We start from the raw sequence: 144,179 nt of genomic DNA, 5'->3' as shown, positions 1-144,179 counted from the left end.
CTGGTTAAGCCCCATAATTGGTGTAACTGGCTGACCGCACTGTAGTCATAGCGAGTATTATATTGCCAGAAACTTGATGATTGTACACATGAATAAGTTGTCCTTGCACCGAAAAGCAGCCTGTGTTTAACGTGTTGTGCTTTTTCACCACAAAAACATGTTTTAATTTATTTTTTTTAAGTAAAATATTATATTAACAGTATATATTTATAAATATTTTTTATTATTCTTTATTTAATAGAGGCAATCAGATAGAAAGACAGTGTACAAGTTTAACAGAATAAGCATTAGTCTAACACAGGGATAGGCAACCTTCGGCTCTCCAGATGTTGTGGACTACATCCCCCATACTGCTCTTACACACATAATGCTGGCAAAGCATCATGGGAGGTGTAGTCCAAAACATCTGCAGAGCCGAAGGTTGCCTATCCCTGGTCTAACATAAGACACATACTATGCTAAACGAATTATATATCATAAATATAAGAACCATTAAATATAGTGTTAATAATAAGACATATGTCATATATTCTGCAGTTGAATTTAGAATATCTTAAATATTAAACAAGTTATTTCTTTTTAATGTGCCTGTTATTGAGACAGTGTTTCAGTTGTATCAAGATCTGTATTGTGTTCTCATAATTTTAATAAACAAAAAATCAGAAAGTTAGGAGAGGAGAGGAGGGGAGCGCTGCACACATCTTACTAAGAGTGTCAGTTACAATTAGTTTAAGAAAACTCGTTAGAGATACATTCTGTGCATCTTTTCATTAGGCCATTTAATCGAACCACCATTTTTTTTAATGAGGTTATTGTTTCATGCAAGGTTTACTCAATGCTTTGTTTTGTAATGTCATATATAACTGCTGTTTTATTTGTGTCACTCTTTACCTCAGATTGACAAAAAGAAAGACATTAAAATGTGTCTTTAAGCTGTAATGATTATCAACGGTTGGTATTAACAATACGTAACGCTTGGTTTTTACCAAAAACTATGAAAACAAACCCTTTGTTTTTTCAAATAAATACAGATACCCTTCTAAGTCTACATAAGTTGTATTTTTTTTATTGTACTATATGTACATTGCATTGGTATTTAAATTGACTTTACCATGTATTTTTATTCTGAGGTTATATGATGCAGTTTGAAAATGGTAAACATTAGACTAGTATATTTTCTATGTTCCTTTCAAACAAGATATCCAGCTATAAAATATAAGGACAAAGTTGGAGAACTGGAGCCAACACGTCATAAATAAAACTTAGTCAACAAGTGCCAAACAAAGACGATACAAAACAGAAAATCTATCAAACAATGTAACATTCGTTATTATCCAGAGGTCAGAGAAAACGAACACAAAGAAAGAAAAAAATAAAAGGTGACCGTGTTACCTGATCGCTAGAATAATTCATCGGTTGCTTAAATATTTAATGGAGCTGAGATCTATTCAGTTGATATGAATGTACCATACGTTAAATTACACAAAGTATGAACCACTTTACAGGTAAATTACAATAGAAAATGTAATAAATACAGAGTGAAAGGTTAGTAGGAACATGTACATAATGTACAAATAAACAGATTTCCTTGTACCACATATGCGGAGAATTGTGAGTACAACACATAGTGTGTCTGATTAAATAAGACTGGCAACAAAAGACATAAAAAATCAAATTACTGTCTGTTCATTAAAAGGTAAGATAAAAGTAACACAAAGAAAACATAAAATGAAAGGTGACTGTGTTACCTTACTGTTAGAAAAATTCAATGTTTGCTTAAATATTTAATCGACCTGGGATTTATACTTGTACAATGAATGGACATGACATTATACACACTGAAATGCAAGATTTTATAAATACACAGTACAAGTTTTTTAGGAATGTGTACATAATGTTCAAACAATAATATCCTTGTTTTGCTTTTGCTGAGAGTCATGTCTACAACAAACACGCCATTAGTCACATTAATTCAAAGTGAATTTCAGATTTAACCCCTTAAGGACCAAACTTCTGGAATAAAAGGGAATCATGACGTGTCACACATGTCATGTGTCCTTAAGGGGTTAAGATCCAAACAGAGCCAAACTGAAAAATTATTGAAGCCATCTATGCTACCAGTTCAACTACTTTGAGCTAAAAAAAAAAAAACCTGATGTGTTTTATTTAATAATACCAACTACAAAAAATAATTAAAAAACAACAACTCTATTTTCTGTTTAAAACCTTCAAAGAGGGGGGCGGAGCCTGACCGCATGGCTGACTAGACGTGGGGGACGAGAGTTCCTGCTAAGCGAGCAGAATAACGGGCATAATCGACGGCTATCTAGCCCCAAGACTCACCGGAGTGCACTACCCACGTCGGGGGTGCGCTCCTGAACCGAGAGGTACTTCTCTGGAGCCCGTCGGGGCAGAGGGAGCGAGACGCCAGGTGCGGCCTACTGGAGCTGGGGAGAGGCGGCCGCTCTCTCCGGCACCGGGTCCCCCCCCACCGAACTTGCTGATCTACCATTCCCCCCCCCCGACCGATGGGGGTTATCTCGGTCCCCCATTAATCAGGCGGAACGAGCTCGCAGACGGGCTGCGGAGCCTGCAAAGGTGCTGAAAGGCTAAGGCTCATTCAAGATGGCCACTCCACAGCGACCGAAGGGACAGAGCAAAGGCACCCAAGCAACCACTCACCCCCTGGAAGCCCTTGACAGACTCTGTCTGGGCCTCTGCTCGGCGCTGTGTGAGCGAGGATTTCCCTACAGTCGAGCAGCGCGAGTGGTGGCCTCGTGGGTCCGCCCTGCAACCCGCCTACGCCATTATAGGCTTTCCCTTCAGGCCTTTAAAGCGACCATCCGACCACGCAGACACCAAAACCCGCTATGGCGGGAAACCAAACCAGGCTACCTGGGCGCACACACCCGCTCCCACCAACATAGGAGCCGGGTCACCAAGCAACCCCTAAACTACAGTGACTTACCTCAGCAAAGATCCTGGGACCAGCGTGACACAGCTCTTCTCTCCAAGGCAGTGGCTGAGCACCGTGCCGTTGCACTGCGGCATGCCCAGGGGGACACCAGTCAAGCAACGTGGCACCTGCTCGGATCAGGCCCGAATGGGGACCGACACCCGTCAAGGAGGGCCGCGCAGGGGCATGGACTGGACTGCCCTCCGAAGCACACCAGTGGTGTCGGGTGAAGTACAGCAGCTGTCTGCGTTCCGGCTGCCGGCCTGGACACAAAGCAGGGTTCCTGGCGTTCTCACGGTGCCGCAGCCAGCTGGGCGCCCAGAGACACAAACGTTGACTGTATTCCATGCTTTAAACTAAACGTGTATATCCCTACCTTAACTGTGTTGCCTTTAGACGTTCCCATATGCTATAGCTACAGCGCCAGAGGTTTTCCTATGCTTTGTTACTACACCACAGTTCTATGATGTAGACCTACCATTCACCTTATGTCACATTAACATAGCCCTGTGTTTATACTGCTTTAAAATTACAAGCCTTCAGCCTTTATGTTGTTCACCCAGCGACACTATGTTCTTAAACGTGACCAGCCTACGTTATGCAGTCATATGACTTGTACTAGTTTGTATTTTTAGGTTTTTATTAAGTGCGCATACCATGCCAATATCGATCTCTAACTAGCTTGTTAGTACTTCTTGTTACCCACAAATGCTTCATGTGAACAATAGCTTCTGCCTAAAGCATTTATGACTAGTAAGCAACTTACATGTCTACATATGCCTACCGGCCTATAACACTCTTGCTTCATGTGCATAATATGCGAAGCCCACAGATCAGTTTAAACAATGTTAAATTAATCAACATATGACACAACTCTTGCAAACTGAATGTTTAAACTGCTAATATTTGCCTTGTAAAGTCGCAGATTGTTCTACCTAGCCTGATCCCTCTTGTCTTAAAAAAAAAAAAATGTGCTGATTCTGACTGCCATGATTATTGATATTCTTGTTTACTCCTTCTGCATGTACTTGCTATTGTGGCAATACAAGCGTGTTATGTTATTCTAAGCACAATAAAAATAAAGAATAAAAAAAAAACCTTCAAAGAGGCACTAACATGAAAAAAACTGCATACTTTGTAACTTTCAAAATTTTAAAGGAATGCTCAGACCCTGCCTTCAGGGATTAAACCACTTTTTAACTGTTTAGCCCCAAATTTAGTCCTCTAGAATCCAACACCTCTGCCAAATTTTTTCAACTTTTGTGCCATTGTAGTGATCAGGAAGATTAGATAAATGGCCAGTAGAAGACTTAGAGCATTAGCTGACCTCCGTCTATCACTGGCCGACAATTGAGAGTAATATTACGAGAGCACATCACAGACTTAATGGTCATAACTTTTTGCTCTTTAAAAAAACAAACAAAAACAAAAAAAACTTTATTCTGTTATAAGTGTAACCTCAATCCTCTTATGAGCAAAATACAGAGCTGCTAATGTATGGGTCACCAGAGATATGTCTGTGTTGACTGATCATTTTTATGAAAAAGCCTTGTTTTATCTACAGCACATAGAAGGTAAAGCATATGAACATGTAACGGTGAATGCTAGAATTTTACGCATCCGGTTTCTCTAATTTGATGGGGGAAAAAAATGAAATTAAGTATAATTTACAAATCCTGACAGTTTTTAAAATCCGAGGCAGCATGTTGATAAAAGAGAGAGAAATCTCAACTTGTCTTTTCTGTTTTATTCATGCTCATAAGTATTGTAATTTGTTCTTCTCGCAGTCTCTGGGCTTCGGGCTGTAAGTCAGTTCATGTAATAAGCATTGATTTATTTTTTAGCTGTAACAAAAAAAATAATTCTTCTAGGTTTGTCTCTGCAGGTGGCTAAACTGACAATTGTGGGAAATAACGCCAAAGGCTCATCATAATTACACGTGAAGCACTGTATATGACACTGTTTTTAGATACCGCTGAGTCCCTTTCAAGACCTTGGGCTCCAGTCAAATATGATTTGGTGATGCGAGTATCTCCTGCAGGCCTACTTGTTCCCAGAGGCATGGACTCTGCATCACGTAAGCTGGCTGCAGCAGACAGGTGCCCTTAAAGGGAGACTATAGTCACCAGAACAACTACAGCTTATTGTATTTGTTCTTGTGAGTATAATCAGTCCCTGCAGGCTTTTTGCAGCAAACACTGTCTTTTCAGAGAAAATGCAATGTTTACATTACAGCCTAGGGATACCTACACTTACAACTCCTCAGATGGCTGCTAGAGGTGCTTCCTGGGGCAGTTCTGCACAGTGTGACTAACATTCAGTGTCTCCACCCTGTGCATGGAGGCACGGAACTTTCCTCAGAGAGATGCATTGATTTAATGCATTACTATGTGGTTTCCCTAAATTCAACTCAAAATGCAAATTATAATGACTTCTCCAGTCTCAAAATTATTCAACCCCTTCATGGCAAGCATCTTCAGTACTTAGTAGGGCACCCTTTTGCTGTTATGACCTGCTGCAAATGACATGCGTAGCAGGACACCAGCTTCTCGCAGCGTTCGTGCAGAATCTTAGCTCATTGCTCATGAGCAATAGCCTCCATTGGGCCAAAATGTTCCAGTTCTGTTTCATCGCTCCACAGAACAGAATCCCAAGACTTCTGTGGCTTATTTATATGATTTTATGCATATTGGAGCCGACTTTTCTTGTGTTTTGGGTCAGTAGTGGTGAACGTCTTGGAGTTCTGGCAAAGGGAATCCTTCTGTGTTTAGTACTGCCTTACTGTGCTCACTGAAATATCAGTGCCTTTGCCACCAAGTCTTGCTGCAGGTCTTTTGCAATCACTGGAGGGTTTTTCACAGCCTACCTTCTCTGAAATCGGATTGCAGCCATTGCTAGCTTTCATTATGCTGCCACCACAGGTGGTGTAAAATTACTGTTCCTTCAAATTTGAACTTGCGAGCTATGCTTTTAACTGTATCTTTAGGAACATTCAGTGCCTTTGCTATCTTTTTGTATCCTGTTCCTTGTTTGTGAAGGGTGATAATCTATTCTCTTAACTTCGTGGACCATTCTTTTGCCATATTTCTAACATGCAGTCAATCATGACTCTTAAACCTCTAGCCAGTTCAGGTATTTCAAGTGTTCTAGCTCAAGCACACCTGGTGCAACTAATGAAGCATCAGGTATACTTGAGACAACACCTGGTTTGCATATTTGTGCTGTTGTGAAGGCTTCTATTCAGGGGGTGAATAATTTTGAAACCGGAGAAGTCATTATAAGCTGCAATTTCAGTTGAATTTAGAGTAACAACTTGATGCATTTGTTGTGTTGCGTTATTTAAATTGCTTTTGTTTGATTTGTTCATTGCAAATAGCTAAAAATCTGTATTGGTTGACAATAAACCTGATTTTCGATCAGGGTTGAATAATTTTGATTACAATTTTATGTCAAGGCGTGTGTATGTCAGTCTGTATGTGTATGTGCATCTGTGTGTCAAGCTGTGTATATGTCAGTGTGTATATTTGTATATGTCAGTGTGTGTATCTGTTTATGTGTATCGGTGTGTCAAGGTGTGTGTATGTGTCAGTGTGTGTATCTGAGTGTGTATATGTGCAAATGTGTGTATCTGTGTGTCAGGATAATTTTGGACCCAACACGCTGAATTATATAAAATAAAGTAAAAAAAAGAAACGTATTACCGGGCCTTAGAATGGCCGGATTTAAGTTAAAAGAGAATGGTCAAAAACAAGCCGAGGTCAGGGACAGAAACAAGAGCTAGAATACAAGCCAGAAGGTCAAGGATATCAGAATACAGGATAGTCAAGAACAAGCCAATCTCAAAATACCAGTAGGAAAAAAAAGATGAACCACAAGTGGAAACCACGACAGGAAACTGAATAACTGGGGAAAGAAGTTTAAATACCTTCAAGATGGCTGTGATAGGTAGATTCAGGTCACATGACGTTTCAATGTGCATGATATAAACGTGATGATGCATACACGTCCAAGTTATAATCCAGGGCAGCACCCGCTATCCCTTTAAATACCTCATGCACGCAGCAGCCAGCGTCATACATCGTGCCAGCCAAGAGCACAACCGGAGGAGGCTGAGAAGCTGCCGGAGTCCCTAAAATATTTAAACAGATAAACATACACATTAACACACAGATGCACACATATAAACACACATTCATATACATAGTGTTACGCTACTAGGGGTGATTTGGATTGGAACTCAACTGCAGCTTGTAATCTCCCTAATTACAATAGTGAAGAAATGGAGAATCCTTAAGTATCAATACTGTAGCTTTAAGAAAAGAGAGAATCACTGGTAACTTGATTCAACCGAAGTTTTAATAAGTGTTAAACTTAAATGAATTGCATCTAGGCAATAATCCAATAAGAAGAAGTGCAAGTAATCAACAACACAAAGTTCATTATTAGGATTTCTTCAGAGATGCATTAAGTAATATTCGTTCATGAGAATAATCTTCAATAGGAACAATAATCAAGTAGCTAAGAAGATTAGTAACTTGAAGCGCTGAATGTAATTGCAAAGCAAGAAACAGTTCATAGTGAATAAGCATGATGGGAGTTGTCCTTCATGAGATTAGTAACTTGTAGCAATGAAGATTTGAGTAAACAAGCATTAGTTCATTAATAAATGATATTGCAGACAATTAGCTGAAAGATATACTTAAGGTTAATATGGGTAGTCCTCCAATACTCCAGAGATATGGTCCACTTGTAAAGTAGCAAAGTATCCGTTCTCCTGTAATCCTTTATGGCATGCAGCAATCCTTGCATTTGCTCAAAGGCTGGAACGGCTTGTCTCAGCTTGTAGAAAGGTAAGTCTGGTGGAAGTAGTTCCCAGTAGCTGAGCCTGTGGAGCCCGCGGTCTCGCGGAGGCAGCTCACACGTTAGCTCACACAATCAATCACCAAGCACCCTCTCTCTGGCCCAGTCTCCCTAAATACCACCAGAGCTGTGTCAGAGGGGGGCGGGCTCCGGCTCCTCACCGCTGAGTGCCGAACCCGGAAGTGTTACTCCATGACACATAGTGACACCATATTCCGGTGTGTGTTTCTGTGTGTCAATGTGTATGTGTCAGTGTTTATATGTGTCACTGTGTATATGAATGTGTGTATGTGTCAGTGTGTTTATATGTGTGTATCTGTGTGTTAATGTCTATGTTTATCTGTGCAAATATGTATGTGGCAGTGTATGTGCATACATCCCAGCAATCAAACACCTATGCAACATGCAAGCACACCTCTGCAATCAAAAACACAAACATTACATACAAACACACCCCCTGCATTCAAACTCCAAAATGTATACAAACATCACGCAAACACCAATACTACACACACTGCATCTAAAAGCCAACACGACATCCAAAAACACCCCTGCATTCAAATGCAAATTATACACAAGTACATCACTGCATTCCAATGGCAACAGTACATACAAATACACTCCTACAAGCACACACATACGCTATACAAAAACATGATTACATTCAAACGCACAAACACTGTTCACTTTTTGAACGGTTAAACCACTATGTTGCCTCCAGCATTTTCACATTCAGGAGGCACGGGTGGTGCCGGGCAGGAGCGCCACTGATTGGCTGAGAGCGGTCCCTAAACTAGCTTGCAAAAGGTACATTTGTTTGTAAATAACAAACAACACGGTCACCCGTGGAAAAGTGATAAAACACAAAAACTTTAACTTAACTGATAGGTACACGGCCTCCCAGGGTTATCTCCCAGCTGATAACCGAATTGCAGGAATATATAGTTGATGGGATATTTTGGGATATTGCTAGTGTACCTATAATAGAGGACAAAACATAGTGCAAATATTGCTAATAAAATATAGTGAAAGTTGCCAGTGATCAGAATGCACTCACATATTCCAAGATAATAAAGCGTATTATAGGTGCCTCCCCTGATGGAAATGGGGGGTTCTTTTTAAAAATTCCCTCCTCAAGTGATAGCCGATAGGGTATCCAGGTCAGTACGAAGTCTCACAGACAGCAGCCAAAGGAATACTTTAAAGGCAATTTATTCACTTGAAAAAGGTTAAATTGAATAAAATATAGTAAAAACAAATAAGAGATGCTGGTCCTACGCGTTTCGTCCTTATACAGCAAGGACTTCCTCAGGGACCTCTTTCAGCAAAACAAATTTAACAGGTACATAAAACAGCATCCTAAAAACGCTAACAATAAAAAGCTATTATGTAGGGCTAAGCCCTCCAAGTCATTGGTGGAATAGTGGGTGTCTTTCAGATGCCTGGTTCCAATTCGTCAGAATCTTCCTCTCAGGTGTTGCTGTTTAGCCGCAATGAAAAAGCCGGGTCCGTTCGAAGCTCCAGCCACTTCCGCATTCGTCATGCGCCACGTCATACGTCATGCGTCACGGGTATAATTGCCGATCACGTGATCTTTGTGCGTTCCAAGCTCGGGAAGCAAAATGGCTGTGCGTTCCACAGCGTTTATAACAGCTTAAAGAAGCATCTAATGTGTAACTCAGGCACTAGGAATAAAAAACTATTAGAATATATTCTTTGATCACATTAGAAAAATATCTCAAACTAAATAATACGTCCTCTACATGTAATAATAACATTGACCAAGTTAAAATGAATGAAAAACTTCCCATCCAAGTCAATCATTCATTACATCCATTGTAACTTTACTTAATCGCTAGTAATACTGATAGTGAATTCATACAATAACAATAATGCTAATTTTAATTTTAATTATAATTTTACTTGATTACTAAACATACTGATGGTGAATTCAAACAATATTTTAGTGAATTCGTATATTAGTGACAATATTGTTATCGTTATCCATTAAAGTGACATTATAAAATGAATTCACATTCTCAATCGTGAATTCATTTTGAAAAAAAATAACATACAATGTCCATTTTCCTATATTCAATTGCACGTCCATATTGTATAGGATGATTAAACAAATAATTAAACACTCAAAATTTACTCAAGACTGAAAAGGCCATATCACCATTAATGTGAAGTGACATGAATATTTATTCATATATTCAGTTACATATCCATATTGTGTAGAATAGCATAAATGGTTGAACACTCAATGTTCATTCCAAAAAAGGTGACATAGAAAATATACATTTACTCCTAAAATAGTGTTATATTTTACTGGGTATTTGAATTATATTATATTATATTTTACTGTGCATTTGATTTAAAGATATATACATTCAATTAATTAAAAAAACAAACGATATCCATGTCCACATTCAAACCCCTAGAGGTGAGAGTGCGTAACCTGTGAATCCAAAAAGATTCTCTTTGTGCCAATCTTTTCTCTTTATTACTGTATATATCTTTAAATCAAATGCACAGTAAAATATAATATAATATAATTCAAATACCCAGTAAAATATAACACTATTTTAGGAGTAAATGTATATTTTTTATGTCACCTTTTTTGGAATGAACATTGAGTGTTCAACCATTTATGCTATTCTACACAATATGGATATGTAACTGAATATATGAATAAATATTCATGTCACTTCACATTAATGGTGATATGGCCTTTTCAGTCTTGAGTAAATTTTGAGTGTTTAATTATTTGTTTAATCATCCTATACAATATGGACGTGCAATTGAATATAGGAAAATGGACATTGTATGTCACTTTTTTCAAAATGAATTCACGATTGAGAATGTGAATTCATTTTATAATGTCACTTTAATGGATAACGATAACAATATTGTCACTAATATACGAATTCACTAAAATATTGTTTGAATTCACCATCAGTATGTTTAGTAATCAAGTAAAATTATAATTAAAATTAAAATTTGCATTATTGTTATTGTATGAATTCACTATCAGTATTACTAGCGATTAAGTAAAGTTACAATGGATGTAATGAATGATTGACTTGGATGGGAAGTTTTTCATTCATTTTAACTTGGTCAATGTTATTATTACATTTAGAGGACGTATTATTTAGTTTGAGATATTTTTCTAATGTGATCAAAGAATATATTCTAATAGTTTTTTATTCCTAGTGCCTGAGTTACACATTAGATGCTTCTTTAAGCTGTTATAAACGCTGTGGAACGCACAGCCATTTTGCTTCCCGAGCTTGGAACGCACAAAGATCACGTGATCGGCAATTATACACGTGACGCATGACGTATGACGTGGCGCATGACGAAAGCGGAAGTGGCTGGAGCTTCGAACGGACCCGGCTTTTTCATTGCGGCTAAACAGCAACACCTGAGAGGAAGATTCTGACGAATTGGAACCAGGCATCTGAAAGACACCCACTATTCCACCAATGACTTGGAGGGCTTAGCCCTACATAATAGCTTTTTATTGTTAGCGTTTTTAGGATGCTGTTTTATGTACCTGTTAAATTTGTTTTGCTGAAAGAGGTCCCTGAGGAAGTCCTTGCTGTATAAGGACGAAACGCGTAGGACCAGCATCTCTTATTTGTTTTTACTATATTTTATTCAATTTAACCTTTTTCAAGTGAATAAATTGCCTTTAAAGTATTCCTTTGGCTGCTGTCTGTGAGACTTCGTACTGACCTGGATACCCTATCGGCTATCACTTGAGGAGGGAATTTTTAAAAGGAACATACCCCCCATTTCCATCAGGGGAGGCACCTATAATACGCTTTATTATCTTGGAATATGTGAGTGCATTCTGATCACTGGCAACTTTCACTATATTTTATTAGCAATATTTGCACTATGTTTTGTCCTCTATTATAGGTACACTAGCAATATCCCAAAATATCCCATCAACTATACATTTGTTTGTAAGCCAGCTTAGCGGATGGGGAGTCACCCAGCAGCACTCCGCTCTTCCTGAATGTGAACGGATTTGGCAAGAGTAAAGGATTCTTTACTTCGGTGTTGCACCAGAGCTAAGATGCAATAAAGCGTGTTCATGGTAACAAAGGAAGCCAATTCTTGAAGTTGTTACTTTGCGAAGAGTTTATTTTCCTCCATTGTAATAGGTCCACCTAGGATCAAAAGAGTTAATCTCTCTGCAGCCTCTACTGTTGCACCTAAATCTGTTTCTACCTAATCTTTACTGTTGTTTAAACTTCAAAGCATGCCAATGACATTTGCACATTTTTTTTCAGTTTAGAAAATGTCATCACTTCTGAAATTAAAGTTGCAATAATTATTTCCAATATACCAAGATTGTTTTCTGACCTATATTAACAGGCGAACAAGAATTATATGAATTGCAGGAGAAAAAGTACAAATAAAGCATTAAAAAAAAAACATAAAACATTTTCAATAGAAAGATGATTTCCAATACCTTTGCTTGAGTTACTGTTCTTGACATTTATTTTCAAGGGCATTCACAATTCAATTTATCATTAACCCTTTTTTTATGAAAATACAATGCAATTGTAAAGAACATTTTGAAAAGAAAGCTAAATTTGTACAGTATTGATTAACTGACTTTGTCATTAAAATTAAGAAGAATTTAAAGTAAAATGAAAAGAAAGTGTTGACCAGTGTAAGATTTTTTGGTATTTTAGAAGGTAACGGGTTCCAAAAGTTCAAAAATTACCTTACCTTACAACATATCATTCCTCAATATCTTTGAGTCTTATTATAAAATAAAATATATAAAAAAATAGTTTCCACTGCAATCTAGTGCATAAATGTAAATGCTGTACGCAGGTAATCCTGCTAACTTTGACTTTCTAAAAATAATATGGCCTTTGCCTTTTTTAGAAGGCAGGTTTGTAATAGAGTATTTAGTTAAAATATATGTCTGATGATTTATTTGGTGAAGACATTGCTTGCTGCTTTAGACTCCATAACCAAATATAGCTGTAGAATCCAGAAAGGTTTGTATCACAATCCGTAAAAAGCACCGAGACAGTATGCGAACAGTCCTCTTCTTTAAGTGGACTTGACTACAAATACACGGTGCTTTGTTCATTGGTTACATACAAATATTCAGAAAGGTAGTGTCCTCTCACAGCTGACTGAGGAAGCTCACAGACGAGTGAAACGCGTTTTGGCTGATTTGGACTTTTATTTACTATTTTTATACTCAAAATCTGGTTTTATATTTACTTTTTATTTGGAATCAATACGTTTTCTTTATCCATTGAATCCTTGGAGCCTCTAGGAATCTTTACAGGGAAGTGCCATCCCTTCATACTCGCACATAGCTGACCACACTCAGAGCCAGGAATTTAAGGCTCTCAACTAGGTGAACATAACATTTACCACCTATATATTATCTGCCTGTTTGCATATATACCACCCATTGGGTCTCTTTCTCCTTTTGTTTCTTTGTCGTTGTGGAGGTGCATCTCAGAGGAAGGGGTGTGTTGCTGCCCAAAGAGCACATAGGCTTACGTACGGAGCCAATATTATATAGGCTCCATACCATTTTAAGTGGTTTCAGTTTTTTTACTTTCATCACTCATTTTCACCAAAACCATCTACACTATACGTTTTTTTATCTCTTTTTTTTCCTTCATTTATGTTTAAAAGCATATTCCTGACAACACAAAATTGTTGGGGTAAGTGAACCCCTCTATCACTTTTATTTGTATTGGCTCCACTAGGTGGTGTATTTTACACTACATTTCTATATATTGTTAACTTATTGTGGAAATAAGGGTATTCCACTTTATGTGTTTGAGCTGCTCTGTATTTTAGGCACTGAATAGTTTCACCCATCACCTCTGTAAAGGTTTTTTTTTTTTTTGTTTAAGTAAACCTACAAATATTCCTTTACAAAAATGAAAGACTTGTTAGCGTCCAGTTCTTCAATTTTTAGTTTTGCAAAAAAAAAATGTCAGTCTCTCGGATTTTACAAAATAACGATTGCGGAACAATTAGGCATGTTTGAAGAAATTCTATACATGGAATTATTAATAGAAAGACGTGTTTTCTTACAAAAACATCATGACATGCAAATGTCTCAGCATTCTGCCTGTGGATTATAATTTGACGGTAATTGTTTTCTCTACACTAATCCACACGACTATAAACTGGTCTATTTCTATGTGCCCATCAGTAAAGTCTGAATCATTTTCTTTGTAGTCAGTAGTTATTTCATTACATCTCATTTGTATTAGTGACTGTTTGGTGATACCCGTCACTTTGCACGGCATGTTACCAAGCCTATCAATACAAACATAGTCAAGGTTGGGTTGCTAAATTAAGATCTTGTAAATCTTGATTGAAATACCGCTGCAGGTAGCCTAAAGAATTGGAATTGAATTTTCAGATACAGAACTTAACATGCTGACAATTTGAATAATTATGTTTCCATTTGATTTATATTATAAGCATCAGTCATGCAGTTACTTTTACCTTGATGGGAAAACACAATTGACACAAGTAGATTTATGTTCTATCTGTATTTTTTTTAAGTACATACAATAAAAAAGAAAAATATATATGATATGTCAGCAGTCATTTAAAATATAATATTAGTAACCTTTACATAACATAACAAACCATTAAATAAATTAGCTAGGTATGTCAATCTGTACTCTTTTAATTATGTTACATTATTTTCACTGTTAGCCTAACAACAAGCAATAGTTCAATAAGTGTACTTTTTTGTGTCTTAAAGGGACACTCCAGGCACCAATCCAGCTTCATCTACATTAAGTTGTTTTGGTGCCAGGAGGCCTCCATAGGCACTCTTACCCCAAGAGCTTTAATCCCTAAGTTGTCTCCAGCGCTGTTCTCCACTCAACCCCTGGCAGTATCCAGCTTCTGAATTTTGAGATTCAGGAAGTGCGGAGTGCTACCAGGCAGGGGCGCCGCTGATTGAGAGCGGTCAGCTGACGCTCTCAGCCAATCACTGACTCCCTATTTTCAAAACTGTCATGCAAAAGGTATGTTTCTTTGCAAGTCAGTTTTGAAAATTACGTATTAGAGTTGTAATGTGGACTCCTCTCATACCTGGGAAGATATTGCATGTACGATTTTACAATAAGCCTTACAATTTTTGAATAGTGAGACATAATTTTACATTAACGATGCATGCAATGAAAGCACATGTAAACGATAAATATTGGTACTGTAAAGACCACTTGCAACTGTAGAAAAAAGGCTAATAGAAGACAGATTGGTACCTACAGTATTAAAGGTCCCAATTTTTTTAAAATATTTTTTTTAAAACAATGAATAATGACCTATTGGGCATTATTCTGCTTCCCAGTCCGCTCCTGATTTTAAAATAAATTGGACTTACCTTTATCCAACACCATGAGAAGCTCTCTGCACTTCTTTCAAAGCCTCTAGCTGATGTCATCAGAAGCCTCGAGCATTCCAATCAAAGACTTGCCATAGAAAAGCCTTAGACTGGACACTCTAGCCATTCAGAGCACACACGCGCACTGACGACAGACGTGTTTTATGCACAGAACTTACACAAAAGTGCTAATTAGTGATAATGCGATTCATTGATGAAGGAACCAATTTTTTTGCATGTGTCTATGCCATACGAAAAACTACAGGTAAAAATTATTTGGAATCGATTTATTTGACAATTGCCACCTGTTTATAAAATACTAAATTCTCTCATCCTGTAAACAAAGAAAATATATCTAATGGGATGTGTATGAATCTCAGATAACAGGAATGGAGATGGGTTCTAGTGACAATTATTAGAATCCCTAGGTTTCCTAAATAACTGGCCAACACTGTACACAATGTCCAACCCCTAGAATAGATTATGTATCAAATACAAACATTGGCCCTCAGGAATGCTGTTTTTTAGGCGAAAAGAACATTTACCTGTAGCATCAAGAAAAGCATTTACAACAGTTGGTTTTGGTAAGTATCAATGACAATGTTCTACATTTGGCTAACAGGTACAAACAGGTTTCTACCAATTGGCTAACAGGTACAAAAGGGACATACAGGTGTGGACACTGTAAAGCCTGCCGCTACATTCGACCATCTAAACACGTTACATCTACACAAACCCACATCTCCGTTGAAACCAATGCACTGGTGAACTGCAGCACTACAAGAATTATTTACCTGATCACCTGTAGCTGCGGGACGCAGTACATAGGAAAAACGTTCCAACAGTTTAAACGCAGAATTCTTCAACATGTAACGTCAGTTAAGAATACGATCACACCCACCCCGGTAGCACGGCATATCCAGAAATTCCATGGAGGCAATCCTGAGAATCTAACCTTCCAAGCCATCGAGAAACTACTTCCAAATCCGAGAAAGGGTGATTTCAACAAGGTGCTGTAACGCAAAGAGTCCCAATGGATCTTCTCGTTCAAGACCCTATCCCCACTGGGCTTGAACGAGGAATTCAACTATACCCCTTTCATCCATTGAGGTACCATCCGAGCCAGCCATCAGACACCTGACAATCTCCCTTAGAGGACCTTCCTCATTGCCAGGACCCCCACACCTGGAATCCTGTGCATATCACTGGTGCCCATACAGTACTGAACGTCTCCTATCTTCTGAGACTCCTGGTACCACATGCACCAACCTGTACCTTTCCCGTTCATTCTCCCATTAGGGTACCCTGACACGAGTCTCCGTCTAATCAAATGAACTAACCACCCTTGAGTTATAGTTTCACCCCAATTTAATGACTCTCTGTCACTCCAACTCCCCAATGGGTGACATGCTCACAGGTGACTCTCTCATGTTACTATCATTGTTGTCACAAGTAATATTTCTACTAATATTTCCCCTTTATACTGGAATCTGTTCCTTTCCACAACCGGAATAATCTCTATATATTTGGGCAGACACTTGCACCCAATCTCTCTCTTTTCTTTTCCTGATTACACATCAATGTGTTTGAACCTCATTCCGGAATTTCTGAATGAGCACCGGCAATCTACTTTGAGCCTTCCCGGCCACCGTCCCCTAACCCCTCCCCCTTAGGCCTCGCACAACCAATGAGGTCTCGGAGAGGGCTATTTAAGACTCCTCAATCTGGGGAGTCTTTTTTTCCCCTGACGAGCCTGTGACACTCAGGCGAAACGCGCGTCGGGCTAAAGACAACCGGGAGATCATATCCACTCTGTCGACACTCAAACCGACCTAGGTCTTACTTCGGGTGAGACCTTCACCCGCCCCACTGGACCATACAGCTGGGCTTTCCACTACCTAGCATCTACACTGATGCCCCCTCGGTGACTGTTTGTAAGTCATCTATTGAACTCAGTGTATTTACTACCCAGACGGGTTACCTGTGCACTCAGCACTGTACCCTCTCCGAAATCTTCCTTACCTCTCTCTTTCCTATACCCGGTACCCATGAAGGCACCATTCCTTCCTACTCTCTACTTGGCACATCTATACCAGCCGGGACACTTTATCCTCAACATCCTTACAGGCATAGAGTAGGGGTTACAGCAAACTGCACTGTACTCTCCACATATCGCTGTGTTTCTCCCTAGGAGGAGGGAACCCGGCTACTCTTACACCTGTCTCGTCATTTTAGACGTGCACAAAGTATTTGGTCGGCCATTGACGGACCCCGCTACTTTCTGCAGCATTTGGTATTGGCAGGCGAGTTCTGCAACATTCTCTCAACCTAAGGCTCTTACTAAGGGGATATCTCTCTCCACGAGCACCGCTAATTTGTATACTGGGTTCTGGTTGCATATTTTAATAGTGTTCATTACATTGATCCTATCAGCAACTCCCCCGGACACGTACACTTTAGCCCTGAGGTAATTACAGTACTCCCTAACTTGCCATATTGTATCGGGGGTCAGTATTTGCTAATTTGTGTACTGGGATCTGGTTGCATATTTGAATAGTGTTCATTACATTGATCCTATCAGCAACACCCCCGGACACGTACACTTTAGCCCTGAGGTAATTACAGTACTCCCTAACTTGCCATATTATATCGGGGTTCAGCATTTCCCCTACGATTATCGCTCTATCGTGGGGATCTTTTTCTCCAGCAGCACAGCTAAACTCTATACGGGAACCTGTTTGCACCTTGGACAGTGCCTACCACGCATTGATTTCCTAGCAACCCCTTCTCGTTACTGTAGCCATGCACTTTTTATTATCCATTGTTTGGTTGTAAACTGACCCCGCTCTGCTATAATCGATATTGACTCAGTCGTGTGGCACTTTGGCCACGGTGGTGTCAGGACATGAAGGGGTGCTGCCCTGCAACAGCACTGTCCCTTTAAGTGTGGGAACCAACTTAGCAGAGAAATAATTCTAGGACACGATAAATGGAGTAATAAAGAAAATGTATTAAGGCAAACCAAAAGGATATAGATATATATAATATATACAAAACAAAATATGACAATGCCACAAATATATAAATATATACAATAACCCAATATATACAATAGAGCAGGCAGAGTCCACGATAGTCCTAGGCAAAGGTAAAGGCTTAGTCAGGTTAGTGCAGCCACCAAGTACAAAATGAACATCAAGGGGCAAAGTCCTAAGCAGGTCACACAGAAATAATGCAGCAAGGTCAGAATCACTGGAGAAGGAGTCTAGACAGGAACACTGCAGGCGAACACTGGAACAGGAGGCACAGGACACAGGACCATAAGGACATCGGAACACCGGATCAGGAAACACAAGATACTCAGGATACTCAGGAAACAAGACACAGGAGACAGGAGACAGGAGACAGGAGACAGAATCACGGGAGCCAGGAAACAGCAGGTACAGGGTCAAGAATAGAGGATAATGATCTGACCGGGAGTGAGGGGAGAAACCAGAATATATAGGTGCTAAACAAGGGCCAGGTGTAGTGCCTAACGAAAGGAAATGAGAACAGTGCCAAACAGAAAGAGTGGTGAGTGCGAGTACTGCACGAGGGCATGTCGACTAAGGAGTGTCGTGACAGTACCCCCCCCTTAAGGAGCGACTCCCGGCGCTCCAAAACCCCAAGATCCCCCACGGGTGACAGAAGAAAATCAGGGCCACCCAACCAGTAGAGGAAAACAAGGAGGAGGCTTAGGAGGAATGAGAGGTGGACAATCCCATGGGAGAAACCAACGAGGCAGAATAGAAACATACAAAAGCAAGGACTGTAGAGTAACATTTAGTAATAGAAGGGCAGACACAGAAACAGAAGGTAAAGGCACATAAGATAAGAAACACTCCATACCAGTGACCGACAAATGTGTTAACCCACTAGATCTGGGACTATTGCTAGTAACAGGTTCATCACTCAGAAGTCCTGGGTCTGACTTGGTTTCTGGCTTGTGGGATCCTCGGAACAAAGACTGCGATGCAACTTCAGTCGAAGGGAGAACAGTCTCTGCGTAATCTTGGGTAGGTACCACTGGAACCAAACAAGGAGAATCCCCTAAATTAATAGGTACAGGATCAAGAACATTCTGCGAGCCTTCCTCCACAGACCGCAGATATGCATCAAGGAACGGTTCCCCAAATTTCTCCGAGCACGGGGCTAACCGAAGCAGAGACGACTCTCTCTCAAATTGACATTTTTCTGTAGCGGCTAGAGATACCTGGTTAATGAAATCATTCTCTTCTTCCCTTGTGAACTCAGCTCGAGGTAGTTCTTTATTTGTCGTAGATAGACTTTCAACTGAAGGCAAGTCTTCATTTAATACTTGCTGGAGTTTAGGTGGAGTGATAGACATCATGGTAACTGAAATGTCATAGAAGGAGCTTCCTTCATCATGGGAACAGGTACCTCCTTGTTCGGTTACACTCCTTTCCTTTGGCGTTTGATTAAGCAGCTGATTAGAATAATCTTCGGCGCTTGGTTCAGGTACAAGCTTGGTAGTTGGGGTTTCCTCTTGCAGCAGAGAAATTGTTCTACCAGAGCATGTAACTTGAAGAACTGTAGAGTCTTCTTCAGGCTGTGGGTTTAGAACAAGCCTGGTCTCATTTAGATTCTTCTCTTGGGCTTGATCCATCACGGGTTTGTCACGTTGCACCCAGTCTGAGTCTTTGTCTTCTATTTGAAGATAACAGTCTTTTTTACTTGGCGACAACTCATTTTCCACAGTTGCGGTTGTGAGAGGGGTGCCAATCTTCAAACCCCCAGAGGTAGAAGGGTTAAAATTGGAATCATCAGGCCTCCCCACATCAAAGTCATGAGCTGCCTTTGGCACAATAGCCTCTTCTTCCACTGGTTGTTCTGAAGTTTTCACCTTTGGTTCTTCAGCCTTCTCAGCCAGTGTCTTGAAAGAAGTAGGTCGTTTACCACGTCTCCTACGTGGTGACTTTTTGACAGGAGATTCACCTTCAATGAGATTGGTCCCCAATTTCAATGGTCCAACCTTGTCGTCACTTGCATCACCCGGAGCACATTTTATTGGTGACTCTTCTAGTTCAGATGCATTGTCCTTTGTGGGACAGGCCTTCAGATCAGATCCCGTTACCTGGTTAAGGTCACTGGTGGTCTCCTCAATTGGCACGGTGAGGTAGGAATTCGTATCTCTAGTTGCAGACTCAGGAGAGTCTGTTTCTGCTTCGTGGTTGGGCAGAGTTTGCTTGAGACTTTCTCTGACCAGACATGTACCCTCTTGAACGGTGTGGAGATCGTTCATCTTGGTAGCCGGTAGCTTCACCTTGGGAATAGGCGAGTGGATCTTGCAGAAAAGAGACGGTAATATATGGGTACTATGGGTCTCTGGTACTGAGACAACATTAGGAAACTGCGTACTGGTACTACCTTCCCATTCAGACTGCTCGTCCTCTAAAGCTGCTATGCAACGAGCACCCAGTTCATCAAAGACTTGGTCCATGAGGGGATCGCCAGTGCTATATAACCCCTCAACATCTTCGTCTTTTGTTTGGGCAGAAAGGCATTCAGCTTTAATTTCCAGAGGGACTTCGGTTTTGCAGTCGGGAGGACCAACAAGCCATTTTCCCAAGTCAGAGTCAGGAGGATTTGTTATGCTATGTACATCAGAAAAAGGAATACCATCATTATTATCAGGCATAAAGACAGTCATTCTTTCTTGTACAAGATCAATAATAAATTGCACTTCAGGTAACAAGGCAACAAGATTATTGTGCATTACTCTCACTTGTCTCTGCAAATATGATAAAGATTTTTTATGTGATATCTCTTTAAGAGACATACGGATAAGTGTATACACCCTACTTATCACAGGAGGCTCTCTCAACCATATATCGCAATTAGGTAACTGAAAAAGCAATGAATCACATATGTTTTTGTGAAAAGTTTGAAGTTCATAGATAAATCCACGTAATACAGATTTCTGGATTTGACAGGAGACATCTATAATAGATAAGCATAAATTAGAGGCCTTTCCAATCTGCCGCTGAATTTTTCCTAACTGATTACAACAAGTCTCAATGAGAGCACACTCTTGCTGTGAATCAGCGTGAATACCAACAAGGTTCTTCATTGTGATCCTAGACATTATACTCTGCCGGTTCCAAGTGGTCAGATCATTCTGTCAGGACATGAAGGGGTGCTGCCCTGCAACAGCACTGTCCCTTTAAGTGTGGGAACCAACTTAGCAGAGAAATAATTCTAGGACACGATAAATGGAGTAATAAAGAAAATGTATTAAGGCAAACCAAAAGGATATAGATATATATAATATATACAAAACAAAATATGACAATGCCACAAATATATAAATATATACAATAACCCAATATATACAATAGAGCAGGCAGAGTCCACGATAGTCCTAGGCAAAGGTAAAGGCTTAGTCAGGTTAGTGCAGCCACCAAGTACAAAATGAACATCAAGGGGCAAAGTCCTAAGCAGGTCACACAGAAATAATGCAGCAAGGTCAGAATCACTGGAGAAGGAGTCTAGACAGGAACACTGCAGGCGAACACTGGAACAGGAGGCACAGGACACAGGACCATAAGGACATCGGAACACCGGATCAGGAAACACAAGATACTCAGGATACTCAGGAAACAAGACACAGGAGACAGGAGCCAGAATCACGGGAGCCAGGAAACAGCAGGTACAGGGTCAAGAATAGAGGATAATGATCTGACCGGGAGTGAGGGGAGAAACCAGAATATATAGGTGCTAAACAAGGGCCAGATGTAGTGCCTAACGAAAGGAAATGAGAACAGTGCCAAACAGAAAGAGTGGTGAGTGCGAGTACTGCACGAGGGCATGTCGACTAAGGAGTGTCGTGACAGGTGGGCTCTCATTAGGGGCATATATCCCTCGACGAGTATCACCAACCTGTACACAAGAATTTGTTAGCACCCTTTGGACAGTAACTGACACATACACTGATCCTACGAGCAAAACCCTTGATATTTCAGCCCTCAGCTGATTACATGACAGTGGGTTGCACGTTTTTGTTACCAATTGCTAACTTTGACAGGTCAGGTTAACTAAGACCGGGTGTGTTTTCATTTGAATCACGACCATCGATTTATTATTATTATTTTTTGTTCCGACAGGTGACCACGGTTACCATTGTGTACCAGCACTAGCGCTGGGCAGTACTGAGCATCCCACTGTACATAACCTTAGGGTTAGGTAGTGTTACTCTATTGCTACTTAAATTGTTTTACTCAGGTGCCGTGCACCTCATTGTCTCCTATCCCCCCCCCCCCTGTGTACATAAACCAGTTTATGTTACCTAATAAAGATATAACTTTTGAACTGTTTTCTTTTGACATATGGTGTATATCTCCATACAATATAGGACAGACTTCGTTCTCTTCTCGTTTTCCTCCCAATTACGTAGGGTTACCCCCTGTTCTGTCCCTTGGGACCCACTATCCGGCCACCCTTCTCTAAATGTTCTACATTGTACAAAAAAAGGCACAACATCTATACACCAAAACCTCTACATTGAACAGTAGTCTTTTGTTGCTTAGAGTGTCCCTTTAAAACCTTCCCACTCAACATCCTGCTACATGGGTATCCTACAAAGGTGGGTATACACAGAGAGTGTGTGTGGGTATGTCTGGGAGTAAATGTATGAATGTATGTATGAATGAACACCAGTAAGTGTAGGTCTGAGTTTGTATGAGGGTGCTCGCACAATAATTTACTATATGAATTCTAATAATGTAAACAAAAGTAACTAAAAATACAACTTTCCTAATATAAAATTATATTCATATTTATTCTTGTTTTTTTTTAGATTTAAATGTGAATGAATACATAGCCATCCCTTCTTAAAATGAATGAATTTATATTCACAGACATGCACAAACCGTATTCCATTGCACACACATGGTTGAGTCTATGGTAACAAGAATCATAAATACACAGCTGCACCTTCTCTTGTGACACAATTAGCTCGAGTTCTGTGGATATCAGTTATTTCTTGTGGGCTATTCTGTGTCAGTCAAATGCTATCTGCTTTAAGACCAAGACTCAGCCAGTTAGCTTGTATTCGGTTATTTGCAGAATTATCATCGGTGTACTTGCTATTGATACATGTTGCTCTGTGACTTGGTTAACTTACCCTCTGTGACTTGGTTAACTGACCCTATGTGACCTGGTTAATAGACCATCTGTGACTTGGTTAATTGACCCTCTGTGACTTGGTTAACTGACCCTTTGTGACCTGGTTAATAGACCCTCTGTTATATGGTTAACTGACCCTCTGTGACCTGGTTAATAGACCATCTGTGACTTGGTTAATTGACCCTCTGTGACTTGGTTAACTGACCCTTTGTGACCTGGTTAATAGACCCTCTGTGATATGGTTAACTGACCCTCTGTGACCTGGTTAATAGACCATCTGTGACTTGGTTAACTGACCCTCTGTGACTTTTTAACTGACCCTATGTGACCCGGTTAATAGACCATCTGTGACTTGGTTAACTGACCCTCTGTGACTTGGTTAACTGACCCTATGTGACCTGGTTAATAGACCATCTGTGACTTGGTTAACTGACCCTCTGTGACTTGGTTAACTGACCCTCTGTGACTTGGTTAACTGACCCTCTGTGACCTGGATAATAGACCATCTGTGACTTGGTTAACTGACCCTATGTGACCTGGTTAATAGACCATCTGTAACTTGGTTAACTGACCCTCTGTGACCTGGTTAATAGACCCTCTGTGATATGGTTAACTGACCCTCTGTGACCTGGTTAATAGACCATCTGTAACTTGGTTAACGTACCCTCTGTGACTTGGTTAACTGACCCTCTGTGACCTGGTTAATAGACCATATGTGACTTGGTTAACTGACCCTCTGTGACTTGGTTAACTGACCCTATGTGACCTGGTTAATAGACCATCTGTGACTTGGTTAACTGACCCTCTGTGACTTGGTTAACTGACCCTCTGTGACTTGGTTAACTGACCCTCTGTGACCTGGTTAATAGACCATCTGTGACTTGGTTAACTGACCCTATGTGACCTGGTTAATAGACCCTCTGTGACTTGGTTAACTGACCCTCTGTGACCTGGTTAATAGACCCTCTGTGATATGGTTAACTGACCCTCTGTGACCTGGTTAATAGACCATCTGTAACTTGGTTAACGTACCCTCTGTGACTTGGTTAACTGACCCTCTGTGACCTGGTTAATAGACCATATGTGACTTGGTTAACTGACCCTCTGTGACTTGGTTAACTGACCCTCTGTGACCTGGTTAATTGAGCCTCTGTGACCTGGTTAATTGACCCTCTGTGACTTAGTTAATAGATCTTCTGTGACTTGTTTAATAGACCCTCTGTGACATGGATAATAGATCCTCTATGACATGGTTAATAGATCCTCTGTGGCTTGGTTAATTGACCCTCTGTGATTTAGTTAATAGATCCTCTGTGACATGGTTAATAGATCCTCTATGACTTGGTTAATTGACCCTTTGTGACTTGGTGACTTGATTAAGTTTCTTGACAATTATTTTATACCCTGCCTCAATTACACTTCTCATTCCATCCCTTCATATTCCTGGATTTGTACAATCCATTACTGCTAGTCACTGTCTATCGGGACAGTTCCCATCTATGCACTCACACCTTAGAGATTGCATTCATGGCTGATCATTTGTCCTAGCTTTAAAGGGAATCTATAGTGTACAAATCTTTATTCCTTACACTATAGTGCCCTCTGCTCCTCCCCCCCTCCCCCCCCCCCCCCCATCCCCCTACCGGTACATAAAGGGTTAAGAAAAAACCTTTATTTACTCACCAGATTAGAGCACCTATGACCCTCTGACGGGGGACCAAATGCGCATGTGTGGCAACTGCGGCCTATACGAAAGCATATACGAAAGCATTGCAGAAAGCATGCAGAGTGGGAGGACGTCCATCATCATTTAGACGACCTAAAGTCCAGTAAAATCCCAGAAGCGTCTCTAGTAGCTATCTTTTAAACAGACACTAGAGGCTTTCTTAATACTACAATGTGAACAGTGCAGTTTCTCAAAAACGGCAATGTTTAACATTGCAGGGTTAAAGGGGACAGGGGCACTGCACGCAGACCACTTTTCAATGAGATGAAGTTGTCTGGGTGCCTGTAGTATCCCTTTAAGTAACTGGCACACTCTAAGAGTCTCAACTTGTGACAATGCATTAATATTAAGTAAACATGAATTGCTTTATAATACACCCAATGTGTAGGGCTGTGTAAGTGTGAATCATATTTCTTAACATACAGTTTTACCAACACAAAATGGAGGCACGGAAACCTGCATTTTATTCCAAAGTCCTGGTAGCACAGTCTCGAGCATGTTGCCAAGATGGAGTTGACTATTCATTCCTGAGAAGCTGATTAGACTGGGGTTGTCATGTTGCAATAAATTACACAATCTAATTTAACTGATTCTGTCTAAAATTTCTTTATGAGCCCCACCTCTTAAGACCTCACATGGTTAAATGTATTTCCCCCATTTGGGTTTTTTTCAGTAGCTACACAATGTATTTCTCTAATCTTTTAATAATCTACTTATATTTCCAAGAAGCATGTAATCCAAAGTAAATAATAACATTCACTGTAGATATGATCCTAACGATCAGTATACATAATTTACTAGAATTAATTAGTGTGTTTAGGGTTTAATTCATGTCACCTATTAAAATTCTGAAATTAAAAAGAAAAGGCTGGTTGAACTGTGTGGTAATTAACAAAGTGGAAACTATGTTATCACAAAGATAACACGTGTTATTGTAAAAAAAAAAAATAAATATGTTTGTATTACATTATTAATTCAAAACCCAAACAACAAGCGTAAGAAAAGCAGATTTAATTATCTGTAGTACCTAATCCTAGTTAAGACAGGCATAGTCTATATTCCCAGATAAAAACATGAAAAAAAATCTTTGTTATAAAACAAAAAAGCAAGAAAAGAAAATGTGACCTGAAAATAAAAACCATATTTTTTTTAAATATATTTAATTTAGCTAAATTCATTTACTGTTGTCGGAGTTTACTGTACTTGCCATGATTACAAAAGGCTGTAAAGTAAAAACACTTCTATAATTTACTTTTAAAAGTAAGACATTATATTCACATTCCCGTTAATTGGTATAAATAATATCAATAATAAAAATTTATAAAGTAAACATAACACATTAGCTGTGTGATTGTAAAGAACATTATTTAATTATTGTCTCACGGTCTGTCAGGATGAAGATAATTCCAAAGTTCCTTATCTGGAGTACAGCATGCGTGCTCACTGGGAATGGAGCAAGGGACTGGGTTTTTATAAATGGAAAAAAAACTCATGGCTTCCGCTTGTCATACTGATTTAAAATATAACATGAAGGGTCAGGATAATTTAGTTGACTGTGTTGTCCTCCAGGAGCAAATTAAGCAGTAATTTAGCAAACTAAGCTCAGAAGACAACGGAATAATTTAATAGAATGTGCCATGTTTGTAAATACCTAAAATTAAGAGCAATTGAGGAAAATGCTGCACATGTGGAAAACTCATTAGCTTTCAAACTGTTCATTATAGGTGCAATCCAAACACCTTAACCACAACAGCATGCCTGAGAATGGTTTTACTTGTTACCTGGGGTCCTCAGGTGCTGTTACATACTACTGCTCTGTGGCCATTCACAGTCCGATCTGCTGCATCACCCAGGGGTGGAGGGGTGGGGGGGGGTGGAGGGGTGGGGGGGGTGGGGGGAGGTGGCATACCTATGGACCACTGTTTTCCTGTGGGGTTAAGTAAGCCCGCCTCTGGACAGGTCAATGGTCATGCATCGATGTGCACTCATGTTTTGGAATCACTTGACCCATTCTAGCCAATGTAAATATGTTTAGCGCTATTTAAACCCCCTGTTACTGTTTTTCATTGCCCTGTCCTGGTTACCCGAGAGCACGTTCTTTGTACTTGTATTTGTCTTAAGGTTTTTGATCTTGGCTCGTTCCTGACTATCTGTATTTCTGGTATCCTTGACCCTTTGGCTTTGTCTATTCGCTTATGCTTCTATCTGTGTTTCTGACCTCGGATAGTTACTGACTATTCTTATGTGTTAAATCTGGCCATTCTAAGGCCTGGTAATACATTAGTTTATATTTACATTACTTCTGTGTTTTACTTAGTTCTGCATGTTTGGACACAGTAACGTCCTGACAGCAAGAGTCCGTCAGTGAAGGACTTAGCTCATTGGCTGAGAGAGAAAGAATCTGATACTCTCAGCCAATGAGCTCAGGAGAGCTACTGAAGAACCTCACCAGCAGCAACTGGCTCTCACTGCGCTGTAGAGGTAAGCACCATGAAAAGTGCTTAAATTGAAGGGAAATTGCTTGGAGTAGATATGCAGTGATGCAAGTAAGAGAAGCTGTTTGCAGAATATATTTCTCCCAAGTTAAAATGTTCAAATGTAGGTTAGGACACACCGATTGGGGTACTCTGTAAAAAGTGGTGGGGTAAACACAGTATGGCCATATGGTGTGACTAAATCCCCATATTTTGAGATAGGTGTTTTTAAAAGAGCCTTGAATTATTATTTGTGTGTGCAGAGCCATATAGTTGTATGATGTATAAACCATGGTCATTGTAGGCTTTAGCAGCTCTACAACCAAATATTGGACGTTTTGTGCCTCAAATAAAGTTTTTGCATATTGTAGAGATGTTGGGAAATGGGGGGCACCAGTGCACTCCAAGCACTATGACCACTAAAACGCACTAAATGGAGATGAAGAGATGTGAATGAACGGTGGATATCTCTTTCTATTAAGGGATCCAGAAGACTCCTCAGAATAGAGAACTTAGAAGCAGGTCATGTTCTTGGTTTATGTGGTTTAATACTGAATAGAGTATGGGGATAAATATTACTAATGCACCAGGCACCATGTAAACCTCAACTTGATCTTTTAGGTGAAGAAGTGAAAAAAGAAAAGTGGTAATGAATACCTAATTATCAAAATCAACCACTGTCAAAATGAACATATATATACATACATATATAACTAGGTGTCTATTAAGTCAAATGCGTGATATCAAGTAGCACAAAAGATGTGAACAATGTATCATAATGCCGCGCATGGAGGATGTGCAACAAAGTTAGAGGTAATGAAACCCAGTTGCAACAATCAAATACAACCACTACCTATCATGTACAGACCAAAAAGGAGAAAATGGGGAATATTAACCTAAACGGTCACAAAAATTATAGTGCAAATGTCCAAGATTAGGCACTTTAGGAAGCTTCCTTAAGGAACTCCAGGTTCATGCGACCATCTTGGTCGGCTGTCAGGCCCTGTCCCCTGATCCAACTGATTTTTAAAATACATACACCAGAATCTTTCCTGGAGAATGCAAGGACAATTCTTTGACCAATTCAACCTATCCAAATGTAAATAAATTGTGTACAAAAAAAATTGACATTAGTTTAAATATCATCCAAATACAATGTAGTGAATAAGAGATCTAGAAGAAATTGTGCAACTGGTTTTTAGACATAGTTATACGCAGCACATTTCATTGTTCGCACCAGGGAGTCGTTTATTTATTGCTTAGAGTGTAGCTTTAAAAAGCTGTGCATGTGTGTGGGGAGGGGGACAGTGTGTGTTGTGTGTGTGGGGGCTGACTGTGTTGTTTAGGTGTAGGGTGGCTGATTGTGGAATGTGTTTTGCTGTGCAAATAGCTGTGACTGATGCGTGTTGCTGTTTAGGGGTAACTGTGAGCGATGTGCGTGGGTAGCAGAGTGGTATTGGTAGGTGAATCTCTTTACTGCCCTACCCTACGTGTATGTGTCTCTCATATCTCCATATTTCAATGTATCTTTACTTTCCAACCCCCTGACTCTCCCCCACCATGACCACCACCAACTTTTCTTCCACCCCCAGCTCTCTTTCCAGTAGGTAATCTAACAGGTGCCGAATCAAGAACAAAAACATGTCACAGGTCACAAGGAACTTCATTCCTGCACTGCAGAGCAAATTATTACCAGTATCTCCACCAGCCAAAAATGTCATGGCTGCGGAATCTTCCCAAACCTGCTGCGACGCACGAGCTTACTCGCAGGAACCATCTTTTGATCTCCTTGCTGCAGCTGGGGTGCCATCTAAGAGCGGGCGATACAGCTGTACTAACGTGTGCTTGGGCACCATGGCACACCCTGTGCGCACGCCTATGGCTTTAGATCCAGATTTTAGTGAATAAAGCCCCATGAAAAACTATCTTAAAAATCCTGCCAGCCGCTGCCTTCTCAAATATTATGTTTTATGAATCACTTCTGTCTCGGTGACATTAGAAACAAAAGAACCCGCTTTTTTTGTAACAATAAACAGCTTCCTTTTCACTATGAACTATATTAATAACTACGTATCTTTGTCTGCTAAAGTGCTAATTAAAATCCATGAAAGTTCATGCATCTAACAAAGGAATCAGTCATCACATCTACCCAATATTGCCGGCCTAGTACAGGTAATTATAACCATAAAGGATTTTGCAATTCCATTCTTCCTGGTAAAGAAATATCCTTTTAAAGCATAACTGCTGCGGCTTTCAGTCTCAAAGAAAGCAATTATTATCTAGTCTCAGCTAAAAAAAAACAAAAAAAAAAACAGCTGGCACAAGCGTGCAATATGCCACTTACACCTCGTTACAGCCATCATTCTCCACTTATTCTCACAACATTGATTAATTAGTTAGCAATCATTAACTAGTCCTCCTCTAATCATCAGTCTGCCCATTGAAATTGACCCACTTTAGTTGTTCTCACTAAATAGGTTTCACATTGAGGTTCCTTAATGTTCCTATTTAGGTAGGTAGATAATTGCATCTTTTCTGTCCTACTCAGATAACCAGTGCCCCTATATATAGATGTACCTTTAGTACGATTACAAAACAGTATAATCAAGGTTGTTTTTCCTTTTATTTTGACGAATTAAAATAAATGTTCTGCTTTTGAGCTTGCTACCGTTAAAGAAGTAGTGATAGAAATATAGAAACGTAAAATGTGACGACAGAAAAGAGCCATTCTTGTCGCTTTTAACTAGATCACCATGTTACTTAATCTGAACTTTTTTTTTCAGCGAACTCTTGCTCCTGTGATTTAGGGTTTAGAACCTGTTTTACGATAATGTGTTAATCTAATCCACAAAATAATATAAGAAATCCAAACCTCGTAGACTTTAGCGAGCAGGTACAATAACAATAGACAAATGTATGCGCAACTCACTGATTATTGTTGCCCCATTAAATAGACCAGAGAATACTATAAGAGTTTTAATCAAAATCCTGAGTGTGTAAAATGACGGTTTTAAATGCAGGGGCTTTTTATTTATTTTTTTAATATAGCCATTTTGTGTTAAAAATCAGTGCAGAGGAACAAATGAAGTATAACCTAAAAAACTAAACATATTTGTTATTTGAATGCAAAAAATGAGTGTGTCAATAAAATAAATCACAGGTACATATCAGTATCATATAGCCCTGTTGCTACACCTTTTACCTGGCCAGACAATACTTACCCGTGCACATGCTCAGGAGAGCTAACTAAAAAGATGCGAAAATTGACCAATCAGGCTGCTGCAAAATATAAATATAATGTAATATTATGCATACATTTTCCCGCTGTTTGCTTCACAGATGAGCTGGGAAAAAGTAACCAACAGAAAACAACTATATTTATGTATTTCTCACTTGATCTGTGAATAAAAGCAACATTTAGTGACTGTACCTAGTCCATTAAACATCTAGTTTTCCATCAATCATCTTCTTGTTTTGGCTCTACGGGCGGAATTCATAATACTGAACATGTTTGACATTGCGCGGTTCTCCATTGATCCATAATTCAGTTATAGTTCAACTTGGAATTTGAGCACCTGATATGCCCACATTTGGTTAGATTACAGTTCGGCCTGAAACAAATGTCCTAGTCGCCTAGAGATACCAACGTGACACAGTTCACTGTATAAGACATCTCTTATATGTCTTCTGACCATTATACATTTGGGGTGCTGTTGGCAAGGTCCCAATAAAATGAGTGAGGCCAAACGCTTGCAGGAATCTTGGAGCCTTGGAGATGTCCCATAGCCTTTAAGAGAATCCATGTATGGTGACAAGTGTCCACCTAGTATGGCTCCATTTCCCCCTCTCCTTTATGATGAAAGCAAATTTTACTGAATTTCTGTATGGCAAATTACATCCCCCATAATTCTTACGCAATTAATAAGAGATGCAGCCCACTCATATTTAATATTTGACCACAATATATATATATATCTCAGATACTGTTCTTTTAACCAATATTTAGCATTTTATTATTCTCCTATAAAATATAATTTAGATTTTATTTCAGTTTAAAAGATTTATGTTCCCTTGGGTTACATGCATTTTCTATCCTGTTATCTGGTGCAATTTGCATTCTTTTTATATGTTTGCTCCTTATTAAGCTTAAAGTGTTCCTTATTGGCCTAATATTAAAGTATTATTTGTCATAAAAACACAATCATAAAAGCAATATAAAGTGTTTAATGTCATTCAATTAACAGCATTCTTTTTAAAGGGAAAGCTAATGAAGTCATTAATGCTCGCACATCAAAATCTTAATTTTAAATTATTTCGTATAGTTATTTCCCCTGTGATATTTCCCCCTGTGCAGGTGTTAATAAACACATACCAGCAATTATTATTACTTGCCTTAAAACAATAGATAAAATTCAAGATACGTTGAATTGAAAATTTAACGTCAAAATAGGCAAACTAGAAAAGCTAATTCTAGCCTTAATTTTGAAACTCACTTTGAATCCTCACTTTAATAACTAGAGCTGTTAGCTTTTTTTTTTTTGCATCTGATTTGTAGCAACTGGCATCCAATTTGTTGCAGCTAAATACAATATGGTATGCATTACGACATGCACTTGACTTTTTGCAATACAACATATATTTTAGTTTTATTGCAACAGACATGCAATACAGTATTGCCCGCGACTTTCTCCTGTCCGCTGCTCGCACTCGTACGGCCAACTCACACTTGCAGGACTTCACACGGGTGACTCCCTTCCTATGGAATAGCCTGCCTACCGCCACCAGATTCTTCCCTAGTCTTCAATTGTTTAAGAAGTGTCTTAAAACCCATCTCTTAAGGAAACCTTATGGCCTCCCAGAGTAATCTCTACCTTACATACCTGTCTCTTGCTCTCTCCTAAAGGACAGCACTCTACTCTCTCCTCCAGCTCTGCTTCACTCCCACCTTATTTGATTAATATTTCCTGTCCTAATGTGTTTTATACCCCACCTCCTATAGACTGTAAGCTCATTTGAGCAGGGTCCTCTTCAACCCATCGTTCCTGTACGTTTTCTTGTAATTGTCCTATTTATAGTTAAATCCCCCCTCTGATAATATTGTTAAGCGCTACAGAATCTGTTGGCGCTATATGAATGGCAATAATAATAATAATAATTTTTTTTTTTTTTTTAAACGATGCAACCGATTTGTTGCAACTGGAATACAAGATAATTTCCCTTAAGCATTGAGTTGTTAGTGCAATGTACTGGGTTGTGAAAGCATCCGAGACACATGTAACACAATATTGTTTTGAAATATCACACATTAAACATGTTCTCTTTCCCAAGTTTACAATCCTTCTACATGCTGGCATTTAGATATGTAAAAAAATGCACAAAAGCTAATCAAGTCATATTTTCAAAGCCTAAATATAATTAATACATTTTGGTCAGCGTTGAGCTTTTCTCAGAATACTGCAAACAAATTCATTATTGGACAAGATCTAAAAAAGAGAACTGAGTACGTTAACACTGTCTGTAAAATTAAAGTGCCCACAATCTTCTTGTGTGTTTCTTAACCATTTCACTAAGAAGTAGACATGTGCAAATCGTTTTGGTCCGAATATGAATTCGGACGTATTTCGGACAATTCGGACATTCGGGTACTTCCGAATGTCTGAATTGCCGAAGTGCCGAATTGCCGAGGTCCCGAAGTTCCGAAATTACCGAAGTTCCAAAGTGGCGAAGTTCCGAAGTGCCGAAGTTGCCGAAGTTCTGAAGTGTCAAAGTGCCGAAGTTCCGAAGCACAGTATTGCCTAAGTACTAATATACTTACCCAGTGAAAGAAGGAGAATGTTACATTTTAACCCCTTAAGTACCAAATTACTGGAATAAAAGGGAATCATGACATGTCACACATGTCATGTGTCCTTAAGGGGTTAAACAATTATAAAAAAAAAGTATACAAACATAGCCAGGATTCAGCTGTAAGCATTTGCAACACTTACAACAATCAAGTAACATACATTCATATAAAAAGTTACTTGGACAGTCAGTGTAATGACAGGAATGAATAAGTAGATAACTCCCTAATTCCCACGGTATTAGGGAGCAATCTACTAGAAGGCTGAAAGACCTAAATTGGTCTTTCAGACAAATTTACTAATACTAAGTAAAGATTAGTAGATTAGTATTAGCCTGTGGCTGCTCACTGTAAAAAATAAATAAAAAAATAAAAGGTCAAACTAAAGGGGGGACCTATTGCCCCCCCTCCGGCCCCCACCCTTGAGTGGCGGGTGGGGGCCCTAATGTAAAATAATGGAGGGGGGGGAACGACACCTTTTGTCCTCCCCCCGGGCCCCCACCCCTGAGCGGTGGGTGGGGGCCCTAAATCAGAATAAGGGGGGACCTAATGTCCTCCCCCCAGGCCCCCACCCCTGAGCGGTGGGTGGGGGCCCTAAATACTAATAAGGGGGGACCTAAGGTCCTCCCCCTTGGCCCCCACCCCTGAGCGGCGGGTGGGGGCCCTAAAAACAATGCCCCCCCTCAGGTGACTAGGGGTACCCAAACCCCTAGTCACCTCTCCCCCCCAATAAAAATTATCCCCCTACCTGCCCCCCTCACCCTAAAAATAATGAGGGGGGGGACCTTTAACTATGTACCTGTAAAAAAAATAAAACTTACCATTCGATGTTTTCTTTCTTTTAAAATCTTCTTTTTTCAGCCCCCAAAAAAGGCAAAATATCTCTTTATCCTTATCTGTTTTGTTTGCCGGCTTGCTGTTTACTGTGTACCAGACCCCGGCTAGTCCTAGTTTACGCTGTCTCTTTGTGCCCTTGACCTTGGATCGTTCCTGACTCTGTACTTCTCCTATATACGTCGAGTCCGGCCACTCTAAGGTCCGGTAGACGTATCTCCCCTCTGTGTTGTCTTCTGTTTAGTTGAATCCTGCGTGTTGGGGTATATTTTTGTTACATTACGATAGGGCCATGGACCCCGCAGATTTGGCTCAGCAGATGGCGTCCCATGAGGCTAGATTTGTAGAGCAGGATCACCGTATGGATCAGATAGCCCAGGCTCTCCAGACGCTCTTATCTAGAACTATTCCAGCAACCACACCTAACCCTCCTACACCTCTTCTTCCTGAAGTATCTACTTTGCCTAATACTTCAGCCCATTTAACACCTCCTCCTAGGTATGGAGGGAACTCTAAGACATGCAGAGGTTTCATTAATCAAATAGAATTCACCTTTGAGATGTATCCACGTTCCTTTCCCACAGAAAGGTCTAAGGTAGGGTTCCTTATGCACCAGCTTACCGATAAAGCACTTGAGTGGGCAAATCCTATTTGGGAGGATAATGGACCTATGGTGCATGATTTCAATAGTTTTCTTACGGCTTTTCGTAGAACTTTTGACACAACGAAAAGGTCAAAAAATGCCGCAAGAGCATTAATGAGAATTAAACCAGGTTCTAGGTCTGTGGCTGCCTATGCTATTCAGTTTCGTACCCTTGCTTCACAGGTAGATTGGACCAACAATGGGTTAACTACTGCATTCATGGAAGGTTTATCTGACACTATATTGGATGAGGTAGCAGCTAAGGAGCTTCCTATTGCATTAGAGGACCTTATTGACTACCTCATATAGATAATAGGATTCGTGACAGGCTCTATACTAAGAACAGGAATAGACGTTTGGTTACACCTATTAACCCCAGAGTTGATAAACCTGAGAGTGTTAAAGTATCGGAGGAGGAACCCATGCAATTAGGGGTTGCCAAACTCTCTGATACTGAAAAATTACATAGGAGAAGGGACGGACTCGGCCTATACTGTGGTAGGAGAGACCATATGGCAATGGAATGTCCTTTGCTTCCGGAAAACTCTTGCACCTAAGACCTTATAGGGGACTGGCCTTGGGTGTGATATCTTAGTCTCCTAAATTGCCTCCTAACCATTTGCTTCTCCCTGTTTCTTTATATATGGGAGAGAGTTGCATAGCTGAGCACATATATGCTCTGGTTGACTCCGGGGCAGCTGAAAATTTCATAGACATAGTCCAGTTTTTGGGATATTTGATTTCCGCTAAAGGTTTTCGTATGGATCCCCAGAAGCTTTCTGCTGTCATAGAATGGCCTCTACCACAAGGTTTGAAAGCCATTCAGCGTTTTCTTGGTTTCTCTAACTATTATAGACGCTTTATTAGAGTTTTTTTCCTCTATTGTAGCGCCTATCACCCGTATGACAAAAAAGGATGGCAATACTCGTGTCTGGTCTCCCGAGGCACTTCAGGCTTTTGAATTTCTTAAAACTACGTTCGCACCTGCACCTATTTTACAGCATCCTTTCCCTTCACTGCCCTATATTCTTGAAGTTGATGCTTCCGATATCGGGGTAGGTGCTGTCTTATCCCAAAGAGAGTCGCCTGAAAAGCCATTGCATCCTTGTGGTTTCTTTTCCAAACAAATGTACAAAGCAGAAAAGAATTATGATGTGGGTAATCGCGAACTCCTTGCTATTATTTTAGCACTCAAAGAATGGAGACATTTGTTAGAAGGAACTAAGGATCCCATCCTCATATTTACGGATCACAAGAACCTATCCTACCTTAGTGAGGCTAAAAGATTGTCTTCTAGGCAGGTGGTCACTGTTTTTGTCCCATTTCAATTATATTATCACCTATAGGCCAGGTGATCGCAACACTAAAGTACACCGAGGTGCCGCAGTCCCGAAATTCCGAAGTTCCGAAATTCCGAAGTGTCGAAGTGCCGAAGTTGTCGAATTTCCAAAGTGTCGAAGTGCCGAAGTGCTGAAGTGACGAAGGTGCCGAATTTCCAAAGTTCCGAAGTGCTGAAGTGCCTAAGTTCCGAAGTTGCCGAAGTTCCGAAGTCTTGACGTGCCGAATTGCCGAAGTCCCGAATTGCGAAAATCCCGAATTTCGGAATGCCGTACCGAACCGAAAATTTTCAACAAGCACATGCCTACTAACAAGATCTTTGTGTTGAAAAAAATATGAGAAAAGTATTCATTTATAAGCAAGGGATCTATTGCACACAGCCATAGGAAAACAAAACTACAATCTCGTGTATAGTTTGCCATTCAGAAATTCCTAAATTAAATTATGTAAAATTGTACATATTTATATTTTATTTATTTGTGATTCTTTACAAAAAATATGTGAGGGATGAAAAGATCAGACAGGGTTAAAATATTAGTATAACTGGCGAAATACCAATTTTGTCACATAAAGTAGACCTTGTTTATACCCTGATTTGCCAAAATATTAAAAACATCTGCATAATATTGTGTGGGTCCCCCTCATGCTGCCAATACAGCACTGATGCATTGAGGCATGAACTCCATAAGACCTTTGAACGTGTCCTGTGGTGTGTGGCACCAAGACAATTAGCAACAGTCCTGCAAGTTACATGGTGAGGCCTCCATGGGTCGGATTTGTCATTCCAGCATATCCCACAGATGCTTAATCAGATTGCGATCTGGGGGATTTGAATTCCAAGGGAACACTTTGAATCTGTTGTCACGTTCCTCAAGCAATTTTTCCTGAACACTTTTTGCAGTGTGGCAGGGTGCATTAATCTTCCAAAAGAGGCCACGTCCAGCAGGGATAAACACTATTGCCATGAAGGGATGTACGTGGCCTGCAACAATCTCTAGGTGGGTGGTATATGTATATAAGTAACATTCACATGAATGCAAGCACCCAAAAACTGCCTTTGCCCACCTGCCTTCTTCTCATGCAACCTGCTGCCATCTCTTCCTACGTAAACAAAGCACACCCAGCCATCCACCTCATCTAAAAGAAACAGTGATTCATCAGACCACGTAACCTTCCTCTATTGCTCCATGGTCTAGCTCTGATGCCCATGGTAATGGACAGGGGTCATCATGGGTACTCTGATAAGTCTGCGACTATCTGCGACTGACACCTTTCTATCAGGACTTGTATAAAAAAAAATCAGCAATTTGAGCAGTAGATCTTTTGTGTGATTGGAACAGGCATTCTAACCATCACTCCCCACATGCATTAATGAGTCTTGGGCGACCACGACCCTGAATTTGGTTCACTGGTTGTCCTTCCTAGCACCACTTTTGGTAGGTACCAACCACTGCATAGCAGTAACTTAAGGCTTGCGGATTTGCAGATGCTCTAACTTAGCCGTCTAGCCATCACTTTTTATCCCTTGCCAAAGTCGCTCAGATCTTTTACTCGCTCATTTTTCCTGCTTCCAACTCATGAAATACAATAACTGACTGTTCACTTGCTGCTTAATATACCTCACTCCTTGACAATTGTGAGAATGCAGATTCTTCAAAATTTGGGCATAATTCTGTGTCCTTTTGTGATATGTGGAAATATTGAAAATATTGTGTTGCTCTCTCTTCCCAGCTCTTCTCCTGGAATCTGGAGTACGATGAGAGAATTAAGTCTGGCACTTGCCAATTGTATTGAGATTCTTCCCAGTGTCACATAATTCTATGTAGTAAAGGATTTTAAAATATATACAAGGTTTTAGTTATATTCACCTCTGTAGAACAACCATCATCAGTCAATTATAGAAAGGGTTTTTTTTTAATATAAATATATAATGATTTACTATATTTGCATAAACGTTTTAAATAATTTCATATTTAAAAAAATATTTTCATATGGATATTTTTATTTTATTTTTTTGTATTTTCAAAAAAATCATTTAAAAACGTTAGCCAAAAATATTTCATGTTTTGAAAAGCTTATCCAGAAATATTAATTTGAGGCCATAGTCCACAGGATAACATTTGAATCCTGCTGCGTGTTCATGTAACCCTGAGATAATGCCATACAGGGTTAAAATTGTATTGCAAGCAGTTATATGTGCAGGTGTTAAAAATAGCAAACACTGATGCTCTCAGTATAGTTGAAGTGGGTCATATTGATTAAGAAGTAACAAACTTTGTTATTCTATTTATAAATATAAACACGTCTGTCTGATGCTGCATGTCCTTTAGTCTATGAGTAAGTCCCCCTTAAAGGACAAAAACATCAGTCACGAGCCTGCTCATGCAAGATAAACCCTCACCATGTTTGTGCCTTATAGTCTGAGAATTTGTTGTTTTTGCTTGTTAATTAATTGCAAAACAACTTTAACTAATGAGTCATATAAAGTAAAACTGGTTTGAAGTGTTAACAGGGGAGGGCTGGCAGCCTTACGCCTGGGGGGAAAAAACAGTCAAGTGGCCCATTGCACCACCAAATCAGTTCACCATCCATGCCCACCTTTTTCTGGTTTTATAAAGGATATTGATGTTATGCTAATCAGTAGCTCTTTGCCATACCCGCTCCTTCACAGCTCTGACTTTCAATGTTGTCAGAGCACAGGCTGAGAATCTCTGAGCCTGTGCTCTGACTCACTAACTGAGCGCCGGAACCACGAGGGAGAGGATATGATCTGACTGCACCTACTGCTGGTGTGCACCAGTGGACCATCAGCGAATCGTTTAAATTAAATATGCTGGTGTACCCAACTTGTGAGCTGTGTTGGCCGCCGGGTGCCTCTGTTGTCATGGCACCCTGCGTGACCGCACAGCTTGCCCACCCCAACGGCTGGCCCTGCTGACACACACTGACGTTACTACTTAGACATCCCTCAATATTAATACAGACATCAGAGTAAACACCAATAAACTGTGGAAACAGAGCTGATCCCCCAAAATTTATAAAGGTTTGCTTAGAGGATTTATTGTAAGATTAAATCATGCCTCCTCCTCTCTCTCCCCCATGCGCTGCTCTGTAGGCTGGGAGGAAGTGAAGAGTAATCACATTCTCCCAGCACAGCGCCACCTGTGGCTGCATGGGGAACAGCTGGTTAATGTAATGATTGCAGGACGGCCAGCTGCCACAGAACCTCTTTGTTCCCGTCTCTGCAAAGGGCTCCAGGCACTGCTTGTTTTGAGTGTGAGCCACTGTAAATTAGGGGCAGAGGGCAGAGGGCACTTGCACTGTCGTAAAGACGGGTCTGGGCAGGAGGAGAGTGCAGTGCAATTAGTGCACTCCCCTCCTGTGGGTCACCAGTAGACTGGTGCACCTGCCCAGGATCAGAGCCGGTGCAAGGATTTTTGCCGGCCTAGGCAAAATAAAAATTTGCCGCCCCTTGCTTTAGGGGACTGAAATGTTTCTTTAAAAACCTATATCAGGGATAGGCAACCTTCGGCACTCCAGATGTTGTGGACTACATCCCCCATAATGCTCTTACACCCATAATGCTGGCAAAGCATCATGGGAGGTGTAGGCCAAAACATCTAGAGTGCCTAAGGTTGCCTATGCCTGACCTATACAATAGCCAAAGCATAAACTCAAAAATGGTATAGCACAGACACAACAGATTTGTAGCTTCTTGTGTGAAGCTTAAATTACAAACACTTTACAGATTTAAAGGTTCCCCCTTAACCCTTGCAACACTAACTATTATTCTGTAATTGAAAGGGCAGCCTAAGCAGCGTAATCAAAATTACTAATTGCTGTGCATCTTTATTTTAAGCAATGCCATTTTAATCAAACACATTTAATTAAAAAAAAATGTATTCATCATAGTACATATCTCAAAATGTAAACATGAGCACTGCCATTCCTGAACACAGAATCCTGCAGAATCGAATAAACACCACATCAGTCTTCTTGAAGCGATCTACAAACAGATTCAGAGTAAAAAAAATATAGACATCTTAAGGTTGTTGGTATGATCTTCATACTTGTTGACTTTTCATTTATGTTTAGTGTGAGACTTTATAAAATGCCTTTTTAAGTGCAGGATTTAAAGGCTGTGCCAGGACTGAAATGAGTAAAGCAGAAATGCGCTACGTACATTTAATAAAAGCTAGTACTTTGCTGCCACCACGTGGCAAAAGTATATATAGCATCAAACAAACACTTACAGACTACAGCGCATAACACAGATAGATGTCCTAAATATCAGCACTATAGATGTATATTAAACAGTGACTTCATTTCTGTTAAACTATTAATATACGAGCTGCGATTTAAGATTAGGATTGCTCTTTTAAATGCAACCGTACATTGTAAAGCACCACTGTACATCCAGCAAATCTGCCGTAGTACTAATTCGATTGTTTTTTTCTTTCTTTTTCTAACGCAGTGGTGATTTGTCCATATTAGGATTTTAAGTATTGTTGCCGGCTATAAATACTGGATTTCAAGCAGGTGTTACACAGTGTTTTGATATTTTCTCTTTTATATCAAAATTTTCCATCATGCTTGCCCTACAGTTAAGGGCACATGACGGTAAATTTCCGTCATTTACTACAGTTAACCCCAGATCGCTGCGATTGCGGGGTTAACGCTCCTCTGGTCTGCCTCGGTGTGAAGTGCAGGGAGACAGATCTCCCTATGTAAAAAAAAAATAATTAAAGTTAAATCCCACCCCCCCCCCCCCTTTAAAATAAAAATTAACACCTTCCCTGACAATTGATCACTGACTACAGTGGTCAATTGGCAGGAACTACATTTTACTGTGATCTGATTTTTTATTTTTTTTTAACCATGTGGGTTAACTTTTATTCTTTTTAACCCTTAGGGGTTCAATTTATTTTATTAATTAATTTAAATATTTAAAAAAATTATATATTTAGCTATGCTGGGGTGGGTGGAAGTTAGTGGGGAATTTGGTGTTAGGCTAGTTAGGGGTTAACGATAAAAAATATTTTTTTTAAAGTAAAAAAAAAGTGTTTTAATAACATTTTTAAAACGTTTTTAAAAATCCCACCCCCCTTTACCCAGTCTGAAAAAAAAATGAACCCCTTCCCTGCCAGTTGATCACTTCCTACAGTGATCAAATTACAGATTATACTGTGATCTGATTTTTATTTTCGTTTTTTGTTCGGGAGATGTATGAAGTCTCCTGAACGGAAAAAGGATGAATCAAAATCCCCCACACAGCTCCCCCTTAAACGTTAACTTTTTTTTTTTTTTTTTTTTACTTTAGAGGTTCAATTAATTTAATTAATTAATTTAAATATTTTTTTAATTATATATTTTGCTAGCTGAGGGTGGGTGAGAGTTATGGGACATTGGGGAATTTACAGTTAGTGCTGCTTACTGCTAGTTAGGGGTAAAAAAAAAGTTTTAAGAAAGTTTTAAAAAGTAAAATGAGTTTAAAAGAGTAGAAAAATACATTTAAAAATGCTCATTACCGGGGGCGGAGCCAGCTGCCGAGCAGAGAGGACGCACATGTCTCGAGCTGAAACGCTCAAATAACCACAAAAACGGCGAAAAACCTACAAATTCGATACCACTGGTACCGGTCTATCCTCCGGACAACATGGGGCGACGGAGCAAAAAACCGAAGCCGGACAAAACACCCGCAATGGCGGATATCGGAGTCCTCCTGCAGAGGCCCAGAAACTCCCAGAGGCCTGTGATGGCGGCCCAGGTGGAAGACTTTTATCACTCCTCGGGCGAAACCTCTGGATCTGAAGAGGGTGACTACACCACTCAAACTAAACCCGATCCGACCCACACACCCATGAGTCCTCCGATCACGGAGCAGAAGCTGAGGGATATGCTTGGTGAGCTGCGCCGCAATATAGCAGCTGACATCGGCACTTTCAGGGAAGAGATCAGAGGGGTATCGGCCCGCTTGCAAAAAACAGAGCTTACCAATGCAGCACAGGACTGTAGACTTCAGGCGGTTGAGCAACAGCTCTTAGCATTGCAACAAGCCCACCAACAACAACAAGACAACATGGCCGCTTTCGAAGATAAGAGGCGCTGGAAGAACATCAAAATCCGCGGCCTACCGGATGCGGTGGAGACTGCTGAACTGCCGCACCTATTTCGTAGAATGCTGGGAATGCTCTTCCCGGCAAAACAGGCCAAAGGGATGCCACTGGACAGTTGGTACCGGCTCGCCAAAAACAAACCTGGTACTTCGGAGGAAGGGAGAGACGTGATTGTGCGTTTCCAACAAGGCCGAGACCGCACTACCTTCATGGCAGCAGTGCGCAACAAAACTCCCTTACACTTTGAGGGCCACTCCCTGTCCTTTTACCCGGACGTGTCTAAAGCCACCATGGACTGGAGAAGGTCTTTGAAACCTCTAACGTCAATGCTCCTGGCACATGATATTCCCTACCGCTGGGGCTCACCCAGAAGCCTGCTTGTACCCAGGGACAACGGCAACCTCAAGATACGTGAAGCAGCTGAAATCCCAGCCGCACTACAGAAGCTCGCCCTGGAGGAACGCACACCTGAGCAAGCTGCAGCTATACCGCAGAGGCCCTCAACAACATGGGACCCGGCTACAACACGCCCGTTCATACCGGCAGCCCAGAGAGGAGAACCGGCAGCCACTCCGGTGCCCTGAACTGTTCTGTAACTATCTAACAATGCCGTGACTGTTGTCTATTACCCGTGGTTCATAATTGCCACAGATATTGTTTGAGAATTAGAGTTGATAGTTGGTTCTATAATTATAGCGTGATAGCGCCACCTCTCTGTGAAATAACTGCTCATTATTATTTTGGCTTCACTTAACAACCCTCCCTCTCCCCCCCCCCCCCCCCCCTTATGCCCTACTATAGGCACTACAGTAAATGCTACCTTTAAAATACAAGGGGGACACAATCCTCTCTCACCTACCCTCAGCCTACTGGACCTTAACTAATTATGCTCAGAGGGGCATCTAATGCATCCTGCCCCATATTATCCTACTAAACGTCAGAATTGCAATTCTTGGGCGGGGAATGCATTAAAGTTACCAAATTGTTCAGCATTTCTAGCTATATATACCACCACTGTACTACACGATCACTGCTGACATACGTATACCATGTAATTTCTTATTTGTAAAAAATTGTGCATGTATGATCTGAACCCTAATGTTATGGATGTTAATGGCAAACTTGTGGATTACCTTTGGGGTACCGCAGGTATATTGTATTGTATTACTCATAAGTTAACCAACACAAAAATAAAAAATTAGGCATTGTATAGCAGGAAATGTACTTAATGTTGTATTAACCCTTATCTGTATATCACTACTGCATTTCCCCTCTTTTTGTTTTGTACCCCATTGCACATGCCTTAATAAAAGAAAGATTGACAAAAAAAAAAAAAAAATGCTCATTACCACTACACTGGGAACAAACTAGCGAAAAAATTATCCCACGCTAAGGTTCAAAATATGCCTTTTAAAATACCACAGGGTGTATTCTTTAAAAAATGGTATTCGTTTGTGGGGTAGTTTGAATAACAAACCAGCTAAACTACTCCAAAATGGAACATGGACACAGCATAAAACTTCAAAGTTAGAAAAAAACTGAATGGCTGTGTCTCAAATGTGCCCCTTCAAAATCCACATATACCTGGCAAAGGTACATACGGGGGTATTCCTATACTCCGACGGCACAGCTAAGCAACATATGAAGTGTTATACTGCCATAGCACACATAAGGTTTGCAAAATGTACAGTAGTAGCTCACTGTTTGGGTCAAAAATGCTGAAAAATCTTATTACCACTTCACTTTGTACAAAATAGCGAAAAAATGGTCCCACGTTAAGGTTCAAAATATGGACGCATAGTACAAATATTAGTAGTATATAGTATGTGTTTGTGGGGTAGTTTGAATAACCAACCAGCTAAACTACTCCAAAATGGAACATAAACACAATGTAAAACTTCAAAGTTATAAAAAAAACTGAATGGCTGCATCTCAAATGTGCCCCTTCACCAGGGCCGGATTAACATAGGGGCTGATGGAGCTGCAGCTCCAGGCCCAGGCCCATGGAATAGGCCCATTTAAAAAAAAACCTTTTTTTTTTACACACTACTCTTAGGTTTGCCATCTGACTGGTATTTTAAGGCACAGCCGGTATTTGAGGCTGCCTGGCCGTGATAGTATTGCAGTAATACCGGCAATACAAATGCAAATATTTTTTTCAGTATAAACAGAGATTACTCTGCAATACCAGCACCGGCTAGTAGGGGTCACTGTGTGTGGAGAGAGGCAGGGATAGGAAGTTACAGCATATCCCTCCCTGCCTCTCTCTACTCATACACAGGGGAGTAGCTACACAGCACAGAGAGTTCAGACAGCAGCTCCCAGCCTGCAGAGACAGACTACAGCTCAGGGAAGTGAGGGATAAGGGGAAAGGCAGCAGGGAGAAATGGGGACACTGAGACACTAGGGGACACACAGGAACACTGAGACACTGGGAGACGTGGGGACACTGAGACACTTGGGGACACTGGGAAACATGGGGACACTGAGACACTAGGGGACACTGAGACACTAGGGGACACTGTGAGACATGGGGACACTGAGACACATGGGGATACTGTGAGACATAGGTAGACACACTGGGACACGGAAACACTAGGGACACAGTTTCTCCATGTCTCCCACTTTCCCCATGTCTCTAAGCCCGTGTCCCATAGTCTCCCAGTTTCCCCTAGTCTCCCAGTGTCCCCAAATGTCTGTGTCCCCATGTCTCCCAGCCAGTGTCCCTAGTGTCTGTGTCTCCATGTCTCCCAGTGTCTGTGTCCCTAGTGTCCCCATGTCTCCCAGTGTCCCCAAATGTCTCCCAGTGTCCCCATGCCTCCTAGCCAGTGCCCCTAGTGTCTCAGTGTCCCTATGTCTCCCAGTGTCCCCTAGTCTCCTACTGTCCCCTAGTCTCCCAGCGTCTGTGTTCCCATATCTCTCAGTGTCCCTAGTGTCTTAGTTTCCCCACATGTCTGTGTCCCCATGTCTCCCAGTGTCTGTGTCCCTAGTGTATGTGACCCCATGTCTCCCAGTGTTCCCAAATGTCTGTGTCCCCATGTCTGTATCCACAAGTGCCCCCATGTCTCCCAGTGTCCCCAAGTGTCCCCATGTCGCTCAGTGTCCCCTAGTATCCTAGTAACACGGGACACACTGAGACATGGGGACACTGGGAGATATGGGGACACAGACACTGGGAGACTAGGGGATTGGCCTTCCAATTCTTTGGACACACATACCCCCTTTTTGGGCATGTTCGTCCATTTTGGCACTTCTGGTTACCCCGCCCATTGACTTCCTGCTTCACTGGACACTGCTGTTAGGGGGTATGGATTTACTTGAAAGATGAAAGCATAAATTAGATAAATAGATTAGCATAGAGTATGTGTTTTCTTATAGCTGCATCCTTTGAGTTTCCCTCCAACACCAACTCCATCAGATGCATGACGCTTGAGAGGTATGACTGTTTTAGTGTTTTTGGTCGATAAGATTCTGTAATTAGGCCCCATCATAATTGTCAGCACCAGGCCCACTGGGCTCTTAATCTGGCCCTGCCCTTCACCATCCACATATACCTCGCAAAGGTACATACGGGGGTATTGTTGTGCTCAGACAACATAGCTGAGCAACATATGAAATATTATACAGCCGTAGCACACATAAGAATTGCAAAATATACTGTGCAAACTCACTTTATGTGTCAAAAAGGCAGAAAAAAATTGCTTATTACAACTGCACATAGTGCAAGCTAGCTGAAAAATTATCCCATGCCAAAATTTAAATCATGCCTTTTGAAATACCCTAGAAGTCTTCTTTAAGAAATAGTATGCCTTTATGGGGTAGTTGGAATATATAACCTGCTAAAATACTCCAAAATGGGACCTGGACATAGCGTAAAAATTAAAAGTTTGAAAAAAACTGGAATGGCTGTGTCTCAAATGTGCCCCTCCAATGTCCACATATACCTGGCAAAGGTACATACGGGGGTATTGCTGTACTCAGACGACATAGCTAAGCAACATATGAAGTATTATATAGCCGTAGCACACATAAGGTTTGCAAAATATACTGTGCAAATTCACTTTGTGTGTCAAAAAAGCAGGAAAATGCTTATTACCACTACACTTGGTACAAGCTAGTGGAAAAATTATCCCACGCTAAGGTTCAAAATATGCCTTTTGAAATACCCTGGGATGTCTTCTTTAAGAAATGGTATGTCTTTATGGTGTAGTTGGAATGTGTAGCCTGCTAAAGTGCTCCAAAGTGGGACAGCTTGACAAAGACCTCTAGTCAGGTCGAAACGTTATGGTGCATTTTGTTGCAATAAGCCTGCCTGTTGCTTTACACTTGGAGTGCCTGTGAGGTTTTTTCTGTTTGCCAAAGTAGGACAGGGACACATCAAAACCCTCTATGAAAATTCACACTTAAAAACCTGAACTTCTCACGTCTCTTTTATAGCACTGTAACTTTACAAAAATGTCTAGGTCCTACATTGGCCATATTGTTTTACTCAAAAGATGTAACTGAGCATAATATATGGGATTTTATGAAAGTGGTACATATCAAGTGTAAGTAAATGCAACATGTATGTAAAAAATGCCATTTATTTCCCCCACACCACAAACATTGGCATAAATGTTTGATAAAATGGTGACAAGTTAAGGCACAATATACACCATATAAGATACCCTGGGGTATCTGCTTTCTCAAATTGAAGTGGTTTGTGGGGTTATTTGAACAGTCAAACTGCTATAGTACCCCAAAATGAGACATAGGCCCATCAAATCCATCTATGAAAATTCTAAATATAGAATCTGAAATAGCATTGTCTCTTATGTGGCATTGCAGCTTAGCAGAATAGTGCCAAAGGCATACAATGATGGTATTGTTATACTCATGTAGCTGAACACAATATGGGGTTTTGTGCAGGAATAGTACACACCAGCTTTACGAAATACACATTACAAAATCCTTGTTATATCTGTATATGCCAAAATAGAGAAAAAACACAATGGCAATGTAATGGCTATGTAAAAAGTGTCAAAATAACCTTAGGTAAATAGCCTGTGATATCTAATTTATATAAATATACAGGTATACTTTTCTGTGGCAATTTTCTTTTCTGTGATGGCTACTGTAGTGGATCACGGGTAACCCGACTGGTTACCTCTGCTAATACCTTCACTCAGCCACTCTGGAACCATCAACACAAGTAAATCCCCATTCCCCCAGTAACCAGACAAAACATAGTCCTAGGAGTCAACTGACTTTATTTGGCCACACACGGCTTTTATGCCTAGTCCCCTACAAGGGGTTTACAACACAATAAAACAGGGGTTTTAATCCCAGGATCCTCTGTGCCTGAGAGAAAATTTTGTGAGAAAAACCCTCTAATTTAATTATCTCTCTAGTACAGAAAATCCAACAAAAGTGCCCCACCGTACATAGGAACCCCACAAAAATACATTCCCCCGATAGCCCCAATCTGAAAGTATAACAGTGAAACGGGAATGCCATTGAGGTAAAGTTTTGACCGGCCAGGCACGAGGCACTAGCCCAAAACAGTTCCAGGGAAATAGGTGCTCTGGCTGGTCTCTGTTCGTGAGATTCCTGTGCGAACACCATGCAAGGGAATCTCTTCATTTCAGGATACGAATGCTCCCCCTGTTCGGTAGTTGATATCTCTCGAACGTCGTTCATATAGGTGGTCTGGAAATAGAACGGGCAGCGGTCTTAGTTTTACCAGAGTTCGCACGAGTGCCTAGCCGAAAAGAGTTCCATAAACAAGCTTCAAGGCTATACTACGACTCTTTCAGTACATAATATACTGTGGTAACCCTAAATAGATAAAGATTTTCAGACTTTAAGATGTCATCTTGTCCTAAGTCAGGTAATTTTCCATGACGTGTGCACCCCCTTAAGTTTTAGTAATGGCCTTGTATTTTTGCCAAGTTAAGGGAGGTCCTAAAATGAATAAAGTAAGAGAAGTGTTACTTTTTCATATATGAACTACGGTAACCCTAAAGTGAAGACACCTAAGGTACAAATAGGTGTACTTTTAAATGTTAAGGGAGAGAGGAGAGATTTGGAGACAGACGCTCCATTTTATAATGACATAGAGGCTGACATGATGACATGTTCAGGAGGGTATGTTTTTCTATTGATGATATTTGCAAGCAAATAGTTTAATCTTATAAACTCTGCTATAAATTATTGTAATGGATATTATATGTCTATATTTATAATTTTATTTAATAAAATATCTAAAAGACAAAACTTTATTCCAAGACAATCCTTATTTCATATTGTATTCTCAATTATTTATATATGTTAAATAGAGGATTTCTTACTAACTATATAAAATTATGGCTAAGATATCTGTATGGTTCTATGCTTTAATACGTTATAGTGATAAATAAGGGAACCAGCTGCGGTTACACTGCAGCCCACATTCGGGAGAAAAGATGGCCACCGCACTTCGCACTTAAGTGATCAGTGTCAACGTTGCAATGGGGTACAGGGGTGGTCCTTGTTAGGGAGACGAAAGGATTCAGTTTTCCGAACGGAAAAAGGCTGAAACATGTGAAAGAAAAGGGGAAAGTTATTCGACCGCCTCAAGGGAGCTACGGTCTTCACTAAACTTGATCGGAGAGGGGCATATAATAAAAAAAGGACCACGAATATAAAACCCCATTTAACACCAGGAGCAGACATTATGAATACCTAGTAATGCCCTTTGATGTTTGTAATGCTCAGACGATTTTTCAGGAATTTATAAATTATGTCCTGCGAGATATGCTGCAGCAATGTGTGGTGGTTTATCACGATGATATTCTTATCCATTTCACATCTTTCGAGATCCATAATGCAGACGTCTCTCGTTTTCTACAGAGACTACGAGAAAATAATATTGGAGAGGGAGAATGACACACATCGAGGGGCTGGGGAGGAATAAGACACATGGAGGGGCTGAGGGGAGAATGAGACATCGATGAGATGGGGAATAAGACATATGGAGGGGCTGAGGGGAGAATGAGACAGGGATGAGATGGGGGAATGAGACACATGAAGGGACGGGGGAGAATAAGACACATGGAGTGTAAGGATATGAAATAGTTAACTCTTTTTGCATTATATGTTTTAAAATAATGTTTGAAATAATTATGCTGACCTTGGCAGATGTATTCTGTAACATCCTCTGAGAGGCCTCCCTTTTACAGGATGTATGACCTCGCTCGACCTCAGGATGTTCCTGTCCCGTCTTTATTCAAATGCTTATCTTTTTAATGTCAGACAAGTATGTACTATTAACTATAAGGAAGCGATAAATCTCGCTTCTTGTGTGACAAACTGTGTATAAATGCTAGCCCTGAAAATACACTCATTTGAGAACTTGTTAAGCACTCTTTCGTGTCTGTCCTTATTTGCTAAACAAGAACTCCCGTCAATTGATGTGGTGACCGGAGAATCGAGAATCGAGGGGAGTTGAGTCCAGAACAGCATTAACCCTTTCATGGAGGGGCTGGGGAAGAAAGATATACATGGAGGTGTTAAGGGGGATAAGTCAGGGAGGAACTGGAGGAATGAGACACATGGAGGAGGTGGGGGGCAGGGCAATTTTCGTACTGGGGCCCAGTGGTTTCTAGTTACACCTCTGGGCTGTCACGTATCCATCCGCTTATAAAAATGTGGTTAATGGCATTTACTGTCCACGCAGGAAAAGATGTGAAAAGATGTGCCGAGCAGCAACCAAATCCACAGAAGGGTTAATGCTGAGCAGCAATTATGCAAATGGAAATTTGGTAACTGCCTTTGGGGTCAAAGGCCGGTTACAGCCTATCAGATCTAGAGGAGGGGTATTTAGGCCCAGTTCTCATCCTGCTCAGTGCCCTGTTGTGGTTTCCCTTGTGGTTGTCCGAGAGCGCATTAATTTTTCTGGTAATTCTGGTTATTTGACTTTGGCATTGTTTTTGACTTCCCTGTTTTCTGGCATCCCTGACTCCTGTTTTTTCCTTATCGTTGTGTCTCTTTCTGTTTCCCTTGACCTCGGCTATTCCTGACTATTCTTTGGTACGTTAGTCCGGCCATTCTAAGGTCCGGTATACGTTACCTATCAGTCCTCTGTGTTACACAATTCTACGTGCTGGATCATTCTGTAATCTTGACATTACAACATGGCCATAGATCCTGTAGAATTGTGTAAGCACATAGCTGCTTGCGAAAGGAAACTAGAGGAGAATGATCACCACATGGATCAATTTGCCCAGGCCTTCAGTACGCTTCTTACCCGAACAGCGCATCTGCAAGCTGCGGCTTCTCCTACTGTCTCACCTCCGCCTTGTGTACCTCCGCCTATAGTATACAAGGCACCAACTATCTCTCTATCTCCTCCTCTGAATTTTGATGGTAATTTCCTAGAATGCCGGGGATTCCTTAACCAAATAAAGTATCATTTTGAGGCCTCACCGGGATCTTTTACCACAGACAGAGCTAAAATTGGTTACCTGATTAATCAATTAAAAGGTAAAGCTTTAGCTTGGGCCAATCTATTATGGGAGAGTAATAGGAGTGTGGCACACAATTACCAGGAGTTTATTACGGAATTTAAACTTACGTTTGAACCATTAGGTAGGGAGGAAGACGCCTCTACTGCCCTGATGCATATCAGACAAGGGAACCGGTCTATCCCTATCCGACGTAGACTGGACTTATAGTGGGTTAATCTCTGCATTTAAAAAGGGACTATCTGAAACTATGCTAGATGAGATTGCCGCCTAAAGACAAAAAGCTTAATGAATTTATCACTTTTGTCATTCAAATTGATAATAGATTGAGAACCAGAGACGCTACTAGAAACAAGAACAGACTGTCTGAAGCAGAAAGACAATATAGGAGAAAAGAAGGCCTATGTCTATACTGCAGTAGAAAAGGACATATGAGAAACAATTGTCCCATCCGTCCGGAAAACTAACGCACCTAAGCACCTTAAGGGGAGAGGTCTTAGGTGTAATGTAAACGTCCTCTGGAGTGGATAAAAATAGGTTTCTCTTGAAATTTCTATTGCCTTTGAAAAGAAGAACTTTTCATGCAAAGCCCTGATGGATTTAGGTGCCGCCGGAAACTTTATCGACGTTCAATTTGTTATAGAGACTATCACCCCTAGCTGTTGAAGCTATTGATGGGAGACCACTCTCCCAACCATTGATTACACACAAAATCTTACCCATTAATTTGTCCGTTGGTGCCTTACATAAGGAAGAGATTACATTTCAGGTTATTGCATCCCCTTCAGGTTATTGCATCCCCTGTCCGATCATATTAGGCTTTCCATGGCTTAACAAGCATAACCCTCATATTGACTGGGCTAATGGGGAAATATTAGAATGGGGTAAGGATTGTTATGAAAGGTGTATATTGAATGTTGCCAAAAGAGTTGGCACTATTGGATTACCCACTAGTACACCTCAAAACCCGGAAATCCTTATACAGTACCAAGACATTAAAGAAGTATTCAGCAAAACTCAGTTGAATAGTCTACCTCCTCACAAACCTTATGACTGTTTCATTAATTTACTACCCGGTGCTATGCCACCTAAGGGAGCAGTCTATACTCTGTCACCTCAGGAGAGTAGAGTAATGGAGGAATATATTAAGGATTTATTAAATAAAGGCCACATACAAAAATCATCCTCGCCTGCTGGGGCAGGATTCTTTTTTGTATCTAGAAAGGACGGTGAGTTGCGCCCATGTATTGATTACAGGGCAAAATCACCATTAAGAACGCCTACCCCATTCCTCTTATTGCTGAATTATTTGATATACTCCAAGGCGCTAAAGTATTTACTAAGCTTGATCTTAGAAGTGCTTACAATTTAGTGAGAATCAAGGAAAACCACGAGTGGAAGACTGCATTTAATACCAGAAGTGGACACTATGAATATCTAGTGATGCCATTCGGGTGGTGCAATGCTCCAGCGGTTTTTCAAGATTTCATAAATGATGTTCTCAGGGATTACATTTACTCATTTGTCTTGGTCTATCTGGATGATATCCTTACATATTCTCCTGACATTCAGACTCACCACGATCACGTTAGACAAGTTCTGCAGACCTTGTTAAAGAATCAACTTTATTGTAAATTAGAAAAATGCATATTTGACCAATCTGAAATACAGTTTTTGGGATATAATATCTCTTCCTCTGGGTTTCAGATGGATCCTAAAAAGCTGGAATCGGTTCTACAATGGCCTTTACTAACTGGGTTGAAAGCCATTCAAAGGTTCATTGGTTTTGCCAATTATTACAGAAGGTTTATAAAGGGTCACCAAGTCACCAATATGACACGCAAGGGGGTTAGCAGTATAATATGGTCTAAGGAGGCTATAGAAGCCTTTGAAACTCTCAAACAGCAGTTTGCCTCTGCCGACATATTGATACATCCTGACACCAGTAAACCTTTCATACTGGAAGTTGATGTATCAGAGACAGGGGTAGGGGCAGTTCTCTCCCAGAGGGAGAGCCAGGATACTCCATTGCATCCTTGTGGTTACTTCTCTAGAAAGTTGTCTCCTGCCGAGCGCAATTATGATATTGGCAATAGGGAATTGTTGGCCATTATTCTAGCTCTCAAGGAGTAGCAACATCTTTTAGAGGGTTCCAAGGACCCCCTTTTGATCATTACTGATCACGAAAACATGGCTTACATATGAGATGCTAAACGATTGTTTTCTAGACAAGCTAGGTGGTCTATGTTCCTTTCTCGCTTTCTAAAAATGTCAAGACCAACACCTTATCCAGACAGTTTGATACTGAGTCTATACAAGAGCAAGAAAAGTCCCAAATCATTCCCCCGGAATGTATCATTGCTTCCACTATCCTTTCATTGTCCTCTCCGCTGCTTGGCTCCATCATGGAGGCTCAGTCTCAGGCGCCCTGCGGTAAACCTCAGGACAAATTGTTCGTTCCATTGGGGGAAAGGGTTAATATCATGAAGGTGTTTCACAACAATGTGTCTGCTGGTCACCCAGGTTTTAATAAATCCACTTCTGCTATCATGAGGTCATTCTGGTGGGATTCCCTCAGGAAGGATGTTAAGGAGTATGTGCAGGCTTGTTCTGTTTGTGCGGTTTTCAAAGTACCTCATAAACTCCCTTGTGGCTTGTTACAACCTATTCCCGTTCCTGAGGTCCCATGGTCCCACTTGTCTATGGATTTAATTGTAGAACTTCCAAATTATAATGGTTATACCACTATTCTTATGGTTGTTGACCGGTTTTCTAAAATGGCTCACTTCATCCCTCTCAAGAAATTACCGTCATCTCAAGACCTGGTACGGATATTTATATGTGAGATTGTCCGTCTGCATGGCATTCCTCACAGTATTGTATCTGATAGAGGTTCTCATTTTGTATCCCGGTTTTGGAGGGCTTTCAATAAGCAATTGGGGATTGAATTATCGTTTTCATCCTCTTACCACCCCCAGACTAATGGTACAGCTGAGAGGGCTAACCAGTCTTTGGAGTTATACTTGCGTTGTTTCGTTAATGTCATGTCTTAACTACCGGTATTACATTGTCTCTTCCGGGTTGACGGAGCTTAGCCACACCCCCTTCTCTGACGCGGTCTCCCCACGCTACATAATGAGACCGCGCCAGATTCAAGACGCTGGATTATTGAAAAGCGTTACCGCGAAATCAACCCGGCTAGAAAGATTCCTATAACCTTCTTTGTGCACCGAACCCGGACTGGAAAACTATCGACCCTCCTTCTCCTCTCCTCGACCACGGCTAGTAACTGGACCTTCCTCATCCTGCTTGACGTCTTCCCTCCCTGGAGGAGAACTTAGGGAAACCTGATCTTTCTCCATCAAAAGCTAAGTCATATATTTACTCCGTAATAGGAGACTACCTGCTCACAAGCCTGCTACTCGTTCCTGCTGCAGCCTGCTCTCAAGTCTGCTAATCATTCCTGCTACAGCCTACTCTCAAGCCTGATTACCTCGAACTCCAAAACGAATCATTCCTGCTTCAACTTTAATTTCGTATTTTGCTCCGTTTCCATGAACTTGCAAACTCCTATGTTCTATACTGCATGCATACCAGAAGTTGCTTACTCCGTTTAACAAACAGCTAAGTACTTAAAGATACAGTACCTGTGTTATACGTACTTAAAGATACAGTACCTGTGTTATACGTAAATAAAGATACAGTACCTTTATTATCCTCTAGTATCCTGGTCATCAATCTAAAACCTGAGATCTGCAGTTGTTTTCCATTTAACTACATGTAAGCATTACAGTTAATAGCACTCAAGACAATTAGCCCGAATTATTACCATGGGCTGAGTTTGCTAGGAACAATGCTGACCATGACTCCTCTGGGCATAGTCCATTTTTTTGTTAATAATGGCCGGCATCCTACTGTCCTACTGGCAGTTTTTTCTGATACGGCTATTCCTGCTTTGGATGACTGTCTGGCTTCCATCCGTGATACCTGGGTTAAAGTTCAATCTGCTCTGGGTACTGCTGCTGACCGTTTCAAGCATTATGCTGATACACGTCGAGGTGCCAGCCCTGTTTACCAAGTGCGTGAGAGGGTTTGGTTATCTTCTCGTAACATCAGGCTCAAAGTCCCTAGCATGAAAGTTGCTCCTAGGTTCCTTGGACCTTTTCGTGTCCTTCGTAGGATCAATCCTGTTGCGTACTCTCTGGCCCTTCCGGCCTCCTTGAAAATTCCTAATACCTTTCATGTGTCCTTGCTCAAACCTCTTGTTTGCCATAAATATACTGTCTCAAGTGTCCCTCCTCCTCCCTTAATTGTTTCTGGACAGGAAGAGTATGAGGTTTCGTCCATAATTGATTCCAGGTTTTCTCGGGGCACTTTACAGTACTTGGTGGATTGGAAAGGTTATGGACCAGCCGATCGTTTTTGGGTTCCGGCATCTGATATACATGCTGGCCGCAAGATTCGCTATTTTCTCGCCAAATTTCCTCTCAAGTCTGGTCCTGCCCGCCTTGTGGGCGTTCTTCAGGTGGGGGGGGGGAATGTCACGTATTCATCCGCTTATAAAAATGTGGTTAATGGCATTTACTGTCCACACAGGAAAAGTTGTGCCGAGCAGCAACCAAATCCACAGAAGGGTTAATGCTGAGCAGCAATTATGCAAATAGAACCTGGTAATTGCCTTTGGGGTCAAAGGCCGGTTACAGCCTATCAGATCTAGAGGAGGGGTATTTAGGCCAAGTTCTCATCCTGCTCAGTGCCCTGTCGTAGTTTCCCTTGTGGTTGTCCGAGAGTGTGTTATTTATTCTGGTAATTCTGGTTATTTGACTTTAGCATTGTTTTTGACTTCCCTGTTTACTGGCATCCCTGACTCCTGGCTTTTCCTTATCGTTGTGTCTCTTTCGGTTTCCCTTGACCTCGGCTATTCCCGACTATTCTTTGGTACGTTAGTCCGGCCATTCTAATGTCCGGTATAGTTACCTATCAGTCCTCTGTGTTACATAATTCTACGTGCTGGATCATTCTGTAATCCTGAGATGGGCACAGTCATACTGGAACAGGAAAAGGCTGTCCCTAAATTATTGCAACAAAGGTAGAAGCACCCAAGTGTCTAAAATGTATTTGCATTGTATAACAAGATGGCCCTTCACTGTGACAAATGTAGCTAGCCCAAACTCTGCAAAATAACCCCAGACCACCATCTCTTCTCCATCAAACATTACAGGAGGCACTAAGTATTCCGAAAGGTAGCCATCACTGGGCATACCCCACGCCCAGATATTTCCGTCAGACTGCCAGACAATGAAGTGTGATTCATCACTCCAGAAAACACTTTTATGCTGCTCTAGAGTCAAGTGGGGCATGATTTAACCCCTTAAGGACACATGACATGTCTGACATGTCATTTTTCCCTTTTATTCCAGAAGTTTGGTCCTTAAGGGGTTAAACAAGTGAGGTTTGTAAAGCTGTAATGTATGAAAACAGACACTTCCTTATGCACAGTAATTGTACTGATGTTGCTCCCAGAGGCAGTTTGTAATTCTGTAGAGAGTGATGCAACAGATGATTTTTTTTTTTGACTATTTTTGCCCACCACCTCCACTCATTGTTAGGAGTCCATCCACTTTAGAATGGTTTAACACCTTACAGAGGTTTCACACCTTACACCTCTGCGAGCCGCCACTCCACCCCTCCCGTACTTCAGTCAGAGAGCTTCCATTTCTATGTCGGAGCTAAGCCTGTCAGTGCAGGGCTGATCCTCTCAGCCGTTGAAGTAGCCCTGCATTGCAAGGCTTAGCTCGGGAGAGCAGATGGAAGCTCCTGCTTAGGAGCTTTCGATGCTCCATCATCAGTAGTGGAGGCAGGGAGCAGTGCATGATAGACCCCAGGTAAGAATTCAAACTGTTCTAACAGTTTGCTTACAATGGGACCCTGGCACCATAACCACAACATGGGTAGTAGTGGTTATGGTGCTTGGAGTCTACCTTTACGAAATAACCAAAATAACCTGTGTCACTAAGAAAGTTTCACTTAAAGAAAAACAGAACACAAAATAAAACATTAAACAATGTATATAGTTACATCTGGTTTTATTCAGTTACTCCTCTAGAAGCATTTTCTGTGTACTATACATGGGCCAGCTTCCATGTATTCTGACCGTGTGATCCACATTTTCTGAAAGGGAGACAAAGATGACAATATAGATCCTCCCATCCATACTGCCAACATTGATTCAGGTGAGGCAAAAACACTTAGTGGGTATTCTGGTGACATCAGTGTTGTCAGTTCCTTGGTCATACGACCAGCAATTCCAGGAAGCAAGCTGGTCCCTCCAGACATTAACACATTGTTAAAAAGGGTGCTCCTAAGGTCAATGTCACACTTCATGATGCTGTTAAAACACAACCTATCAATTCCCGGTCCTTCTACGCCGATTTTATCTGGGCTAAACAATGTTTCTGGACATTTATACCTCTCTTTTTGGACATGGATGATTTTTCCATCTGGAAGTGTGTATTTTTCTTCCAATGCTAGAGGGTCCTTCGATCTTTCCAATTCTATGTCCAGAGCCACATAGCACGCCGCTTCTTTTATTTCTTTGACAATTTCTCTTTCAGCTGTACTAATAAAGGAAATGCCACTTTCATTTAGTATTCGCATTAGATAATCAGTCAGGTCTCTTCCTGCTAGATCAAGCCTTAGCACAGCATGTTGAAGACAGTACCCTTCAAAGACAGGTGCAGTGTGTGTCACGCCATCACCTATGTCCACCACACAGCCGGTTACTCTTCCTGAGGAGTAGAGAGCTAAAACTGCTTGGACTGCAACATATGTTGCAGGAACTTGAAGACCCTCAAATAAAACAGTCATCATCTTTTCTCTGTTGGAACGTGGATTCAGAGGTGCCTCAGTAACAAGGACTGGTTTCTCACATGGGTCCAGCATTAAGTTTCTTTGATAGCCATACCTCCATATGAGCTCCATGTCATCCCATGAATTCACCACCCCATGCTCAACAGGGTATTTTAATGAGAGGATACCCCTTCTTCCTTGTATTTCCTCTCCAATATAATAATCCTTCTGTCCAGCTCCAATCATGATAGGTTTGTATTTCGGTCTGCCTATGATATTTGAATACATGAATCGTGGTTTAAGTTCTCCTGAAAGTCCAAGTTTAATAACTCCAGAACCGTTGTCTATAACCACTGCTTGTTCAGCCATGTTGATAACAGCAGCTGCTCTGATGAAACTGCATTACACCTACTGGCCTGCTGCGTCGTCATCTGCTTGTATAGTGAGCAAGGTATGATGGAATAATGGCAGGTGACACAAAGCCTTGCTATAACACAGTGATTTGTATCCTACTTTTTATTTTGGAGGGCTTGCCTATCATTATTATGGAAAAATGGGTTGCTGAACATTATTTTATTCACGTTGTCACATATGTTTGAGCTATTTCTGGCAGAATGGGGGCCATGCAACTACTCTTGATTGCTGCATCCATCCTGTGTGCGAGACACAGCATGAGACAAGGTACAGCTAATTAACAAGGTACAGCACATGGAAAAAAACAACAAATTTGATTAACTGTGAAAAAAAACTGCAAAAAAAACCCACTAAAGTTGACAAAATTGTCTGTGAGGTTTAGTAAATTTACCTCCTTATGTAAGGGCGAGACAGGGGTCTTCAAAAGAAAATTATTTATTTATAAAATATTTTACCTGGAAAGATACATTGAGATTTCTCTCGTTTTCAAGTATGTCCTGGTGGAAGAACTACTACTCAGGTAGGTACAATGAGGACAAAGGTGTACGCCTCAAAGTGAGGATGAAGGATAAGTTAAGAAAAGAAAACCAGTCGTGCCTAGCCCCTAAAGGGATTTTCCAGACAGCCCCTAGAGGAGGACTTAACCCTGCAATGTAAATATAGCAGTTTATGAAAACTGCAATAATTACACATGCAGGGTTGAGGGTAGTGGGAGTTGGGCAGAAGTGGTCTGGGTGCCTGGAGTATCCCTTTAAGGACGGAGGAAATTGTACGAGTTCTGATCAAAACAAAATGAAAGCAAAACAAGGAATTTGAGCTATATCTGTTTGACCTTAATGTACCTATTTCATATTAAGTGTACCCACACATATATAATTTTGTTTAGCAGAAAGTCACAATCATCATCTCTTCATAGAAATGCACTGACTCAGTACATCTCTATGGGGAACATTCAGCGTCAGGCAGTGATTACATTAATATGAATGCAGGGACATACTATACACAACAGAACAACTACATTAAGCTCTATTTGTTCTGGTGACTACAGTGTCCCTTTAAGTGTGTGACTTAAAAGATTGCGGTACACTGGTACTTTGCATAATAGCAAAGCGTAGAAGGAAGGGAAAAACGAGAAGGAGAAAGAGAAGGAAAAGAATCCCTACGCCAATAAATGCCCACTGCTTTGAGGCAGTCCCCTATCAAGTTGAGAAGCATCCCACCACCCCTGCTACAACATTTATAACTCTCCAATACTACTTACTACAACATTGTTGAATCAGTGAGTAAAAATGGGTACCTCCATCAATCGCTGCTTCCTAGTGCTTGTGAGCACCATAAGCACTGTACTTGAACACAACAACCACCGTAAACCCCACGAACCACCGCAGCTTGGTTGGGGTCTTGCTGTCCTCTACCCACCCTGGACCCAAGACCAGGATCCAGCTTCCAGTGGATAGACCTCTCCTAGTCCAGTGAGCGCAGCAGGAACAGCTCTTATAAGAGCTAGTGATTATACTAAGAGTATAGTGATTATAGCAATCCCCAGATTGAATGTAGTTCTCCAATCCCCCAAACATGAGCCAAGACTTCATGAAGGGGTAAACAAATCTCTCTTTAATGGGAGCCACACTGGCCTTTTATGCAAGTCCCCAAGCAAGGTGTACGCCCATATGGACCTTGTTGGGGACAGGGACACAAACTTACAAACCAATAATAACACATTTACAATGTAAGGCACTCCCACACATAGCACACAATCCCTCCCCTGTGCTTGGGAGATAATTGGATCAGTAACTGTACTAATTCTAATCCAATTATCTCCAAGCACAGAAAAAAGATGCTTTTAAAAAACACCCCAAAAGTACCCTAAAAATACATAAAACCCCACAAATGTTACATCCTCTGACCGCCCTGATCTAGGTGACCAACATATCCAAAAATAACCCAGATCAGTTCAGGGGTTCGGGAATTTTCTGGAAGTCTTATTTGTGACCGACAGTGCACATGGTCCTATGCCCAAAACAGTTCCAGGGAATCAGGGCTAACGGTTGGTCTCTCTGTCTGTAGTACAAAAGTACATAACTCACATGAACAGAGCATGATTAAAGTATTTTAGCCAGGTCTATTGCAGGGTCATAGTCAAATAGGCTGGCAGATAGGCCGCTCCAAAAACCAGTGGCGAGGTTGCTCTCGCCACAGTTTGTATGTAGTGTTGGCTTTTACATGCAGGTGTGATTTTTTTTTTTTTGTGTAGTGTTGGTGCTTGAATGTAGGGATGTTTGTATATAATTTTAGTGTTTTAATATAGGTGTGTGCTCGTATGTAATGTTTGCATTTAAATAAAAGGTTTTGGCTTTTAAATGCGGGTGTACATTTGTGTGTTATTTGAAGGAATGGGTTACATAGATACATAGGCTGAAAAAAAAGACATGTGTCCGTCAAGTTCAGCCTTCCTCATATTTGTTTTTTGCTGTTGACCCAGAAGAAGGCAAAAAAAAAAACAGTTTGAAGCACTTCCAAACTAGGAAATAATTGCACATCCTTTTTGTTCTTACGGTAAAAAAACCTTTCCTTTGCCTTAGACTAAATCTCCTTTCTTCTAGTCTAAACCAGGGCCGGATTAACATAGGGGCTGATGGAGCTGCAGCTCCAGGCCCAGGCCCATGGAATAGACTAGTATTGTACTGGCACAGCCGGTATTTGAGGCTGCCTGGTCGTGCCTGTATTACAGTAATACCGGCAATACAATTGCAGGTGTTTTTTTTAGTATAAACGGAGTTTACTCTGCAATACCAGCACCGGCCAGTAGGGGTCACTGTGTGTGGAGAGAGGCAGGGATGGGAAGTTACAGCATATCCCTCCCTGCCTCTCTCTACTACTCAATGTTCCGTGGGGGAGCAGCTACACAGCATAGAGAGCAGTTCTACAGCTCAGGTAAGTGAGGGATGGGGGTAGAGGCAGCAGGGAGACATGGAGACACATACACTAGGGGACACTGAGACAGCAGTGGACGCTGAGACACATGGGGATGCTGTGAAGCATAGGGACATTGGGAGACATTGGGACACGGAGACACTAGGGACACAGTGTCCCCATGTCTCCCAGCTAGTGTCCTCTGTGTCCCCATGTCTCTCAGTGTGCCTAGTGTCCCCACATGTCTCAGTGTCTACGTGTCTCCAGGTGTCTGTCTCCCAGTCAGTGTCCCCATGTCTCCCAGTGTCTGTGTTCCGATATCTCTGTGTCCCCAAATGTTTCAGGGTCCCCAAGTCTCCCAGTGTCCCCATGTCTGTATCCACAAGTTCCACCATGTCTCCCAGTGTCTCAGTGACCCCATGTCTCATTGTGTCCTCTAGTATCCTAGTGACATGGGGACACACTGAGACATGGGTACACTGGGAGACTAGCGGACTGGGCGACATGGGGACACTGACACTGTGATACATAGGGTGACTTGCGAGACTGAGACACTGGGAGACAGGGAGATACTAGGAGCAATCCATCTATACAGCAGAATCAAACTGTGAGTAGTTTGTTGGTGATTTTACAGAATTTTCTCTTATGTCACTACTTGTGATTTACATCATGTGATGCCACGCATAACTAATTATACAAATGATTAAGGCTGATATTTTTTTCCAAGAAAGGTGGCAACCCTAACTACTCTTCACATACTCTTGCTTAACCCCTTAAGGACACATGCCATGTGTGACATGTCATGATTCCCTTCTATTCCAGAAGTTTGGTCCTTAAGGGGTTATTAAAGGAACACTATAGGGTCAGGAACACAATCATATATTTCTGACCCTATTATGTTAAAACCACCATCTAGCCCCCTGACCCCATCCTGCCTCCCTAAATATAGTAAAATCCTACTTGTATTCAAGTCTGCAGCTGCTGGCTCTGCCTCTGAACTACCTCTGTCTGCTGGCATCATCAGAAGTGGTGGTCTGAGCCAATCACAATGGCCCTGGCCAATCAGCATCTCCTCATAAAGATACATACTAATCAATATGCGTCTCTGTGAGGAAGTTCAGTGCCTGCATGCAGAGGGCAGAGACACTGAATGGCAGTGCTGCACATTAGGTAGTACTGCCCCAGGAAGCACCTCTAGCAGCCATGTAAGGAGTGGCCAGTGGAGTTATTTTCTCTGAAAAAAACAGTGTTTACTGCAAAAAGCCTTAAGGGAATGATTCTACTTACCAGAACAAATACAATAATCTGTAGTTGTTCTGGGGACTATTGTGTCCCTTTAAGTTTGGAAGCTTAAGAGGGATGTATGGGAACAAAACTTCTGTGGACTGGCTGACAATAAAATGAATTTAGGTAATTCTCTAACACTGTGGCATGTCCCCTTTCTTCTACACTCACTACATACACCTTTTCTCTGCCCCAGACTATATACCAGGAACTTCTGCCTGCTAGTAAGAAGGTAAGGAGACAAGTGGACATGTGAGTGCTAGCGGACAGGCCTTAGAAAGCGTGGAGTAGGCGCATCATTTGATGCATTTATGTCAAGCTCAGGGTGCTGTCTGCCTAGTATGCCCTTAGTTGGACAGCCTACATGATTGGCAGGCAGCCTGACATGCATTCATGCCAGGCTGGCCTTCCAATTCTTCGGACAAACATGCCCCCTTTTTGGGCATGTTCACCCCTTTTGGCAGGTCTGGTCACGTTATTCGCGCCAGTGGCACACCTTTTACCTTGCCCATTGACTTCCTGCTTCACTGGACACTGCTGTTTGGGGGTATGGATTTACTTGAAAGATGAAAGCATAAATTAGAGAGAGATTAGCATAGAGTATGCGTTTTCGTATAGCTGCATCCTTTGAGTTTCCCTCCGACACCATCTCCATTAGATACATGATGCTTGGGAGGTATGATTGTTTTAGTGTTTTTGGCCGAAAAGATTATGTAATTAGGCCCATCAGACAGCACTAGGCCCACTGGGCTTTTAATCTGGCCCTGGTCTAAACAAATGACCTCATGTCCTATGTATAGTCCTGTTTGTGAATAGATTGCCACACAATGGTTTGTATTGGCCCCGGATATATTTGTATAATGTTATCATATGCAGGACTAAGGGGGACAGGAAGATTGCACCCAGACCACTTTAATGAGCTAGATTGGATTGGGTGCCTATAGTGCTCCTTTAACCCCTTAACGCCGTTACGGCGTTCCATGCCGTCCCGCATTAAAAGGGCTTTAAAGCCGTTGCGGCGGCATGGAACGCCGTAACGGCTTTGAGCCCCTGGAGGAGAGGTGTACTCACCTCAGCCGCGATCCTCTTCTGGGGGGCTGCCTGACAGCCCAGGCAGCCCCCCTCTGGCAAATGAGGCCCCCGGGGGCCATGTGATCGCTCTCAAAGAGCGATCACATGGCCCCCTATAGCTGGCTATGGATCTGCCAGCAGGGGGGCTGTCTGAAATGTCAGACAGTCCCCCTGCTGGTGGGAAGTAATAAAAAAATTAAACAAGTGTAAAAATAAATTAAATATATATATATATATATATATATATATAGAATCCACATGAATTAGGCTGCTCTCCGGACTTAAAAGATTCAAATTTTATTTAAAGTTGATTAAAAATTGCGACCAACGTTTCGGTCCCCGCTTTGGATGAGTCGTTACCAAACATTTTCAGAGAAAAACCATTAATATGTTATAGAAGGAATAAAAGCCTTAAAGACATACTGGTACACACTGACCCCGTGGAAAGTTATTCCAAAGTGGACAAACACAATATAAGGGGATGCATACGTTGTTTAGGATGTGTAACGTGCGGACATATGATCGCAGCAAAAAAATTTAACCACCCCCACACGAACAAAGTTTACGATATAAGACATACCATCACTTGCAAAACCCCTTATGTGGTGTATAAACTGGTTTGTCCGTGCGGTTTACACTACGTGGGAAAAACGGAAACACCACTATGCGAGAGGATCAGGGGCCATCGATCCAGTATCAGGTTGGCGTACAGGGATGGACTAACAGACAAGCCTGTGGCACAGCACTTTCTGGAGAAGAAGCACCCGTTGGCAGCCCTTAGGTTCATTGGGATAGATCACATCCCTCCTCCCCGGAGAGGTGGTGATAGAGGCAGATTATTGCTTCAAAGAGAAGCGTTTTGGATCAACCAATTGAACACAGTGTCACCTTTGGGACTGAATGAAAGTATTACCTACCACTCTTTTTTGTAGGAATAGCCAGCAAGCCAATATAAATTTTAACCATTTTTTTTATAAAAAATTAATATAATCATGTAATTTTTTACTTATATGTATTAATGTGTATAATATATACAGCAAGCACTATGGTAGCACTTTAGTTGAATGTTGTTCACTATAGCATTAATTTAATAATTATTTTTGTGCACATGGCACTTTTTATTAATAATAGCTACTTGGGTGGCACTTTAACTATACACAATTAAATAATGGATGGATTTGAGAATATATATACATCTTAAGCACTCTATGATTGTGTTCCCCTCACTGTGATTTCTAAAATGGGAACATATGGTTGAATTCATTCAGTAGTCACTGATGTTTACACATCACTATGGTAACCGGAGACTCCGGTCACTCACGAAGTTACGCACGTATGATTACGTAATGGGAGGCGGGGCACGTTAAGAGGTGCGCGCGCATACCCGGAAGTGCACTCGGTGATGGCGATTTCGGCGGTAAACACTTTGGTGAGTTATTTTCTTAATTAGTAATGGTATATAAGGCCAGTATTTGTGTTGTAATGTATTGTCCTGTTGAAAATTGACCCTGAAGAAGGTCCCGAGCGGGGACCGAAACGTTGGTCGCAATTTTTAATCAACTTTAAATAAAATTTGAATCTTTTAAGTCCGGAGAGCAGCCTAATTCATGTGGATTCTATCTGATTTGGAGCTTTGGTCTGGCGCCCGGCATTGGCTTCAGATAAACGTGAGTGCTGGGGATTTCAAGTATTTTTTGTAAATTTGTGGGAGAGTGGGGCTCTACCTCCCTACCCTATATGCACCCGTCTGCAGTGCTATTTTTTAAAGCACTTTAACTTACAATAGCAAATTGAGCTACTATAATATTGTCAATAATATACCATTGACCTTGTTAAAGTTTCTGTGTATACTAAAACTTTTTACTTGGTAATATGGATGAATTCCTGGTGCAAGCTGGCACCTATACAGATCATGCAGAAACACTACAATTTACTCCAGAAGAGGCGTCCCAAATTCTATGGGAAGAAACTGGTCAAGAATTGCCTAATCACACGACATCCAGAGATGTGTACTTTAAACTGTTACGGTTACATAAGAGGAGTGTAGATCTGGACCTGCATGGTCTGTTTTTATCAGATTATTTCAAGGCTAAAATGATACCGCGTGGATTCAGGTTATTAAATATACCGACAATTGGCAGACTTAAAGCAACGGTATGCAGAGACTGGACCCATGTTCTAAATAAAGCCTCCTTAGACTTGATGCTTATAACAATCAAGGATGTTAAATCCGATCTTGCAGAAGTTAAACAGCAAATTGCAACATTGGAGATAGAACAAGCGGTTCTATTGGCTTCAGCAGATGGGGTAAAGCTACAGCAACAACTTAAAATGGAATTGCTCAAATATAAAAACGAATTGGTCAGGTTTAAGAAGCAGAAGTTCGAGATGGTCCAACAGGATTATAAGGACCATCGAGTGTATAGATGGTTATCGGGTGACCGTCCACCAAGACCTAGGAGGTTCCGTAGAAAGATTGTCCGCCCCAAAGTTCCGACAATAGATGTCACTTCGGGAGAATCTATGTCAGAGACCGACAACCCTAATGATACATCGGCTTTTTTAGGCCAGACCGGGACGGGAACAGTTACCCGCAGCAGGGTCAGAAGCGAAGAGGGTACAGGAACAGGAGAGGGCGCAAGGCCAGACATGGCACGGAGAGGAAAACCCCCCCATCGGAAGTAAGTCCCGTTTTCAATCTTTCGGACAGACAATTGAATGACATAGAGATGAAGATCTTGAGCAAGGGACTATCATATGTCCCAACCAGCACGGCGAATTCCTTTAAATGGAGCACCGAACTATTTCAGTTTGGTAGAAACATGAGGCTCAAGGAATTTTTTCACAATATCCACAAAAATAAGCCAATGCCAAAGCCAGGGGTCGTAGAGAAATTTAAAGCCAAGTCTACGTTCGACCCACAGACCAATAAACCATCCATTAAGACATTTTTAGCCACTACATCTAAGATGACACAGGAAGTAATATCCAAACGACACAATAAAAAACATAATATCAGCAAGAAGGAGCGACAACTGCTCGACAGTCTGGCTAAAGACCGCAATATAGTGATCCGTTCGGCGGACAAAGGCGGTGGGGTGGTCCTAATGAATTATAGGGACTACGCGGAGGACCTCAACCACCAACTCCAAGATTGTAACACGTATCTCCCCTTGATGGGAGACCCTACTGTAGAGATCCAAAGGAAGATTTCTGATGCTATTGACATGGGCCTTAGAGCTGGATATATCAGTCAAGATCTACATAAATTCTTGAATAAACAACACCCACGGACTCCGATTATATACAGTATACCCAAAATCCACAAGAGCATGCACAAACCCCCAGGCCGCCCCATTGTGTCCGCTATAGGGGGCATTTTGGAGCCCATAGCACAGTGGTTAGACCATATGTTCAAGGGACCTGTAGAGGAGTTAGACACCTGCATCAAAGACACGCAGAACCTTTTGGACAAAATGAAATCTTTGGAATTTGGAGATCAACCTCCCATATTCATCACCATGGACGTCACAAGTCTATATACGGTAATCCCTCACACAGATGGCATTGAAGCCATGCGACAAGTATTATGCAACTCTACTGCCTACCAAGGCCCTATGATCGAATTTACATTGGAACTTTTAGCCTTGGTTTTGTACAATAACTATTTTAGATTTGAAGATCGGTGGTATTTGCAGGTGGCGGGGACATCGATGGGGTCAGCCATGGCCCCCATGTACGCTAACGCGTATATGTATATATATGAGCAGACATACATTTTGACCCCCTACAAGGACAACATTATTGGTTACTACCGCTTCATAGATGACCTATTGATAATCTGGAGAGGCAGTCAAAGTGAAGCATATACAATGATAGACGAGCTTAACTTGCTTCAAACCCCCATTAAATTCACAGCCAAGGTCAGTGAAGTCAGTGTACAATACTTGGATTTAGAACTTTCATTTCAATCAAAGGAGATACAATACACTTTATTTTCGAAACCAACGGATCGCAACACTTTGTTACATGCGGATAGCGCACATCCAGTCCCTCTGAAGAAATCAATTCCTAAAGCGCAATTCCAAAGGGTCATTCGCAACAATTCTGATGACAACAAAGCTGAATTACAACTACAAACCATGACTGAAAAGTTCTTGGATAGAGGGTATGACCGTCGGGAGTTGGAACAGGCACTGTTGAAAGCTAAAATGGCTCCGGTGCGAACCACAAAGGATCCCACACAGAGGATGATATTCCCCATGACGTTTCATAATACCTCGAGTGAAGTGACAGCGATAGTCAAGGAGAATTGGAGGATGGTTGCTTTGGATGAGTCGTTACCAAACATTTTCAGAGAAAAACCATTAATATGTTATAGAAGGAATAAAAGCCTTAAAGACATACTGGTACACACTGACCCCGTGGAAAGTTATTCCAAAGTGGACAAACACAATATAAGGGGATGCATACGTTGTTTAGGATGTGTAACGTGCGGACATATGATCGCAGCAAAAAAATTTAACCACCCCCACACGAACAAAGTTTACGATATAAGACATACCATCACTTGCAAAACCCCTTATGTGGTGTATAAACTGGTTTGTCCGTGCGGTTTACACTACGTGGGAAAAACGGAAACACCACTATGCGAGAGGATCAGGGGCCATCGATCCAGTATCAGGTTGGCGTACAGGGATGGACTAACAGACAAGCCTGTGGCACAGCACTTTCTGGAGAAGAAGCACCCGTTGGCAGCCCTTAGGTTCATTGGGATAGACCACATCCCTCCTCCCCGGAGAGGTGGTGATAGAGGCAGATTATTGCTTCAAAGAGAAGCGTTTTGGATCAACCAATTGAACACAGTGTCACCTTTGGGACTGAATGAAAGTATTACCTACCACTCTTTTTTGTAGGAATAGCCAGCAAGCCAATATAAATTTTAACCATTTTTTTTATAAAAAATTAATATAATCATGTAATTTTTTACTTATATGTATTAATGTGTATAATATATACAGCAAGCACTATGGTAGCACTTTAGTTGAATGTTGTTCACTATAGCATTAATTTAATAATTATTTTTGTGCACATGGCACTTTTTATTAATAATAGCTACTTGGGTGGCACTTTAACTATACACAATTAAATAATGGATGGATTTGAGAATATATATACATCTTAAGCACTCTATGATTGTGTTCCCCTCACTGTGATTTCTAAAATGGGAACATATGGTTGAATTCATTCAGTAGTCACTGATGTTTACACATCACTATGGTAACCGGAGACTCCGGTCACTCACGAAGTTACGCACGTATGATTACGTAATGGGAGGCGGGGCACGTTAAGAGGTGCGCGCGCATACCCGGAAGTGCACTCGGTGATGGCGATTTCGGCGGTAAACACTTTGGTGAGTTATTTTCTTAATTAGTAATGGTATATAAGGCCAGTATTTGTGTTGTAATGTATTGTCCTGTTGAAAATTGACCCTGAAGAAGGTCCCGAGCGGGGACCGAAACGTTGGTCGCAATTTTTAATCAACTTTAAATAAAATTTGAATCTTTTAAGTCCGGAGAGCAGCCTAATTCATGTGGATTCTATCTGATTTGGAGCTTTGGTCTGGCGCCCGGCATTGGCTTCAGATAAACGTGAGTGCTGGGGATTTCAAGTATTTTTTATATATATATATATATATAATATGTATATATAATATATATACATATTATATATATGTAACGTCATACAAAGTGTATTTTAATATTAATATAAGTATATATTAATATTAAAATACACTTAGAATGACGTTACATATATATAATATGTATATATATATTATTTATATAATAGATGTACATATATATATTATATATAAATACGTATAATTAAAATAATAAATAAATAAAATAAATAAATAAAATATTGAAACAAAATTTAATATAAATTATATATGCATATGTAATTTCATTCTAACTGTATTTTGTTATTAATATATACATATCGGTAACAAAATACACTCAGAATGACATTCTATATATCTATCTATCTATATATAAAATACAAATAACCGCAAATATATTTATATATATATATAAATACATATAATTACATAAAAGATTACATTAGTATACACGTAGAATTTAAATACATATAAATAATATGTATATATATTATATATATAATATATATACATATTATATATATGTAACGTCATACAAAGTGTATTTTAATATTAATATAAGTATATATTAATATTAAAATACACTTAGAATGACGTTACATATATATAATATGTATATATATATTATTTATATAATAGATGTACATATATATATTATATATAAATACGTATAATTAAAATAATAAATAAATAAAATAAATAAATAAAATATTGAAACAAAATTTAATATAAATTATATATGCATATGTAATTTCATTCTAACTGTATTTTGTTATTAATATATACATATCGGTAACAAAATACACTCAGAATGACATTCTATATATATATCTATCTATATATAAAATACAAATAACCGCAAATATATTTATATATATATATAAATACATATAATTACATAAAAGATTACATTAGTATACACGTAGAATTTAAATACCTATAAATGCATATATAATAAAATTCTATGTGTATATTTAAATAATCTTTTAACATAATTAGGTGATTTGATTAATTAAAATTTGATTGACATGCCTGACAACACAGGGAGAAAGTGCAGAGAATTTAATTCGCAAGCACTATATTTGACCCTGTAACTCTCAAAGACACCATAAAACCTGTACATAGGGGGTACTGTTTTACTCGGGAGACTTCGCTGAACTCAAATATTAGTGTTTCAAACTGGTAAATTGTATTACAACGATGATATTTTAAGTAAAAGTGACGTTTTTTGCATTTTTTACAAACGAACTGCACTTTTATCGTCTATATTATTGTTGTAATATGTTTTACTGTTTTAAAACACTAATATTTGTGTTTAGTTAAGTCTCCCGAGAATAACAGTACCCCCCATGTACAGGTTTTATGGTGTTTTGGAAAGTTAGAGAGTCACATATAAGGCTTGCATTTCATTTTTTCACATTGAAATTTGCCAGATTGGTTATGTTGCCTTTGAGAGCGTATGGTAGCCCAGGAATGAGAATTACCCCCATGATGGCATACCATTTGCAAAAGTAGACAACCCAAGGTATTGCAAGTGGGGTATGTCCAGTCTTTCTTAGTAGCCACTTAGTCACAAACACTGGCCAAATATTAGTTTTTTGCTTTTTTTCACACAAAAACAAATACGAACACTAGTGTTTGTGACTAAGTGGCTACTAAAAAGACTAAACATACCCCACTTTCAATACCTTGGCTTGTCTACTTTTCCAAATGCTATGCCATTATGGGGGTAATTCTCATTCCTGGGCTACCACACCATCTCAAAGGTAACATTACTAATCTGGAAAATTTCAATTTGAAAATGGAATGTTCTATATTTGACCCTATAACTTTCCAAAACAACATAAAACCTGTTAATGGGGGGTACTGTTGTACTCGTGAGACATCGCTGATTACAAATATGTGCATTTTTTTTGCAGTAAAACCTAACAGTATTATGACATTCACAGTTAAAATGTCAGACGGAAATGCAAATTTAAAAAAAAATCTTATTTTCTCACATTTTTTTTTTATTTTATTCATAATAAATTATGTTCCATATATGAATAGTTAATGATAAATTAAAGGCCTGTTTCTCCTGAACAAAATGATATATAATAAGTGTGGGTGCATATAATTTGAAAGAGGGGAACTACGGGTGAACAGACATATAGCGCAAATTCCAGTTTTTGTTTACGTTTTGTTTTGATCAGAACGTGCACTATTGACTCCGTCCTGAAGGGGTTAAAACTCACAGATTGTGTGTCTCTGTGTCAGAGTGTGTGTCTCTGTGTCAGAGTGTGTGTCTCTGTGTCAGAGTGTGTGTCTCTGTGTCAGAGTGTGTGTCTCTGTGTCAGAGTGTGTGTCTCTGTGTCAGAGTGTGTGTCTCTGTGTCAGAGTGTGTGTCTCTGTGTCAGAGTGTGTGTCTCTGTGTCAGAGTGTGTGTCTCTGTGTCAGAGTGTGTGTCTCTGTGTCAGAGTGTGTGTCTCTGTGTCAGAGTGTGTGTCTCTGTGTCAGAGTGTGTGTCTCTGTGTCAGAGTGTGTGTCTCTGTGTCAGAGTGTGTGTCTCTGTGTCAGAGTGTGTGTCTCTGTGTCAGAGTGTGTGTCTCTGTGTCAGAGTGTGTGTCTCTGTGTCTGAGTGTGTGTCTCTGTGTCTGAGTGTGTGTCTCTGTGTCTGAGTGTGTGTCTCTGTGTCTGAGTGTGTGTCTCTGTGTCTGAGTGTGTGTCTCTGTGTCTGAGTGTGTGTCTCTGTGTCTGAGTGTGTGTCTCTGTGTCTGAGTGTGTGTCTCTGTGTCTGAGTGTGTGTCTCTGTGTCTGAGTGTGTGTCTCTGTGTCTGAGTGTGTGTCTCTGTGTCAGAGTGTGTGTCTCTGTGTCAGAGTGTGTGTCTCTGTGTCAGAGTGTGTGTCTCTGTGTCAGAGTGTGTGTCTCTGTGTCAGAGTGTGTGTCTCTGTGTCAGAGTGTGTGTCTCTGTGTCAGAGTGTGTGTCTCTGTGTCAGAGTGTGTGTCTCTGTGTCAGAGTGTGTGTCTCTGTGTCAGAGTGTGTGTCTCTGTGTCAGAGTGTGTGTCTCTGTGTCAGAGTGTGTGTCTCTGTGTCTGAGTGTGTGTCTCTGTGTCTGAGTGTGTGTCTCTGTGTCTGAGTGTGTGTCTCTGTGTCTGAGTGTGTGTCTCTGTGTCTGAGTGTGTGTCTCTGTGTCTGAGTGTGTGTCTCTGTGTCTGAGTGTGTGTCTCTGTGTCTGAGTGTGTGTCTCTGTGTCTGAGTGTGTGTCTCTGTGTCTGAGTGTGTGTCTCTGTGTCTGAGTGTGTGTCTCTGTGTCTGAGTGTGTGTCTCTGTGTCTGAGTGTGTGTCTCTGTGTCTGAGTGTGTGTCTCTGTGTCTGAGTGTGTGTCTCTGTGTCTGAGTGTGTGTCTCTGTGTCTGAGTGTGTGTCTCTGTGTCTGAGTGTGTGTCTCTGTGTCTGAGTGTGTGTCTCTGTGTCAGAGTGTGTGTCTCTGTGTCAGAGTGTGTATCTCTGTGTCAGAGTGTGTATCTCTGTGTCAGAGTGTGTATCTCTGTGTCAGAGTGTGTATCTCTGTGTCAGAGTGTGTATCTGTGTCAATGTGTTTCTCTGTGTCAGAGTGTGGGGTCCTGCAGATGCTGGCTGAGGCTGCTGGGAGTGTGGGTGTGGAGCTGTCTCTCCCACTCTCTGTGTATAGAGAGCCTGGAGCTCCTTCAGGTAGCAGTAAAGCAGGCTATAGAGACATTTACAGCGTGCTGTCTGCCGGCTTTCATACAGTGATTTCATTCCCGCGCGGCTCCCTCTCACCGTGGGAGGAGGTGACTGGCCGTGACACGATGAGGCTCAGTTTCGCCGCCGCTGGCAGTTTGACCCTACACGGCTCCCTTAGCCCGCCCGGCTCCCCGCTTCATGTCTGTTACCATGGTAACCGCCAGCGCGCTAACTGTCAATCTCCGCGCCGTATTGTGGGCGGAGTCCATCTGTGAAGGGGCGGGGCTTCAACAGACTGATTACTCATAGGGAGGAGCTAGGCTAGATAACGGCTTCTTTCATAGACATATATCCATATGTCTATGGCTTCTGTAACTGCAAGTGGGCGTGGCTAGAGTGGTGGTGGGTGTGGTTTTGGAGTGGAGGCGGCATGATTGGCGCGGGGAGGTAAACAGTGCAGTGAGTGATCTCAGGGGAGAGCGGCCGGTGTGCGGACACTGTATCCCGGGGGACATCCACGGAGAAGGACTGGCTGTACCCAGGTCAGGTATGTACGGAGTGCGCACATGGAGCAGCTGTGCAGGGAAACCCGACATGGAGCGATGACTTAGCAGCAGCGATCCGGCGTCATTTCTAATGTTGGACTACATGTTCCATGATGCTCAGTCAGGCTACAAGCTGGATGGGAATCATGGGAAATGTAGTCCGAATCAGCTGATTGGGCTAGACTAGAGCATGAATGGATGAATGTAAGAATGAATGAAAGAAAGAATGAATGAGGGAAATAATGAATAAATGAAAGAACGAATTAGGTAAATAATGAATAAATGAAAGAACGAATTAGGTAAATAATGAATAAATGAAAGAACGAATTAGGTAAATAATGAATAAATGAAAGAACGAATTAGGTAAATAATGAATAAATGAAAGAATGAATGAGGGAAATAATGAATAAATGAAAGAATGAATGAGGGAAATAATGAATGAATGAGGGAAATAATGAATAAATGAAAGAATGATGGAAGGAATGAATAAATGAAAGAATGAATGAAGGAATTAATAAATGAAAGAATGAAGGAAGGAATTAATAAATGAAAGAATGAAGGAAGGAATGAATGAGGGAAATAATGAATAAATGAAGGAAGGAGTGAATGAATGAGGGAAAGCATGAATAAATTAATGAATAAATGAAGGAAAGAAGGAATGGATAAATAAAAGAATGAATGAAGGAAGGAATGGATAAATGGAAGAATGAATGAAGGAATGAATTAATAAATGAAAGAATGAAGGAAGGAATGAATAAATGAATTAATTAATAAATGAAGGAAGGAGTGAATGAATGAGGGAAAGCATGAATAAATGAATGAATAAATGAAAGAATGAAGGAAGGAATGAATAAATGAAAGAAGGAAGGAATGGATAAATAAAAGAATGAATGGATCGAAGAATGAATGAAGGAATGAATTAATAAATGAATGAAGGAAGGAATGAATGAATAAATGAAGGAAGGAATGAATGAATGAATGAATTAGGGAAAAATATAACTCTTAATGCCTTTCTACCCTTTATCTGTGTTACTCTCGCAGTGATGTAAAGGGACAATATAGGAATCTGAACAAGTTTAGCTTAATGAAGCAGTTTGGTGTATAGATCATGCACCTGCAGTCTCACTGCTCAATTTTCACTTTATTTATGCAGCCCTAGCCACACCTCCTTGCATGTAACCTGTACAGCCTTCCTAAATACTTCCTGTAAAGAGAGATCAAATGTTTAAACTTCCTTTATTGCACGGTCTTTTTAATTTAGAAATTCTTATTTTCTGCTCTGATAATAGCCTTCCAGACCCCGCAGAAGCCTCCTGTGTGTGTTTAAAGTGCAGAGCTCGAGATAAAAACTTCTCAACTGAGTTAAGATCTGATTGAAAATGAAACAATTTTTTCATGTTGTCTTTGTCAGCCAGTGGAGGTGTGGCTAGGACTGCATAAATAGAAACAAAACTGATTTAACTCCAAAATGGCAGTTCGACTGCAGGTGCACGATCTATACACCCAAGTTGCTTCATTAAGCTAAAGCCCCCTTTTCTATTTTAATGAAAGTTGAAGAAAAATGTTTTTTGTAGCTGTACAGTCTGTATTGTGACCTGACTATGAATTTAAAAAAAAAAAAAAAAAATGAATAACTTTCACTTTTGCACTATAACGTTTTAAATCTCACAAATCTAAATGTAAGAAATTTGTGTAACTAACTTGTAGTTTTTAAACATGATTGCCTTCTTTAACCCCTTAAGGACCAAACTTCTGGAATAAAAGGGAATCATGACATGTCACACATGTCATGTGTCCTTAAGGGGTTAAAGTTCCCTAAATCCGGTTTAATTATTTCTTTTTTTTTTTTTTTTTTTTTTTTTTTCATCAAATCAGGAAATGCAAAAAGAGACTGAAATGAACCAACATCGCCCTGGATTTCAGTGCTGCCTACCAATCAGGTGAGTGCAGAATTTATGACTGCTGAATTTTATCCATGACTTTTTAAAAGTAATATTAGACCTATTTTTATTCCCTGTCCATCAAAATTCTGAATGTGTTCTGATCGCCGTGGAAACCAACAGAATCTTCCTACTTATTTACCCACATTTTGCACATAACACCTTGTGGTTTATTAAATAAATTGGAATATGTGCAAATTATAGGTCAAACAGCTTTATATAGGAAAAAGCCAATTCGACTGGTTTGATCTAAACCTTGAAATTCTCTTTTCAATTCTCCCAGTCCCTGGTTTAGTCCAATAAAGCCACTAGTGTACTGAACTATCACTAATAGTGCTATCTAGGATCAGATCTGATGAAGGCACTTGGTGACATTCCATCACTCTCCAATCTCTGATTCTTGCTTTTCTAGGGATGTGTCTTGTGAAAATGAGTTGGAGGAACTTATGCACCAGATTGACATTATGGTGAATAGCAAGAAGGTGGAATGGGAGCAGCAAGTCATTGTCCTAGAGCAAAGAATCCAGGCCCAGGATAAGGAGCTATCTGAAGCGAGAAACGCGTTGGATGAAAAGACATGTGAGGTATTTAAAAGCCACATACCTCTTTAAATTGCTATGATCAAAGTAACATTTTGCAGCAAACCTCATTTAATTCTATTCAGTAAACATTCCTATATTTTATTTTTAAAGTCTGTATGTTTTTCTTGGCTCTAAAAGTTTGTGTTATATCATGGTTATTGTGTCCTTGCTGCTGAGTGTCTCTCTGTCAAATACTTATTACCCCACCCCCATGCCAAATATCTCCTAGCCCCCCTTCACATTATAGATATACTCAATCAGCACTTTGTCCATTACAGAGAGCGATGCCCACAACCTCCTTTTGACAGATATACACTCCACTGGCCTCTTACCTGTGACAGATAGCTATACTCCCATGGCCTCTATCCTGTGACAGATGGCTATACTCCCATGGCCTCTATCCTGTGACAGATAGCTATACTCCCATGGCCTCTATCCTGTCCCATGGCCTCTATCCTGTGACAGATAGCTATACTCCCATGGCCTCTATCCTGTGACAGATAGCTATACTCCCATGGCCTCCATCCTGTGACAGATAGCTATACTCCCATGGCCACCATCCTGTGACAGATAGCTATACTCCCGCAGCCTCTTTCCTGTGACAGATAGCTATACTCCCATGGCCACCATCCTGTGACAGATAGCTATACTCCCTCAGCCTCTTTCCTGTGACAGATAGCTATACTCCCATGGCCTCTTTCCTGTGACAGATAGCTATACTCCCATGGCCACCATCCTGTGACAGATAGCTATACTCCCATGGCCTCCATCCTGTGACAGATAGCTATACTCCCTCAGCCTCTTTCCTGTGACAGATAGCTATACTCCCATGGCCTCTTTCCTGTGACGGATAGCTATACTCCCATGGTCTCTTTCCTGTGATGGATAGCTATACTCCCATGGTCTCTTTCCTGTGACAGATAGCTATACTCCCTCGGTCTCTATCCTGTGACAGATAGCTATACTCCCGCAGCCTCTTTCCTGTGACAGATAGCTATACTCCCATGGCCACCATCCTGTGACAGATAGCTATACTCCCTCAGCCTCTTTCCTGTGACAGATAGCTATACTCCCATGGCCTCTTTCCTGTGACAGATAGCTATACTCCCATGGCCACCATCCTGTGACAGATAGCTATACTCCCATGGCCTCCATCCTGTGACAGATAGCTATACTCCCTCAGCCTCTTTCCTGTGACAGATAGCTATACTCCCATGGCCTCTTTCCTGTGACGGATAGCTATACTCCCATGGTCTCTTTCCTGTGATGGATAGCTATACTCCCATGGTCTCTTTCCTGTGACGGATAGCTATACTCCCATGGTCTCTTTCCTGTGACAGATAGTTATACTCCCTCGGTCTCTATCCTGTGACAGATAGCTATACTCCCATGGCCTCCATCCTGTGACAGATAGCTATACTCCCATGGCCACCATCCTGTGACAGATAGCTATACTCCCTCAGCCTCTTTCCTGTGACAGATAGCTATACTCCCTCGATCTCTATCCTGTGACAGATAGCTATACTCCCTCGGTCTCTATCCTGTGACAGATAGCTATACTCCCTCGGTCTCTATCCTGTGACAGATAGCTATACTCCCATGGCCTCTATCCAGTGACAGATAGCTATACTCCCTCGGTCTCTTTCCTGTGACAGATAGCTATACTCTCATGGTCTCTTTCCTGTGACGGATAGCTATACTCCCTCGGTCTCTATCTTGTGACAGATAGCTATACTCTCATGGCCTCTATCCAGTGACTGATAGCTATACTCCCATGGCCTCTATCCTGTGACAGATAGCTATACTCCCTCGGCCTCTATCCTGTGACAGATAACTATACTCCCATGGCCTCTATCCTGTGACAGATGGCTATACTCCCTCGGCCTCTATCCTGTGACAGATGGCTATATCCTGGCCTCTATCCTGTGACAGATAGCTATACTCCCATGGCCTCTATCCTGTGACAGATAGCTATACTCCCATGGCCTCTATCCTGTGACAGATAGCTATACTCCCATGGCCTCTATCCTGTGACAGCTATATTTTCATGGATTCTTTCCTATGAAAATTTGCAGGAGGGTTCAGTTACTTTAGGCTCTAATCCTGGCAGTGTTGAATATGTGAATATTTCACTACATCTGTAATTAATGGCTGACATGCATACATCACATAGCAGTATATGGACAAATAACTTTGATACATGGACATTGATAAACCAAGTAAAAAATAGATATGTTTGTTTTCCCTGAATGTGTGTTTTAGATTAAAATGCTCTGCAAGAAGCTGGAACAAGCAGATCACGCTGAACGTGAAAAGGTGCAGAAATATGAGAAGCAACTACAAGCATTGAAATACCAGGTAGGCCCTTTTGTTTCATTATTATCTGTTAGATTTTTTTATTGCTATTCCCACTAATTCTGCTGTGCTGCTGTCTGATAATCTACAGAATATGTGACCTGTCTAAATTTAGGTTCTATATAGAAAAGGCTGGACGTGAGTCATTGGCCAGTAATCGGGTCATTTTCTTCTAATGGTGCTCAGCCAACTGTATGTTCCCCTTCTGTGCATAGACCACAGTTATACCTGTGATGGACAGATAGGTAATAGAAATTATGGCCAAATTGATATCCAGCAGCGGTAGCTCCCGACAATAGAAGGTATGAAGTTGGGACGGCGGGCGTGTGAACATGCCAGTAACACGTGTCTTGTGTCATTGGTGATGCTCAAAGGGGAAGGCCAAAAATGGAGGTTATCAGCCTGCTTGCTGTTGGCATCTGTAGACACCAGGCAACAAAGTTGAGACAGCAGGACAGACCCCTCCCCCCAATCCACCATTTTGTTTGTGTGTGTGTGTGTGTATATGTAAGCATATACACACACACACACACACACACACACACACACACACACACACACACACACACACACGTTTTGTTATTTTGCTTTGCTCTGAGGTTGTTACAGACAAGATTTGGGGGTTATGGAAATATTTATTGAATTGTTATGCCCTCTGCCAGCTGTGGTTGCACATCTTTTATGGTTTTACCTATTCATTAAAGGTTAGACTTATATGTCACTGTACTACAGCAGCTCTGCTTGTGGCACTTTCACAATTGACCCTATTTTCATACAATTCATATTTGTTTTGTACAATATTCTCTTTGTAGTGAAAAACGTGGAATGGACACAGGCCGTTTTCTTGGTCCTGGCAGTGCCAATCACATGTAGGTGTATGGTGTTGTTAAAACTATAACATTATGTTTTACGTTACGCACTAGGGGAAATTCTGTAAGCTTGGTGACAAGTTGTGGGATGGCAGGAATTGGAGACAGAAATCCGTTCCATTTTAGATGGGATATTACTATTCAGAGAATCTACACCCATCATTACCAGCATGGTAGTATCGGGTATTTATCTGATCTTGTCTTTTACTTGGTTGCGTCTGGTCTAAAATTCTTGAAGTCTCTGCTAGACTGGACATCTGCTTAGTTAGGCCTCAATGTAATAAACTTTTCAAATGGATCTGTTAGAAAAACCTTTACTCCAAATGAATCATCTATCAAAATCCCCATAGACTTTAACCCCTTAAGGACCAAACTTCTGGAATAAAAGGGAATCATGACATAGTTAAAGGTGACTTTTCTTGATGAGTCATTTGGAAAGTATTTCTAACCGTATTGAATCATTTGGAACGTTTTCTTCTTTCTGGACTCCCAGTTTTGTGGATTTTTTGGCAGCATTAGAATGTCCCCACATGAGGCACGAGATTATTCAGTTCCTTGTGGGTGCTCTTTGGAAAGCGTTTTAATAACTCCCTGATTTGGGCTTTGTATCCCTGAAGAGGGTATTTGTCCAATTTTTTAGTAATATATTTGACGTGTAAATGCCCGTTTCCTTTAGCGATGCAATTTCTGAGAGTTCTTGATCACTATTGATTCACCCTTGTTTGAAGGTCATGTTTTTCTTGTTTATTATATCGTTTAAATCATTGCTTTTCAAATGTAAGAGGTTGTGTGGTTACAATGGCTGCAATTCTCAGATCGGAGCTTTTGATTAAGCTGTCTGGTTTGGTGTTTCTTCCTGGGGTGTAACATTTCTGCTGTCTTTTTCTTGTATCACTTTCCAGGTAATTGTGTAGTGTTTTGTAGTAATTTGCCGTGTATTCTGCATAATCACATCTTTTTATTTAATCTTTGTCTAGTTTGAAAAATATTATCACTGCTTCCTAACTAACAATTGCTAAAGTACTAAATGTCAGAATTTAGTGACTAAAAATCACTAAACTATATGACTACAGTGTATCTGGACTTTTTTTTTTCTAATTTTGCAGTTCTGTTTTTGATTCACTAAAATTAGTTATGTAGGAGACTTGGTAAAAAATTGTTATGCATTATTTTTCCGAATTAAATTCCTGTCAACCAATACAGAACAAATCATTTCTAAATCTTGGAATTGAGCCACATGTACAAATTGCCACGGGTAAAACAACTCGTAATTGATTCATTCAACAGCTACCAGGAATCTTATTTGGATGAACCGGCTTAAACTATTTTGCACAAGTCTAGTATTTAGTAAATGTTTCCTCTGATTTCCCCAGCATTAATACATCTTGAGTCATTCTTCACTTCTGGACTCGTATAAAGTCTGGGGCTTGGAGAAGAAAAATGACCTGATCTGCAGTGCAAAATGCTGCAGGCCAGCTACAGAGCACATGTGCTTTTTTTAAATGATGCTCATCACTTGCGTTCTGCAGTAATTGCCAGTAATCTGCCATATGCTTTACTGCCACTAGATGGCGCTCTGATATAACATTCAACATGCGGCAACACTATTTGATTAACTATTCTGTTTATTTATAATAATTTAGAATACAACATATCTAAAACGTACAATTAAAAACTGCTAGAAGTTTCAGATGTTAAGTAGTAAAATAGATTGTTTTGAGGTTCTTGGTTTCAATAATATAATGGCTTTCTGTGCTGTTACAAAATATTCCCTAGTTTAAACCTTGTCTTTAGCAACATTCTCCCAATTTTCAGTAGCTATTCATTTCTCCCATGTATATCTTCTGATTGTGTTATCATTCCAGTGAATTTCTGCTGAAGTGTGAATCAAGGTAACACTGCCAGTTAGATTTAAAAGAAAATTAGAGGGGCACTGTAAGGATGACGACCACTGTTTTAGAATGATTTGACACAAACCAGGGTCCCTGTGGTCCTGATCCTCTTCACAAATATCACTAAACTGTAGGTCCCCCTTCTGCATTAGTAAATGTTGACCATATATGGATAAAGTAAGTTTTTAGTAAAGTTTTGTCTACATCAAGTTATGTCAGCTGACGGTCCTCATTTAACGAAGTTCAATCAAAATTGATTGGCGCTGTAACCACTACCACGGGCTGTGATGGTTAGCGTGCGTTTTTAAAAGTATTATTGGAAATACTATTGGCTCATCTATTTTTTTTTATTCAAACAAGCTCATTCACTTCAAGACAAAATTATTGTGCACTGTTGCCCATGTTGATTGATTGAGACAAACCGCTAGAAATATTCTAATCTGTTTTGTGACTTTTTATAGCTCTGTAAATTGAAAAAAAGCTATGAAAAGCTCAGTTTCTGCAACTCAAAGAATCCGCGGGATAAAAATGCCGAGCCATGTCCAGGGGCCAAGGCGAGTCAAACTGAGATCCAGTGGTTAATGCAGAAGCTTGAGGTAAGAGTGACATTAACTTAATGAGCTGTACATTCATGTATTTTACCTACAGCTAAAAATAGCTTTTTGTATACGTACTTTCTATATTTTCACTTTGGTCCGCACTGCTTTGTCACTGAAACAACATATCACTTGTAATATATGATGCTATAGGTACATTATACCCCAGGCTGTTTAAAGCTGCCACTTTTTTGTTTTAAATTCTCTGTTGGTATAGCATACCTTGCCCTCCTTTCACAACCAGTGCTTACTGTGTAAAGTAATTTAACCTGCACTATGCTGCACGTGTGAGTGAAACATGGAAACATAGAATGTGACGGCAGATAAGAACCATTCGGCCCATCTAGTCTGCCCAATTTTCTAAATACTTTCATTAGTCCCTGGCCTTATCTTATAGTTAGGATAGCTTTATGCCTATCCCACGCATGCTTAAACTCATTTACTGTGTTAACCTCTACCACTTCAGCTGGAGGGCTACTCCATGCATCCACTACCCTCTCAGTAAAGTAATACTTCCTGGTATTATTTATCACTGTGTGAGTGTACAGCACTGTGTGAGTGTACAGCCATACTAGGAATGGCTAAATGTGCATGGTATTTATTTCTTTAGATTAATCCTGTGTTTTGTTTATTTTTTTTTTTTTATTACCCCTTGCTTCACTAGCAATCAGGGCCACCATCAGTAATTTTGGGGCCCTAACACTGGGGGCCCGCCTCCAAGCCTGCCCCCAAATCATGCCCACAGGAATACACAAACACACGCACTGGTACGAAAAGGACACGGACACACACACATACTGAAATAGACATAGACACATACTAACATACAAACATACTGACAGACATACAGACAGACATAAACAGACCGACAGACACACATATTGACAGACATATACATACATGAAATTATACAGACATACACACAGACAGACAGACACATACCGATATACATACATACAGATATACATACACACAGACAGACACATACTGACATACATACAGATATATAGATACAGACATACAAACACACATAGCTAATTTTTCTTACTGCTTTTTTTTTTTTTGCTGGGGCTGATGGGAGTTGGCGTGGCTCTCCTGTCCTCACGGCCTGGCTGTGTCTCCCTTCCCGCCAGCGCGAACTGTGCTTGGAGGAAAGGACCGGACGTCACTTCCTCCTAGTAGTACTTGTGGCTGCAATTTTTTAAAGGGGCCCGGTTGTGTTATTGCACGGCCGCAGCGCTGACTGGGAAGATATAGGGCCCATCAGGTGGCCCTAAATGCAACCCGATGGGCCCAATCAGGGTGCGGACCCAGTGCAAGTGTACCGGCGGCAGTTCCGCTGCTATGCGTGGGGCCCGGCCACCGGGCACATGACAACCATCATGGTTGTCACCCCCTGATGGTGGCCCTGCTAGCAGTAACAAGGCAGACGGAATAAGGCTCCTTACACGGGTGTAACAGTCCTATATTAATGTTTTATTGAAGTAAAATATTGGAGAAGAAAAAAATAAAATATATATGACATCCCTCTGAATTTCTCTTGTTTGCTACAAACCTGCAATCACTGTAAGAATCAGGAAGTAACTGACATTTGGCAGCCTGGTCTGCGCACTCTGCGTGTTTAGACGTAATTCAGTAGCCAAGGAATGTCATTGGCCGTTTCAACTAATGAATTATGTCCATAAAAAAATGATGTAATTAATGTGCATAGTGAATTTCAGCTTTAGTGAAATCTGTTCGGTGGGTCAGCGAGCCTCGAATAAGTGGCAAACTATTCTAAAACAGCTTGACTTTTAACAGTGGGCCAGAGCCAGAATACTCCTAGCACCATAACCACTACAACAGGCTTTAGTGATTTTTCTGCTTAGAGTGTCGTGTACAAACATTGGCTTACTACACTGAACAAAATTATAAATGCAACACTTTTGTTTTTGCCACCATTTTTCATGAGCTGAACTCAAAGATCTAAGACTTTTTCCATGTACACAAAAGGCCTATTTCTCTCAAATATTGTTCACAAATCTGTCTAAATCTGTGTTAGTGAGCACTTATCCTTTGCCGAGATAATCCATCCACCTCACAGGTGTGGCATATCAAGATGCTGATTAGACAGCATGATTATTGCACAGGTGTGCCTTAGGCTGGCCACAATAAAAGGCCACTCTAAAAAGTTTTGTGTTTATAATTTTGTTCAGTGTACATGAACCAGTATTGCCTTTCACGCATAGCTTGCTTCAAGACGTTGCTATAATTGTTATATTAAAACTAAAGCATTTTCCCCCGGAGATAATGAAACGTTTACGTTTCAATTTAACCACAGAAATGGGTCTTCCCCAACTGTAACAAGTCAGGTAAAAAGCGTTGTAAATATACACTGACCTGGGAGCGTTCACTATTACTGTGTAAATGTCAGCCGTCCAGTCTGTTGAAGCCTGGGGTTCATATACACAGGGATTCATTCCCGTCAGGCCACAGAGAGCACACAAATTCACGTACTTAAAGCAAAGACATTGTATGTTCTTATTAAGCATTCTGTGTTTATTTCTGCTGATGATAAGTGGCCTCTGAGATTTAAGACCTGTTGTGCCTACATTTTTATTGAATAGATTTAGTGAGGGCAATTTCACCCCATTATACTTTCAGATTGCAATCACTTCATCCACTCATAAGGATTTTTGATGGTGACTAAAAGAGGCGCTGGAATAGCTGGGTTTCTCAAAAGGTGTGGGGGGGAGGGGGGAAGTGAAAAGATGGCAATTCTAAATAAATAAATGTTGCATAGATCAAGTTATTTCATGGAGGATAGATGTATCTGTGCAAATAGCCTTACGGCCTCCTACTGTAATTGTGTAGGAATTACAGGGTGCCTTCAACGTCATTGTAACGGATCACCTGGCACCCCGACTTGGTACCTCCGTTAAAAGATGCTCCTAGCGCTTCCAGAGGACTCCAAGCACTCCACCAGACACCATAATCACCGAATCCAAGAAACCTTTAAATTCTCCCAAGCGTATGAATGCTGTAGACCATTGAATAGGAACCATACGAATAGGCTTGTACCCCTAGCAGTCAACTGGAACAGCATACAATAAATCCTTCCCCCAATAATGAGACGACACATCACTTTGAGGTTAAAACAGGAACTCTGGACTGTCTCATCCAGCCTGGCTTTTATTACACTAATCCACATACAGGCCACACCCAGGGGGAGGCATAAAATAACCAATCACATACATGGTTCAGCCCACACATCCCCTCCCCTCAGATAACATTAAACTCAATTATCCGGTACACTTTTTCAGCCAAGTTCTGGATGTACCCCAAAACCCGGGGGTACACCTTTAAATCCAGCATCGCTGGATAGCCCTTATTCAGGGGGACAACATATCCAAAATTCAAGTAATTCGGATGAATGGTTCGTGAGATATGGGGTTCCAAAGATTTGACCGACCGCATGGGTAAAGTATCCGAAAACAGTTCCATGCATTTTGGCCCTGCGGTCGGTCACAAACAAGGGAATGAAAACAGGCGAATTGCCTGTGTTATAGAGCCTGGAGAGGGTTTGAATGAATTCCCTTGTTTATGGGGCTCTTTCTACCGAACGGCGGGTCATTCGGTAGTTTCCATACGAATTTCTGGAAGTATGGAGGTCTCAGCGGTGTTTGCCTAGTCAAGTGTCCGATTTTAGTTCCAGACACTCGACGGCAAAACACCGCTGTTCGGTAGTTTAAGATGGCCGCCGCCACGTGTTTGTTTCCTGAATGGCGGCCACCCAGAGGACACAGAACACATTACATGATTGCCAATTACCCGTTTGCAACATTGTTGCAAACGGTAATTGGAGGCACACTCATTCCTGGGTGGTCTGGTTGTTCGGTAGTTTCACTCAATATACTTGTCAGGGTACCTGAGGTCTCTACCTCTAAGGGAGGTAGAGACTTGATGGTTTATCCGTCCAGGCGAGCTGTTTCCTCCGTTCCTCGCGGTTCATCCAGCCACTTAAACACCGGCCGCGAGGAATCCACGTTCTTTTCTAGCAGGACGCTCAATACGTGACGTCATGACGCTATCACGAGCGACCTGTCACTCAAGTGTCCGATATCCAATCGGCACTTGTCAGAGGCGTGCTTACCATCCGGAGCCAGGGTATTTAAGCTTACTTCTCTCTTCAGCTCATTGCCCTGTCGTGGTTCTAGCTTGTCTAGTCACTCAGTGCTCTGGTATTCTAGTTTGCTCTATTTGGTTTTGACTCGGCTTGTTGTACTTCCCTGCTTCTCTGTTCTCCCTTGACCCGGCTTGTCTCTCGCTTATCTGTCTTCCCGTTCCCTCGACCTCGGCTTGTCTCTGACTATTCTCTATTACTCTCGGTACGTTAGTCCGGCCATTCTAAGGCCCGGTATACGTACCTTTCCACTCTTTGTACTCTGCGTGTTGGATCCCTGTCCCGATCCTGACATTACGACAGGGCCAATGGATCCTGCAGGTACAAACAGTCAGCTTGGTTCTTCTGATCCCAGGTTTGACGCCATGGAGCATAGGATGGATCAGATGGCTCTAGCACTACAGGCACTTTTGTCTCGTGCTAGTAACCCACCTGAGGAGACACGTACTCCTTCTATTTCTCCTGCAGTCTCAGGTCTAGAGGTAGCCACTGTAGGTGCTTCTTCCCGTATTACCCCACCAGTACGTTATGGCGGGTCACCGGAGAAGTGCCGTGGTTTTCTGAACCAGATTAGCATCCATTTCGAATTACAACCCCGATCTTATCCTACAGATAGAGCGAAGGTTGGATTTGTTATTACTTTACTCATTGAGAAAGCTCTGAGATGGGCCAATCCTTTATGGGAGAATGATAATCCACTAGTCTATAATTATAATGCCTTTGTAGCTGCGTTTAGAAGAACTTTTGACCCTCCTGGTAGAAAGGTCAATGCAGCTAGATTACTGTTGCGCCTTAGACAGGACAATCGAACACTTGTGGACTATGCACTAGAGTTCAGGTCCTTGGCGGCAGAAGTTAAGTGGAACGAACAGGCTTATATAGATGTGTTTCTGAATGGGTTATCAGATGTAATTCTTGACGAGGTCGCTACTAGAGAACTCCCTGAGAATTTGGAGGATTTAATTTCTTTTATATCTCGTATTGATGAACGCATAAGAGAGAGGCAGAACACTCGAGATAGGACCCGCAGACCCTCCTTTAAACTAGCACCTACCTTTCAAAATTCTGAGTTCGAGGACTTACGTATTTCTGAACCTATGCAGATAGGCAGTACTCATCTCACAGAGAGAGAGAGACAGTACAGAAGAAGGGAGGGTTTATGTATGTATTGTGGAGTCAGAGGACATTTACGCCTAAATTGTCCTAATCGTTCGGGAAACGCTCGCACCTAAGTTTCTCTAGAGGACAGGCCTTGGGTGTTTCTACTTTGTCCTCTATTCACAACTACAAAGAGTTCAGGCTTCTGTTACCCGTTTCTTTGAGGTGGGAGAAGGGAGTAGTAAAGACTATGGCACTAATCGATTCTGGAGCTGCTGAGAGCTTTATAGATCAGGGTTTTGTTGCCAAGCATGCTATCCCATCCCAGTTAAAAGAGACACCACTGGCTGTTGAGGCCATCGATGGTAGACCGTTACTTGAGCCTGTTATTTTCCATGAGACCATACCGATTAACTTAACTGTTGGCATCCTACATAAAGAGGATATATCCTTAATGCTCATTTCTTCTCCGTCTATTCCCATAGTCCTGGGGTACTCCTGGTTGAGGAGACACAACCCTATTATTAATTGGGACTCAGGGGAGATAGTTTCGTGGGGAAAGAATTGTCAAGAAAAATGCTTGCGGAAGGTCTTACCTCTCGGATTAACTAACACATCGACTACCTCTGACAATCCTACAGAGACACAAATTCCGCCTCAGTATCTAGATTTAAAGGCAGTATTTGACAAAAAGAAAGCCGATACCTTACCTCCTCACAGGTCCTTTGATTGCAAAATTAACCTACTCCCTGGTACCATGCCTCCCAGAGGTCATGTATACCCATTATCTACAAAAGAGAACTCAGTTCTAGAGGAGTATATTCACGAGAATTTAGACAAGGGATTCATCAGGAGGTCCTCCTCCCCTGCCGGGGCTGGATTTTTTTTTTGTTAAAAAGAAAGATGGTTCTTTGAGACCTTGTATTGATTATCGAGGCTTGAATAAGATAACCATTAAAAATGCCTACCCGATTCCCTTGATCACCGAACTCTTCGATCGTTTGAAGGGCTCTACAATTTTCACCAAGTTAGACCTCAGAGGGGCATATAACTTGGTGAGAATCCAGCAGGGACATGAGTGGATGACGGCATTCAATACTCGATATGGTCACTATGAATATACTGTTATGCCTTTTGGGTTATGCAATGCGCCAGCTGTATTCCAGGATCTGATAAATGAGGTTCTTAGGGAATTTCAGCAAGAGTGCGTCATTGTATACCTAGATGATATACTCATTCATTCTAGTGAGATTGAGACTCATCACAAGCAAGTCAGGAGGGTTTTGCACAAGCTTCTCCAGCATGGCTTGTACTGCAAGTTGGAGAAATGTAGCTTTGATCAAACCCAGGTAACCTTTCTCGGCTATGTGATCTCTGGGGAGGGATTTAAGATGGATCCGGATAAGCTCCACTCCATTCTAGAGTGGCCTTTACCCAAAGGTCTTAAAGCCGTACAGAGATTTATTGGTTTTTCTAATTATTATAGGCGCTTTATTAAGGGCTATTCTTCCATTATCGCACCTATCACTAATATGACCAAACAGGGGGCTGATACTAAGAATTGGACTACTGAAGCTCTCCTTGCGTTCAAAACTCTCAAGGAGCTTTTCGCTTCCGCTCCAATTTTAGTTCACCCCGACACTTCTCTGCCTTTTCTACTTGAGGTAGACGCATCAGAGACTGGTTTAGGTGCTGTCCTATCTCAAAGGTTGGGGGTTGATAAACCATTACATCCATGTGGATTTTTCTCTAAAAAATTGACCGGTACTGAAAGCAGATATGACATTGGTGACAGAGAATTACTAGCGGTTATCAAGGCTTTGAAAGAGTGGAGACATTTATTGGAAGGTACATTACATCCTGTTACCATTCTAACTGACCACAAAAATTTGTCTTATATCGGAGAGGCTAAGCGGTTGTCCTCCAGGCAGGCTCGTTGGTCGTTGTTTCTTACCCATTTCAATTACGTTCTGACTTACAGACCTGGGTCAAAGAATTCTAAAGCCGATGCGCTAGCTCGCCAATATGAGCCCTCTGCTTCAGTTGAACCACTTATGTCCTCCATTGTACCCAAATGCAATATTATTGCTAATACCAGTCTCAAAATTCATTCTCCGCTACTTGACCAGATCTTGAAGTCACAACATCTAGCTCCCGAAAACACTCCTGAGGGAAGAAACTTTGTTCCTCCTGAACTTCAACTGGAGCTCTTACAATGTTTTCACGAAAGTAAAATAGCTGGTCATCCTGGTATTCGCAAGACATACTCTTTGATATCCAAGGATTTCTGGTGGCCTTCACTTCGAAAAGATATTGAGGAGTTCGTCGCAGCTTGTGAAACTTGTGCCAAGACTAAACTACCTCATGCATCTCCATGTGGCCTCTTACACCCCTTGGACATTCCTGAGAAACCTTGGTCCTGTTTGTCCATAGACTTTATCGTTGATTTGCCTGCTTCCAAGAGACAGACTGTTATTCTCACGGTGGTGGATAGATTTACTAAGATGGCCCATTTCGTGCCATTACCTAAACTTCCGACTTCTCCTGAATTGGCGGAGATTTTTGCTAGAGAGGTTTTTCGCCTACATGGGATTCCTTCGGAGATTGTTTCTGATAGAGGCTCTCAATTTGTCTCACGTTTCTGGAGATCCTTTTGTTCTCAAATGGGCATCAAATTGAACTTCTCCTCGGCCTATCACCCTCAGTCTAACGGAGCTGCTGAACGTACCAATCAAAAGATCGAACAGTATCTGCGTTGCTTTGTTTCCGAACACCAGGACGATTGGGTCGGTCTGATTCCTTGGGCGGAGTTCGCACACAATAACCTTGTTTGCGATTCAACTCGCTCTAGCCCTTTCTTCATGAACTATGGCTTTCATCCTTCGATTTTTCCTTCGGTTTCCTCTTCTCAGGGGATACCGTCGGTTGATGATCATGTCGCCAACCTGAAGAAATTATGGGATCAGACTCGGCAAATTCTGTTACATAGTTCCTCGTTGTTCAAGAAACACGCTGACAAGCATAGAAGAGCAGCTCCTGTTTTTGTTCCTGGGGATAGGGTATGGTTAAGTACTAAGAATATTCGACTAAAAGTTCCATCTATGAAATTTGCTCCTCGCTACATAGGCCCTTACAGGGTTCTCACTCGTATCAATCCGGTTGCGTATCGCCTTGCTCTGCCACCTGCCTTACGCATTCCTAACTCTTTTCATGTCTCCTTGTTGAAACCTCTTATTTGCAACAAATTCTCCTCTAAGGTCTCCTCGCCTCGTCCTGTTCAGGTGGAGGGTCGGGAGGAGTACGAGGTCAGCTCCATCGTTGATTCCAGAATTTCAAGGGGAAAATTGCAATATCTGGTCAACTGGAGGGGATATGGTCCTGAGGAGAGGAGTTGGGTACCTCAGGAGGACGTTCATGCTTCTCGCCTTCGCAGAGCATTTCACCTTCGCTTCCCATCTCGCCCCGGTTCCTTCCGCCCGGTGGGCGTATCTGAGAGGGGGGGTACTGTCAGGGTACCTGAGGTCTCTACCTCTAAGGGAGGTAGAGACTTGATGGTTTATCCGTCCAGGCGAGCTGTTTCCTCCGTTCCTCGCGGTTCATCCAGCCACTTAAACACCGGCCGCGAGGAATCCACGTTCTTTTCTAGCAGGACGCTCAATACGTGACGTCATGACGCTATCACGAGCGACCTGTCACTCAAGTGTCCGATATCCAATCGGCACTTGTCAGAGGCGTGCTTACCATCCGGAGCCAGGGTATTTAAGCTTACTTCTCTCTTCAGCTCATTGCCCTGTCGTGGTTCTAGCTTGTCTAGTCACTCAGTGCTCTGGTATTCTAGTTTGCTCTATTTGGTTTTGACTCGGCTTGTTGTACTTCCCTGCTTCTCTGTTCTCCCTTGACCCGGCTTGTCTCTCGCTTATCTGTCTTCCCGTTCCCTCGACCTCGGCTTGTCTCTGACTATTCTCTATTACTCTCGGTACGTTAGTCCGGCCATTCTAAGGCCCGGTATACGTACCTTTCCACTCTTTGTACTCTGCGTGTTGGATCCCTGTCCCGATCCTGACAATACTGAATGGAGTGATTCTACCGAACAATCAGAATGCTGCATACAAATCACCCAGGATAAACACATCTATAAATACATATATAATATTACAGGCAGTACACTTGAATATGCTTCACAGTCTTAAAGGGACAGTAGTCCCAATATGTCCATAGATGCTGTTAAAAGGGCCAGTAGCAGCAATATACAGTACAATATGCCCCAAATAACCCAGGGGCCATAGTCAGTAGGTAGGAGGCTAGCAAACAGGCTTCTCCAGGGCCCAGTGGCGAGGTTGGTTTCGCCACAGTCATTTGGGTATGAATGCACGCGCAACCTCCCCATTCATTACAGGAAGCCACTTTGAGTATACACATTGATATTAAGTCACATATAATATCCGTGTTCTGGAATGGCAGCACACTCTGGTCTAATCTCCACGCACACCCCATAAATGAAAGTTTCCATTTAAAATGTTAAAGTAGATTTTTAGTCACTCCCTGATCCCTGATCATAAAATGGGTTAAATAAGTACATTCAGAGTAGAGTATTTGATTTATTTATTTATTCATTCATGCTGCTGTTTTATATATTCATTAGACAAAAATTGTGTTTCTGGTAGTCTGGAGATTGTCCATTGATGTTTTATGGATTGAGCAAATGTTAAGCGAACTGTGAATAACAAGTCACATCACTTATAGTTATTTTATGTGTAGAGTGATGTTTAAATATGCTTTCAGGTTGATCTTAATACGTATGGCTTGGAGGAAAGATGAGACAAGGGGGATATGATAGAAACATTTAAACACATAAAGGGAATCAACACAGTAAAGGAGGAGACTATATTTAAAAGAAGAAAAACTACCACAACAAGAGGACATAGTCTAAAATTAGACGGACAAAGGTTTAAAAATAATATCAGGAAGTATTACTTTACTGAGAGGGTAGTGGATGCATGGAATAGCCTTCCAGTGGTAGAGGTTAACACAGTGAGGTAGTTTAACCCCTTAAGGACACATGACATGTTTGACATGTCATGATTCCCTTTTATTCCAGAAGTTTGGTCCTTAAGGGGTTAAAGGGACACTACAGTCACCAAAACAACTTTAGCTTAATAAAGCAGTTTTGGTGTATAGATCATGCCGTTGAAGTTTCAGTGCTCAATTCATTATTATTTAGGAGTTAAATCACTTTTGTTTATGTTCATTCAGCCCTAGCCACACCTCCCTGAAAAAAATTTTCACTTTCAGTTTAGTTGTAACTTACTTTAAAAGTTTGTATCTCCTGCTAACTAAATTGAACTTTAATCACATACAGGAGGCTCTGACAGGGTCTAGCAAGCTATTAACAGTGCAGGGGATAAGACATTTTAAAGTAAACACAATTTGCAATAAAGGAAGTATGAACATTAGATGAACATTAGATGACTTTACAGGAAGTGTTTAGGGAGGCTGTGTAAGTCACATGCAGGGAGGTGTGACTAGGGTGCATAAACAAAGTGTTAAATGACAGAGAATTGAGCAGTGATATGGAAGGGACATGATCTATACATCAAAACTGCTTCATTAAGCTAAAGTTATTTTTGTGACTATAGTGTCCCTATAAGCATGTGTGGGATAGGCATAAGGCTATCCTAGCTAAAAGATAAGGCCAGGGACTAGTGAAAGTATTTAGAAAATTCGGCAGACTAGATGGGCCGAATGGTTCTTATCTGCTGTCACATTCTATGTTTCTATGTTTGTTTGTTTTTTAATTGTAAAAAGTTAAACATTGTAATTAGTCCTAATTCCAGGGGTATTTATTGTCTAGAACACGGTATCTCCATTTTGTGTTCAAACTGTGACATACAAGTATTGGCGGGCTGCCTGGCACCCCTACTTGGTGCCTCCGCCAATCACTGCTTCCTAGTAACTCCAAGTACTTCCAAGCGCTCCACCCGACACCATAACCACTGCAGTTCCCTTGGCCAGCATTACAGCTTGGCTGGGGTCACCACACACGTTTTAATCACACCATTTAGAATAGCCAGAATGAACTGCACTCAATCCCATTTGAAATGGATCTGGGTGCACCAGACCAGTCCCAGGAACCGAATACTTGATAAGGAAAAATAGAAGAAAAGTCCAGGCACTCTCAGGATACAAAAAGGCAATTTTATTGAACCCATTGCCACTCACAACGTTTCGACTTACAAAGACAGCTTAGGTCGAAACGTTGTGAGTGGCAATGGGTTCAATAAAATTGCCTTTTTGTATCCCGAGAGTGCCTGGACTTCTCTTCTATTTTTCCTTAATCACACGATTTATGATTTTTAAAAATATATTTCTGTGCCGTTTGTCTCCTCTGTGTTTCTGTGTAAAGGTTTTTCCTGTTAGTCGTGATATAGAATATTTGTTCCTAATTGTCGTGTTTCCACAATATCTAAAAATCGTTTCCTGTCTTTTTCATTTCACAGGAATTTAAAGTCAGATCAAAAGAGTGGGAAAACCAGAGAGTGTTATATCAGAACCATTTGAAGTCTTTGAGCGAACAGAGGAAAACTCTGACAGAAAAATGTGAACTATATCAGGTAAACTTTAACTTCCTTTTTGTTGCTGTGGTGAACCTACATAAGTGCATTGCATATTGCCAGCTCTTGTTAAAGTGATTCTACCATCAGAAATTATTATTTTTTATTATCATATAGTATCAGAAAAGCCTGCCTATATCTTGTGCAGGCGTTTGGTTTTTTTAAAGTCTGTAAAAACAGGTTTTTATTCTGGTGTTATTTAGCTATAATTTAACTTATTTATGAATTCAAGTGGCACTCACATCATCAGACAGGTCAAAGAGCCATTTCCTCTTCCCTGCGTATTGGCAGATAAAGGAACAAGAATGGCCAAAATTTATACCTTATTAATGCATTATTGAAATAGCTCATTAAAAAAATAAGCTAGTGTTTTTCTTATATTTTTAAAGTTTCTAAGACCGTTACATGAAATGCAGGCTCATCCTTTCTGATCAGGAAATGGCTCCACCAATCAGACGCATTTGATTCACAGTGTGAAATAGTTTTATTCCCCAGCCACAGTTCCAATAATCGGGTAGGACAAGTGGAACTCCTCATAATGCTACTATTAGCAGCCATATTGTAGCTTTTCATATATACATAGCCCAGTTCACAGTTTTATGAACCAGGTTTGTCAGAACTATTGACGAAGCTTTATCATAACAGATCAGATATAGTGTCTAGGGAAATATAGCTAAATATGATAAATGAGCTATAGACATTTCCTAAATTCTTTGATTTCACTGATTTAATATTGAGCCTTTAAACAAACAATCCTACTAATATAGAATTATATTACATAGGAAATATTATGGCCTTGATTTAATATTTTTGTGTTAAATCGGGTTTATTGATTCCAACAGAAGTAACTACTTTCCCATGCGGGGGAGGGAAAAAACACCATAAAATTATCATTTAAATTACATGAAAATGACAAGAAAAATAAATAAATCAAGGCCACTGTTTAGGTGGAGAAAGCAAACATTACATTAAGTATGCAATAACAAGGAAAGCAACGCTGTCCTTATCGTAATCTAGCTGTGTGTCAGCTCCCATAGGAATTGGGGCCATAGGGTCCAAGTTGGTTCACTATATACCGTATACCAGGATCTATGAGTTTTCCACAGACCCCTCCCCTCCTTACCCATTCCAACTACAGCAATTTTAGGGCCACCGAGCCTGGTTTTAATAAAAATATATATATGTACGTGTGTGTGTCTCTTTCTTTCTTTCTTTCTTTTGATTGTAGCCGTATTAGTCCAGTGATGTAGATGTAAAAAAACCAGATACAATTTGTATCTTGTAATACCTTTTTTATTGGACTAACATTAATTTTGTAATGACAAGCTTTCGGGATGACCTCCCTTTCTCAAGGCTGCAGCATTTCTGAGCAAGACGACACACAGAATTATTTTTACAAATAATTTTAAGAGTTTATCCGAAAATATTAAATAAATTGAAAAGCTTACCAGACCTATATTAATGACATATAGACATTAATATAATATAATGAGCAATAAAACACAGTGACAATTGGTATCAGCGCAGCAAAGAATGAACTTTTAGTAAACTGTAAAATAGACTGTGCCCATTTAACAGGACTTTTCTAACATCAGACTAAAAGAGATTGCAATCTCTTGCAACCAAGATAGTCGGCCAGTTGCAATAGTTCTCCAAGCAACCTTGGTGGCTGAAGTGATTCTATGAATTTTGGATGAATAGATAAAGTGATTAATTCCTGATGGAAAACTAATAGTCACAGATGCATTACACTATGACTAATAAAATGTAATGACTAAGAGCTTAATAAAAGATTGCTGTAATATGAGTTACTTAATCACTTTGTTCTATTTTCTGCAATTTAATTAAAGATTGTATATAAATTCCAAAACAAGATTATTTCTTTCTAATGAATAGAAAGACTGAGAATAGAAATAAATGCTATTGCAAATTTATTATATGGGAGAAAACCGAGAAAAGCATGTACAATGGTCCACCTCGAGTGAAACCAATGTACAACCTGGAAATACTAGTAACCGTTATTAGGCCTGTATTTTACTTGATTCCTTGGCCGAATGTATTTCTAATACAGGGCTGTAAAGCCATCTAACCCGGTGGTATAGACGTGAAGGTGGATTTCAGCATGTGATACAGGTTTTAATAAAGCTTCTGCTATTAATATTGTTGGGAGGTGCACAGATTGTAGAAATGTGTCCATATTGTGTATCTATAGCTATGCAGTGTTCACGTTACCCTTTACATTATATCATTTTTTATAAAATTGTGCACAAGTATTGGCCATATTTTGAAGGTCATATACTTGCCTTACATTCTCATCTATCAGGTATGTGATAATTTGATTAGCTAGCCTTTTCCGTAATTTATTTGCCAATAACCTACTGGCTTTGCTCCACTCTGTCATATAAGACAATATGTGTGTCCCAGCATGTATTCCATTTTAGCCAGTTGAATAGACTCAATCTTTGCCTTAATGTCAGTTAGTCTTTTGTGGATTTCCTATGTGGAATATAATTTATACTGTGCTGCAAGCCTGATAGTCGGAGTTGTAGTGATCGTAGTTTGTGTGTTTTTAATTTGTTGCATTTGATATTAAATGCCCCCACGCGGGGCTGTTTTGTGAGCTTGCCATAGAATGGAACTTTCCACTAGAACTACCGAACCAAAGTCCTAGTAGGTTGACTGCCTTCTGGTGCAGCTATGTAATATTTTAGAACCCAGAGATGGGAAGAAACCTTGATAACTAAGAGATCGGTGGCATCCTGTCATACTCCGATGCTCTCATCCTTTATTAATGATGACAAAGCAAGGGTGCTTCTTAGAAAAGCGTTTGAACTCAGGAATTGCGAAGCTCTCCATGTTTGCACTAGAAATGTGGTCGGTTTTGGTCACATTGCTCGGCTTTCAGAACATGTGCTGATTGGCCTTTATAAACCTCTAGTCTGGGAATGATTAACAATTGTCAGTCAGTTGATTTTTATTCTATCAGCCCAATAGCAATTTATTGGCCTCTCTAAAGGCAATCAGCCGACCTGTCTGAATTAGACACTTAAAGAGAAGATAAAGTTTTCATGAGTTGATAGAAATAAGAATACAAAAAGTGAATAAAAGCGGAATAATGCTGCTGACTTTCTCAAAACGACAAAAACACCAGTCACGTTACACATGCTTTCCAACATAACCCGCCCTCTGCTAAGGAGAGCAATGTTTTGGGGCATGTAAAGCCGCACCGGTTATCTCCGTATGGCCCACTAGTATTCCTTTCTGTTATGGCTGTTTGATTGGAATTACAGATCCAGGCAGCAGATTCTCTATGAATTCTCTCCCTCTCGACTTACTGACATGTCAGGAAAGGCGTTATCAGTCTGTCTGTCTCTGGGTCTAAGTTCAAATGCCCAACATGTCTTTGCACGTGTAGCGTTTTCCATATTTGAATCCCTGTTGGATTCCAAAGGTTAAAGCATTTATCAAAGGTTCCAGAATTATTTTATTTATTGAAAGGTTACAGCCCTGACATTTTATTAACAGCTTCGTCAATGTGGTGAGTCCAATTCCTGGCATGGGATGTAATATGCTCTTAGCTTTATCTGCATATTGTTTGAATAGATTGCTGACAATGCAAGCAAGATGTGTTTTCTTTTATTCTTATATCTTAATGGTAATTATCGTAATCTTGACAAAGTTAACTGTAAATCAATTTTGTTTCATTTTAATTCATTTTTCTAGGAACCAGATCGCTGTCCAACACTATAGTTGGAGTTTACCATGATCCTTACCCAGATACGCTGTGATTTATGGGAGTTTGTTCAGCAAGGTGGCCAGCTAGTTACATCAAATTGCACCTGATGCAATAATATATGGGAGTGCTTTAAACAAAAATCCAATAATTTTCTTTATTTTATTTTTTATAGTTTCCAAAATGAAAATGTAGTTTTCATTCACAATATGGCGTTGGCACACACACGCCAAACACTACATGGACATGTCATTTTACAGACACTCGTATTTACTGGTGGCTTCCATTCTTTAGTCATTTGGTATCACTTGTTGAACTCGGCCATCAGTCGGAACACGCTTGGAGTGCTTTGTCACTTGCGCTTACTGATCATGATCTGCTTCACTGTGTCAGATTAATATACATGAATGTACATGTGATTGAGTTTGTCTAAACATTCATTACGCACTTTATGTTTACAAATCCACATCAAGATGAACTGCCGTCATTAACATCCATTGACTAGCGGTTTTGTCTTTTGTTTTCCGGATGTAGTACCATTGCTTGCCAAAAATAGATCTAGTTAATTGTGGACTTGAGAATGACTGTCTATTTAAGACTATGTCCTCTTGTTGTGGTAGTTTTTCTTCTTTTAAATATAGTCTCCTCCTTTACTGTGTTGATTCCCTTTATGTATTTAAATGTTTCTATCATATCCCCCCTGTCTCGTCTTTCCTCCAAGCTATACATGTTAAGATCCTTTAACCTTTCCTGGTAAGTTTTATCCTGCAATCCATGAACCAGTTTAGTAGCCCTTCTTTGAACTCTCTCTAAGGTATCAATATCCTTCTGAAGATATGGTCTCCAGTACTGTGTACAATACTCCAAGTGAGGTCTCACCAGTGTTCTGTACAATGGCATGAGCACTTCCCTCTTTCTACTGCTAATACCTCTCCCTATACAACCAAGCATTCTGCTAGCATTTCCTGCTGCTCTATTACATTGTCTGCCTACCTTTAAGTCATCAGAAATAATCACCCCTAAATCCCTTTCCTTAGATGTTGAGGTTAGGACTCTATCAAATATTCTGTACTCTGCCCTTGGGTTTTTACGTCCAAGATGCATTATCTTGCACTTATCCACATTAAATGTCAGTTGCCACAACTCTGACCATTTTTCTAGTTTACCTTAATCATTTGCCATTTGGCTTATCCCTCCTGGAACATCAACCCTGTTACATATCTTAGTATCATCCGCAAAAAGACACACCTTACCATCAAGACCTTCTGCAATATCACTAATAAAAATATTAAAGAGAATGGGTCCAAGTACAGATCCCTGAGGTACCCCACTGGTGACAAGCCCAAGCTTCGAATATACTCCATTGACTACAACCCTCTGTTGCCTGTCACTCAGCGACTGCCTTACCCATTCAACAATATCTATCTATCTAATTTTAATTTAGTGAATATGGTATCTGTTCCTTTTGAAATAGAAATATCTTCTTATCTCTATGTGAAATGTATGTCCATGCAAACACTATATTATACAACAAAGTTCTATTTCTTTTTCCCATTGTTTCCTTGTTGAAGATGATTGTTATTTTTATTTTATTAATTTAAAAAAAAAAAAAAATTGAGAGAAGAACCGATGAAATGTACTCTTAACCAATTACGGTACATTTAAAAACCGTTTAGCCAGACACTGTAGACTTTGGTAACGCTCTTGACTTAATTCTGTTTGTGCTGCTACAGAGATATGAAAATTGGATTCCTTTTATACTTCATTTAATTTAGGTTTTTGTTGGATGATCTCCAATTTAAAATGAGATTTCAGAACACAGAAATACAAGAGAGCATTTCCATTAAAGAATTTGTTCGATGACTTAATGGAGACCTCTCCCCTTGGCTTTCATCTCTCCATATTTACTCTCCAACGTACCGTGGTACCCAATAATTATTCCAGCCTAGTGAGCAGAAACCGGTTGGCGGTTTCATTTCTCTAATTGGTTCTCCGGATCTCATTACTTCCCCCACTATAAATAACACAATGTATAATTGCGATTTTATGTGTTTTTGTGTTCTGTAGAAGCAGTCGCAAAGCTATCAGGAACAGCTTTCGAGTAGGACACAGCTGCAAGATGAGGCAATTACCAATAACCAGGCTGAAATCAGAAGATTGAGGTGCCAGCTTGATGTTTCTCAGGAGACAATAAGAAGTGACAGGGTCATCATTGAAAATCTCAAGTCTACTGTAAAGGAAATCACATTAGGTAGAAACTCGCTGAAAGATGAAAATCAAAAGCTCTTACAGGAACTAAAGCAATGTCAGAAGCGATGCCAGGTACAGAAATGATAGATCACATCACAACAACCATTGTCTGTAGATCTCCCAAGTCAAATAACAACTTGTCATATATATGGTCATGGCATTATCTGGAACTGTGCCTTAATACAAAACAAATACTACATTACAGCAGTTAACACATTCTCTGCTATGGCTTTAAGCCGCATCATCTTGTTTGAGAACTGATGGGCACAAACTGGAATAAAGTCATACAGGCTATTTAATTTTTTTTATAACTAAGAACGTATATCTTGATATGAAAGTATGTGTGGAGCTTCTCTGTGATATCATTTTACAACAATTGGATAAAACCTGTTTCTCTTTTTGGAGGTAGCTCCCATAGCATCCAATATATCAAATAAGTGATTTATCACCTCCACGACTGACAGATTGCTAGCAGTTGCAATCTACGTCACATTCTCTCAATTCACAGGTTCCAAAAAAGTTAAATAATTGTATGTTTCCCAGTTTGTTTACTCATACTCGTTTTCCTGGCACTATAGTGCCTTGAGGGTGTCCCCACCCTCAGGGTCCCCCTCCCGCCGGGCTGGATGGAGAGGAAGGGATTAAACTTACCTCTTTCTCCAGCGCCGGGCGGGGAGCTCTCCGCCTCCTCTCCTCCTCCTCGGCTGAATGCGCATTCAGCCAGTCTCATAGGAAAGCATTCATAATGCTTTCCTATGGACACTGGCGTCTTCTCACTGTGATTTTCACAGTGAGAAGCATGTAAGCGCCTCTAGCGGCTGTCAATGAGACAGCCACTAGAGGCTGGATTAACCCTAATATAAACATAGCAGTTTCTCTGAAACTGCTATGTTTATAGAAAAAAGGGTTAATCCTAGATGGACCAGGCACCCTGACCACGTCATTGAGCTGAAGTGGTCTGGGTGCCTATAGTGATCCTTTAAATTGTGCTTCTTCCAGCTTCCAATGGTGGGATGAGTGATTGTTAACCCCTTGTTGGTGCATCTTGCCCTAGTTAAGTTGTGTTTTCCTGTTTACCTTTCATAACTGTACTCTGTAACAGCTATGGGTAACGTAGAAGGATTTGTTATCCAAGAGATGTCTTTCTTTATTATAGCAATGCTGCAGGTATGATAGATATAACCTACCTGCTACTGTAGCTAAACCACTATTTAATGATCATTTGTCATGCAGTTACAGAGATTCCAGGTTCACTGTTAGGCTCCTTATAACATCCATTGTTATATCCATGCAATATTCGATACCGATCTGTAAAACCTAAAACTGTATTTTAAGTCCTGCGGGAAAAATTGTTGGCAAATTAGAAGGTCCACTTTCTGACTTAAAATATTTGCTTTTTTTAAAATTGTTTTACTATATTATATAGTTCTTTTGAAGGGTTGAGACAAACCCATTTGGACAAAAATCTCTATTGCTCCCGAATCTACATATCCTAAAGATCGTTTTTTTGTAATTTATTTATTTATTTATTTTTATTAATCAGCTGGTTTTGTGAGCTACATTTATAACTTTTCAAAACGCCAGATTATCTTATTGCGATGGTGTAAAATAATAAGGAAAATTCAATAGCCCGTTTTAAATGAGCAGATTGAACATTTCCGCATTGTCTTTATTTAGCAAACCACGAATATGATGGGATTTGATGACTACTGAAGTGAAGCACTTCTCTTTTTTCCCGTTCTGCTGTCATTATTTAATTGGGTTTAAGAGAATGGTTTATCACGCTATCATAGTAGCCGTAGAATCAATGTGTTCTGTTTCATTATCTCTGCAGAGTGTGGAGATTGAACTTTCAGAGGTTAAAATCGAACTCCAGACACGTGATGACCTCTTGAGAGCTGTTGAACTGGATCAAAAGCAGATGTTGAAAGCTATTCCAAATGCCAAACTGTATACGAACCCACAAGGAAAAGAGTTAAGGTACTTACTGGAGTCTTCAATCCAATAATTATGTATTGCTTTTGTTTTAAAATAGTGTAAAAGTGCAAACACCATATGCTTGTGAAAATGCAAATACATCATGCGTGTGATGCAAAGAAAGAAAGGATATCATCTGGGTATTAGTGTTCCGTTGGCAATAGTATTTTCGAAGCAAGAATTCTCTCCAATGGAAGACCTTTCAGAATGTCATTAGGAGATGTGATACTGTTTGCTTTTATCTTTATTTATCTTTATTCTCTGCTTGAATCAAATAGGTCTTAATTGTTCCTATAAAGGCAAACCAATGCATTAGCAATTCTTTGTTCCTGATAATTTAATTCCATCCGATAAGGTTTTTACAGTTGGTCAGTGATTCTATTGTCCTTGCTCCATTGTCATTGAGTACATTAACTTTTCTGTGTAATCGGTCAGTGCCATCATTATACCTTTTTTTTTTTTTATAATCTGTCAATGGCTCCAGTGACTCCATTCTTCCCGCTCCCTAGTATTCCTGTGTTTCCGTTATCATCGCTCCTTAATCTTCCAGTTATTCTGTTATTCTCTCTCCATACTCTATCAGCGGCTACATCATTCCCTTTCCATAATCTGTTAATTACTCCTTTTCCCCTGCTATATAATCTGGTAAGAACTCCATAACTCCAGTTACATAATCTACCACCCTCTTATCTCTGATCAATAATCTGTCCGTGACTACATTATCCCACACCATAATCTGACAGTCACTACATTACCTCCATGTTTTTTAGTGGCTCTATAATCTGCCAGTGACTCCATAATCTCCTCTCTATAATCCACCAGTGACTCCATAATCCCCTCTCTATAATCTGCCAGTGACTCCATAATCTCCTCTCTATAATCCACCAGTGACTCCATAATCCCCTCTCTATAATCTGCCAGTGACTCCATAATCTCCTCTCTATAATCTACCAGTGACTTCATTATCCCCTCTCTAAATTCTACCAGTGATTCTATAATCCCTTCTATATAATCTGCCAGTGACTCCATAATCCCCTCTCATCTGCCAGTGATCCCATTATCCAGTGGTGTATCCTGGTTTTGTGCTGCCCTAGGCAGGACAAAACTCAGGCGCCCCCCTCCCGCCCGCGCCACCCCTATCCAACCCTTCCCCCCGCCCGCACCACCCCCACCCTTCCCCCGCCCCGCCTTCTAAATACACACACACATTCACTTACAGATACGCATACACTAGCTAACAGAAACACACACTTGCTAACAGAAACACACACACACTTACAGACACACTCACACTCACTAACAGACACACACTCACTAACAGACACACACTCACACACACACACAGACATTCACACACACTAACAGACATACACACATACTCACTCACTCACTCACATATTTAACACATTTTTTTTTTTTTTAATTTACCCCCCCAGCCTCCTTACCTTTGGGAATGCTGGGGGGGGAGGGTCCTATTTCTCCCTGGTGGTCCAGTGGCTGCTGGGCAGTGCTGGCGGGCGGGCGGGCGGCCGGCGAGTGAGCACTTCCTCTGAGCTGTCTGCTCAGCTCCCTCGCGCGCCGCAGAGTGAGGCTGGGAGCCGGATTATGACGTCATATTCCGGCTCCCAGCCTCACTCTGCGGCGCGCGAGGGAGCTGAGCAGACAGCTCAGAGGAAGTGCTCCCTCACCGGCCGCCCGCCCGCCCGCCAGCACACCGCCCGCCCAGACGGCATGTCAGTTAGCCGCAAGGCTAACAAGGCATTTGCCCTGGGCGTTTGGGGGCGGCTTTTTTTGCCGCCCCCTGGAAAATGCCGCCCAAGGCAAATGCCTTGTTTGCCTCGCGGCTAATACGCCCCTGCCATTATCCCCTCTCTATAATCTGCCAGTGACCCCATTATCCCCGCTCTAATCTGCCAGTGACTCCGTTACCCCCTCTCTATGATCTGCCAGTGACTCCATTATCTCCTACTCTATACTCTACCAGTAACTCCATAATCCCCTCTCTATAATCTGCCAGTAACTCCATAACCCCCTCTCTATAATCTGCCAGTAACTCCATAATCTCCTCTCTATAATCTGCCAGTAACTCCATAACCCCCTCTCTATAATCTGCCAGTAACTCCATAACCTCCTCTCTATAATCTGCCAGTAACTCCATAACCCCCTCTCTATAATCTGCCAGTAACTCCATAATCTCCTCTCTATAATCTGCCAGTAACTCCATAATCCCCTCTCTATAATCTACCAGTGACTCCATAATCCCAATGACTCCATATTCCCCTATAATTTGAGCCAATTCTCATTCTAGAACAAGGGTAGTAATAGCCAGAACGTCCAATGATCGAGTTCTAAAACGCTCAGCAAATGGAAATGGATGTAAAGGTATTTTGTATGCTCAATTCACCACTGAGGGTGATATTGTATATCAGTTAATACTCTAAGATGTAAAACCAGCAACTCTTATCTACAGTACCATAAGCGGTAATCATGCCTGGCTAGTAAGATGGCATTATTTCAAATTAAAGGGTCAGATTCAATGCAGTTATTTCCATATTGCAGCACCCAGGAGCAGAGTGAGCCAAGGATGTACCAGGCGCAGAATGAGGAGCTGGCATGGAAAATGTTCAATTTAAGCACATCTAAGCAAGACCAGGTAACACACACTGCATTGTGGGAAACAGATACTGTCCAGAGTTATGGGATTGATGAAGCGTTGAATATTTGTGTTAAGAATAGTAATATATATTAATATCAGCAGGTCGTTTGCTTTGAATATGGAGATCAGAGATAAATTTTTCCAGGATCCAGAAGTTTTACAGAAATAATGAAATATGCAACAGGGCCTTGTTACATGTGGTATTTCAACTGCAGTCCATAGACAAAATCTTCAGCTTTTCTAGAACCACAATCACCACGATGCTTTATCAGCATTAAGGCTTTCCCTGTGCAGAAAATATACCGAATATTTAATCTGCGTATTCAGTTAGATATGTGCACATATTGTCTACATGCACTTATTCCACAGCGTTACTGACTCCGTTATGGTTTACGAATGGCATTCTGGGATGGACCAGCAGGCATTGTGGGATATATACAAAAAACGTGCCAATATTTCTGTTGCCACAAGTACTTAACTAATAAAACTTTGAACTCCGTGGCAGCTACCCCTTGGGCTTCTCCTTCTACATTGTAAGCAGAATCTCCATCGACCTATTTTCCCTGTAACATTTTGTAATTGTCTACTTTATTAAGTTTCAACCTTTATAATATTTTAAAGCTCTGTGGAATACGTTATCACTATATAAAAACCAACAATAATAAGCCTCCTTATTAAAACTGGTACGTTTATTGAAGATTCGTCCATGGACTTTCTCAAGAGCTGTATCGTCTCTTGAGAAGGTCCACAGACGAAACGCGTCGAGCCTATACAAGTGCCCACAGGAGATAATTAAGATTCAAGCCAAGACCTGCAGGACCACGGAGATTGCCTCCATCTTATCTCCAAACATTCTCTTGGATTGGCATACACTGACTAACTTGTGTCTTGAGGTATCATTGGGAGCCTCTCTCTAAGGGGACCTAGCACATTGGTGGCTGACACGCTCTTTTGCACATTAAGTTATACTTCTTTCTGTGCCATTTCTCTTGTGAGTGTGTTTTTTACTGTTTGGATTTTAATATTTGTTATCAATAAATACTTCACTGTATGTCCTCGCTTATGATCTTTTACATGTTATCATCTGAATCCTGAGTGGTAACTATATTTCGCCCTATTTTGTATATATCTTCATCTATACTATACCTGTTCTTTGTATTATTGGGATTTGGGAGTGATGCCTTATTGTGGCTGCCTGCACTCAGTTTTGCACCTTTTCCTATCTACCAGTGTTTTACTCCACTCTATTAAAAGCATCAAACCGTTAAAGAAGCGTGCATCCTCCTCCTACCCAATGTCTGTTTAAATTGTCCACTTTTATTTTAGTGTAGTATAGTTGTTCCTTCTATGCACTTTTTGTTTTCAAATTCTTGTCAGTGCACTTTCCTCCTCCAGCTCTGAAATTTATTTTGGTTTGTCCAACATGGTTCGTTCCACCTCGTGTTCCACTGGTGGTCAGATTTAGTTTACCTCGGGGGGAGGTGGTGAAGTAAGCATTACTTAATGTGCTGCACTAATTGTGGGATATACGTACAACTTGGCATCTCACAGACCTTCAGAGCTGTAGCATATAATTATAGCTCCCGAGCATACAGGTGTAAGCGAAAATGTACAGATGAAATGCTTTTGTCTCTCAAGTGCCAGGATGTAGACAGTAGTTATAACATGACGACTGCACTTTATTGCACTACAGCGTCTGAGGATTGTAAGTTTTAAATAGATACGACCGACAACCATAGTATGTATATATTGCGAAGCACTATTTTGGCCAGAAACTCTGGGAGTAACATTCAAAGAGCTCCAAGGAGGCCTCAGTTGGACAACCTTAAAGTGAACTTGTCATGACATAATTATATTATAATTAAATGTTTAACGAGAATCTTGGCAATATTAGGAACATTGCAATATTATGGGAACAGAGGGTCAGGACCAGAATGTCGATGTTACAGCAGAGTAACAGACGCCCAAATTGTGCTTTGCAATATATACATACTATGGTTGTTGTGTCTTTTTAAAACTTACAATCCTCAGACTCTGTAGTGCAATAAATGTTTAACAGCCCCTAAAGCAATACATATATAGTTTGCAATAAGGACATATTATATATTGCATATCTAAATTGCTAACTACTTACCTTCTGTCCAGTATTCCGATGCCACCATGCTTGGACGTCTGTTACTTTGCTGTAACATCAACATTCTGGTCCAGACCCTCTGTTCCCATAATATTGCAATGATCCTAATAAGACCAACATTCTCGTATTACCTCTACCATCACTCACTCAATTTATATATTCGCCCAGCAAACAAGAGAAATGTTTGATGTGATGATTGGTGTGTGACAGAGAGCAGGAGAACCACTTGTAGGAGAGATTTCCTGCTATCTCTTGTCACTCAGACCAGATCTTTTGCCACCAGGGACCATATTCAAATGGTTACTCCAACCAAAAACCAGTGTTTGATTGGAGTAACCCTTTAAAAGTGGTCATGGTACTGGGAGTAACCCTTTAAATAAAAATGTATACGTTTGCTAGAACACAAATTAGGAGGGGTGTTTGCATTTACTGGTAAGAAATGCTGACAAAGTGGCCACTAAAATCGGTGCAAGGGTCCATTCTTTTTAGAACTTGTACGTTTCATGCATAATGGAATTGGTTAATGGGCAAGAAGCACACATGGTGTCTATTGTTGAATAAACTAACCGCGTAGTCCTCACTGTGAAGCCACCGTAAAGCTACAGAAACAGATGGCAGGGCAGCTTGTCGGAGACTCGTTCCTTTAACACAGAGGGAATCTTTGAGTAAATAGTTACTGAGTTTGGGTTTCGCTGATCTGTGTTTGCAGAAACAAAAATCCTGTTTGGCAAAAGTATTTGCAGTAATTGAAAGAAAAGAACACCTACTTGAATTTCCCTGCAATCTGTTAATCCCTCAGGAAGGTTATGTTAATTGAGGGTCTTACTATTAAATTTCGTATAGTGTTTGCCTCTTTTAATCTGATGTTTTGAGTCTCAGCGTTTGGTGGCTTCTTGTTTAAATACAATATTCAATAATGCTTCCATTCGTGTTACATTTCTATAAAAGAGAAGAATTGCATTTCTTTCTTCTCCTTTTTGTAGATAGGATATTCCATAGGTACTTAGAATTGTTAAAGGATCGCTTTAAGCACAATAATGAAGTGGTTATGGTGCCAATAGTACCCTGGCACTCTTCCACTGTAAGTAGTCAAACCATTTTAAGAACTTACCTAGGACCATCCGCAGCATGAGTTGTAGACGAAAACTCCTGCACTCAGGGTTGTGCTGATTGGCTCTCAATGCTCAGCTGACTCTCTTGAAAAAGTGTCCATGCACGCCAGGGCTTAACTCATTGCAGCTAGCTAGCTCTATTGTTTTCACATGTCTGTGAACGTCTGTTTTCCTGCTATTTTACAGTTCTGTGGTGGGTCGTCGTTAGTTTATCCACATAAGTGCATTTTCTGGCCAATCACAATTACTAGAATTTGAGTGTCTAAAAGCAATAAGCAGCCAGTTAGAATACATTTTTAATTTCAAACAAACAATAGAATTCATATCCTGCAATATGTGTATATATACAGATTTATTGAAACCTGTTTTAGTGTGCCATTATATTATATTTTCATATCCCACCCCATGTATGTCTGAGGTGTAGACACTATGGGCAAGTCTAACGTTGCTGACAGACCAATTGCTCTCTAAAAAGTTTAAGGGACACTCCACTGCCTAAATTCAAAATAAATAAAAATCACTATTTCGTATATATACCCCAAGAGAAGGCATGCATGTATTTAATTATGCATTTTGTCATTAAGGGGGTATATCTTAAAAACAGATGGCAAAACCTGCAGAGCTCTTGTCTGAAGCCTTTACAAGCCCTCCCCTTCTAATCCCATCCAGACTTTCTGTGGCTGTCCAATCACAGACTTTCCAATGAAGCTCAATGAGAAGTGTTTGTAAGGCAGGTGCTCTGGGCATTTGCTGCCTCTTGTGTTTAGCTCCACCGAGCTAACCAAACCAGGAAGTAATAGGACCTGTTGTCTGCTTGAAAGCCAGGGGGTGTAACCAGGTTAATTTGTAAAAGTGTCTATATCTATTGAAACATACTCTTCACATGAAACGCTTTTCCGCAAACTAGAGTACTAAAGGAGTCTGGAGTGTCCCTTTAATGTTTAGTTTACTTAACCACGAAGACAGACAGACTGGCTTCATAGATGTCTGATTTACAGTGGCTTTGCCACTTGTGTGTTCTTTGCATTTTACATTCATAAAACTCACCTTCCTAGTGCTGGGAACGTCTGAAGTCCAGGTTCTGGCAGATGAAGCCACCTGGAGTTGTCATCTTTTAATCTTGCACATGTGTGCAATACTGTGGTCTCTGGAAGATCTCACGAGAGTGTAGCTTTCCCCATAGCTCTTATACATGTGCAATGAGATTCCATAGACATATAATAGTTGGTAAATCAGGAGCTGCAGTCTAGCTTCTACCTCCATATTCTCCAATCCTGTCTTCCTGACCAATTAAAAAGCCAGAATAACTTGATAACCGTGTGTTTGCACTGGTAAGTTAATTAGTATTAACCGCAATATATGCACAAACATACCTAATAGGAATTGGACTGTGTAACTGCAGCCTTCAGAATCCACTGTAAGAAAGAGGTGTTTGTGAAGTTCCTTCTTATTACATAGAATTTGGTAAAGTCCAAATTAAATTTAAAGGATGCGTGCCAAAAATGCATAGAGATACACTAAACCCCAAAACGGCTTTAGCTTAAGTGGTTTTGGTGTTTGTGTCATGCCCCTGCAGTGTCACTCTTCAATTCACTGCCATTTAAGAGTTAAGAGTTTCTGTTTATGTAGCTCTAGCCACACCTCCACTGGCTGTGACTGACAGCCTGCATGAAAAAGTTTACATTTTCAATCAGATCTTACAGCACAGTGTGTTTTCTTTAGAAGTTTGTATGTTCTGCTCTGATAATTTAATTACGGCCAGAAGACTGCTGCAGGCTGTAACAGGCAACTAACAGAGCAGAAAACAAGAAACTTGAAAATAAACACACTGTCCAGTGGAATCCGTTATGGACAGGAGACGTGTGACTAGGGCTGCATTAACAAAGTGACTTATAAATGGCAGAGAATTGAGCAGTGGGACTGTAGGGGCATGATCTATACACCAAAACCCCTTCATTATGCTAACCTTGTTTTTGTGCTTAAAGTGTCACTGTAAGGATAAAAACTTAACTTTATAAATATTAGATTGATACATTTAAGCTGCTGCTTGGGAATTATTGCTTTAAAGAAACACTATAGTCACCTAAATTACTTTAGCTAAATAAAGCAGTTTTAGTGTATAGATCATTCCCCTGCAATTTCACTGCTCAATTCACTGTCATTTTGGAGTTAAATTATTTTGTTTCTGTTTATGCAGCCCAAACCACACCTCCACCTGGCTATGATTGACAGAGCCTGCATGAAAACAAAAAACTGGTTTCACTTTCAAACAGATGTAATTTACCTTAAATAATTGTATATCAATCTCTAAATTGAACTTTAATCACATACAGGAGGCTCTTGCAGGGTCTAGCAAGCTATTAACATAGCAGGGGATAAGAAAATCTTAATTAAACAGAACTTGCAATAAAGAAAGCCTAAATAGGGCTCTCTTTACAGGAAGTGTTTATGGAAGGCTGTGCAAGTCACATGCAGGGAGGTGTGACTAGGGTTCATAAACAAAGGGATTTAACTCCTAAATGGCAGAGGATTGAGCAGTGAGGCTGCAGGGGCATGTTCTATACACCAACACCGTCCCTTTAAGGTGATCTCCGGGTCAAAGAGGGAGCCAAGAAACCATTTGAATTAGGTGAAGTTCACCTTTCTGTATTTGTTTGTCACTATTAGCTAACTGGTTCCCAACATTCTGTAGACCATTCAAGCTTTGACAGTCCAGAAGTCAGTGTGTTTATGGTACAGTGTGCGGTGGCTTTGCCTGGGCCAGGACACTCTATCCATTATAAGTAGTTATGTGTATCGCAGATCACTCACATTAACCCCTTAAGGACACATGACATGTGTGACATGTCATGATTCCATTTTATTCCAGAAGTTTGGTCCTTAAGGGGTTAAACATATCACCATGTTCAGTGCATCTGAAAATACTTTGAGTTTTCTTAAAGGTTAATAATTTCACATAACGTCTAGGCAAAGCTTGAGGCAGACTGTTATAATATGCCTTCTATGCTTCCCTGTGAGAAAAAAATGCGCAAAGTCGAAAAGAAAAACACATCACAAAGTTGAAGCGGTTTTGATTTGTGCCATGCCTTGTTTACGCTGATTTAAAGCAGAGCTACTTGTTGATCTCATGATGATATTGTTATAATAGATTGAAAATGATCTTCAAAAGGAAGAGGCAAAAAACAATGACCTGGAAAGATTGAGAACGGATATCACTGACCTGACTGCAAAGCTTAATCAGAAAGACATCACCATGGCAACCAGGAGCGAGAACCGTTCTCGCCTCGAGCAAGATTTGGACCTCAAGGAGCATAACAAAGTCAACGAACAGGTATGCAAATGCTACGGATCACTTATACTTTCACTCATTGTTCTAGGGTGGTGATAGCTTGCCTCTGGCAGTCTGGTTGTTTTGGACCGCGTTACGGATTCAGCATCCGACTGAGCATGTTTGTGATCATAGTCCAAAACAGCTGGAGCACCGAAGGTTTAGTCTTCAGTGTCCTAAAAAGTTGAATCTACTCAACACAAGTTATTTGCACTTTGTGTCTGTCTGAATTAATATCTTATCATTTTATATATTTTTTTTATTACTTTTTTGTTCTTTTATCATTACAATAATACAAAAATATAAAAGTTCAGCTCCGTTTCACATTGCGGCTGCTTTTATCATTCAAACAAACCAACATATATATATCCCATTTTCCCCACAAATCGGAGGTTTTATCCAGATAGCATATCCCTTTTCCATTTTTAGTTGATGTAGTAGTTGAGAAGTTATTTGAGTTAGGGTAAAATCTCTCTCACTTTTCCAGTTTGTAGTAACTATTATTTTAACAGAGCTAATAACATTACTTCCGGTCTTAATGCCAGTTGTACCTTAAAATAGCTAAAGGATCTTTTCTTAATAGCATTTTATAATAACCTTTTAGAAATTTTATATATAATAAATATTTCCATTGAAATCTCATTTGATGTTGAAAGTGGCTTAAATGGACTTGATGTGAAGATCTTATTTTGCTCAGTGAATACTCTTGAATCTTCAGTCTCAGTTTGTTAATTATTGGGAATTCAAAGTTACTTACAAATTTTGTGTGAAAAAAGACGAACTGAATTTGAAATTATTCTGAACTCCTGACAGTTCACACTTGTAAATACTTACATTTGAGTTTAGAATACTGCGTAGACTTTCAGATTATGGAAACCTCAGGTTCCAAATTAACTGTTCTAAATCAAGAATAGGTACGTTCACAGTGTGCAACATTGGCATTCAATGTCTCCACACTCTGCATAGCGACACTGAACTTTCCCCGTAGAGATGCATGAATTCAATGCATATCTATTAAGAGATGCTGATTTGCACAGTGCTGCGTTTTACCGCACATGCACAATAGTCTCCCAATTCTTTTCTGTGGGAAAGTATGATTGGCTGAGATCGTCAACTTTCATGATCTCAGCCAAGGAGGCGGGGCGGAGGCGGGCCCAGCCACAGCGGACCTACACGGTGCGTTGTTTTTTTTTTACTTTAACAGGGGTTAGGGGGGGATCTAAATTGTATTTTTTTGAACACTGTAGTGTCAGGAATGAACGTTTGTATTTGATAAAATTATGTTGTTCCTTTATCAATGAAATTGCAACAGCTAAATTAGTAAGTTTCATTTGGTGATGTCTTTGATCTAATTCTTTCCCTTTAACCCCTTAAGGACACATGACGTGTGTGACACGTCATGATTCCCTTTTATTCCAGAAGTTTGGTCCTTAAGGGGTTAAGCATTCTCTGTTTAATTGTTATGCAGTTACTATACTTTGATTATGAAATGAACTGCATGAAGTGTAAATGTCATGTCAAAGATGTGGCATTGGCAGACAAATGCTTTTATTTAGCTTTCTCTGTATTTTTAAGGACCTGTTTGTTTGTTTTTCTCAATATGTTTCACTGCTGGAGGTTTGTGATAAGGTCCCTGCTGTCTCTAATGGGGATAATTTTTTATTTTTTTCTGAGCAGTGTCCTGATTAGTCAGTGAATGTTATAAACTCCGCTAATTAAACCGGTTTTATTTTACCCTGGTATCTGCTGTTAGAAAAGTGTGCACGTAATAAGCCTGTTTGATATGGAGGAAACCGGTCAGTATTTCCACTGCTATAAAACAATGTTTTCCAACTTTTCTTAACAAGGGAAGGGCAAAAGTCCTATACAAGCACTGGATGCAGGTCCAATCTCTCTTAGGGCCCACTCCACACACATAAATCACTTTAGCTTGAATGCATAAAATTTGCATTGGTTGTATATCTACCAAATATTTGTTTTTTGTTTTTAGATTTGGGCAGTGGAGTGTCCCTTTAAATAAGTCATGTAATAAAAGTATCATTATTATTATTATGATATTTATATAGCGCCGTCAAATTCCGCAGCGCTTTACAATGGGTGGACGAACAGACATGTAGTTGTAACCAGACAAGTTGGACACACAGGAACAGAGGGGTTGAGGGCCCTTCTCACTGAGCTTACATGCTAGAGGGAGTGGGGTAAAGTGACACAAAAGGTAAGGATAGTATTAGACTAATGACAATTGCAGAAGAGGATGTTTATCATGATGTTTATACTAGGTTAGGTTCCAGGAAAAAAGACTATCCAACCACAGCTGTAAGGCAGGGGGCTAATAATGGAACCTTGGTAATACCTAGGGTTTGGTTTATGAATATTAGAGAAATTAAGACCATGGAAAGTTAAAACTTAACTCTCTTGTCTTACATCAACACCAACAATGCATAATAAGGTCTTAAAGATACAGCTGCCTGAAGCATTCTTCAATTTGGAACTCATCAATGATGCAGGTTATATGCTGAGAAACTGTCTTTTTTCCAGAGTGTTGACCACTTTTCCCCTAAACGCCACGCTGGCACTTCACCGCGGCAGCCGAGAGATGAAGGGGAGAGGAGGACCCGGAGCTGTAGCCTGCAGCTCCGCTGGGTTTTTCCTCTCGCGAGGCTGGAGCATTGACACTGTTCTCATTGCAATGCTGCAGAGCCAAATCTCGCGAGAGAAGGGAACTCTAACTGCAGGCTAGAGTTCACTCATCACCGGACCACCAAGGCTTCACCACTGGACCACCATGGCTTGCAGGCAATGTCCTGAGCTAAAATAAGTGGGGGGTATAGCGTTTATTAGTACTTTTTAAAATGTAAATAAGAATGGGGGGGGGAGGCATATTCCCCACCCCTGTATTTTAGGCCTCTCAGCACTTTCAAACATGTCACTGGTCTTGTGATAAGAATTGTGCAGGCATTTACTTTGGACAGTTTGTCCAAATCAAATATCTTTTAATCCACACTCTGACGAATCATCCAGGATTTATCTGTGGAGGCTTTTTTATTAACTCATCTGGGTGTGGAATTCAATTAATTTTATTCAGAACTACCATATAAACCAAATCTGTGCAGAAGTCTACTGATGATGATGATGATGATGATGATGATGATGATGATGATGATGATAAAAAAAAAAACCTCCGCAACCAATAATATTGAATTGATTTTTCTCCTGTAAATCGTGGCTACACAGACGCACTACTACAAAACTATTTGGGGTCTATTCACTAAATACTTTTCATTCAATTCGGCAAACGGAATTAATTTATTCATTGTCAACTACGGTAAATTGAAACTATACTGAGTTGAATGGGTCCCTAGTATTTTTAAATTAATCTCATTGCTAAAAAGCAAAAGTGAATTGCAGCAAAATAGCATTGAACTTCCCTGAGTATGTTAGGATCAGGGTTTGGGGAATGGGTTATTGAGAATAGTGTTACGATGACTTAGGGTTAGGTGTGAGAGAGGTGCAGTGTGTTTGTATGGGATGCAATGGGTATGTGAGCGGTGCACTATGTGTGCATCAGGGGTGCAATGTGTGTGTGTGTTTGTGAGGGGTACAAGTTCTGCTAGTCTGTTTAACCCCTTAAGGACACATGACATGTGTGACATGTCATGATTCCCTTTTATTCCAGAAGTTTGGTCCTTAAGGGGTTAAGAGGAATTGGAAAAACGGAATCAAAGAAATTCATCTGGAGTTCGGCTGTTTGAGAATAGCCAAACTAGTAAACGTATATAAAGATTCAACTGAATTTAAACATCGAGCATTATGGTTTTCGAATGGAAGCGAAAATATGGCCGAAATAAATTAATGAGCCTTTTATGAATAGCCAAATGAGTTTCAAATGGCAAACGTTCCATTGAAATGGCCCCTTTGTGTACATCGTATTTTACATTTTTCTTCTCTTCATTTCCAAAAGCTTGAGTTCTGCAACAAGAACTTAAATAGGAGTCTTGTAAAAATTTGGAAGAGCACGGAAGAAATCCGGATTTATTTAGCACGTGAGCCAAAATATAATCTTATTTAATGTAGACTTAGACCCTGCTCCTTGACTGGAACAAAGCTTTGATGTTGTGAGTGCCTTTATGGTTTGATAGACATGAACCATCATCAATATCTATCTCTCTTTGGTGTTCTTCACAAATGCGTTCTTTTATTTATTTTTTGTTCTCTTCTGGATTTCCACATTAATCAGCGTACAATGCAGTTGGAAAGCATACAAAGTACTAGTTTTATTTATATTGCCATAAAAAGACAGCAAAGATGGATTAAGACGCATTTGGCTCTTCTTTAAGGAAATAGCTTGTTCAGCTGAATGGTTTTGCTGTATCTTAAGATGGCTTTAGAGAGACACTCCAGGTGCATGCTAGCTCTGTGTACAATACGCGACATTCAGAGCTGCTGTAAATCTTTTTATACTTACATTTTTATTGCTGACGAATATAAGAAAAATGCAACAGTCGAAGCATTTTAGGCAAATGCGCCCTCCCACAAGAAGGAAAGTTAAACTATGATTGATATCGGAAGTTGGTAATGGTTCTTGTAACGTTAAATAAAATTTCAAACCGTAATAGAAATTAGACCACCCTAATCAATAGATGTATTCATGTACTCTGAGCATTGGCGTAGGAACCAAAGAAAGTTAGCGAGGACAGCTTTTCATAACACGTAAGCGCCCCTTAGGGAGCATGTGTGAAACCGCACAGATTTCTATTGGGAAATTGATACATGATCAATGGGGAGGCTATTAGTAGAATGTGATATAGACCTATATCAGCTACCTGACCTCATCTTTTTATATATGTATGCAAATTCTCGCAACAAAAAAATTAATTGTTCAATAAAGGTCTTTCTACTGATATTTTCAGCTTGCTTCTTGTTGAAATGTCATTGGTTTTAAAATGTGGAGAAGATAACCATCGTCTTTAAAATAGGTTTTGTTTTTCTCATCTTAAATAGTAAAACATAATACAAGGTCTCTGCATTTGCAGATGACCTACTATTCACGGTACCTGACTCGCTCAAAATTCTCCCACATATTCTTAAGGAAATAGATATCTACGGTGGGATATCCAATTTCCAAGCCAACCTTGCTAAGTGTGAGTTATTTCCCTTAAACACAAAGCCTGAAATAGACGTAAATTTGAAGCAGCAGTTGCACTTTACATGGACCAACACCTCCGTTAAATATCTAGGAATTCACTTACCACATAAAATTGAACAACTATATGAACTTAATTTTCCCTTCCTTCTAGCAGCTATATCTAAGGATCTGAAAACTTGACACAAACCGTGTTATGGATGGTTTTGTAGACTTAACATCTTAAAAATTAATGTGTTACCCCGCATCCTATATGCACAACAAACGATTCCCATAGTATTCCCCAAGAAATTTTTCGACACAGTCAGGACGATGTTAACGTACTTTCTTTGGTCACACACACACACCCCCGACTGGCAAACTCTCACTAAACCTTGTGAGAAGAGGGGTTTGGGGCTCCCTAATATAGACACATACCACAAAGCCATACACCTGGCTATGAAAAACGCGAACACGACTCAACAATGGGTGAAAATATTCATTCTTTGAGATTCCTATTCTGACGATCCCCTGGTACAGGTCTGGCCAAATGTTCCTACAACGCAAACAATGGGCACACAATAGTCATTTCTCCTCGCTGTACCCACTCACACAACCCCCTTTTCGAAGCAGGAATCTCCGGTAAGTCGTAGAGACTTTACCACATCAAACCCTACCTCATGCTTCAAGATATTGTACAGGAGAACATATTAAAATCACTGAACAATCTCCTCTCAACATAATCCCCCACAGGCATGCAACATCTCCAATATACACAACTAGCTCACTTCATCCGGGGCATGAAACTCATACCGGATGGTGATAGACCTCACAAATACCTGAATTCCCATGATTCACAGTGAAATTGTCGGATGAACTACAAACTGGCTTATCACAAACCCAGTGGCAGAGGATATTCCTTAAGGCACACAAGGCATCCACATAAAATACACAATAGTGCTAAAGATGCTTGCTGGAGATGCCAACAACCTGATCCACATCCAGCCCATATCTGGTGGCAATGTCCAACAATAACTACATTCTGGAAACGCATACACACACTTATACAGGATATCAACGCAATACAATTTCCGTTCTCCCCAGAATACATGTTGTTTCTTTTACCACCACCTCAACAAAAGAGACAGGGAACAGCCCTGATCACGCACCTGCTTATGGCAGCAAACCAACTCATCCCAGTCCACTGGAAACGGATAAATCCCCCATCCGTCATGGACTGGATCCAACGAGTGGAAAGGGTAAAATAAATGGAATAAATCACTTATGCCATTTCCAAAAACTACACAAAATTTACACAAATTTGGGGACCATGGAACACCTTCCTACAGGTGGATGCTCACATCCAATGAACCGTATGCGCTTCTAGAACACATGTATTAGCCGACAGATGAATCCCTAAGAGACGGTACGGAACACTCATAAGCCCCACTTAAATCGTGTTCTCATGGAAAACCACACCTCAATGTAGCAGATTACCTCTGTTAAAACTACAAAAACCATATCGATATGCACAACACACTCCTGTGTCGCTCTATACTACATCAGTAACCTACAATGCACACATATTATTTTATACACTTCAAGGTATGCACTATTACTTTTAAATGTACGGTAATTTATGAAATATTACAAAATTTTTATATGTTACAAAACTGTATAAATGTCATCGTATAACGCAAGACACATGGTAAGTGTACGCTTATATTTTTGGCAAAATTACTAATTGTCTTTTGCGAAACTGTTCCTTTGAATTAATGTTATAATGTATGTGAATACATATGAAAAAATAATAATTTTTCAAAATAGTAAAACGTCCTTGGGAGAAAGGTACCAATAATATATTTATACTGTTACAAATTTATATAAATTGTATAAAAAGACTGTTATAAGAAATAACAGTTAAAAAGATTTTTTTCTAAATCTACAATAATGTCAGAAATAAATATAAAGTGCAACTTGCAAGGAAACAGGCCAGGTCACGATAGATATTCTTCTTGTGCAAAATCTTGGGTCAGAAGTGACTTGCAATTCGTGTAGACATATAAACAAAACAGAAAAAGGAATCCCAATCAACCTATGGAATCATCAAAAAGAGATGTACTCACATTTACCAGAGCTAAAACCAGCTCTAGTGTAATGGGCGTAGAGTGGTATGACACCACTTCTAGGATATGAGTAGATGTAGTAGTAAGGTTTATTTGCGGAAAAACAGAACAGACAAAAATAGCGCTCTCCGTCTAAATTAAAACAGGAGTAAAAAGAAAATAAATCTTACTCACACTTTATTGAGCAGACTGACCCCTCAATGATTAAGGCACAGGTGGTATGATCCCCAACCTGGATTCTTTGGTCCTCACTGGAGTTGTGGAACAGGATGCCAGGCAAATAACAATAGCATAAAAATAATAAAAACAAGGAAAGTGGCCCAATTCTGAATTAAAATAGCCAAAATTCCTTTATTAAACGTGTAATCCACATATCTAAATATAATTAACTGTCAATATTTTAACTTAAAAGAACAACAATTAATTTGACGAGTATTTAAAAAAAAAAAAAGCGTTTCCTTCCTTTAAAACATTTTTATTAATCTGCCAAAGTACCTGGAAAAATAAATGGTTATGTTCATTAGTTAAAGAGCTATCAAAATTTAACATTCATTATGTATACCTACACAGTAACCCCCATTAATCTGCAACATGTTTCTTTGTGTAGCTTTGAGTTTTAGGGTTTAGGCAATAACCAATTAGATGTTAACATGGCAAAGGCCAATTAAATCTTAGCACGTCTGACATGTCATTAGTCTTTATAGGTTTAAACAATCTAAAGGTTTTCTTTGAGATTTTTTAAACTTCTATGTCCAATATATGATGTTTGGTAATTTCAGTAACATCTTTTTTTTTTAATTTATATATGTTTAACATAGAATGTGACGGCAGATAAGAACCATTCGGCCCATCTAGTCTGCCCAATTTTCTAAATACTTCCATTAGTCCCTGGCCTTATCTTATAGTTAGGATAGCCTTATGCCTATCCCACGCATGCTTAAACTCCTTTACTGTGTTAACCTCTACCACTACAGCTGGAAGGCTATTCCATGCATCCACTACCCTCTCAGTTTAGGTGAGTTGAGAGCATTTTTTGAGTACTATAAATAGTAGCAGACCTTTGGGTTTTGGACCGTAATACACCTTTTATTAAATTAATCTCTGATGTAGGGTAGACCATAAAACAAGGTTCAGTGTAAAATATAATTGTACCATTAGAGATGTATTTAATATCGTTTTATAAAGTCTTTAGATTGTATTGGTATATAAATACGTTTGTATCACTGCCCCAGTAGCCTCCGTCTCGGCAAGAATGACCTTAAAAATATGTGATATATGTGCTGTATGTGTGTGTTTGGAAAGATCAGTCTCTTAAATGTGAAGCATTTTGGACCACTTTTAAGATCAAAACTGCTTCAACCTTGACATTTCTGTTGTCTTGAAAGAACAACTCACTTGAAAACCTGCCACAACATGTAAGTGGCATTTAGGTCTGGGTTTTATCAAAGCCGTTCAAAAACACACTATTTCTCCTTCTGCAGAATTCTCTTGACGATCTACTTGTATGTTTAAAGGGTTACTACACCCTTTTTTTTTTTTTACTTAATGGTGACATGGTATTATTAACTTGGTCCTCCCCTTATATTTAAAAATACAAACAAACAAAAAAAAAGTTATAAATAAGTAGCGACAGATGTCATTGTTGTACAGATTTAAAGGGACACTCCAAAAGCTTCAGATTTCTTGTCTACAGCCATTGCAAGCCATCCCTTCTTCCCTAGCTTATGCTTTCTGTGGCTGTCCAATCACAGACTTCCCAAAGTTCAATGAGACGTCTTCGCAAGGCAGGTGTTATGAAAAGATTAGGTCCCATTCTTCACACATAAAGAACTTGAGCTAGCTCAATGAGAAGTCTCAACTGAGCTAAACAACCAGGAAGTAACAAGACCAGTTGTCTGATTGACAACCAGAGGGTGTAACAAGATAAATTATAAAAGTGCCAATTTCTATTGAAATCTGCACGTTTTTGTAAAAATTAAAAAGCAGAGGACTCCATTATCACACATAAAGTACTTTAGCAACAGCGTTCCGGGCTGCCGAAGTCTCATATGGAGGGGGTGCAACTATACCCCGGCACAGAAGCGCATATTTCTCTGTATGTACAGCGTTTTAAACAGAAATGCTGCACCGACAGATTCCTTACTTATGAACCCTTCGAAAAGCAAATAGTGGTCATGGTGGTTGTAGTAACCATTTAGGAACACAGTTTTGTTGTATGAACCACATTTGGTTCAGCTCCGACGTAGATACTGTTCGTCTCCTCTGCTATGTTTTGATGTGGTAAAATGTATGGCTGCGTCAATGATGGCAGAATGTATAACTGATGGCAGAGTGGCTTCAGACCATCACACCCCTACAACTGTGCTTGACAACTGTTTTTGTTTTTTTTGACAATCACAGTAATTGAGGCACAAAAGTTCGACCTCTGATGCGTTTATCTTTTAGTGACCTTCTGCAGATCTCAGTAAGACTGTAGAATTGTGAATTTTCACTGTTAATAGAATAATTCAAACTTTATTTGATCGTGAATTTTGGATCTCACAAACCTTAGAATTCGTATTGTAAACTTAATGGACAACTGTCATCATGTTTTCACTTCTCAGTTTATAACATTTAGCGAAACCTAATGATATTTTTGAAATAATGTATATTTATTTTTTGGGGAGAAAAGTTAACTTTTTTTTTTTTTTTTTTTTAAATCTAAATGAGGAGTATGTCGGGTCTCATCGGTCATCTGACCAACGTCTGCTCAACCTAGCTTGCCTGCTGCTGCAGTTTCACACTGAGCAATCACAGTAGCATGCAACTTAGAATGAGCCAAAGTCAGTCAGAGAACAGTTGAATCTGACCTGACATAGAGCCTCATCCAGATATAAAAGTAACATTTTCTCCAAAAAACCTTCATACATCATTAGAAATATATATAATTAAAGGGACACTATAGGCACCCAGACCACTTCAGCTCTTTGAAGTAGTCTTGGTGCAGTGTCTCAGGATTCTTAAAACTGCAATTGTAATTATTGTAGTTTCTGATAAACTGCAATAACTACCTTTGAGGGTTATCTCCACCTCTAGTGACTGTCTACCAGAGAGCCACTAGAGGGGGATTTAGGGGACTTTTAGTCATGCTATGCATGAGGACATCCAGCGTCACCCGAAATCCCATACAAAAGCATTGTATAATGGTAACGTGAGCATGGCGAGCATTGCACATGCGCATTAGGTCCCCCCTGCTGGCTGACTTCTGAGGAGGAAGAGCAGAGGTGGAACCTGAACCAGCGCTAAGGTATATCAGCGCTGGAATCAGGTAAGTTACAGAAGGAGTTTTTAACACCTTCTGCACCCTGGGGTGGAGAGTGGAAGGGGGAGGGAGGGGTTTTCCTGGTGTTAGTTTCCCCTTAAGCATCATAAAATGTGATAAACTTTTAGAAAATGAGAAGTAGGTTTTCTACAATGTCTTGTCACATAACCTCATGGTGAAGTCCAGTTTGGACAGATCTCAATCCTTTACATGGTAGGGCCTCCATTACTTAAATCTTTAAATCTGGATCTCTATTTAAATACCCAGTTCTGATTATTCTATCTATTTGAGCGTATAAAATCACGTCTGTATTTTATGAGTGAATGTGTGGGTGAGTTTATGTGTATGTAAGTACATCTACAAATGTATTAATGGTTTCACGCTAGTCTCCAGCTCTGCACTAGAATGGCATAGTGCCTAATGATTTTCTTTTCTTTAATAAACGAAAAATGTACCAGAAACATTCATCTGTAACTGTGAAATGACAAATGCAACATAATTAGCTGAAGTGTCATCTGTTCCACTTTAGGCTTTGAAGGCAGTGAAAGAAATACAAGATGGTGCCGAGCCTTACATTGGAAACCTGCAACCCAAGCGTGAAAGAACACGCGACTATCATATCAAACTGCATGTTAAGAGAGAGGTGATGGAGCAGCTGCCAGTAAATATGAAAGTTACCCCGAAGCTCATAATAAAAGCTGAGACCCAAATCAATGGGGATCAAGACAGGTAGGTACAGTCTGCTTAGCGTTTGCCCAGTATTGTGGACTTAAATGTAAACGTAAATGGAGCTTGGTATACCACCCCGAAGCTGGGAGCTTATGTTTCCACTTACTGCTGAAAAAAATGCTGCTACTTGAATTCTGAAACCCAGAGCAATATATATGTTGTGATAAGTTGTTGTGGATTCAGAAGGGAAGCACCCATCATAAATCTATACAGCTGGGTGACCTGCAACTCCCACATTGCCTAGTCTAGCTGTAATTCCTGGGTGTCAGGGTTCCACAGTTAGGGTGAAAACTTTACAATGGTCACCTTCTGTGTGTAATAGTAGGCAGTTGTCCTTACTCCATGAAAGCAATCATTTTCAGTTGTTGAGTAAGTGTTACAGTTGCACTTTTCATACTTCACAATGGTGACTCCCTATCATTGATTTTCATTTAATACTCTTTATACAAAAAATAACCTAATAAACTAAATTTAAATGGCAGTCTAAGGACAAAAAACACTTCAGCTTAATGAAGATGTGTTTTGATGAAAATATCCTGACCCTGCAGTTTACTTCCGTTCCCTGTTAGAGATTCGGCACTGTTTTAGTTTGTCCGAAGCACACCTCCAGTGGCTGTCAATCAGACAGCAACACCAACAGCTTCTAAAAGCATGCTATAAGGCCAAGTGCTTGCTTTAGGACTTGCAGGAGCCTTGCCGTGAGCGTGCCTGCATGTTTTAAGATAATCCTCCATTGGAGTTGTGCGGATTCGTAGCTCTGTTATATGCTGGCAGTTGCAACCCTGGGCGTAAATTGTGAGCTGAGCCGGCACTTCTCTTACAGAAGAATTATAATGGCAAATCACAGTGAAAGCCACTCACTGTGTTTTCTGTGTGTATCTGAGTGTGTGCAGATCTGTGTGTGTGTTACAGTGCATACATCCCAGCATTCAAATGCTGCACACAAATAAAAAAAGCATCACAAAACTGCATAATTTATAATAAAGGTATAATTTGTACACAAACCGGCAACTGACTGATAGCTACTTCTCACTTGTACACTCATCGTAAACATAACTGCTATAAGTAAAAAGATGTGCAGTAAGTGGCTGATAGTCTGAAACATTACACAAGAAGATTGAAGTAATCAGGGCTAGCGCTACACAATATCCCCAGCAAAACCTTGTAGGGCAACTACAGAGAAGGTCCAATGACAAGTATATCACCGTATTAGAATAATCTCAAAAGAGGAAAGAGAAAAAAGGAAGAAAACACATGGGGTCTGTTCGCTAAATGCAGAATGGCAGGTAAATGGGAGTTCAATTGTCACAATTTGGCTATTTTTAGTCCATTTGGCAAATCACAAATGGCAAATTAGGATTATTAGGGTTATTTAACCAAATGTGCACTTCTATTCTACTGCAGCTCTGTAGACCTTTGAAATTAGCCAAAGCTCCATTTTGGCTGTTTAGGGACGAATTGGCTTTGTTTGGTCATTCCATTTACCGTACCCTGATACAGACCAGGGTAACTGCTCCTTAATCCTAAATAACCCTCTCAAACTACGCCAAATACCCCTTAGCACTCTAAGGATATCCTACATCCTGCACCATCTCATACCTGGCTCTTAAATTAGTGACTTTTTGTTTTTTATTCTTATAGCTGTGAAATTCATTAAAAATCTGTTTATCATTCGGTTCTTAGGGAATACAGGGAACCACAGACACTTTTGAACAACTGAATGTTGAAAATTAAGCCAAATGCAAACAAAATGAAAACCGAATTTGGCATTTAGTAGTTAGACCCCATGGCCTTGCATAGGTTACCAGCAGCGGTCAGTCACGCAAGTAGGTTTAGCCACCTCTTCGGCTGCAGATATAAACAAATGCTGTCATTTTAGTTCAGTTGATTTTTCTGGTGCTAGAATTCTCAATTAGGCCATAAACTACCTGTCCTTTGTTGGTCATTTGGATAGAGAATGGATTAGAATTCCCCTTTAAATTAGACATTTTTGTCATGGTCTGTGCTTTCAAGAAAGATTATTCCAAGGTGCTGCCTCGGTCAGTGGTGGCAGTCATTGGCTCCCAGGACTACATTTCACATTGAGGCTTAGCCAGCATCGTGAATATTGACAGCCTTTTTTGCATATCTTGTGGGTTTTCTCAACAGATTACTTTAACAAAAGTGTTATAATGCAAGTCATCTGTAAATAAGATGAGATACTGCTGTTTCCTATTGTACTTTTGCCATTGATGCCTAAATGTAGTGTAATTTGCAATCCTTAGTACTTCTCAATAAATCTCTCCGTGGCTTTTCTTTACCTTTCAATGAGAAGTATGTAGGTAATGGTTTCTCTAATAGGCTTATGCATCTAGGTCACTGAATAATTCAAAGATCCATTTTAATAGCTAATGTTTTCCTGTAAAGTAGTACTTTGATGGTTTATGTTGTTTTAACAAGATTCAGGCATAAGTACACCAATTTATTCTCGTAAAACGGGGGGGGGGGAGAATAGAAAAAAAAATGCTTTTATATAAGTCTCAAATAAAAATCTAGCACTTGCAGAACATTACTGCATTTCCCAAGATCTGCTTTATTTACTCTGTTTTTAAGTAAGGTTCGTCAACGTTTTCTGAATTCCCCGTCCTGCTATTAAAGAGCTTGAATTTTTAGTGGAGTTTCTGGAGATGTAAAAGTGGCTCATAATTTACACTGTTTTCTCCATCTCTCTAGCAACGCCAGTGATAGCTGGCTTCAGAGAGAGAGGAAGAGTGTGTGTACATGTATATTATATATTTGTATTTTACATGTGCATGTATGTATATTTTATATATAAAATATGTTTTGTTTTTGGTTGGTATATTTGTGTGTTCCTCATTCTCTGGTCCTCTAAACAGGGATCTGATTGTCACTTATTCATCCGCTTATAAAAACTGTTCTGACAGGAAAAGTTGTGCCGACTAGCAATCAATCCACAGGAACCTGGTAACTGCCTTTGGGGTCAAAGGCCGGTTACAGCCTATCAGATCTAGAGGAGGGGTATTTAGGCCCAGTTCTCATCCTGCTCAGTGCCCTGTCGTGGTTTTCCTTGTGGTTGTCCGAGAGCGCGTTATTGATTCTGGTTATTCTGGTTATTTGACTTTGGCATTGTTTTTGACTTCCTTGTTTTCTGGCATCCCTGACTCCTGGCTTTTCCTTATCGTTGTGTCTCTTTCTGTCTCCCTTGACCTTGGCTATTCCTGACTTTTCTTTGGTACATTAGTCCGGCCATTCTAAGGTCCGGTAATACGTTACCTATCAGTCCTCTGTGTTACACAATTCTACGTGCGGGATCATACTGTATTCCTGACACTGATGGTTCTACGCAGTGGCTGTTTTAGCTGTTCCTAGAAATGCACTCTTCTGGACAAAGATCTCAGATGTCTCACCTGGAATCTGCTGGAACCACTTTCCCAGCTTAGGGGTTACAACACCGGGTGCTCCTAGTACAATTGGAATTACTACTGCTGACACATTCCACATCCTTTCTATCTCCTCCATCAGTCCTTTTATTTGTCCACCTTGCGTTATATTCATTGGGTATTGCCACATCATCCACCAGAGCAGTTTTCCATTCCTGGTCTACCACTACAGTACTTGTTTCTCCATCTGGATCTGAAAGTCCCACAGGACCTTAGCCCTGTCATTCTCAACTGCGCTTTGTGGCATCTCCCATTTAGACTTTGGCAGGTCAAGCCCATATTCTGTGCATATGTTTTGTTTTGGTAAACAATCACAGCAAGTTAGTTGGGCCTCCCCATGTATGCTAGCATCTTGCACCTGGCTACTGTGTGCTGGATAGGCTTGGAGGCCTCTATGCACATTCTGCACCCTCTGGGCATTTCTGGTGTGGTGAACCCTTGTTTCTATTGATCTGTTGCTCAGTCCCTATTCCTGCTTCACTAGGATTAGTGCCTCAATGCTGTCTTTTAGTCCTGCTTTTAACCATCCACTGGTAGAATTTTGTAATGTGAGCCACATACATGATTTGGTACATCTCATAAAGCAGTTTGTCTTGCCACGACACCTCTGCATCTTCTATTTGTTCTTGTCTCAGGCATTCCCTTGCCAGTTCATCTGTAGGAGCCATCTCCATGATGTACTTGTGAATGCACATCATGAAGATAATCTTTACACTCATCAGGTCCTTTCTAACTGTTTTACAGTCTCTGGGTGCTGGATTTTGGATGGAATCCTCAATTAATTACGTGTTAAACAGATTTTTTTATTGAGTTCACAAAAAAAAAAAAGTTTTTACCCACACTGGGGGGAGCAGTTTGTAACATTTGCTAAAATCAACAATTAAAAGTCTGTCTTTAACATCATATAAAGAGATGAAACTTGGAGACCGTATATAGGTATCAGATAGACAGAAGGCATTATTCTTGATGTAACAGTGAACAGTTTAGACTATCCGATCAGGTGCAATTCACAAATATCCTGCTATGCATCAGTGAGTTATAGGGAGTCGCTCCCCCATGATTCATCTCCCAGTCGACTAGCATCTGCGCTCTCCTGACTGTCCTCCCCGCAACCCATCCCCTCCATTTATTTTGAGTAGTTACTGGTTCTATCCATGGAATCCAGCTCTTCTCTTGGACAGTTTATTATTCCAGCTGGGTACCTGGTGACAGGAAGGGTATATGTCTAATGGAGTGGATCTTGTTCTTGTTATTATGCTGGAAATACGGAACTGTCTGACTTTCTGTTGGTACTTGGATTTTGTTATCCTCTTTGCCTCTTCCTTATGACTGCGATGTGTTTTTGTTATTACTAGGTACTTGAAGCTGTTCTCTAGTTGGCCTTGTGGCACTATAACCTCCTTTAGTCCAGTTAATCTTCCCCCTTACTGCTATCATCTGCTCACAATTATCTAGTCTGAATGATAACACTGATGTCTTTGCTCTATATCCCCTTAAGGACCAAACTTCTGGAATAAAAGGGAATCATGACGTGTCACACACGTCATGTGTCCTTAAGGGGATATACTAGTTAGGTGGAACAGGGAGTCTTCACTCTTGGAATACAGTTGGATGTCCATATAGAGGAGGTGACTGATGGTATTTGCACTTTTGAACCTGTTTCCATGTCCACTTTTCATAATGATCTGGCTGAGGGTATTGAGGCATATGCACTGCAGCCTTGGGGATAACATATCTCCTTTGTAAACGCCACCTTTGTTTTTTCACTTGTGTTGTTCTAGGGTTGCTTACCCTTTGCCTATTGAGTTCTTGATTAAGACTCATAATGTCTTGTTAAACTTGTATAGAGTCAAGTATTCCAGTATCTCTCTATGTATTTGCATTGTGCCATATGATTTCTTGTAGTCAATCCAGGCTGTGCACAGATTGGCGTGTCTGGTCTTAGAATCCCATGTGACTGCTTGATCCACCAGGAGTGGGTATTTTGATACTCTGGTGTTCCCAATCCCCTTCTAAATATTGCTCTTGTATTGACTTATATGCCCATCGATCTTGGAAACTATGATGCCTGACGAGACCTTCCATATTGTGGGGAGGCAGGTGATTGGTCTGTAGTTAAATGGTGTTATTCCTTTGTGAATGTCATTAATGACCAATATTGTTCTGTCTTGTGTTATGCTTTCTAGGGTGTGAGCATGTTGCTAGTAGCGGGTCAATTTGTGCTGCTAGGGTTTCATGCAGCATTGTTAGTTTATCTAGTAGCTTTGGATCATATTAGGTCCTGATGCTGGTCAACTCTTCATGTTGGCTCTTTGTTGGATATCTAGTCCTGTGGTGGTGACTGGTTCCTGTTCTTGAAGCATGCAGTGGTCTGCTTTCAGGTTTTTGTAGCCAATGGACCTTGGTGTTATGTGATGCATGTTTCTCCTAGATGTTCTTCTAATACTGTTCAATCTCATTTCTGGGTAAGTCTGGGGTTGATATGTTGTTAACCTGCAACTGTACATACACCTTGGATGGCTATTTGGTAAACAGGACACTTATTCACTCTGGTTTATCTGCTTGTCGGTGCTGTGAGCCTTTACTTGGCTGTTTCCAGAATTTCTGGTACGGGCATACATTTTTATTTCCTCAGTAGCCAGTATTTATCCTTGATCTCTCCACCTCTGTGAAGGTGATCCAGCTTGGGTCTCTCCCATTTGCAACACCTTGATGATTAAACTAGTTTAGGATTAACCACACCCATATATGATACTTTGCAAATTAAAGATTAATTGATAAAGACTAAAATAAGTAAAAATCCACATTTCATGGAAAGGGACCAATTGAAGATGAAGAAACCTGAGCAAATAAATTAAGTGTGTGTGTGTGGGCGGGGGTATTATATATACGTGGCACATATATTATAGACCACTAACGATATATACCCACCTCAATTATAAAAGAGTAAAATGAAACAAGAGTCATGTTGGCTCAGGTGTTGACAGGATTAGCAAGGTCTACTTCAAGTGCTAAGAAACCAGGGCATGTGGCTACTGGACACAAAGTGAGAACTTAGATCTGCTGGACTGCTACTGCAATAGCACACCTAATAAGAAGGGCTACATGAAATATATAGATGAATAAGAGACCAGCATCTACACTTAAAGGACCACTATAGTCACCCAGACTACTTCAGCTCAATGAAGTGGTCTGGGTGCGAGGTCCCCCAGGGTTTAATCCTTCAGATGTAAACATAGCAGTTTCAGAGAATCTTCCTGACAGCCGCTAGAGGCACTTCCCCGACGCTCAATGCGAAAGCATTGAGCACGCAGAACGTCCATAGGAAAGCATTAAGAAAGGCTTTTCTATGGTCGTTTTTAATGCGCGCGGCTCTGGCCGCACATGCGCATTCGGCTCCACTCGGGAGCTGACGTCGGAGAGGGAGGAGAGGTCACCAGCACTGAGGGAGCCCGGTGCTGGATAAAGGTAAGTGGCTGAAGGGGTTTTAACCCCTTCAGCCCAGCGGGAGTTGGGCCCTGAGGATTATATAGTGCCAGGAAAACGAGTTTGTTTTCCTGACACTATAGTGGTCCTTTAACACCAAAATAGCAATATACGCAACATTTCAACATAGTCAAGAGTAAACTAGTATTACAACTGGAAATAACATGAACATGAAGACTTTATGTAAAGTCTAAAACTATTGCAATTCCTGTACCCTGACTAAAGGGAAATACTGGGATGTAATTCAAATACTAAGAAAGTACTGAGGATGCAACTCTGTCTGTGTAGTAGAACCAAAAAATAAATAAATAAATAAATTTACACTCCTATGCATATAGTGCAGTGCAGGGTGTGCATAATAAATGTAGTGTGTGTAGTGAGTGCAGAGTGTGTATACTGAATGTAGTGTGTTTGTAGTGTGTGCAGAGTGTGTATAGTGAATGTAGTGTGTTTGTAGTGAATGTAGTGTTTGTAGTGAGTGCAGTGTGTATAATAAATGTACTGTGTTTGTAGTGAGTGCTGAGTGTGTAAAATGAATATAGTATGTTTGTAGTGAGTGCGCATAATAAATGTACTGTATTTGTAGTGAGTGCAGAGTGTGTATAATGAATATAGTATGTTTGTAGTGAGTGCAGTGTGTATAATAAATGTAGTGAGTGCAGAGTGTATATAATGAATGTAGTGTGTTTGTAGTGAGTGCAGAGTGTGTTTAATGAATATAGTATGTTTGTAGTGAGTGCAGTGTGTATAATAAATGTACTGTTTGTAGTGAGTGCAGAGTGTGTATAATGAATGTAGTGTGTTTGTAGTGAGTGCAGAGTGTGCATGGTGAATGCAGTGTGTTTGTAGTAAGTGCAGAGTGTGTATAATGAATGCAGTGTGTTTGTAGTAAGTGCAGAGTGTGTATAGTGAATGTAGTGTGTTTGTATTAAGTACAGAGCGTGTATAATGAATGCAGAGTGTTTGTAGTGAGTGCAGAGTGTGTATAGTGAATGTAGTGTGTGTGTGTAGTGAGTGCAGTGTGTGTATAGTGAATAGAATGTGTTTGTAGTAAGTGCAGATTGTATGTAGTGAGTGCAGAGTGTATAATTAATGCAGTGTGTTAAGTGAGTGCAAAGTAAGTAGTGAATGTAGTGTGTTTGTAGTGAGTGCAGAGTGTGTATAATGAATGCAGTGTGTTTGTAGTAAGTGCAGAGTGTGTATAGTGAATGTAGTGTATTTGTAGTGAGTACAGAGTGTGTATAATGAATGCAGAGTGTTTGTAGTGTGTGCAGAGTGTGTATAATGAATGCAGTGTGTTTGTAGTAAGTGCAGCGTGTGTATAATGAATGTAGTGTGTTTGTAGTAAGTGCAGAGTGTGTATAGTGAATGTAGTGTATCTGTAGTGAATGCAGAGTGTGTATAATGAATGCAGTGTGTGTAGTTAATGTTGTGTGTTTGTAGTAAGTGCAGGTTGTGTATAGTGTATGTAGTGAGTGCAGTGTGTGTATAATGAATGCAGTGTGTATGCGCTTGATGGTGTGTGTGTGTGTGTGTGTGTGCTGGATTATTGTGTGTGTGTGTGTGGGGGGGGGGGGGAGGGAGGCTCAGTATTTCAGGAAATCTTACATCTCTAACTTTGACACAGGCTTGTACTTTTGTTGCCTACAATGAATATTTAACAAAATAAAAATAATTAGTAGTGTTTTTTATTATTATTATTTATTTCCACTTGTGGAAGATCATTTTCTGCACCTTTTTACTGTTGGCTATTGTTTAACACAGTGAAGTGTGTGTAATTATGGTGATAATTAATGGCCATTCGTGAAAGCTGATTACGTTGTGTAAATGAGATTTGAAAGTGTTGCCATTGTTAATGATTGAGCTTAATCCCCCCCCAACAGAAATCCATAATTAATTAATTAGTTCCATCTTGGCTCCATTAATGTATTAATTGAAATGATTCAGTCTGCATAATGATATTTAAGACCCACAATACGCCTGCTTAGATTACACTGGGTGCATGGCTGTATGTAGGTTTATACTACACACTCATTCATTCCATTTTATTCTCACCTTATTCTTTCAGATCATTCATGGAAAAAAATAATTACAAAGCGCCGAATCAGACCACAAGTTATAGTAATAATAACCAACCGTCACAGAGTGAATGGGACATTGATCTATGTGACAGTGACTGGGAATCCACTTCTGGGAGCTTCATGATTAATCTGGACGCCTTACAGGCCAATGGAAATTTGCAAAATGGTGGCCATCCTGAAGATCTGGATTACCCTGACTTTTGTCATTTATTTGTTTGTGGTCAACAAAGAGACCTCACCATGTGTGTAAGTACCAGCTCATTTAGAATGGGGGAAGGTAGGTGTGATCTAGCCTAGTACACTTGTCTTTTCTGTTTGCTCTGTGGAGCTAACAGAAAATAAAAAATGCCTTCTAATTGACAGGCTTTTTGGCACAATTTTCCTAAAATGTAAAAAAAATACAAACTCCAAAACAGTGAGCTGAAAGTGCTTCATGTGGAATGTTCTTTTAAGACAAAGGGACTCCACCCTGTAAAATATCATGCAAGGGTTTATTGCAATCTAGCTAATGGAAAGCAGGCTTGTTCTAAATGCCTCCAGCAGATGGAATGTTAATAAATAATGCACATAATTAGATAAAGCAGCAGAAAAAAATTATGGGAAGAACTAAACACAAAACGAGTTGTTATGTTCAACGGCCATTATCCACGAGAAAGTGAACATAACAACAATAAACGCGTTGGGTTTCACTTTTCTCTGTTTTTCTGTTCCCCCGATATTTTATCTGAATTACATGCGTCGACTTAAACAGTTTATTCATATTTTCAACTGCTGGAGGCTTTTAAACTCATAATTTTTTTTTTTTTTTTAAGAACTTAAACAGATCCTTGCTGTTTATAAAACAAACAAAAAAAAATCAATGAATTAACCTTTTTGGCAGATGCCCTTAATTTAGGGATGTCAATCTATCCAACAACAAAGCTGATGGTTATTATCTGAAAAGCAGATCGAAGAAGACACTTGTAATTTTTTTTTTTATTTTTTTTTTTAATCTTTAAAAGAGCGATCTGTTTATATGGTTTCCAGTTTCTCTGACAAATTATACACAACCAATGCCGTTTGGACTGATATTGTCTCAGTGGCTGAGCTGTATCTCTTGGTATTGGTCACCAGGTAGTATCACTCATTCACTGATTACAGGCTTCCAGGCTTAATTAGTACTTTGGGAGCTGTAATCGATCAATAGCTGCAGATTGAAGTTCTTTAAATCGCGCTTTGTGTTGGTTTCCATGGCTATATTGCTGTTGTGTCTCTGTTAGAAGTGTCCTTTAAAGCTACAAAAAAATACCTAAATAAAACATTTTATTTTTTTTATATGGATTCTACTTTGAGAAGAAGTCAGTTTTTCATGGGTGTTGCAGTGTTTGTAGTTATCATGATCATAGAAAACATTCAATTACAATGTATATCATACAGACTTTGCAAAATATAAGGCATGGTACATGTCTGAGATTTACCAGTGCATTAACATTAAAAAAAGAAGAAAGAAAATAAAAAATATATAAAAGAGGACATTATAAACGGAGTATGAATAAAAGTGCCAGCACCGAATTACATGCACTCTTCTTTCAAGGAACACAAATGCTTTAGTCCCCCTGTCCCTAGTTATGTAGGTCGTCTCCCTCCATCCCCGTGTGTCCCATAAAAATAATAAAATAAAGGTTTTTACTTACCTTTTACCAGCTCCCTCAGCGCTGCTAATATTTATTTTTTTCTCCTTCCACGACATCATGGAAGAGTCGTGGCCACCTCCGGTGTGGTCCGATCCACATAATGGAGCACTAGGGACCTCATGCACACTGCATGAACTTCTAAGCTTCCCCACAGGAAAGGATACAAAAAACACACATTTCCCTAACACCCCAAAAGTACCTTAAAAATACATAAAACCCCAAAGTTACATCCCCTGATAGCCCCGATCTGGGTGACCAACATATCCAAAAATCCCCCAGATCTGTTCAGGAATTTCCTGGAAGTCAATGTTCTTACCCTGGAGCTTGTTTCCCTTGTTCGTGGGAACGTTTCCACAAAACCGTGTCTTTCAAAGTGTTGTAGAACCAAACTCAGCCGATCGTGGAAGTCCAGCGGTGTTCGGGAGTTTGTGTTTGAACATAGTTAAATGAACTTAACAACCAAACACCGCTGCCTGTCTTCATGCGAACAAGATGGCCATCACCTCGTGGTCGTCCATAGGAATTGCGGCCACCCAGACGAACACTTAGAACACTGCGGTGGAAATTTTACAAAGTATCAATTAGGCTTAACAAGCTCCAGGACGGTCTCCAGTTCGTGCGGCTGTTCGGTTCCCGAACCATATAGTCCAAATACACGAACAGAGACTTTTACATTACATTTTACAGGGCCCATAGTCTGTGGGCAGGAGGCTGGCAAGCAGGCTCACCCAGGAGCTCATGGCAAACTCACTTGAACATTAGAGACTAACCAGTACTATGAGCCTAGTAGCAGACTTCCACTGCTCCATAATAAAAGTAACATAACTGCTAGCATCACCAATTCACCATTAGCAAGTTCAGAAAAAAAAAATTGGGATACTTTGGACGTATGATAGAGTTTAGTGAATAAACCCCATATAGTTCACTGTAAAATGCTATTGAAAGTTAAACAGAAAGAATGCGTCTGGCTTTTATGTTTTTGTCAAAATCAAGGATGCATCATTCTCCTCTCCTTGCTAGCAAAAAACATCTATATTTTAAAAATGGCATTATAAAAGGCACCCAGGTTATGTTGTCACCGCAGCACTTTAATAATGCAACAAAAAGATTGTCTCTTGAAAATGTTTTTATTTTCAGCACAGCGTACTTTGACGTATAAAGCAAATCAAACACCTTCAGCTGTCTTGTAATGACAGATTGTGCTCAGAGATGTCGTGGGATTAAATGTCATTGAAAACACAAACATATCTGTGATATACAAATATGTTCTAGAAACTTACGATTTATTCATAAATCTCTCTCAAATTCTATGCAGCGGGTACATACAAATTACAGGCTGAGAGCTGATTTACACAAGTTTGCATTGCAAAGAAAAGAATTGTATAGTAGCACAATAGCTAAAGTGTAGGGGAGCAGGGTGTTATTCAATATTTTGCCACCTTTTGAGTGTTAGAAACAGAAAGTGTGGTGGGATTAAACCATAAACGTACAGCATTTTGGTTAAAGGATCACTATAGGGTCAGGAATACAAACATGTATTCCTGACCCTATAGTGTTAAAAACCACTATCTAGCCCCTGCCTTGTTCCCCCTCGCTTCCCTAAATATATTAAAATCGTACTTGTATTCAAGTATGTAGCTGCTGTCTCTGCCCCTGACCCGCCTGCTTTGCTAACATGATCAGAAGTGATTCTTTGAGCCAATCACAATGCTTTCCCATAGGATTGGCTGACACTGTCAAGGAAGCAGATCAGGGGCAGAGCCAGCATGATTCAAACACAGCCCTGGCCAATCAGCATCTCCTCATAGAGGTCTATTGATGCATCCATCAATGCTTTCTATGCGAAAGGTTCAGTGTCTCCATGTGATGTAAGCACTGCATTTTCTCTGAAAAGACAGTGTTTACTGCAAAAAGCCTGAAGGGAATGATTATACTCACCAGAACAAATTCAATAAGCTGTAGTTGTTCTGGTGACCAGAGTGTCCCTTTAAAGTCATGAATAGGTTGGTATTTAAATCAGTTTCTCTCTACCAAAACTATCATGTACATCTGGTGGTCCATTATATATTGGTTTTTCACTGGAACAAATGGGAGATATCCTTAAATCCATTGTGTGAGCAGGATTACATTTTGTATGGAGAATGAAGTGAGTCTAGAGACTATATTAAATGTCTGGAGTCTTGGAGGACACAATAATTCATCTGTTAGAGACGGATTCCATAAGGATGGAGGTAGATTGGATTGAATGGGGAGTGATGCCTTTTTTATGGTCTGATTTTATTGTGGTCTAGGCAGCATCAAATTTATGAAAAATAAAAAAATAGCAAAAGCAATTAACAGATCTGTTTTTATCTGCCCTCAGTCTTCCACAGGCACATCGTTTATATCGGCAGCAGAAAAATTTCTGAATGAAGAAAATAGACGGGCAGAGGACTTTGAGAAAGTCTTGAACTCCCATATTGAAGAAATGCAGAGATATTCAGAAAACACGTTGGCCAAATATACAATTCTCCATCAAAACAGACATATATGAAACCTAAACGAAAAGGAGGAACAACTGCCGTAGATGCTTTGAGGATCGAACAGGAACCCTTTCATATTACGATCACTAGAACAATTGAAACCATTAAAATAACATGCAAACAGAATTAAAATGTAAATTATTTACCTGTACACATATATTGTAAAACAAATTCTAATGTTTGTTTTAAGAACAATGAATTATTCACAGTAAATGACAATCTTTAAACTAAGATTATTTTAACTCATTGCTGTAATATTTGTTTTTACACACCCAGAATTGGCTGTTTCTGCTGATGACATAATATATTTTCTTGCACTAATATCATGCCTTAAATGTTGATGCAATCTTTCAATAAAAACAAAAAATAATTTATTTTATGTGTGAATACTTTTAATCCAATACTTATATAGTACCAGTTAATATATTGAACAACACTCCTTAATACTGTCTGGGAATGGCAAATTACCTTACCTCCTTAATCTTCAGACCTCAATCTCCGAGACTGTGTAGAGACCATTTTCAGTGTTATTCTACATTCTACTGCATTAAATTGTTTTGGTAGAATGTATTGTGGAAGACTGAATAATACCACAGCTTGCTGAATCCTTAATGGATAGGAATGCAAATGAAGTAAGCACTATGGAGATGGACTCCTTTGCTGCTGAAGGTGTAACTCCACCTCTGGCAGTCATTAATACTTTGCAAGCTTGTTCTGGGCTGGATAATGTCAATTCTGTGCATATTTCTATGTAGAGAGTTGCATTCATTGGCTGAGAGAAGCCAGCTGAAGCTTTCAGCTAAAGAATGACCAGTAGGATTGGCATCCAGGTTTGTAGAAGCTGTATGCATGTCACGGCCAGCATCCCAGGAGACGAGGTGCCCAGCAGGGCCAAGTCAAGGGGCAAACTGTTGCTAATAGTTTGTCCCATTATCAGGAATCTGGGCTAGGGACTCTGGATATAGAGATGTAGCGATTATGGTGATTGCAGTAACTCTTTAATGAAATTAATATTGTTAAGATGGAGGTATACGGTGGAATAGTTGGAGATAGTTCACTGCCTCAGACATCTTTCAATAGCATGTCAAACCTGGAGCGTTCACAAGAATAACTAGGTGCCCAATATGAAAATATTAAATGCATGTAATTGCAGTTTTTCCCCTGCAATGTCACCCTCTTTTCTAGTACTCAGTTTTTTGTTTTGTTTTTGCCATTTTATCCTCTTTCTTTGGCTATCTCCAACGCTCTTCTGTTGTCTCCAGTTTCGGTGTCTTTTGTCAATTGCTTACTTTTTTCTTTTCAATCCCTCTCCTATTTTCCGCTCTCTTAATCCTGTCTATTACTCCTTCGTATTGCTTATTGCTCCCACTTTATCCCTCTAAACTGTCCAGAGTGGATGGTTGCTAATAAGCTGTGGAATGAACAGCATGTTCTCTTATGGTGTGATGTTCCTGGATTCAGTCAGAGAGATGGGAGACTCTCATGACATCATGCCATTCTCGTTATATTGAGCAGGACCGCATTCTCTTCCATTGGGGCATGAAGAGACCGCTTATTGACTTGCAACTGCTCAAAGTGGGCCAATCAGGTGACATCATTTTTATGTCCTTAACTGGTCCATGGAGTGGTCCAGTGCCTCAACTTTTCTCAGAATGCTGGCTACTAAATGTTTGGTTGGGGTTCACAGTTTGTCTAATTACTAATGCCATAATTTGGCTTTTTATCACTTTGTCTTCTCCAGTATATACCTAAAATTAGCAAAACTTCAGTGTTTCCTTCCTGGTAAAATATTTTATCAATAAATACCGGAAAGCATATATTACAGAAAAGATAATTGTACCTTAGTTTTTAACCCATGATAGACCTTTATGAGAGTAGAATGCAGGAAGTTATGTGTGTCAGTCAGTGTTTATAGACAGACTAGGAATTCTTGAGCCTTTTCTTTTGAAATAAATTATATTTATCGAGTTCATGTAAGGGTATATTTCAAAACAACCGTGCTCAGCCATAGTCAAAGCACCATGATCTCTTAGTATTATGGAGTGGTCATGGCGCGAGGACCCTGTATGGAGCAATGCACATCCTGGGATATTTAGGTGAGAGTTCTGAGCTGGTGAATGTCAATTTTGTGCATATTCCTTGCACAAATCATTAATTGCTGGCATTGATAGAGGCACTGCGCCCAGTGGGATCTAGTTAAGAAGCAAGCCATTGCAAAAGGATTTGAGCCCCATTGCTGGGAAACAGAGCCAGGGTACCATAACTACTACAGTGGGCAGCAATGTTTATGATGCTGAGTGACCGCTTAACATGGTAATATACAGGCTACTAGATTTGTATCAGAACACATTTTCAAGATTGAAAGCCTATGTAAGAGTTTACTAGAAGACCTATGTGATTTGCTCACACAAGTGACATGTCTCCTTGTGATTAATGTGCCTTAATGATGACACAGCTCCCTTGTTGAGTATGACCAGGAGAACGCACATAATCTTTCTCTGAAGGGAACAGTTAGGTATCTGTAGATGCCATTATGTTAATTTCGGTCACAATGTTCTGGCCGTCATTTTTTTTACAAACCTACTAAAACATCCATATAGTGAAAAGGGGATTGCTTTAGGCAGGGCTAGTTCTGAAAACGTAATTGCGGCATGTTTGTACGTCACACTAACAGCAATATTTCCTGCAAAGCTTCACTGTCTTTACACATCTAGTGACTAGTGATGTCGCGAACATAAAATTTTCCGTTCGCGAACGGCGAAAGCGAACTTCCGCAAATGTTCGCGAACCCGGCGAACCGCCATAGACTTCAATAGGCGGGCGCATTTTAAAACCCACAGGGACTCTTTCTGGCCACAACGGAAAAGTTGTTTCAAGGGGACTAACACCTGGACTGTGGCATGCCAGAGGGGGATCCATGGCAAAGCTCCCATGGAAAATTACATAGTTGATGCAGTCTAGTTTTAATCCATAAAGGGCATAAATCACCTAACATTCCTAAATTGTTTGGAATAATGTGCTTTAAAACATCAGGTATGATGTTGTATTGATCAGGTAGTGTAAGGGTTACGCCCGCTTCACAGTGACAGACCCTGTTTAACGCACCGCAAACAGTCCATTTGCACAACCGCAAACTCCCCATTTGCACAAGGTTGGATAGCAAGCTAGCCATGTCTCGTTCCTTGTCCTCACTGATGTCATTGAAGGTCTCTTCCTCCACCCAGCCACGTACAACACCAAGGGTCCCCGAAAGGTGACAACAAGCCCCCTGTATTTTTTTTTTTAATGTACACTACTGTTACACCAGATATGAGTTGCACTGGTGTGACACTGTGCCCTGGCAGGCCCTGAAACGCACACGTGTGAAGGAAACTGACTGCTATTATATTACAGTCAAAAAAGTTTTTTTTTTTTTAAATGCAAGCTATTGTGACACCAGATATGAGTGGTGGCACTGGGACCACCTTAAAAATATTGGATATCGCTAAAAATCATGATCAAAAAAAAATCATGATCACTATATACTTTCTCTACAAACCTAAAACGAACCAAACTACTCATCCATCCGCTATACCACTTTATCCCACCTAGAACTAGTGCCCAGTTAAAATACTTGACTCTTACTTACCCACACACATTTCACCACTACTCTCACTGAATCCCTCTGACTACGGCTAAATTCATCTTCTACATCAGAACACTACTCCTAAGATTGGGTTGTATCCATGTCTCGGGTCTTTCATTTAGAATAGGGGCAGCTTCGGTCTCCTTCAACACTGACACTCCAGTGCATATTATTAAAAGATTGGGCAGATGGAAATCCTCAGTCTACAACCGATATGTTCCTCATCCCAAGAAAGAAATGAGGAAAGCTTTTAAAAGTTTGGCTTTGTAAATTTGATGCAATAAGTGGGTTTTTCTTTAATACCTTTTCACCCTCTTTGCATGAACCCGATTTACATATATTACTAATATGTTTCTGAACATATATATTATCTTATTCACTCACTCACTCACTCACTCTCTGGGCCGGCCTAAGACATCATGCTGCCTAGGTCCAACGATAAATGACTATGGGGGATAATGTATAATAAACACAGGTTACTGGCTATGGGGGGGGATAATGTATAATAAACACAGGTTACTGGCTATGGGGAGGATAATGTATAATAAACACAGGTTACTGGCTATGGGAGGATAATGTATAATAAACACAGGTTACTGGCTATGGGGGGATAATGTATAATAAACACAGGTTACTGGCTATAGGAATATAATGTATAATAAACACAGGTTACTGGCTATGGGGAGGATAATGTATAATAAACACAGGTTACTGGCTATGGGAGGGATAATGTATAATAAACACAGGTTACTGGCTATGGGAGGATAATGTATAATAAACACAGGTTACTGGCTATGGGGGGATAATGTATAATAAACACAGGTTACTGGCTATAGGAATATAATGTATAATAAACACAGGTTACTGGCTATGGGAGGATAATGTATAATAAGCACAGGTTACTGGCTATGGGGGGGATAATGTATAATAAACACAGGTTACTGGCTATGGGGGATAATGTATAATAAACACAGGTTACTGGCTATGGGAGGATAATGTATAATAAACACAGGTTACTGGCTATGGGGAGGGTAATGTATAATAAACACAGGTTACTGGCTATGGAGGATAATGTATAATAAACACAAACACACAAAAAAAAATTATACCAAAAAAATAAAAAATTAATGCAGCTTCACAATTAATCTAAATTGTATGCTGTCTAGGAGGTGGGAGGATCTGGGAGGGAGGGTCTTCTGCTGATTGGCTGGAATGTGTCTGCTGACTGTGAGGTACAGGGTCAAAGTTTACTCAATGATGACGAATAGGGGGTGGACCGAACATCGCATATGTTCGCCATCCGTGGTGAACGCGAACAAGCTATGTTCGCCAGGAACTATTCGCCAGCGAACCGTTCGGGACATCACTACTAGTGACCTAGACCTTTAGCACACCGGATGTAGTGGACTACATTGCCCATAATTCTCGGCTAGCTGTTGATCATGGAAGATATAGTTCACAACAGCAGGAATTCCATAGTTCAGCGATTACTATCCTAGTGAGAGGATACGCTCTCTTTTCATACTCCGTATAGCTATAGTTAAACGTGATTAGTACAGTTTATTGATGCATGTATATTACTGAGAAAACTGCTGAGTGCTAGGCTCTTAATCCAGCACATAAAAATAAATAGATTATTTACATTTCACTTTAATATGCCCTTGGGGACATCCACAGAGAACATTCAAATTAACTAGATGTGCTGAGAATGCCAATGTAACCTCTCTAACCCTGTAGAATAATATTCAGAATTTTACTTTGTCAGCAACTGACATTTCTGTAAGCACTGAACGTAGCACGTCACCGACCGAAATGTCAGTAATGACATGTCGTAAGTTTGCTGCTTTTACCGGTAAATAAATGTCTTCTGACATTAAGCTCAATACTTAGCAGCCGGAGGGCAAGACCAGATTTACTTTTTTTTGTTATTATTTATAACCAGGAAGATTTCATGAAGGTTTGTCTTGTTTTAATGTACTTGCTGCAGAGCTCAATCAAAGCAAAAATAGTTTGTTATATATTGAACTCTTTTATTTCTCTATTTTTACTTGTACTCTAATGACTGGAGCAGTTTCAGCATTTTTACTTTGCTCAGTTGGAATTTCAAGGTGAATCCATATATATTCTATATCGTACACATTCACAGTACAGAAAAGGTGTTCTTATATTACGCTTTTGTATCCCATTATAAAATGCTGAGGAATATATCGGCACTATTGGAATGGTAACTATCTTTGCTTTATCAAATCCCTTAACTACTACCAGACTAGAGCATAAACATTTTTATTTCTATGTATTTTTCAGTTTTACATTTTACAAGGAGAATTAAAATCCAAGGCTGGATTGGCTAACCATGACACTGCTGCTCCTCTGCAGAACCACATATATGGAGTGCGGAGGAGCACCAGCAGAGGTGCTGAATGTTTCATAATAAAGCAGGTGGTCCCCCTGCAGTCATTAAAGGAACACTATAGTGACAGGAAAACAAACCTGTTTTCCTGGCACTATAGGGTTAACAGGTCCTCCCTCCTGCTGGGCTGAAGGGGTTAAAGCCCCTTCAGCCACTTACCTTCATCCAGCACCGGTCTCCCTCAGCACTGGTGACCTCTCCTCCCCCTGCCGACGTCAGCTCCCAAGTGGAGCCGAACGTGCATTCAAACTGCCCAGAGGCGGTTTTAGGCTTTACTGTGGGGATCTGAACTCATGCTGGACTCCGTGAAGACGTCCAGCGTGAGTTCAATGCAATTTTTCTCTCAGGGAGATAGCCAGTAGAGGCTGGATTAACCCTGCAGTGTAAACATAGCACTCTCTCTAAAACTGCTATGTTTTCAGCTGCAGTGTTAAAACCTGGGGGACCTGGCACTCAGACCACTTCATTGAGCTGAAGTGGTCTGGGTGCCTATAGTGGTCCTTTAATGAATGCTCAGCTGCAGTATACCTGCCTGACCACACCGGCCAGCTCCTTCACAGAGAACTACAGCAGGAAGCCTTACTGAGGGAGGGAGTAAGAAAGGACGTTTTAAGCCCCCTTTTACGATCCTCAATAAGACTTCCTCCAGTGCCACTCCATATGGAAGCTGCCTGTTTAGGAGGGAAAGAACATGGTGCAGCTCCCAGTTGGCAGGTACAGTGGACAACCAAGGTAAGTGAAGTGGCCTTGAAGCTTATTCTGCTGGGGAATTGGAGGGGAGAGATGGAGCTGGAATGGAGAGAAAGATGGAGAGGAAAGAAGGTGGCACAGGAAGAGAGAGATAGAGAAAGATGGAGCTGGAGGGGAGAGAGGGAGATGGAGCTTGAGTAATATCTGATGCATTGCATTAGAAGTTTCCAGGGCTGCATTTTATTCCCAGCCCAGTCCTGTTAAAATCACTTATTTCAGCAAATATGGTGATTCAGTTGTTACACCATACGGCCATATTGTGTTAAGACCCCCACTCCGTCACAGTACCCCAATATTGCTGGGTCCAACACTCATTTTAACATGCTAACTTGCTCCACGGCAGCACTACTACAGAGAAATGCATTTTCCGGGTGTGCCCTTCAATTCCACTTTTTTCTGTGTATATTTGGAATCCAGACCAGATTCCCGTTGGGTTGAGCAACCCACACATCCACCATAGGCGCCCCTTTGGAGGGGACCACCGGAAAAGTATAAACTGAGGGGAGTCTCTGGAAGCAGTTTAAGCAGTAAATATTGCAGTTAGAATCTTTATCTCCTGTATTGGGGTACTGTGAAGTAGTGGTGGGCTTAACACAATATGATTTTAACAACTAATTCCTCGCATTTGTTTCCTGAGATAGGGGATTATAAATAGATAAGATTATAAATTGTAAAAAAAATAAAAAAATTTAAATTGTGTGATGTTCCTTAACCCCTTAAGGACACATGACATGTGTGACATGTCATGATTCCCTTTTATTCCAGAAGTTTGGTCCTTAAAGGGAAACTCTACTCACCGAAAATACAGCTTATTTTCCTCCCAAACTAAATTCTACCCATCCCCTGCACCTCTGTAACCCCCCTTGCAAGACATATAAACTTCAATAAATATTATAATTCTTACCTTATTTCCAGCGCCGCGTCACACATCCATCCTCCGTCGTCTACACCCCCGTCCGCGTCATCCGATCAGCTGACCCACTCTCCTTCCCTCCGCCAATGAGCTCATACTCATTGGGAATCATTGGGAAGCAAGAGCGCATGCGCACCTAACGTAGCGCCCCGCCCCTCGCACGCTTCAGGCAGAGATTCATTGAATCCCCTTGTGAAGCTGCATTAGACCCACGTGATGTGCGACGTCCTCATACAGTGCGTGGGGGCGTCGCACGTCGTAACTCACCTTTCCTCTCCTATGGATGCGGAAGCACCATCTAGCGGCTAGGTAAGAGAAGGCAGCTGGAGGTGGGATTTTCAATTTAACCAAAACACTGCGGTTTAGCAAAAACCACAGTGTTTTGACAAACCTGGTTAAGGGTAGAGGGCCAAGGCACCCAGACCACTCAAATGAGATGAAGTGGTCTGGGTGCCTAGAGTGTCCCTTTAAGGGGTTAATCTGTATTTTGTTTATATTTTGAGCATGTTTCGGGTGTGCCCCTGAATTCCCATTTTTTCTATGTATATTTGGAATCCAGACCAGATTCCTATTGGCTTGAACACATGTAGCCTTGTAAAATTGTAAAACTATGTTTTTGGTGTGTGCGGTTCCTTAATCCTCATTTATACCGTAGTCAGGATTACCAGCATGCAGTAGAGGGACGAATTTGATGATGATTTACTTTGCAGGACTAAGTGGAACAGGGATACGGCACCCAGACACTTAAAAAAATATAAAAATAAAAAAGTTAAAGATAAAGACGATGACTATACATCTTCCCATTTTGGACATCATTGCTGAATTCTTTCACAATTCACAGACATAGTTTCAATTTAAAGACTAATCTGATCTGGGACAAGAATGGTCTCATCTACAAGAATATTTCAAAATGGAAATAGGAAAATAAAATCACAAAATACTATATCAATGTAAAAATGGCACTTACAAACACAGATTTCAAGAAATAATACAAAAAGGTAATAAAATTACGATTACATTCTTTATTCAAAAAATAAATATCATGGAGGTTGGATACAATATATTTAAACTGGTTTTACCACAAAGCATAGTCCTTTGGCAACTGTGAGAAAGATTATTAATATGAAACAGGGCACAGATTTATACATGTATATAATTAGCTAAAATCAGGGTTTCTTTTTCTTTTTTTTAACATTTTTGCGATTAAGCTTTTTATTTAAAAATGATTTTCTGAAACTGTAAAAGGCACAACTGTATTTTTTTTTTTTTTTTAATACATACAATTTAAAATGTATGGCACATTTGTTAATACATAATGTCCTTGTTTTCTGATTTTTACATTCAAGAACAAGAACAGACATAGATGATTTAAGGGTCCGGCTTACAAACTGTCAATGTCAAAATT

General features: G+C 40.4%; 2 protein-coding genes across 3 annotated transcripts; one reads left to right on the top strand and one right to left on the bottom strand.

Moving 5' to 3' along the window:
• Nucleotides 1-56,963: 56,963 nt before the first annotated feature.
• On the bottom strand, nucleotides 56,964-58,079 carry LOC134572005 (uncharacterized). Of its 2 annotated transcripts, XM_063430774.1 has the most exons (2): nucleotides 57,963-58,079; nucleotides 56,964-57,833 (listed from the first exon to the last, which is right to left on the bottom strand). In XM_063430774.1, exons 1-2 carry the CDS (start codon nucleotides 58,077-58,079, stop codon nucleotides 56,964-56,966), a joined length of 987 nt encoding a protein of 328 aa, XP_063286844.1. The 2 variants fall into 2 exon arrangements, with proteins under 2 accessions (XP_063286844.1, XP_063286835.1); XM_063430765.1 differs by having other exon boundaries at nucleotides 56,964-58,079.
• A 15,126-nt stretch (nucleotides 58,080-73,205) lies between these two features.
• Nucleotides 73,206-135,450, top strand: DEUP1 (deuterosome assembly protein 1). Its single transcript, XM_063444949.1, has 13 exons — nucleotides 73,206-73,304; nucleotides 75,178-75,242; nucleotides 75,655-75,826; nucleotides 78,086-78,181; nucleotides 81,401-81,535; nucleotides 93,293-93,406; nucleotides 99,207-99,461; nucleotides 101,224-101,369; nucleotides 103,926-104,019; nucleotides 110,417-110,599; nucleotides 121,675-121,874; nucleotides 130,869-131,127; nucleotides 134,917-135,450. The coding sequence occupies exons 2-13, from the start codon at nucleotides 75,181-75,183 to the stop codon at nucleotides 135,085-135,087; spliced, it is 1,887 nt and encodes a 628-aa protein (XP_063301019.1). The 5' UTR covers nucleotides 73,206-73,304; nucleotides 75,178-75,180; the 3' UTR covers nucleotides 135,088-135,450.
• The last annotated feature ends 8,729 nt before the right edge of the window (nucleotides 135,451-144,179 follow it).

This window comes from Pelobates fuscus, chromosome 1 (genome assembly GCF_036172605.1).
Source record: "Pelobates fuscus isolate aPelFus1 chromosome 1, aPelFus1.pri, whole genome shotgun sequence".
Classification (NCBI taxonomy): domain Eukaryota; kingdom Metazoa; phylum Chordata; class Amphibia; order Anura; family Pelobatidae; genus Pelobates; species Pelobates fuscus.
This window is presented reverse-complemented; position numbering and strand designations above follow the sequence as displayed.

Coding starts and splice junctions, on each gene's coding strand:
- DEUP1 (XM_063444949.1), top strand. CDS start 75,181: ATGCAAAAAGAGACTGAAATGAACCAACATCGCCCTGGATTTCAGTGC. Junction 75,243..75,654: donor CAGTGCTGCCTACCAATCAG/GTGAGTGCAGAA, acceptor TTGCTTTTCTAG/GGATGTGTCTTGTGAAAATG. Junction 75,827..78,085: donor TGGATGAAAAGACATGTGAG/GTATTTAAAAGC, acceptor TGTGTGTTTTAG/ATTAAAATGCTCTGCAAGAA.
- LOC134572005 (XM_063430765.1), bottom strand. CDS start 58,079: ATGGCTGAACAAGCAGTGGTTATAGACAACGGTTCTGGAGTTATTAAA.